The 144,179-nt window shown below is 34.6% G+C and overlaps 2 long non-coding RNA genes across 2 annotated transcripts; both read right to left on the bottom strand.

Moving 5' to 3' along the window:
* Positions 1-52,789: 52,789 nt before the first annotated feature.
* Positions 52,790-103,899, bottom strand: LOC123385091. The gene is made up of 4 exons (XR_006597155.1): positions 102,836-103,899; positions 58,971-59,102; positions 58,633-58,869; positions 52,790-54,447 (listed from the first exon to the last, which is right to left on the bottom strand). It is a non-coding gene; the product is annotated as an uncharacterized LOC123385091 (long non-coding RNA).
* A 4,437-nt stretch (positions 103,900-108,336) lies between these two features.
* LOC123384705 lies at positions 108,337-112,078 on the bottom strand. The gene is made up of 3 exons (XR_006596161.1): positions 111,498-112,078; positions 109,900-109,975; positions 108,337-108,625 (listed from the first exon to the last, which is right to left on the bottom strand). It is a non-coding gene; the product is annotated as an uncharacterized LOC123384705 (long non-coding RNA).
* Positions 112,079-144,179: the final 32,101 nt, after the last annotated feature.

The raw sequence follows: 144,179 nt of genomic DNA on the forward strand, positions 1-144,179 counted from the left end.
AGGGGCAGAAAAAGAGGGAAAGAGAATCGTAAGCAGGCTCCCCACTATCAGGGCAGAGTGCAATGTGGGACTCGGACTGAGGAACCATAAGATCATGACCTGAACCAAAGTCGGCTGCTTAACTGACTGAGCCACCAAGGTGCCCCTCTAAGAAATAAGCTCTTATACATACATTAAAAAATTGCTTGCAAACTATTCTTACGCTATGTCATGGGATCATATTCAATAGTGGTTAGTGCACAGAATCAGAAACAGATAGCCTAGTTTGATATGCAGTTTCCTTCCAGTATATCAGAAGATCTTGTCTAATACATCCAACCTCTCTGTCTCAGAGTTTACTGTGTATAAAATGTGGGAAGATAATAGTAGCTCCCTACCACATAAGATTGCTGTGAAGATATAATTTTTAAAAATGGGAAGTGTTTGCAACAGCACTGGCACATAGTAGGGATATAAGATTTAGCAAAGGTTTATTTATACTAAATATCATATATGGCAAAGATCTAAAATGTCATATGATATGTAAGGTATACTACATGATTATATAATATATAATACATGATATAAAATATGTAAAACATGTATTTAACATATATGACATACATATTTAATCTATATAAATATATATCACCATGAGGAAAATTGAAAAAATAAAATACGAGTGTAAGACATTTTTTCTTAGCACAATAGAGTTTAATGCTGAATTAAAACAATATACATGTTTATAACATATAATACGACATTGGATACATTTATTTTTGCTACTTCGATATCCTCAATTTAAGTATATGGAAGTTTGTATTCAGAACTTTGTTATGATTGTAACTTCAACATTTTGTGGTTGCTTACAGTTATTTAAAAATTTACACATATAATTGTTTCAATAAAATAATAAAGGGCAGTTTATAAGCAGTTCCTGATACATATTGATCTTACATATAAACTATATAGAATCACCCTAAGATCTGTTATGTCTATGTTACTCCACCTTAGGCCATTGCTTTGTGTTCCCTAAGGAGGAGCTTGAAAAGACTTACAGCTTCTTAGAAACTGTACATTCAGGAAGGAAGGAGAAAAGTTGACCCACTTTCAAAAAGAAATCACCTTTAGAGTAGTTGTGGCTTGACAGACTCCCAATATGGCTATGTCAAAATGTGTAGCCTCCTCCCTTCACCCCCAAAATTCAGCATTACAGCATATACTGATGAACTTGATTTAACTTTGGTAAACTCTATCAAGCTTTTATCAATTACAGATTTGTTTGGTTTTATCAAATAGTCTATTTAGAAGAAAAATAGACATTTATGTCTCAAAGCTATAACCTTAGCAAATATGAAGTATACTATTAGTATGCCCTGGTTCTATAGAATTAATTTTTACCAAATACCCAATGAAATTTTCTGAAAGACTGAAAGTGTTGCTCAGTGAAAAGGAAAGTTAAGACAATTTGTAGCAGAGGCTATGTCAAAAATGGTTTACTAGTCTCCAATTTAAAGTTATTTGCAGGAGGACATACACATCTATAGAGAAAGGACCTAAGAAGAGTGAAAAAGGAAGAAAGAAAGTCCATAATTTTAGTGTATTAAGCAATATATTATAAACAGCTTTATGACATTTACTTACATACCATTGTTCTGTTAAGAAAATGCATTTTTAGGGGCGCCTGGGTGGCTCAGTCTGTTGAGCGTCCGACTTCGGCTCAGGTCACGATCTCACGGTTTGTGAGTTCGAGCCCCACGTCGGGCCCTGGGCTGATGGCCCAGAGCCTGGAGCCTGCTTCCGATCCTGTGTCTCCCTCTCTCTCTGCCCCTCCCCCATTCATGCTCTCTCTCTGTCTCAAAAATAAACATTATAAAAAAAAAAAGAAAATGCATTTTTAGTTTTATACGATCATAATACAACCATAGTTGTGAAAGCAATGTATGACAGGTTAGAGAAAAGTTGTTTGTAAAATTTGCAGCACATTTGGTTTCCCATGGGTGAGAGGATAAAGTTCTATAGATTATCTAAAGCTTTTTTCTCATATTTGCCAACAAGAAGCTTAGAAGATTAATTTTCAGCAGCAACAATTTTTTCAGATGTTTCTTTTTTTAATGTTTATTTATTATTGAAAGAAAAAGAGTATGAGAACAGGGGAGGGGCAGAGAGAGAGGGAGACAGAGGACCTGAAGCATAGAACCTGTTGTGGGGCTTGAACCCATAAACCCTGAGATCATGACCTGAACCAAAGTTGGACACTTAACCAACTGAGCCATTCAGCAGCCCCATTTTTCAGATATTCCAATGATGTTTTAGTTTACTTCTGCTTATCTACACAGTAAAAAAGAAAATAAAGCAGAAAACAAAGCAACAGAATCAAACTTTGGGACATTCTCATGCTGAAAATCAGCTTTAGGAGCAAATAAGAGGGTACTTTTTTGACACTGGACTTCTCTGGCTTTGTACAGAGTACATTCAATGAGTCATTCAAAGTCCCTCAGTAAGGAATTCACCACTCAGGAAAGAAAGAAATGTCTCCAACAGAAGATATAGACTGGACTTGGCTTTGGGTACATCATTATCATTCAGGATGTTTATCTTTCACCAAAATACAGCTCTGTAGGGAAGCTTTTTGTCTACTTACCAATGAAATATTAAACTCATTTTAAACAACCTAAATGAAAGATGTCTAATAACCATAGAGATGAGCTCACTCATTCATTTACTCCTTCATTTATTCAACCATACAATACACATTTATTGCTTCCTCCATTGTATTATATATTAGGAATATAAAGGAGAAAAGAGATATACTCTCTATGCTCAGAGTTCACAATTGTAGGTGGAGCAAACAGAAAAAGAAAAACTGATTAGAACATGGTATAGAATATGAAATTATATCACTTGTTTAAGTTAAAGAACAGAGAGTATGAACAATCCTGTTGCAGTTTTTAAGGGGAGTTTTATTGAGAGTTGGCTCATTGATGAAGTCAATATGACCCATTAGGTAATAAGATATATACCTTAACCATGTGCCATATTATTCAACCAATGAAACATGAAGCTATGTTAAATTTTAGTTCTTAATATCTGCATTGTTTTTAATATTTATTTTATTAAATTAAACATGTTCCTTATCGATATTAGGAACATTTCAACATGATTTACATTCTCTGGAAAACCTGACATAATGAATAGGAAAATTTTGTTGAAGAATTTAGTAAAAAAAAAAAAAAGTGTCCTGGGAAATGGACACTTACCTATTGAGGAAATAAAATTTAACTGGTTACTTTCTTTGAATCCACATGTAATCTGAAACAGCTAAACATAAGGGAAAAAAGATGAGTTTATGGGAATTTTTAAGAGGAGAATAGGTCATTTCTCTTAACAAGATTGAGAAGAAAGATAAAAGTTAATCTGAGAATGAAACTTCTATGAAAACAATCTAGTAAAAGCAACAATAATTTTGTAAATGTCAAGAGTTCTGGGGCAACTGGGTGGCTGAGTCGGTTGAGCATCTGAGTTTGGCTCAGGTCGTGATCTCACAGTTCATGGATTCCAGCCCTTCATCTGGCTCTGTGCTATCAGCACGGAGCCAGCTTGGGATTCTCTGTCCACTTCTTCCTCTGCCCGTCTCTGCTTGCACTCTCAAATATAAATAAATAAATGTAATTAAATATAAAACAAAACAAAACAAAAAAAACCAAGAAGAGTTCTGATTCATAAGTTGAATAGCAAATGGAGATTCTTTAATGTGTGGCCATGGAGGTAAGCAGAGACACTTGACTACCTAATCCCTCAAAATGTCCCATCTGTGGAAATAAAACTGGTTTTAATACACACATGGATTTACATGTTGTTCATTGCTTTTACCTGTTAAATTAGTCAAGTAGTCATTTTGAGTACTTTTTAAATTTGCTGATTGCTGTCAAATTTTTGTAATTAATACATTATTAAGCAAATAAACATCGTGTTCAAACTGCCAGGCACGTGGGTATTCCTTGCTGGTTGGTGCACTTCTATCAAGTATGAAGAAAATTAAAAAAAATTGAAAAATAAATAGTTAAAAGTAAAGAAACTCCACTGCTAGCATTTATTGAAAATAGAGTTTTAACTATTTGTATGAATAAATTAAAAATGTTCGTTGTGAAGAATGGAGACATGTCAACATAATTTATATTCTCTGGAAAACACAATTTAATTTGTGGATAAGTGTAAAATTTTATTAAAGAATCTAGTTTAAAAAAGAAGGTATAAATGGACGTTTACGTGTAGGGAGATACAGGTCTTGTTAATTTCTTTGATCCTCGTGCAGTAATAGCTGTCTTACTATTCCGAGAACGTGAATAGTCCTTAGAATTACAGATTTCTTGGCTAATGCTCACCCAGCAATGATGCTGTGGTCAGTTACAATACTTGGTCTGCTGTGCTAACTTGCAGGTAGAAATAAAGGTCATTAGTCACTGCAGAGTTATGCTCTATTGCACAGAAAATTTCCCTGTTTCTTAAGTTTATTATTTACCCAGGAGTCATACCCATGATCTGTGGTTTGTTGCAAAAAAAAAGTTTTCCCTGTTTGTGAAGATTATAGTTTACCCAGGAGTCACACTCATGGAAGAAGATCAAGTACCAGCACAAACTGCCAAAAAATGATAAGAGCTAATACACTTGCAGATGCACCCCACGAGGAATTCTGGATTGAGATCAACTGTGAGCGAACAGATATTACTATTAATCAGCCTAAAGAGAATACTGTTAGAGAGGAAGGAAATACTCTAGAGAGAGACATAATATGGAGATAGATTGAATTCTGGTGTTGCGGGCAAAATTTATTTTGATTTCTAGGAGAAAATAGGTTTCAAGAAACTTCTCTACATTACTAAAAATATTCATTCATTGGTAGCTATCAGAATTGTACTATAAAAAACAGATGGTGGTTCATAGTACTACTCCCATAATTTCAATATGTTCAAAAATATATATAACCTATTTGGCTTGCAAGTGAGTTTAGTGAGATCAGGGGTCTCCCTTAACCCATCAGCATGTCTTCAGGGCTTTACACTACACTTGTCATAGAATGAAAGACTCAAATTATCAGATAAATAGTATTTTTCAATGTAGATTTATTTAAATGTAGATTTCAAATGTCGATTTATTTGAAATAAACTGGGGAATTTACACTACTGCTTTGAATGATTCCATCAGAATGCTTTTCCTTTTTAAGTCCATAGATTTCTTTATGTGACATAATATTATGCAAGGAAAAAAAAAAGAAGATATTGAATCAAGTAAAGCAAACCCAAAAGGCTTAAGTGCTTTCATACTTGTAAAAATATTTTCTCCCTCTTTTCAGAGGTTTATTTAATTATATGTAATTTCCTGAAGTAACAATAACAAACACCTAATGAAACTCATAGGTAGATTTATTAGATTTTTTAATTAAATTATTATAGTTTCTCCTCATCTTATTCTGTAAATAAACATCTATGACATTTGATTTCAAGATACATTTACTATTTATGTAGCTGTGGACTGTTAGGTTAGATATTTGTTGAAATATTCAAATTCATAGAAATTAAGATTCCAATTCTATAAAATGAGGATTAAATTATTAAACCATGCCACAACAGTTTTGTGGTGATTTTAATAAGACATAAATGTGTATGACCAGCATCTTGCTCATTTACTTTTCTTTGTCAAGAATGTAAATCAGATGCTGTACTCTAAGCTATCTGTGGGCAGTAATTGTGTTTTGAGTGTACTTTGAAAAAGGGTATCTTTGAGTTTATCTTTGAGTACACACTGAGGAATCTAAAATTGAATTTGAATTCATCTGAAATTGATCATTGACCATCTGGGGGCATGTTGACTGACTATACTTTGAGAAACATTATACATTTGAGTGGAGCAGGATTTTCTTCACTACTAAAAGTAAATTATTCCTTTAATTAAAGTCTTATAAAAATACATGCATCAACTTTCAGAATAGCCCTTACTTTAAATAAATGCTAGAAAAAAAAATATTTCAACTGTGGCAACACAAAAATGTCCTCATTACATGAATGGCTCCAAATGGTGCTCAGGGTTCCAAAATTGGGTCAGGGAAATGGGATGGAGATAGCATATTAGTATCTTAATAGAAACGACTTAAAGACTTACGTCAGCATTATTTGGTTTGCTGTAAATGGCACAGCCATATTAAATTATAAATAAAGGAAAAACTAAACATTCCACAGGCACTTAGACGGGATCTTTATATTTTCCTTATCCATTGTTCGCTCAACATCAAATGTAGGTGCTTTTCCCTTTTGCCTAACAAAACCTCCCCATTTTTGCTGCAGGGACTCTTCCTACTTACTGTTTACTACTCAAGGCACCCTATTATTTTTTTTATTTTTTTTTCAACGTTTATTTATTTTTGGGACAGAGAGAGACAGAGCATGAACGGGGGAGGGGCAGAGAGAGAGGGAGACACAGAATCGGAAACAGGCTCCAGGCTCTGAGCCATCAGCCCAGAGCCTGATGCGGGGCTCGAACTCATGGACCGCGAGATCGTGACCTGGCTGAAGTTGGACGCTTAACCGACTGCGCCACCCAGGTGCCCCAAGGCACCCTATTATTATAAGCTCATTTCACCTTCCCCAGGTAGTTTTCTCAGCAGTTGTCACAATTGTATGTTGTGTGAGTGTGTACGAAGATGTGAGAGTATATGTGATATGTGTAGGCTGAGCGTGTATGTTTGTGTCTGAGTATATGATGGAAATATATTTTTGTTTTGAGTCACCATTATATTTCATTGTAATGTTTGGAACAGCATTTGGCATAAAGTAGGACCTCGGCTTTGAATTTTGTTTATCTACATATGAAATATTAACAGAAAAGTGCTATCATTGCTGTTAATAGTAGCCCTTCTAAATCTGTCAATATTTTTCTTTTCCCTTTTTACACATATAAATTAATTTTAAAACATAATTAATAGTGCTTTTTTTCTCTATTTTCTTCTTTCATTTTGTTTTGACTGGCTTGGATCCATCACTTCCTCTCAAGACCTAGCCTCACTCTTTATTTCCCTCACTGCCCAAGGAGCACCTGTGTCCAGTCATGCTTTCAAAAGCCCTTTGTTCAGGTTTTGTCTAGATTTTTTCATCAGTGATTCTTTTAAAAAAATAATGTTTATTTATTTTTGACAGCATTAGAGAGGCAGAGTGTTAGACAGGGAGGGGCAGAGAGGGAAGGAGACACAGAACATGAAGCAGGCTTCAGGATCTGAGCGTCAGCACAGAACCCAACACAGGGCTCGAACCCGTGAACCGTTAGATCATGACCTGAGCGGAAGCCGGATGCTTAACCAACTCAGCCACCCAGGTGCTCCATCAATGATTCTTGCCTTCTCAGTTTTCTGCCCCTTTAACTTACACGAACCCCCCTAATCAATCCCTCCCCAGAAACAGTCATCATCAGTGGTGATCCACTTAGCTTGATATCATGTTCTGGCACAGGTAGAACATTTCGCTCCTCTGAGAATATCCACTTTGAGGAGCTTTGTTAGTTTCTCTGGAGAGTCACATAGTGGACTTGTCTTCCTTTTGTGATCTTCTCATCAGTTCTTTGGAGCCTAATCTCTTTTTTATCCCTCTCTCCCTCTTCATTCACGATGTAAATGGTTATATAGCATCAATGTTTGGAGTTACCACCATTTACTTAATTAATCTTACATGTCAAACTTTTAGCTGATTACGTAGTCTTAGCTACTTAGCTGGTTTTTGAAATGCGTTTGTAATTGTTTTCTTGGATTAAATTCTTAGTTTCTCCTCTAAGTCATGGTGATTGAGCTCTAAATTCTCTCCAAGGATAAATGAATACACATCAGTAAATTAGGATTTATGCTTAGTTCCATGAGCTGTATAACTGGATGTGCCAGAGATGCAAAAGAAGGTAATTGGTAAAAGAAATTAAAAAAAGAGAGAGAGAAAGAGAGAAGAAAGAAAGAAAGAAACTGCTGAAGTTAAAAAGGCATTTATTTGGCCTGTTGGGACTTACAGAAATACTCAAAAGGGATGTGGAGTTGCAGGGAAGGAAGAGTGGAAGAGAGGAAAGGGAGAGAATCCTGTGAAGGTAAGAGAGAGCAAAATACAGAGTATAATGTAGCCAAACTGACTTTCTGCTAAAATTGTATTAGGAGGGGAATGAATGCAAAAGTAGGAACTGGAATGTCAAAGATTTATGTTACCAACTGATACATGCCTGAAAGAAGTGACCCTGCGAATATTCCTCTGGATTTTCCACTTACTCTGGACCTCATGTCATTTTAAAATGGTCTAAGGAGTGGGATGCCTGGGTGGCTCCGTCGATTAAGTGTCTTACTTCGCTGGTTCAGGTCATGGTCTCACGATTTGTGGGTTCAAGTTCACTCAGGTCATGGTCTCATGATTCATGGGTTCAAGCCCCACGTCGCGCACTGTGCTGTTAGCTCAGAGCCTGGAGTTTGCTTCTGATTCTGTGTCTCCCTCTCTCTCTGTACCCCTGCATCCTGCTTGCTTTCTGTCTCTCAAAGGTGAATAAATGTTAAAAAAAAATTTGATGGTCTTAAATGTTGTCAGTGCCTCCCTCAGTTAAGCATCCAACTCTTAATCTCAGCTCAGGTCATGATCTGACTATTTATGATTTTGAGCTGATGGTACAGAGCCTGCTTGGGATTTTCTCTTTCCCTCTCACTCTGCCCCTCCCTTGTACTCTTTCTCCCTGTCTCTAAAAAAATAAATAAATAAACTTTAAAAACAAAATGGTCTATCAGATGTTTTTGATTTTCCACTTCAAATTGTCCCTTACTCTTTCCAATTGCAGGTGTTTTGAGGTCTCATTAATGTTTAATGATAGAATACATTTCTTGAATGCTAATACTCACCTTGAGTGTGGTATTCTTCACAGAAATCATCTTATTTTAAAAGCACATCTAGAGATGCAAAATACATTGTTAAGGGTTAAATAGTAAAATGTTATAAAAGGCTCTTCCATCTGTCTTTCAAAATGTATTCACTTATTTGTTTGAAAAAAGATATACTAAGTAGTCATTTTTAAAAGACTTTACTTATAATGCCTTTTCTAAAGCCCTGGAGAAGGTTGGGAAGAAAATGCAAGAAAAAAGAAAAAACTTGAAAGGCATCTGGAAATGTATCTTTACAACTTCAATACTGTACTTTTCTTGGAGTTTTGGGCTCCTACTCTCAAATGAAGGAATTCCCAGAAGATCCAAAATGATCTGATGTTCACATCAATTACTCGAATGCACAAAGCCCAAAGTTTAACATGAACGTTTTTGTAATGTTTAATTATTTATTTTGAGAGAAAGAGTGAGAACGAGGGGGTAGGAGGAGAGAGAGAGTGAGAGGGAGAGAATCCCAAGCAGGCTTACTGTTGTCAGTGTGGAGCCCGACGCTGGGCTTGAACTCACAAACTGTGAGATCATGACCTGATCTGAAACCCAGAGTCAGATGCTTCACAGACTGAGGCCACCCAGATGCTCCTAACATCAGCTTTTTGAATGACAAGAGAATCCTGACTCTAACTTCCATGAGACCCATTAAAACATGGACAATAACTTTATCATTAAAATGATAATTGTTGATGGATAACAAAATGATTCTAGCTATACCAAATAAGGTTTCAAAAGGAACGATGGTGCTGAATTGACATGTAAGTTTAATGCCCTGAACAATAACCACAAAATGGTGAAATCCTTGTAGTGACCTGATCTCCTTACTTGTCTATACTCAGGCCGAATTCTGCCCTATGTTTATCTTGGTGGTGTGTAGGCCATTGAGTTGCTATACCAGTCCAGGTGCTAACGGCCTCCTGAGTACAGTAGGCATTCTGTCTCTGAGCCTGTATCATAAGTCTTGTGATTCAGCCCCCCCCCCCCAAGAATTCTTGATAAGTCAGGCCGCATGCTGTTCAGTTGGGCAAGAATGGCACATTTAGAGTTCCGTTGTGTCCATTCCTTGGAATTGTTGTTTGCTCTTGAGGTGACTTTCATGATTAGAAAATAAAATCCAGTTATCAAAGTGAAATAAGAAACTTTCTAAATGTGCAAACATACAATGGGACTTCTGAAAGAAATGAGGAAACTGATAAAATCAGATACAGTCGCTTCTCATCACTGATAGTAGTTATGTTTTGTTGAGTGTTGTGGACCCTGAATTAGAAAATGTGGAAATTCAAGGTTCGGTTTTTGCAGCGCTTCTGTTCACAGCATTTAGTTAACTGACCCGTGCATACCTTTGTTTTATGTTCGTTTCTGTTTGTTTGGTTTAATAAGTATTTATTTAAATACCAGTTAGTTAACATGTCTATTTCTATTTAAACATACCTTATTTAATATCTGTTGCTTCACTAACATTGAACTCATAGCCTACGGCACCATAACTCATGTCATAAAGCACCCTGCAGTCCTTTAGCATTTGGGAACACTAGGCAGAACTTCAGCGGTATGCTTGTGAGGCATTAAAAAAAAATCCCCCAAAAAGCAAAAAAAAAAAAAAAAAACACATTTACAGTGTTAGAGCTGAAACAGGACGGCAGAGCTTTACTTTGCTCCATCGACGCTGGAAAGTGCATTTTGAGGGACAATTTTTTTTTGTCACCCGACCTGCAACATGTTCAAGGTGAAAGCATTATGAACCTTAATTTTATGGTTACAAATAAATTTTAGTGAGTAGCCAAATTCTCAAATATTAAATCCATGAATAGTGAAGATCAACCGTATATCTCAAATGCATTAGAAAAACAAATATTTTCTTTTTCAAAAGTGACACAAGTTGATTGGGTATTTCAGAAAAATATTTAAGAATACTGTCTTTTCCGGGACCTGATGGATGGTGGTGTGTCTGAAATATTTATTTAGAATTATTTCCAAGTCTTGGGAAGATGAAAATGCCTATTTTTTACTGTTATCCTTTAATATTGTACTCTTTTCTTATTTGAGATGTGTAAAACGTCATATGCATAATTTCTAGGTGTCTTGAACATTTGCATTTCTTTCTTAGGGAATTATCATTTTTGTACCCAGAACTTTTATTTTTCTATTGATTTTTTCCTATGATGTTTAAGTGCACTTTATATTTTTATGACATTAATCTTGTATCTCTTAATAATTTCCTTTTTTTTCAATTTAGTTATTTGCTGTTTCAATTGGATTTATTTGTATGTGCAGGTCCAAAACAATCCTGTGGCCTCAGCAGCTCCGGGCCAGTGGAAGGAAGTGGTTTAACATTTTAACATGTATAGGACATCTGTCTTCTTCTGTCTCAGCCCTGTTCTCTTTATTATAACTAACTTTTGAAGAACACATTTTTTTTTTGTAAATACAACTCCTAGAGTCCCTTTGTTTATCCCTTACTGTTGAATTTGCAAGTATGTATGTAGTGTCCGTTAACCCCAATACTATGGCTTCTGGATTGGTAAATGTAAATATCTCCAGAATCAGGTTAAGAAGCCTTGTAGAAATTAGTAGAGGTCATCTTTTGCACATACTAACTCCTTAAGCCTGTTTGCAAGCCTTCTTTTTTTTTGCCAATAAAATTTAATTTAATGTAAAAGTCAGCAAATATATAATGTCTTTTGTGTGTAGAACTGTGACCATTGTGTATTTTATGTTTAGTATTATGATGGGTTGTGGATCATTCTATCATTCATCTTCCTTCTACTTATTTTTTTTTTTACGTTGGCTGCTCTTTCTGCTTTATTCATCTCCAGTAGTATATGAGAAACAACGATAAAGACGAAAAACATGGCAAAAATAAATTTTGAAAAGAAAATATTCCAAGAACATAACATATATGAAAGGAATGGAGTAGGCATCTAGAAGATAATGGTTAATAGTGAAACTTTTACCAAAACGTAAGAACTTTGATAATCCCATGATGTTAGAGAGATCATAAACTCCCTCAAAAGTTACATGAAGCCATGTCAGACACTAATTGTTTTGTGTATTGTTTGGAGTAGACCAAAGATAAACACAAACAGGAATATTGGTGTTTGATAAATAGTCTGTGGGCTTGGTTTCAGTGATGATTTCAGAAATTTAAAGGGGGAAATTCCACATACTGGGAGTTCACAGACATAGAAAATCAGAACTAATGAAAAAGTCATGAATGTGCTTAGAGAAGCACTAGAACACCAGTCAGTGTGATTTCCAGTCCAGCAGCACTGCCATTATCTGGGAACTTGCTGGAAATGCAAATTGTTGGATCTGCTGCATGCCTACTGAATCTGGTTTTCATGGGATAAGACTGTACAATCTGTGTCTTTAACAAAGACTCCCCTGTATTTCTTATGCATGCTAAGTCTTCTGAGAACCACTGAGTCAGAGGACAGAACAACATAGGGAAAGAATAAGTAAGGTCCTTCTGTGTGTGTGTGTGTGTGTGTGTGTGTGTGTGTGTGTGTGTGTGTTTGCGTATGTGTGCACACACTTGAATGTGCATGTGTGTCCCCCTATCCTATATGTAGAAATATCATGTAAGTAATACAGTAATTGAATCTCGCCAAATGTAATGATATCTACATGTACCAGACAATTTGAAATCTGGAGTCCAAGAGATTGCCAAGAATTCAGTTTTTGTTCTCACAGCCAAGATACAACGACACCGGATTTACTATGTTTCCTGAGTGGGAACTCCAGAGTATTGGTTAAGTATATGGGCAGTGAAATCATACCGCCTGGGTTTAACTCCTAATTCCCACTTACTAACAGTATGCCATCAGACCAATTACTCAGTATTGCTTTGCTTGTGTTACTGATTTATAAAATGGAGACATCAATGATACTTATAAGTTTCCTATGAGAATTAGACAAATGAATACTTTAAAATACCTAAAAAATTTACAAAAAGTACAGTTGACCTTTGAACAACACAGGTTTGAACTGCACAGGTCTATTTATATATGGATTTTTCAAAAACTAGGGTACTGTAAATGTATGGTCTCTTATGATTTTCTTCACACATTTTTTCCAGCTTCCTTTACTGTCGGAATACAGTATATGATATATATACAAAATATGTATTAACAGTTTATATTATTTGTAAGTCTTCTGGTCAACAACATACTATTAGTAGTTAATTTGGGGGGAGTCAAATGGCATATTCAGATTTGCCACTGCAATGGGAATTGATGCCCGTAAACCCCCTGTTGTTCAGGGTCACCTGTAGTAAAATTTTAATATTAGGTCTTATTTATATGAATTCATTACTAGAATTGATAGTGTATGTATTCCTGAATATAATTACACAGATGGAGTCCTTGTCCTACTTTTCTATATTCCCTAAAATACCTAGGAATTCAAATTAATTTTCAATAAGAACCCTTAGAGTGATACCCAATAAACTTTGGCATTTTTATTAGGGACAGGTATTTCCTATAATCCTATAATCCACTTTTTTCCTTTTGTCCGAATGGCATTTTTCCATATTCCATCTGTCATTGGCACAGTCTCCTAATTTAGGAGCATAGAACTTTATCTTAGCCAGACAGATGTGCTTTGCTAGCCTTCCAGAGTGTAACAACGTGCCCGACACTCCATTTTCCTGACAATTGGGTGAAATCCCTTTATGTCTTTGTGTACAGGTTCTGTGCATCAGAGGGAGCTCTTTTACCCATTCTTTGAAGTGGGACATCCCTGTCAGTCACTGCAGCCTATTGCATTTTTCTAAGACTTGCACATTGATCCTTAATCTATGTCCCCTGAAAGGCTGCTATTTTTTACTATTCCATTTGACTTGCTAAGTTTATGGTTCCAATTAAAGGATTCTGGGTCACAGTTATAGCAGTTGCACACTGTCATCCAAAAGATCACAAATTTCATACATCTGTCTACGCGGCCTTATCCACATCCCATCAATTATAGCAGCCTATAAGTGTCTAACAGATTTTGACATTTATGTCTTCATTGGCAATAATCTTAAGGGGCCTATCCTTATATTTGAAGCATGAAGATACTTTAAAAGTTACAATCTGTGATGCTAGCATTGGGAGACTTTGAATGCCCAAATCTCTTCGCTTCTTGAATGATCCTGTATGCTTTATAGATGCTTTCAAGGTACCTTCAAATAGTTGAGCTGGAATTAGGTGAATCCTATAGTTAAGCTGTCCCATAGATGCCAATGGGAGAGGAAATTGAAGGTCTTTCAGATTAAAAGTTCAAATTGTGATGATTGCACCTTTTAGCCTCCAAACTGGCTTTTACCTTGATCTCCCTAAGCCTGTTCAGTTCATCATATTGAAAAGATTATGACATTTTCTAAATCACCTGGGGGGGAGTATTCCATTTCAATTCAATGACTAAGTCATTCCCTGCGCCTACAAGTACTATCCTGCTGTGTTTAGTACTTTAATGTGGAAGTAATTCTTATGTTTATAAAGTTTTGTGGCTTTTTAAATCCCACAAGGAAATATCACACTTTAATGTGAGATAAGCTGAAAGAAATTATTCACTGTACCTCAACTGGTCTAAAAGGAAAAGTTTATCAAAGTAAGGAAATGCTAGTTAAAGCCACTTCAAACATCCGTGAGGGGACATCACTGGGGAAACAAAACAATCACAGAAAATAACCTTTTGATGTTGGGAATTTTGAATTGAGATACCACATCTGAATCTTCCTTTTTTACCAATAACATTTTCATAATTTCGAAAGTAATATGTATCCTCTGGAAAATATTAAAAACAAGAGAAATTACCTTCACTTTAATACCAAAACTTCTATGCATTTTTTTCAGTGTGACTCTATACATAGATACATGAGTATAAGTAAAATCAGTTCTCTGAATTTAGGACTACTTTTGAAATCATTTACTTTGGAAATCCATGCCATTATATTTTTGAAATGGTGTTTAATATTTGCATGGATTAATCATATTAATTGCCACATTTTTTGTTAACATTGATTTTTTTTGAATTACAAATTAATTATATAGTCATGAACATCCTTGTAAGTAAATCTTGGCTTATGTCCTTAGTTCTTGCCTTAGAGTGAATGCCTAGTGATGAAACTAATGGTTACTGAAATCGACACCTAAATATATTGCTAATATTTCCTCCATAAAGGTGGCACCGATTTTTTGCCTCAACTTCGGCAACAGTGTGTTCTATGAATTAAAAACGTATATATAAAAAAACTCTTAGGCAAAAAAGCAAAAGTGACCGCATTCCAAATTTCATTTACTGCTACACTGGAGAAAACATATCCTGCTTTTTCTTTTTTTCTTTTTTGTTTTTGTTTGTGTCTTCATGGATTTGTGTGTTAATTATCTTCACCATTTCTATTTCATTGATGTGAACACGGAAAAGTAAAATCCTTTTAACTTTAGTAGGTATTGTCTTTCTCTGATACAGTTTTAAAAAAGCAGAATGTAGGGGCACCTGGGTGGCTTAATGGGTTAGGCCTCCAACTCTTGTTGTTGGCTCTGGTCACGATCTTGTGGTTTCCTGAGTTCCAGTCCTGCATCGGGCTTTATGCTGGTGGTGCATAGATTCTATATTGGTGCTGCTTATGATTTTCTCTCTCTGCCCCTCCTTCTCTCATTCTGTCTCTGTCTCTCTCTAAAACAAGCTTTTAAATAAATAAATAAGTAATAAAAAGCAGAGTCTTTATTTAGCTTTTATAGCTATTTTTTGTCTGAAACAGAACTGGTGAAACAAGTGTCCCTTACCATTTGTTTGTTAATTTGTCAGAAGTTAAAAATCGCTTTTAAACCCTCTCTGCTCACACTGATGTTTATCTCTGTTAGAAAACTTTAATAGAGTTGTAAGGCCAATAGCAAGGAAGAAACTCATTTACTTTGCTTGGATTAATTCTAGGTGCAGGGCATGAGACCTTCCCGTTTATTGGTTATCATGTCATGAGCGTAATTAAGCAACAGATCATTTTGACCTGCCCTCTTCTTAAAAATGTTTGTGCGACATGCTGGTCTAGTTTTTGTTCCCACTCCCTATAAGAAATATCTATAAATATTACATGTTTTGGTCTTCATCTCACCCTAGCATACAAACCAAGTCATGAATTTGTAGAAGTCAAGATTTAATCTTGGAACAGCCATCTTTTTCAACTCTTAATATTTTGAAAACAATGTTGCCTAAGCTCCTCTCAAATATTAATCTCCATCCACAGATAGGAAACACACATTTCTGTCTAGTTCTCTGTAGTTTGCAATTCTTAGTTTTTAAAATCCAGGAAAGGTCACCATATCAATTTGTATAATCCTCTAATCAGTTATTGTTAGGGACTGCACAGTATGTAACAGTTTACATGTCCTTATGTTTTTATTCATGGTTTTATAAACAATTATTCACTTGATTAACATTTTTTCTATTATAAAAAGGCTGCAATAGGTACATGTGCTCTCCTACATGCAAATATAGGTGGTCGTGTTTGTATCAGTATGGGATTGATTTTATGTATGATTCTTACGTTCTAATAGGTGTTATCAAATTGATTTCAAAAATTACAGAATTATTCTCCTTTATGGCACTGTATGTAAGCCCAAACATTTTATTCCAATCCCTAGCAGAAATAAATGCTGTGTATTTCATGCTTGCCAGTCTGATAGGTAGAAAATGATATCCCACTTTGACTTTAATTTGCATTTCTCTGATTACCCCAGGTATTGTGCATTTTCATTCGTGGTACTTTGTTCAGTTCTAATTCTATGTTGGGATCCATCTTTTCATATATCTTTTGCCTATTTTCTATGGATACATTTGAGTTTTTCTTCATGATTCGTAAATGTATGTTTCATATTTTAACCATCACTTATCTTTCATTTATATTATAATATTTTATTCTCCAATTACTAATAAGGAAATTCAGTCAGTAATCAAAAACTTCCCCTTCAAAAATCCTCCAAGACCAGATGGATTCACTGGTGAATTTTACCAAACTTTCAAAGAAGAATTAACACCAATCTTTCTCAAATTCTTGCAAAAAATTGAAGACAAAGGAACTCTTCCAAACTCATTTTGTGAATCCAGCATTACACTAATACCAAAACCAGATAGGGATGCCAAAAGAAAATAAAATTACAGGTCAATGTCCCTGATGAACACACATACAAAAATTCTTAACAGAATATTAGCAAACCGAATTCAACCATACCTTAAAGGATCACACTCAATGATCAAGTGGGATTTATTCCAAGGATGCAGAGCCGGTTCAACATCCACCAATCAGTCAGTGTGATACATCACATTAACAAAATGAACAATGAAAATCCTACCAGCATCTCAATGGATGTAGAAAACATTTGAAAGCTTCAAAATCCATTTATGGTGAAAACTCTACAGAGAAGGTATAGAAAGGATGTACTACAATATAATAAAGGCCATAAATGACAAGCCCACAATTAACATCATAGTCAATGGTGAAAAGCTGGATGCTTTTCCTCTAAGATCGGGAGTGTCAGGGAGCAAGAATTTGCAAACCTGAGAATGGTTGGCCAGTAACCTTTTTCACTACCTTTCTTAACTTTCCCATAAAATACTATGGTAAGCTTTTCCATTTCTTTATATCTTCTTCAATTTCCTTCATAAGCTTTCTATAGATGAATGGATAAAGAAATTGTGGTTTATATACACAATGGATTACTATGTGACAATGAGAAAGAATGAAATATGGCCTTTTATAGCAACATGGATGGAACTGGAGAGTGTTATGCTAAGTGAAGTAAGTCATACAGAGAAAGACAGATACCATATGTTTTCACTCTTATGTGGACCCTGAGAAGCTTAACAGAAGACCATGGGGGAGGGGAAGGAAAAAAAAAAGCTAGAGAGGGAGGGAGGCAAACCATAAGAGACTTAAAAGCTAAGAACAAACTGAGGGTTGATAGGGGGCGGGAGGGGAGGTGTGGGTGATGGGTATTGAGGAGGGTACCTGTTGGGATGAGCACTGGGTGTTGCATGGAAACCAATTTGACAATAAATTTCATATTAAAAACAAAACAAAACAAAAGTAACAAAAAATACTATGGTAAGCAAATGACCCACAAAGGTACCCACACTCTAATTCTTGCTACCTGTATGTTTTCTTACATGGCAAAAATGGCTTTCTCATTGTAATTAAGGTTACAGACTTAAAGTAGCATTATCCGGATTGGCCCAATCTGATTACCCAAGCCTTTAAAGCAGAGAATTTTCTCCAGCTACAGAGAGAAGAAAGAGGTATTCAGAATGTGGGACTCAGTGCCCGGTAGCTGGTTTGAATATGCAGGGGTCAAAATTAAAAGAAACACAGGTGGCCTGCAGAAGCTAAGAGGCTTTCAGCCAACAGCAAAGAAACTAAGACCTCAGTCCTATGAATGCACAGAGCTTAATACTACTAACTATTGGATAAGCCCAACAAATATCAGTCCAGGCCCAGCTCTTTGATTTCAGGCTTGTGAGCAGAGAAGTCAAGTGCACCAAACTTCTGATCTTGCAGTAGTGGTGTTCTCCATAATGTGCAGTAACAAATACAAAAGAAAAAAAAGAAGGAAAGGAAAAAGCCAAAAAATCCTAAATCTAAAATAAAACTCTAGTAGTAAAGCATTCTTGGAATTATAGATTTTTTTTAAAAAAATGGCAGGGGGGGAATGCTTTAAGTACACCATTGTTTAGCTTGACAGAAGACAATGTGATGTGAGTGGAATACTTTTTTTTTAAGTTTTTATTTTTCTTTTATTTTGAGAGAGAGAGACCATGAGCAGAGAATGGGCAGAGAGAGTAGGAGAGAATTCCAAGCAGGCTCCACACTGCCAGCACAGAGCCCGATGCGGGGCTCGAACCCACAAACTGCGAGATCAGACCTGAGCCAAAATCAAGAGGCAGAAGCCCAACAGACTGAGTGACCCACGCACCTCGTGAATGGACTACTTCCTTTAGGCAACAAAAATTAATGTGTGGTAGTCATATGGCATTTTGCCTTTATTTATATCCAAGAGTTAGACATAACCAATATCCAAATAGTGTGTGTATGTGTGTGTGTGTGTGTGTGTGTGTATGTGTATAGTTTAGAGACAAACTAAACATTTTTTACAGAAGGAAAAAAAAATAGGCTGAAATAGATGTTTTTGTTTAGAAAAAATGTATATATTTTGGTAGAGATGGATAAATAAATGCCTCTTTAGAGAAAAAAAATGCATTTGAACAGAAGAGAGCACATGAACAAGTAGCTAAGTGCAATAATGAATGCAAGGACTAGAAAATGGCCAACTAAAATTATCATAAAATATGGCAGAGTGTTCAATAAACATAAAAGATTTCCATTTAATGATGTCTAGAATAAACTTCTGAAGTTTTCCCTTAATTAAGGGAAAAACACAAACATGATTGAAGCAAGAGAATAGTTTTAAATATAAATAATGAATAATAGAAACTCAATACAAGACAAATATTATAAAAGACAAATAGAGTTAAAAGTATTTTCTGAGTAAAAATTACACAAAGCAAATAAAAAAAATATTCCAATGGTAAATAAATATGCCTAAATCATTCATATAGAAAAATGAAATGTAACATATGGGGAAAATGTACTTTGCAGATTTGAAAACATAAAAATTAATCATTGAAGGGTGCCTAGGTGACTCAGTCAGTCAAGCATCTGACTCTTAATTTCAGCTCAGGATATGATCTCATGGTCATGAGATTGAGCACTGCATTAGCCTCTGTGCTGGGCGAGGGGCCTGATTAAGATTCTCTTTCTCCCTTTACCCCTCCCTGGCTCATACATGTGCTCTCCCTCTCTCTAAAAAATATTAATCTTTGAAAATTACAGAAGGTATTTAGCTTTAAGAAGAAGTGTTATGTGACACAACAGAGAAATATTTGGTAACCATAGAACATTTATGGTCTACAGCTCAAGGAGTTATGTTTAGATCTGAAGTCATCACTATAGCCTTAAGAGAACTTAGGAATCATTGTAGAGATGTATTCAGTCTTTTGGAGGTCATTCAAATCATACCCCTAAAATTAGAAACATGAAATTAGCTACACAAATTATGGAAGTGAGGAAAGGTATTCTGTTGTGGTGTAAATTGTTGAAAATGTAGCGAACTGATCTGGAGCTTCTTTCCAGGCATTTGTATGAAAAAAATAGCACATCAAAATGAACTAAACAAATTGATGAGTTTTTTTTTTTTTAACTCATTAGTAAATTCCAACATTGAAACTGTACATTACAGGATTAACAAGACAGTTGTTACCACCTGACCTAAGCCCATTTTTTCAGGTGCAGTAACAGTATACTTCTACAATATTTCTAGTTAATTCCCAGCTTTTGAACACAAAAATTTACCAGTGAAACACAGTCCTCAATCTAGTATACTAATTAAGTCAGCTACTCATTTCGCCAATGATAGCTAATACCTATACCGCCATTAGGCTTAGATAAGACTTCATTAAAATTGCTGGTGATGATCCAAGAAAAAGATTAGGCTGATAGTAGCTCTGTCTAAATTGCAGACATGTGAATCAATACAAACCATCCTTGAAATTTGTATAACTGATTCAATAAATTGAATGTTCCTAAAATGAAGACAAAATTAACAGATACCTACAATGCCCACATACACACCATCCGTACCTTTCTGTGGAAAATATAAACACGGTATAGTGGGATTTTATGTCAGGAAGACAGGCTAGAAACTGATTCTGTCTTGGTTATTTTCTTAAATAATAATGAGATTCAGAACTACCATACATGAAATGAATATAATACAGACCACCCACAAGAATATTATAAAAATTATATAATAAGAAAATGAGCATGGTGCTTGGCTCTTCACAAATTGTAGTTGTTTTGAATACTATATAAGAATAGTTTTTCTTGGAAGATAATTCTAAAATTCACATGTTAAAAATAGCTTAATAATTGTGCACACAGCTCCTAAGATATGATTCCAAGTATATATGATTTAAGATTTTGTTTCAAAGTACATAATAATGTATTCTGGAGCCCATATAATCAATTTCCCTAAATGAATTTAATAAGATGGATCATTCCTAAAAGATTAGATGTAAAGTCGGAACAAATATAGTGAGACCACATATAGTGAGATATTTACATAAAATAACCTCAATAGACAAAATGTTAAAACTATACCAAGATAATTAGCAACGTTTTCCTCTTTGTATTTTTATATATTTCCCTAAGTTTTTATAAAGCACATATATAATTGCCATGAGAACATAGGAGAAACAAATAGTTATGTCTATACTGCAAATGTCTTGGGGCTCCTGGGTGGCTCAATTGGTTAAGTGTCCGACTTCGGTTCAGGTCATGATCTCGCGGTTTGTAAGTTCGAACCCCACATTGGGCTCTGTGCTGACAGCTCAGAGCTTGGAGCCTTCTTAAGATTCTGTGTCTACACCCCCCCCCCCATGCTCATGGTCTGCCTCTCTCTGTCTCTCAATAATAAAGTTTTATATATATATATATATATATATATATATATATATATATATACTGCAGATTGTCTTATTTTACTATAAACCACCAGTGAAAGAAATTGAGAATGATACAAAGAAATGGAAAGGCATTCCATGCTCATGGATTGGAAAAGCAAATACTGTTAACATGTCTAAATTGTTCAAAGCAATGTACCCATTTAATGTAATCCTTATCAAAATACCAATAGCATTTTTCACAGAGCTAGAGCAAATGATCCTAAAATTTGAATGAAACTGAAAAAGATCCTAAATCATCAAAGAAAACTTGAAAAAGAAAAGCAAACCTGGAGGCATCACAATTCCAGACTTCAGGTTATATTACAAATCCATAGTGATCAAAGCATTATGGTTCTGGCACAAAAATAAACACATAGATTAATAGAACAGAATAGAAAACCCAGAAATGAACCTACACATATATGGTTAATCTTTGATGAAGCAAGAAAGAATATCAAATGGAAAAAAAAGATAGTCTCTTCAATAAATGGTGTTGGGCAAAATGGACAGGGACAGGCAGAAAAATGAAACTGAACCACTTTCGTATACCATACACAAAAAATAAATTCAAAATAAATGAAAGGCCTAAATGTGAGACCTGAAACCAAAAAAATCCTAGAGAACACATCAGTAACCTCTTTGACATCAGCCATTGCAACTTCTTTCTAGATAGGTCTCCTGAGGTAAGATAAACAAAGCAAAAATAAACTACTGGGACTTCATCAAAATAAAAACTTCTGCATAATAAAGAGACAATCAACAAAACTGAAAACAACCTTTGAAATGGGAGAAGATATTTGAAAATAACATATTTGACAAAGGGTTCATATCCAATTTATAAATATATGTATCTTTATGTATATAAAATTTATAAAACTCAACACCAAAAAAACAAATAATCTAGTTAAAAATGGGCAGAAGATATGAATAGACATTTTTCCACAGAAGACAAGCAGATGGCTAACAGACTCATGAAGAGATGCTCAACATCACTGATCATCAGAGAAACACAAATAAAAATTACCACACACCTGTCAGAATGGCTAAAATCAACAACACAAGAAACAACAGGTGTTAGTTAGGATGTGGAGAAAGAGGAACCCTCTTGCGCTGTTAGTGAGAATGTAAACTGGTGCAGCCATTCTGGAAAATGTTATGGAGAGTTCTCAATAGTTAAAAATAGAACTTTCCTATGATATAGCAATTGCACTACTAGGTATTTACTTAAAGGACACAAAAATACTAATTCAAAGGGATACCTGCACCTCAATGTTAACAGCAGCATTATCTAAATAGCCAAATTGTGGGAACAACTCAAATGACTATCGATTGCTGAATGAATAAAGATGTGGTATATGTGTATAATGGTATAATGAAATCTCACTCAGCCATAAAAAAGAATGAAGTCTTGCATTTTCAAGGACATGGATGGAACTAGAGTGCATTATGCTTAGTAAAATAAGTCAGAGAAAGATAAATACCATATGATTTCACTCATATGGAGAATTTCAGAAACAAAACAAATGAACAAAGGGAGAAAAAGAGAGAAACCAAGAAACATATTCCTAACTATAGAGAACAAACTGATGGTTTCCAGAGGATATGTGGGTAGGGAGATGGGTGAAAAGTAAATGTTGGGGATTAAGGATTGCAGTTGTCATGAGCACTGGTTATTATACGGAAGTCTTGAATCACTACATTCTACACCTGAAACTAATATTATACTGTACCTTAACTAACCAGAATTTAAATAAAAACTTAATAAAATGCAGCCTGCAGTCTTCCTCCCCAGGACTGGTGTTATGAGTCAGGTTAAAAAAAATATCTTGTTTTATTATTTTGCTGAGTCTTTTGATAAGTTTGGGAATAGGCATTGGGTGAATATGTTGGAAAAGCAGCCATGTTCAAAACATACAAGAGAATTTGGAGCTAACAAGGTCAATTCTGTAAGAGACAGAGTAAAAAAGGTAATGGGTGGAGAAAAGCAGAAATGGGACTTTAGAGATATCAGAAGTCCAAAATGTCTTCTACCTCTCCCTTTTGTCATCTTACAAACTTTCAGAAATCCTTGCTGAAATTTCTAAAATTCTTGGATTAAAAATGGGAGTTGTTACCCAGTCAAAGGGATGAATTTTGAATACCTGGTATTCCTGGAAAATGCGTAGTCAACCCAGGAGGAGGAAAAACTAGGGGAAAGTCATCCTCTAGTTACTGATGAAGTCTAGGAGAAGATGGATGTAGAATTCTACAGGCCTTGGAAGAAGTGGGGAATTAAGTTTTTCCAAAGTACAGAGGGACCCCAAATGATACCTAGATTGCAAGAGGGAAAATATGACATTTTATTATTTTTCAAACTAGAGCAAGGGGGATGGTTATTAACACTATAAGTATTGCTCTTTGATATTTTCAAAACTGTTTAAACAGGGCAATCTTTAATTGGAAAAATCATCATCTATGTCTGCTTCTCTTATTGTTGATTGATTTTTTTTTTGTTATTGTTACATGCCATTTTTTCTGCTTCTTTGAGTGCCTGGAAATTTTGGTTGGTTTCCAAATATTGTCATTTACTTAAGTGATTGCGAGGTACTTTTGGAGACCCTTGATAATTTCTGTGTTTTGTACGAGGATACAGTTAAATTACTTGGGACAGTTTGACACTTTTCAGTCTGGCTTGCTCTATCTATCTATCCATCTGGAAAGAACAGAGCAGTCTATAGGGATAATTTTTCTACAAGGGAGGCAATACCTTTTTGAATATTCTATTCAATATTCCAGATATTATGAGGTTTTCCCACAATTGCTGGTTAGAACACACACTATTTCTGGAACTTTGTGAGCACTGGAGCTTCTATTTGTTCTTTTCTGGTGGTCCTTCATTTAGCAGTTGTAGTTTCCTCTTGTGTTGAAACTGATCAGCTCTCATGTGAAGACTTCAGTAGCACCTTTTGTAGATTTCCATAACATAACACCATCTGGCTGCACCTCTCCCCACTGTGAAGCGATGTCCTCTACAGTCTGTCCTGAAGATTCTAGCTAGTTCACCATTTTCTTTCTATTCTTCTTCCTTCTTTCTTCTTCTGTCTTCTTCAATTCATGGAGAGTGCCAGGATACACTTGGGTTTGCTCTCCCTGTCCTGTGTTCTACAAATTCTCTCCAGATAGCAAGTTGAGATGACTATAGACCTCAACTTGTTTGTTGCCCTTTTCTCAGGGATTACTTCCCTATGCTTTCTGTAGTTGAGCGTGCAAAAGGGTCTATGGCTAGATATCAGTACTCTACCTCAATCAATAGTAGGATGTTTTATGAACTTTTGGTTCAATGACCCTTGGACTCTTTAGTTCCCAAAAGAATATTATATCACATACGATAACTAACATATTCAGAATTCAGACTCATCAGTAATGAGATATTTTGGGTCACAGACATAATGGCATTCATCAAATGTTAGCAATTCCCAGATTATCTTATATATAATAGAATAATATACAATTACTAGAAATTCCTTAATTCATAAACTTGAATATTTTTTCTGCACATATTACCTTTTGACAGGATTTCTTTAGATATTTACAGAATTCTTTATCATCGTATGGTATTCAAACAATATTCATGGATTGTACACACATAAATGTAGGCATAAAAAAATTACCAAGTAATAACACAGACTACATAAAAGTAAACAAACATTAGGTTTGAATGAAGTATTTCAAACTTTTACACCAGAGGAAAAAGCTTCATTAGGCTAATTGAAAATAAAAGTTCGTTAGACTAATTGAAATGTCAACTGGAAAGACTGTCATGTGGTAAAATCGTTCACGTGTGTATGCATATTTTACAGAAGTCATTATTTCTGTAATTTAAAATTTTAAACATTTGGAATGTTTTATATTTAAATCTTTTAAAATATATTCACTTTAAAATTGTTTAATATAATTATGATTAATAATATTGTGCTCTTTATTACATATAACATGCCCTTTGAAATGAACACATTAACTCAAGAATCAGAAATTTGGTGTTTTGAATACTTGAGGTCATTAAGAAATTTATAGTTTTATTAAAAGACATTTACAAGGTATTTAAAAGGATTTATATGGTATTTAAAATGCTTTAAAAATTGTTTTGAGCTATTCAGAGTTCCTCTAAGATGTTACTGCCATTTATAAATTTAATATTCAGCTCATCATCTTTCCCTAATTTATTTCAACCTCAATTTCTTGTCTTTAAGAGTGATTAATACTCTGAGCTGAAAGCCAATGATTAAATGGGGGAACTGTTTGGCATCATTTAGGTGAAATTATTGGCATAATAAATAATGAGAATAAAAAGAAACAAAATTTTATTAGTGTGTGCCTTTGGACAAAGAACGAAGCCTAAAATTTTTTCATAAGTCAAACTCAGTTTACAGATAATTTAGAATTTTTAGTTCTGAAAATCAAGAAGGTAGCAAAAATGAGTGGAACTAAATTTTAAGCAATAGAAATACTAAAGTTACCGCTTTTTTTTAAATGGAGAATATATTTTTATTCTATTCATAATTGGATTTCATCTTCTTCTGAAGTATACTTTTGAGTATACTCTTGAGTTTCAAAAAGTATACTTTTTGAAGAGATCATTTTTCTCTTTGTGCTTGAATGTTTCTATTTTGATAGGTCGGAGAAATTTGAAAGTAGGTTAAATTTTGAAGTGACATCATTGACCTTAATGTTGCTCATAGTTAATTATGAAATACATTTTTATAGGTTAAAAGAACAAATGATTTTATACTTACATTTGTTATAAACAGTTGCCATGAAATAAGTATCCTACCATTATTAATTGCTTACCATTAAATATTAGAAAATTTTTTCAAGCAGTCCCTTGATTTTTTCTCAATTTTATGTCCTTCAATATAGACCTTTTTTTATTTTACTTTTATTTTATTTTTTAAATTTACAATGTAAAGCCTAATTTCATAATGAGAAAATATAATTTCAATTGCTTATTTAGGTCTCCATAATAAATTACTAAAGCATGCCTTAATTAAACTGAATATTAATTTTTGTGTCTTCCATTTTGAAATTTGCTTATGATTTAAGGTTACACTAAGATGTTTTAGGCTGAAAATACAGTAAAACGTCTGTTATTTGGTACTTCAATGTCTCTCTCGCCTGTAAACAAATACAAATGTGTTTGATACACTGTGACTTTAACCGATTCATACAATTCTGTTTATGTTTTTTAGTGGTTATCTTAGAAAATAAATGTTCTTTGACCATGTGACATTAATTTTTCCTGACTTTTAATTTGCCAGTGCTTTGAACTTTTCCTTATGTTCTGGTTACTTAGGATAGACAAGAGATTCAAATCGCTTTCTCTAAGCACACCAGGGTAAGAAAGCAGTATAAGTAGTGGCACCTGGGTGGCTCAGTTGGTTAAGCCACCAACTTCAGCTCAGGTCATGACATCTGTACTGACAGCTCAAATCCTGGGGCCTACTTAGGATTCTGTGTCTCCCTCTCTCTCTGTCCCTCCCCTGCTCATACTCTGTCTCTCTCTCTCAAAAATAAACACTAAAAGGAAATAAAAAAAAATAGCGTAAGTAGTAATAATGCCAATAAGAATGCTTAAAACTCCAAGAACAGTTGAAATCTTCCTACTCTCATCCACTTTGTATATTTATCACAATATACAAAAATATAAATGTAAAAATTACACAAAGCAAATAAAAAAATATTCCAATGGTAAAAAAATATGCCTAAATCATTCATATAGAAAAATGAAATGTAACATATGGGGAAAATGTACTTTGCAGATTTGAAAACATAAAAATTAATCATTGAAGGGTGCCTAGGTGACTCAGTCAGTCAAGCATCTGACTCTTAATTTCAGCTCAGGATATGATCTCATGGTCATGAAATTGAGCACTGCATTGGCCTCTGTGCCTGGGTGGCTCAGTTGGTTAAGTGACCGACTTCGGCTCAGGTCATGATCTCGTGGTCGGTGAGTTTGAGCCCCGTGTCAGGCTCTGTGCTGACAGCTTGGAGCCTGGAGCCTGCTTTGGATTCTGTGTCTCCCTCTTTCTCTGCCCCTCCCCAACTCATGCTCTGTCTCTCTGTCAAAAATAAACATTAAATTAAAAAAAATGCGCAGTGGTGATTTGATTAAAAATACTTTGGGTATAAGATACATTATAAAATTTTTTTAAGCTAATCCAAAATGTACAGATCAGAAAGCCTGAAATAACTTAGTAATTTAATACCTTAGATTATTGTCAGAAATAACAGACAGAAAGCCTGAAATAAGTTAGTAATTTAATACCTTAGATTATTGTCAGCAATATTGACTAAATAAAAAGTTTCACTATTTGTTTATAGCAGATGAGAAGTAGGTGACCAAACCTCAAATGAAAGGTATGATCACTGGGACAGCCAAGGAGTTGATGATCATGGGAATAATGACATTTCAGTCCAGGAGAACATGATAACAAAGGTGAAAGCAGTGACTGTTGAAAAAGAGAGGACTCAGAAATGACAGCGCCACCGAAATTATGCAGGCAAAATCCCGATAGGAAAATTATAGCCTGGAGATGTGTATTGTGTGGAAAATCAAATAGCTATGTCCTGGGTTAGGAGATAATAGGGAACTCATTGCAGAGCAGAAAACTGCTTTCTGGCCCTGCTGAAAAAGCAGACCATGCTTGGCTTATCTAGGGGTTAGGTCCTGCCTATGCTCCTAAATTCCTTAGACCATGTTATCACATGGAATATTTTACCCTGTGCTAACTTGTTTCTCTACACGCTTTCTATACAGTCTTACTGGCATATAGCCAACTAAAGTATTATGCAATGTTTGCCTAAATGTAGGCTCAATAAATACAGCAGTTTGAGAGCAGCTCAGGGAGACTTCCCTAAGCCACCCTGTCGCCTCTCTTGACTTGCATGGAGTCTTGAGTAATCTTTTCTGCTCTCCTTGGCTTTGCTGGACAAAGCTGAAAGCCAAACCCATAATATTGGAGAGTATCTGTCAGACATGGAGATATTCTTGTGAGAGTTTATGTGAATAAACATAAACATAATTGCATGTATTTCTCCTATTTCCTGTTGGATATAAACATGGGCACTAAGCACAGGAGGAAAAATAACAGGAAGGTAAAAATGAAGCAAAATTCTAAAAACTTGTAGAATATGAAGAAGTAAGTGATGCATGGGGAGATTTCTAGGACTCCAACAGAAAGAATAAAAAGTGTTGCTGGTAGAAAGATAGGACATGAAGGTAGTTCCGAAGAATCAGTCAGCAAGAGGTCTCCTCTCTCCCAAACAGAGCTGTAGACTTAATGCTGTTTTAGCCAAAATTTCACGTGGTTTTCTTGTTTTGTAAACATTTGTATGCTTCTTCTAAAACAATTTTTTTAATGTTTATTTATTTTTGAGACAGAGAGAGACAGAGCACGAGCGAGGGAGGGGCAGAGAGAGAGGGAGACACAGAATCTGAAACAGGCTCCAGGCTCCCATCTGTCAGCATAGAAGCCCATGTGGTGCTCAAACCCACGAACCACGAGATCATGACCTGAGCTGAAGTCGGACGCTCAATGGACTGAGCCACCCAGGAGACCCTGCTTCTTCTAAAAAATTTACAAATTCACAAAACACCTTAAAGAGCATGTTTTTTTGCTTTTGTAGAAGAACAGAATTGGCAGGCCCACCCTACCCAATTTCAAGGTTTACAAAAAATTACAATAAATAAGATACTGTGGTACTGATGTAAGTATAAACAAATAAATCAATGGAAGAGAATGGAGAGTCCATAAAGTGCCATAAAACAAGTGGCGTATAGATAGATATAGAGATGATAGATAGATGATAGAGATGGAGATAATAGAGATAGATAGGCATGATTGAGATGATAGAGATAATAGAGATAGATAGGCATGATTGAGATGATAGAGATAGAGATAATAGAGATAGATAGGCATGATTGAGATGATAGAGATAGAGATAATAGAGATAGATAGGCATGATTGAGATGATAGAGATAGAGATAATAGAGATAGATAGGCATGATTGAGATGATAGAGTTAGAGATAATAGAGATAGATAGGCATGATTGAGATGATAGAGATAGAGATACACTCTTTTTAAACCAATGTTCCAGAACATATGAGAAAAGAATAGTCTTTTCAACAAAGGATACTAAATAGATTTATGTAAAAAATATTGGCTCCTGCCTCAAAACACACACTAAATTAATTGTCATCATGGCCATAAAGAAAAATAGAAATCCCAACTTTCTACAAGAAATATAAGAGAATATTTTTGTTACTTTGATAAGATTAAGATTTCTTAAAATACAAATGCAGTAGTGATACAAAATTATGAATTAGATTAATCAGAAAAAATATCCATTTTACAAAAGTACCTTATAGAAAGAAGGAGTCAATTCATCAATGAGAAAAAACATTCACAAAATACATATTTGACAGAAGACATATCCAAAATGTATAAAAAATTCATAGAAATCAATAAAAAGTAGCGACTATTCATTGTGTTACCACTGAATGTGTCCAGATACAAATGAAGTACTCTGTCCTTTGTGATTTCTTCAGGTGAAGAAATTCAGTTGATAACTTGCCAAACAGGTATTGGGCATCTAGAGAACTTCAATAATAATTATAACAATAAGCAAACATATATTTAGGACATATATTTGACCTACAAAATGGCACACACATTAGTTAGATTATTTCACTTAACCTTTAAAATTAGGTCGGTTACAGTATTCTACCCATTTTATAGATGAAGCAACTGAGACACAGTACCTTTTTTCATATCAGATCTGTTTTGTACAATAGAATCAGCTTTGGAGAGCAGCAAGTTAAATTATCCTGTAATCTATAATTACTTAGATTTTTAAATAAAGAACAATTTACAGTTTTGTTTACTCAAAAATTATCTGAGTCTCTACTCTTCTTCAGACACTAGGCTAGTGAATTCAACAGTGATAAAATAGGAATGGGACATGAATGGTAAATAATACGTGATTTCTACTTGCTTGTATTCATTCCTGTTTTTAAACAATTATAGTCTGTTTTTAGAACTCCTCACAATACATTACAATGAAGTTTCCCTATTAATGATAATTCTATTATGATTGGTAAATGATAGCACCCTAAGTTCACAAATCACTCTCTGAGTTTTTTGTAAGTAACTGCTTTTAGTGGCCCCTGCTGAGCAGATATTTACTTCTACTGAGTTTTGTTGTGTTTAATTAGGAAAGATTATGGAGGATGTTTTATATTCCTTTTTGGCCTTAGGGCGTGATGAGCATTAGCTGACATGACAGATATTGCAAAGGATTTTCACATAATGAGACATTTTGCAAAGCTTTGCATGAGGAATCATATTAATAAAAGTAAAAGCTATTGAGCATATAATTCCCCATGTACCACTTCAAAAATGAACGCCAATGGGTTCATTTTTGATTTGGCAGACTACCGGGTTGGTCACAGATTTAGTTTTTAGCAGACATGTTTTGGAAACAATAAATAGTAAGCTTTCCCAGAATAGAATAGCAACAGGGAAAGCTAGTCAATGTGCCTTCTAAACTTAAATTTTTCTTATGAACCCTGAAGTGAAATTCATGGTTGTAGTCACATGTTATCAAACCTTTGGACACACACACACACAAACAAAGATGAATATTGTTAAACATCATAATGACTTTTAAAAAATGGAATTAATATTTGGAATCATATCTAAATATATCACATGCCCTCACTCGATGTTCTCTAAAGATGCATGAAGAGACATTGAAGTTTAAAATAATCCCTTTTAAATAGACATAATTAGATGGATAATAATAAAAATATTTCAGAGATGCTAATAAGAAATATAAAATGTTTGTTAAAGCAAAAAAAGGTTGTTTTTCAAAAGGAAACCTATTAGGGGAAACATATTATGGGAAAATATTTAGGGAAAAGGATTTTATTTTCAGTAGAGTCTATAGATTTCAACAGATTCTATTCAGTGAGTATGTACGAATACTTTATTATAGTTTTAATTTACATTTATTTCACGACTAGTGAAATTGACCGTCTTTTCATGCTTATTGTTCATTTGCATATCTGCTTTTATAAATTACTATCCAAGTTATTTTATCAGGTTTTTTTTTTTAAGTATGAGGTTTGTTTTCTCAATGTGTATAAAGGTTTTAAAAATATTCTGGACACAATTATCTTGCAAATTTAACTTTGTAAATGTGTATTCTCTGTGACTTGTACAGTCCTTGATTTTTATGTTTTGAGAAGAAGAATTTTAATGCAGATAATATTCATTTCATTTTTTTACAATTTTGCTGTCTATAAACTGATAAGCCCTTTCCAAAACCAACATCACAAAGATTTCTGGTTCCTTTTATAAGCTTAATATTCAGGCATGTGATTTATTTCAAAGTGATTCTTCTGTGGAATATTCATGGGCCTTATAAAAGTAGGTTTAGTACTAAAATCTCTATTCACCTTTGTGCCAGATAAACCGTGTTGTCTTTATTAGTGTAGCTTCATAGTAAATCTTGAAGGTAAGTAGTGTAAATCAATCTTGTTCAATTTCCAAGTTGTTCTGACTCTTCTAGATTCTTTACTTTGCATATATATTCAAAGAGAATCTTGCTGACTTTTGCAGATACACTGGGTAGGATTTTATTTATGTTGAGTTGAGCCCATAGACCATTTTGTGATGAATTGCACTCTTAGTAACATTGAGTCTTCCAATCCATTATAGGGTGTGGCTCTTAGATCTTGGGATTCCTGCAGAAATGCTTTTTAGTTTTCAGTCTAGAGTTTTTGGACTTTAAAAAACAACATATTCTAAATGCATCAATTTTGATTCTATTGTACATTAATTTTACTGCAGTGTATAATTACTTACCAATAGCATTTAGAAATATGATTTAGTTTTATATACTATATACATAATGTACTTGAATCCTGTGAACTCGGTGAATTTACTTGTTAGTTCTAGTAGGTTTTTTGTGTATTATTTAGAATTTTCTACATGAGTGATCACATAACCAGCAAACAAAGACTTTTACACCATCCTTTTTATTTATATCCCTTTTATTTACTTACATACTTATTTATTGCATGCTTTATTGCACTGCTTAGGACCTAAAATGCAATTTTAGTTGTGGCAAAAATGGACATCTTGGCTTTTCTTTATTTTAAAGAAACAGCAGTATTTCACCAAATATTATGTTAGATACAGTTTTTCCATAAACTTTCTAACTAATTACTATATAAATATAATTCTTTCTATATTATTATATTTATATACATTTTATATATATTATAATATAAAATTTATGTGTAAACATCTTTATATATTTTTATATATTTTATGTAATTATGTAATAGTTCATAAATATATTAAGTATAACATAATTATACTTTTATACAATAACAATTTGAAGTTCTGTTCTTAGGTATCAACATTAGCTTTGTCACATATACATTTATAATCATTCTGCCTTTTTGATGACTGGACTTTTTCATTGTAATAAAGTGATTCTCCTTAACCTGGAAAACACTTTTTTCCTTGAGATCTATTTTCATGATATTACTGTAATTACTCTAGCCTTCTTAAAATTATAGTTTATTTTTCTTTTTTCTTTCTTTTTTTTTTTTACATTCACAGTTTAAATGATATATTTTTCCATCAATTTTTTCCAGGTCATCTTTGACTTTCTATTTGAGGTAAGTCTTATACAGACTGCAAAGAGTTGCTTATTTGTCCTTGTCTCTGATACTCCTAGTGATTGGTTACTGAAAGCCAAACAATGTACCAAAATTCCCAGATGATTTGAATGATGTTATCTTCTTCATAAACACCATATTTTTCTTTAGGACTTTAGTATATGGCATTTTAATTTGATCAAGTCAAGGGAAATAGTAGTATAAATATTATGTAAGTAAACTGGTTTTCCTTTTTAATTTTTTTTTTTTAACATTCATTTTGGAGAGTGAGAGAGACAGAGCATGAGTGGGGGAGGGGCAGAGAGAGAGGGAGACACAGAATCCGAAGTAGGCTCTGGACTTTGAGCTGTCAGCGCAGAGCCCAATGCGGGGCTTGAACTCATGAACTGTGAGATCATGACCTGAGCTGAAGTCAGACGCTTAACTGACTGAGCCACCCAGGCGCCCCTGGTTTTCCCTGTTAATAAAGGGTATAGATCTTTAAGAATCTTGACTAGAAACATGTGAAATTTATTTTGGTAGTCTCTACAATACTAATCTCCCTATAATTTAAACCACTGAAATATATATTTGGTGGTTTTCTTTAGCCTCTTATGAGTTGATATTTTCTTGATTTTTTTTTCCAGTTTTTTACTTTGTACATGTGCCTATTTGAATTAAAAATGCCTCGAAGGGAAACTAGAGACAGAAGAGTGGATTAATTTCTTTTTCCAAATTCCATATTTTCTAGGTTCACAATTCCTAAATTCAGGTAATTTTCGTAGTCTTTATCTCAAACTTTTGTCTCCTTAGTTGCAGGTGGTGCTGTTGTAAACTGTAAGCCTCTGTTCACTACTTTGCTTCCAACATTGTAAATTAGCAAATGGCTTGAGGAAAAAAGTACCAGTGAATGTAGGGGTCATCTCAATATACTCCCTTTTTCCAGAGTCCTAACCATTCAATTATTCCATTCAATTATTACTGGATATTCTCCAATGCCTTTTTAACACCTGTTTTGTTTTGCCTATTGTTCCAGGTTTTAGGATTATTATTGCCAGGAGACTTATTCTAACAAACACCTATGCCACACCTTGAGATAAACATCTTTCAAAGTATTTAACTATACTTTATTCTTTGAAACCAAGAAGCCATGTGTTTAAACCTTTCAGGTTTCAACATTTGATCTATATGATTCCCTTTTATTTCTGCTTGCAAACTGCTGATTCTTCTCATCTTCTTATTGGAACACCGTGTTGAAAGGGTCCAGCAGCAGGGCACCTGGATGTCTCAGTCGGTTGAATGTCTGAATTTTTATTTCAGCTCAGGTCATGATCTCATTGTTCGTGAATTTGAGCCCCACATCAGGCTCTGAAATGACAACACAGAGCCTGCTTATGATTTTTTCTGTCCCTCTCTCCCTCCCTCTCCCCCACTCTCTGTCTGTCTGTCTGTCTCTCTCTAAATTAATAAATATTTAAAAAAAGAAAAGGGTCCAGAGGCAGCCAACATTCATATCGGTGCTGTCATTCTTTCTCACCATGTCCCATAAAGTTAGCTGCTGTAGCGACCACTGTCCGATCTTAGGAATTACAGGTGGGGCTTCACTGTTTTGCCACCACATAATCTGTATATCTAGCTTCCTAGACTGATATATTGGTTTCTTTGCCTCCCCTACTTCCAATTCCACTGCTAAGCCTGTGACACTCAGTTATATTCGGTCACTATTAGAACTCATTTCAAAACATCTTTCTCATGTTCTGAATGAATACTTGTTGCAATAATGAACAGCCTCCTAGTCTCAGTGGCTTAATATATAATCAAGATCTGTTTCTCTCTAATGTCACATTCTGATATGGATAGGGTATCTCTCATGAAAACTTCTTCAAGTGATTAATAACGAAGAGATTCACATTTTTCACATATTGTGGCCCACCATCCTCTAAAGCTACGTGGTCTACAGTAGCTTCTAGCCTCATACAGCTGTTAATTTAATTATATTAAAAATTAAATTAGTTCTCTGTTCTCAGCGTCCCTCCCTGCATTTCAGGTGCTCATTAACCATGTGTGGGTGGTGGTAGGTGTATTAAACAGTACAGACATAGAATCTTTCCTTCACTGCAAAAAAATTTCTGATTAGGAACTTCTCTAGAATCTCCGAAAAATTTCCCCCAGATTCCTTCCCTCTGGCCAGCCAACAAATGAAGAGGGTCATTAATATCTGGTAGGGTTTCGTACGGCCAGATCTGGAAGTGAGGTACATCATTGTATTTCACATTCTATTGAGTGGATATTTGCCCAATAGACTTTCCCATCTGTACAGGAAGCTGAGAAGTCTAGGTTTTTTAGTTAATGTATTTATTTATAAATAGAAAGCAAACTTGGTGAACAGTCTCTTCCACATACTTTTGTTCTTTAATTTTTTTTGGAAAGATAGAAAAATAAAAATTAGAACATTTAGGAAGCTGTATATATCACAGTCCAGGAGAGGGAGAAGGAAAGGGAGAGGAGAGTTATAGCCTTCTGGCTTGTACAGATGGTTCTAGAAAGGTGAAGTTGACTAAGATGGAGAACACATGCAAGTGTGTGTATATGAGCATATGCAAATCAAGGGTATAGTTGGGGGATGCCTTGAATGCGTATGAATGGAGAAGTTTAATAGTAGGAACTAAATTCTAGGCAGAGTAAGATAGAATGCTCACAATGGAACCTTAAGGAGCAACAGGAGTTAGGCGCTGGGTGTACGATGAAGAGTGCAAGGCAAACTGAGCTGTCTGAGAACAAAGAAGAAAGCCGAAAATTTTCTGAGAAGCTGAAACAAGGATTGTTTTGAGAAGTCAAGACTCTTCCCTGTACAAATAACGCTGAGAACTCTAAACAGCAATGATTAAAAAATGTCTATTTCTCAAAAAAATGCTTGAAATGACACGAAAGTAATTACATCCAAATAACATTTATCTTAGTACCAAAAGATACCTATATTATCTTCTAGCAATAACTATAAATCAGTTGTCTTTATGTTACAGTTTAGTCCTTTAAGCCTGGATAGATTTTACTAGTGAATGTCGTTTGGTTTACTTCTGAGCATTTCATATCTCACAACCCAATTGTAGTTGTAGGAAAAGTCTGATATGTGTAATTTGCAGAATTATTGCTTATTTATGGTCTTTAGAAAAAAAATTCTCCTGTTGAAAGCACTTGCCACGATGTGAAGCAAAGCAACATCGGCAATAATATAGGTTCTTGTCTTTTTTTAAACATAATACTAAATGATAAATTAGTATCAAGGACCATAACAATAAAATTTCACTTACAGAGTAGGTAGGGGGAAAAATCAAATCAGTTATTACAAAGCAGGAAACATTTCCCAGTAGCAGTTTATTCTGCAGAACACGAAAGGATAAAGTTTATTTGAGGCCATATGCTCTCCTTATTCTCACTGCTTCATAAACTGAAAAAATTAAAAGCACTCATTTTAGAACTATGCAGTACAAAACACGGTTTTGAAGGGTCTACAGATGAATGCCAAGAGGTTATCCCACAGTGAAAATAATTGGATGCCCCAGAGGTTAGCATTTTTTTCCTATTTTTGAGCTTCTGTTTACTTATCTCATTTCTAGCTTTTCTATCTTCTAAAATCCTCTTAAAAAGTAAAAGTATCAGCATGGTGACTTTAAGAAAAAAATAAATAAGGCTGAGAAAGAAAGCTGTGCAAACTGAGCAGAAAAATTCATTGTGATTAAAATGTATATTTTTTCTTTTCATCTTTGAACTGAATCAATGGAGGAATAGTAAATTGTGTGTGTTTAAAGAAGGAAAACAAATTTCTAGGGACATATAACATATTAAAGAACAATTATAAGAACTTGCATTGCATTCTAACTTATTAAAATGTGATATATTTTCATGGGACTCCAAGCAATTAAAATATTGGGCCATTAAAACATGCATGGCATCCAGAATCAAGGAATTTTTACTATTAAAACCTTATTGGTAGGATATGTTGCAGCTTCCAACCTGGGGTTAGATGATTCTTCTATTACGAAATAAGAGATAGAGCCATTGAGTTTCCAATGTCGTACCAGAAGGTGACACCACATGTTTTTGCTGCGTCCAGAATGTCTTTTTTTTAAATGCTTGTGATGACTAAAGGCTTTCAGTAGGTGCTTTATTACATGTATGTGTGTGCAACAAATTTCTGCAGTATAGAAAACAATCAAGATAGAGACTGTACTGGAGGGTGTTCTCTGGAAGTTATCTTTAAAATATCATTTTCATTTCTTTTTTTTTCTTACAATGTGACTTGAAATTGTATAGAGTAAGAACATTTTATAGAGTGATGGAAACTGGTATCATTTAAAGAAAGTGAAAACATTGATCTCTGTATTGCTTGGACATTTCACAATTCCTTATTAAAGTGAAACACATAATTACCTGTTTGTTAAATAAAGGATAAATATAAATGTTTATACATATTAATTCATAGCATTATGGCTCTAGAATCCAACTACTTAAAGATTAACTCTTGGCTCTATCAGTTATTATATAACAATGAGCAAGTTATTTTACCTATGGCTCAATTTTTTCATCAGTGAAGTGGAGAAAGTTGGGATTGTACCTGCCTCAAGTTTAGATATTAGACTATGAGTAAAGTGCTTTGAACAGTGTCTTTTGTAGAGTTAGTTCAGTACATGTTAATTTTTTTCTACATTTGATTTTAATTTACACAATTTGGAAACTATCAAATATGTCAGAAAGAACTGAAAAAACATATTTACCATATAAATAAATATTATTGAAATTTGAAAAAAATAAAATTTCAAATTATCAAAAATCAAATGCTCTGAAAAAAATCTAACAGAACATTTCCCAAGTTTAGAATGCTTTTTAGGGGCAGCTGGGTGGCTCAGTCAGTTAAACGTCTGACTCGTGCTTTTGGTTCAGGTCATGATCTCACAGTTTCATGAGTTCAAGCCCCACCCTGGGTTCTGCACTGACAGAGTGGAGCCTGCCTGAGAGTCTCCCTTTCTCTGCCCCTCCCCTGCTTGCACTCTCTCTGTCTTTCTCTAATAATAAATAATAAATTAAAAAAAAACTTCTATAGAAAAATACTGCTTTTTTAGATATACAGAATACTTTCTTAAAAAGCTCTTTTAAATAAGTATCTTGAACAATCAGCCACTTCATTCATACAGTAAAACACAAGTACAATAATTCTCATTAACATAAGAGTTTAGCTGAGGTTTTCCATTATCACCTTAAATTGTTGCAGAATACTTGTCCAATAAAATTCAATATGATAGAATAATAAACCAAAATATTCAAAATTAGCTAGAAGAATCCTTTATTGATTGCAGGTGATACGAATTTAAAAGAAAAATCTTATAGATATAATTGCTAATATATTCATTCTGATTAGAAAGTAAGGAAGATATTAGATTCAAACTAATTTAAAATAAAAATTTTCTGGAGCACCTGGGTGGCTAAATCAGTTGGGTGACTAATGCTTGATTTTGACTATGGTCATGACCCCAGAGTCAGGGGAAGGGGCCCCGCACTCAGCTCTGCACTGAGCATAGAGCCTGCTTGTGATTCTCTCCTGCTCCCTCTCTCTCTCAAATTAATAAGTGAACTTAAAAAAAAGAAGTCTCTCTCTCTCTCTTTCTCTCTTGCTCCTCTCCCCTGCTAGTGTTCTCTCTCTAAAATAAAAAAAAAAATAAAAATTAAAAGATCTATTAAAATAACAATTTTCTATTTTTTTTAAAAAGGGATAAGAAAATATAAAATATTTAATAAACTATTTAAACAATAAAATAATTAAAATGAAAGTTATGAGAAATATCTGGAAATCTTTAGACAAAAAAACTTCCAAACAACTGAGGGACCCTAAGTAATTTGCATATATGGATAATCTGTGTTACTAAGTGGAAAGAAATCGCGTCTGTTAAAGTTTTATGAGATTGCAGTGATTCAGTCCCATCTCCAGGCTTCACTGCTAATTCTAGTTCTCTAGTCATCTCCACCACAACCGTAGTTACTTCCTCCACAGAAGTCTTGAATTTCAGCTTGTGGAAAAAAAAAAATATATATATATAATATATATTTATATATATATAAATATATATATGTATATATATATTATATGTGAAGCACCATAAAATGAAATGCAATAAATTGAGTAATGCCTATATTAGAGTAACTAAATAAAATAAAAAGTAGAACAGAAATAGAGAAAATCAACCAAATTGAAGTTTGTTCTTTGATGTGATCAAAATATTGAGACATTTAGTTAGACTTACCAAGCAAAAGGGAAAGAAGATTCAAATTACTTAAATTTGGATTGAAAGAGTGGTGTAACTACCTATTTTACATGTATTAAAAAATATTTACGTAATACTGTGTGAACAGTTGTATCCCTCAAAAGTAAAAAACCTAGATGAAATCAATACTTAGAAGATGCACTTCTTAAAAGATGCAAACCACAAAAACTAACCTGAGAAGAAATACAAAGTTTGAAAAGACTTATAACAGGAATGGAGATTGAATTCATAGTCAAAACCTTTCCACAAAGAAAAAAATCTGTCCCTTATAGCTTTATTTGTAAAATCTACCAAACAGAATCAAGAGCTTCTTCACATACTAGTTCAAAAACAAAGAAGGGAACACTTCCAACCTCATGCTATGAGGTCAACATTCCTAAGAAAAGTAAGCAAAGACATTGCAAGGAAAGGCAGTGTCAGATAAATATCCCTTATGAGCATAGATTCAAAAATCCTCAGCAAAATTTCGTCAAACCAGAACTAATAGGATTTTTACCAGCAATGCAAGATTGGTTTAATTTACAGAAATCGATTTGTGGAATATAGCGTGTTAGTAGAATAAATGGTAAAACACATGATTATTTTTATGCAGAAAAAATACATTTGACAAAATCCAATACCTGTCATGATAAAAACACCAAATTAGAATTAATGTGAACTTTGTCAATAAGGTACAGTTCATCATCTATGAAAGGTCCTTAGCTAATATACTTAATGCTGAAAGGTGAGAGTTTTCCTTCTAATACCAGGAATAAAACAGTATCTGCTGTCCCAACTTCTAGTCAGGGAAATCAAACAAAACAAAGGATAGACATTCAGATTCCAAGGATGAAATAAAACTATACTTTCAGATGACATGAGTTAATATACGGAAAATCCTAAGGAATCTACAAAAGACAGTTATTAACGTTCAGTATAATTGTAGGATAAAATCAATATATAAAATTCAGTGGTACTTTTTTACACTAAGAATGAACAATCATGTAACTAATTCCAAAAAAAATGAAATTAATTAAAGAATTTAACTTATAACAGCATGAAAGGATAAGAGACTTATGAATAAATGTAACAAAAGAAATACAAGACATTTATGCTGAAAACTATAACATGCAAAAGAAATTAAAGAGCTATATAAGTGGAAAGAAGTCCCATGTTCATGGACTAGAAAACTTAATAGAGTGAGGATGGCAGTAGTCCCCAAGTTGATCTACAAACTGCATGCAAATCTGACCACATCCCCAACTTCCATTTTTGCAGAATTGAGAAGTTAATCCAAAAATTTATACAGAAATTAATAATAGACTAAGCCATCTTGAAAAAAAAATAGCTGGAAAATTCATACTTCCTGATTTTAATACAAAACTTAAAATTTAATACAAGGATACAGTAATGAAGGCCGTGCAGAATTGGCATGTGGATAGATACATAGATCAAAGGAATAAAATTGAGAGACCAGAGTAAAAACCCTAAAGTTTATGTACAAATGATTGTGTACAAGAGTGCCAAGACAATGCAATGCGTAGGAATGATGTTTTCAACAAATTGGACAGCTCTATATGCACATGTAATGAATGCAATGAAGTTGCATTCATATACAAAGATTAACACAAAGTGAATCATGTACATAATAGAAAAAGCTAAAGCTCTATTAAAAAGAATATAATGTTACAGTAAAAATTATATATTTTAAAAGAAAATATAAGAATACATCTTCTTGACATTGGATTAATCAGTTCATTCTTAAATATGAAAAAAGCCCAGGATATCAAGGAAAAATTATATGTTAGATTTCATCAAAATTAAAACATTGGTATTTTAGAGCACACAAAAAAGTAAAAGAACATACATAATAGGAGAAAGTTTTACAAATTATCTGATGAGAGCCATATATCCAGAATATATGAAGGACTCTTAAGACTTAACAATAAAATGGAATAAAAATTTCAGTATTGATGAGGATTTGAAGAAATTGAGCTCTCAGAGCTTGCCTGTGGATATGTAGAATTGTGTGTTCACTTTTCAAAACTGTTTGCCAAGATGTTTCTAAAATCAAGATATTAAAACTAGCACTACTGTGTGACCCCACAATCCCACTCCAGGGAATATACCTGAGATAAATAAAAACATAGGTTTATATTAAAACTTCTACATTAATGTTTCATAGCAACATTATTGACAATAGTCAAAAGTGGAAACAATTGGATGTTTATCAGTGTGTAAATGGATAAACAGTTTGTGAAATATCCCTATGTATTTATTAAATTTAATTAGGGGCGCCTGGGTGGCTCAGTTGGTTGAGCGACCGACTTCGGCTCAGATCATGATCTCATGGTTTCTGAGTTAGATCCTGGCGTCGGGCTCTGTGCTGACAGCTCAGAGCCTGGAGCCTGCTTCTGATTCTGTGTCTGCCTCTCTTTCTGCCCCTCCCGCACTCATGCTCTGTCTTTGTCTCAGAAATAAAAAAATTTAAAAATAAATAAAAATAAGTAAATAAATAAATAAAATAAATTTAATTAAAGTTTAAATATTTTAAATACTAATATAACTTAAATACTGATATATATTACAACATGGATGAATCTTGGAAACAATGTTTTAAGTGAAAGAAACCAGAACAAAGGGCTACATATTATATAATCCTACTGATATGAAATATTCCGAATTGGCAAATGCATACCAATAGTAAGCACATTAGCATTTCCCAGGAGCAATGGGCAGTAGGCTATGAGGAGTAACTGCTCACAGGTATGGGATTTCTTTATGTTGTGATGTAAAGTTCTCCAGTTAAGTAGGAGGGATTATTGCACAATACACTAAAAGACTGAATTGTACATTTCAAACTGGGAAGTTTTGTATTAGTTATATATCAATATGCTATTATTAAAAAGGAAAATGTCAATCGTGTCTAGTTTGAGAACCGTCCCTTATGATAATCTAGCAAGCTGCAAAGACTTTTGTTGCCAAAGTGACATTTTGGATAAGACTTAATATTATAAACATCCTTTTAGGCCCATATATGAAAAGGTAATAATAAAAGGGGAGACTGGGTGGCCCAGTGGATTAAGGGACTGACTCTTGGTTCAGCTCAGGTCTTGATCTGGTATTTTGGGAGACAAAGCCCTCTCGTTATACTGTGTGTGGCAGCCCGGAGCCTGCTTGGGATTCTCTCCCTCTCGCTGCCTCTCCTCCGCTTGCACACGCGTGTATTTATCTCAAAACAAATAAACTTTTTTAAAAAGTAGTAATAAGGATAAAAGGAAGAAAACAAGAAGGAAGATGGGAGGGAGGGAGGAAGGGATGGGAAAATAAATTACATTGAGAAAAATAAAAGTAAGAATTTTTGTTTGCTTCCCTGTTTAAATATTCTATTTAATCCGTACTTGTGACTTTCTGAATGAAGAGATGTATTGTTGAAGAATTTGAGGCATTGAGATATTCCTAAAACTTGCCTAAAATTGCAGAGCTATTAAATGTTAGAGCTATAAGGTAAATCAAGGGAATGTTGTTCTAGTGTCCTTCAGCTTAACAGGCGAGAGCATTTGACATAGGGTGTCTGTGAAGATAAATCTTTTCTGAATAAAGGTATGTAGAAGTTAGCATGGGACAATCAAATAGAGATGATCTGTCGGAAACTAGCTATAGGTTTATTTGACTAAAGGAGAGGGAGAAGAGCACATTGTTAATAAGCTGTGGACTCTTGACTCATCATGTCTGACTCTGTATCCGGTCTCTGCCACATATTAATTCAATCAGGTTGGGCCTTTATTTCTCTTCTCCATAATACACACAATAATAATGTCTAACTTAAAAGGTTGAGTATGATATGTACATAGTTTAAAAGACTGTGATAACAAAGACCAACTGCTGGCTCTTATCTGTAAGGAAGATGCATTTTGTTGTCATCACTATGCAAGTAGTTAGTTGAGGTTTGGGGAGAGCACAGAATTATGCAAGGAGAAAATGTATGAGGAGACCTAAACTGAAACCTGGAGACATTTATTATGGTTTTGATTTGTTTTCAGTTAACTATGGTTTTAATCTGATTAAAGGTATATAGTAGAACTACATTTAGACTTCAGTAGTACCAGATTAAAATTATTTTTGCTGTATTATTTGGCCAAATAAAAGGAGATATAATTTGACAGCAAAAGCAATTTTATAGTGGTTATTCTTGAAGAGCAGTTATGACATGGTAAAAGGTTCTGACTATAATAACTGAAAGTAGGTACTAAATTTGAAGAAATGCTTTGGAAGAAGATTTTTGATAGATGGGATATGGCTGACTAAGGAAAAGATGAAATCAAAGATGACTATATATTTAATAGCCTGGAGAGCCAGGAGTATAATGATGATATTGACAGTGATAGGAACACAGAGAAGATAGAGAAAATAATGAGCTTGGCTATAGATATGTAAAGTTTAAGTGTCAGCAGGGTATTCAAGTAGAGATATCTTGCAGACCGCCAAAAATGAGGGCTTAGAGAGCACATAGAGATTAACTTTCCTTTTGCAGCTTTGTGTGTTACTTTCATCTTTTAAATTTTATTTCCCTTGGTGATTTGGCCATGCAATTTCTTTACTATTACTTTTTATTACTTCATATTATACATATCTGGAAGTATTTTAAGTTGCCTTTTTTTTTTAGTAAAAGACCATTATTTTCTCATATTTCTGTGACAACATGGAGGGTTTTTTTTATTCATTTTTTCCTGTTTACTTTGAAAAAGTTACGATACTGTTAATATTTAGCAGAATTTGTTAGGTCTATGGACATGCATGCTCACGCACAGACACGCACAAATCTAGTCCAGCAGAGTTTGCATATTTTCAATTATTTGTCAAGAGCTTTTCCTTATGTTTTCTTGTGTTTTTGACCTAGTTTCTTTGGCTATATTGATTTGTGTAAACGTTAGACTATATGGTATTATTTCAAAAGTTCTAGAAGCTTCAGGAGGCCACTGTCAAGTACAAGATGATGACTAAAATCCTTCTAGAAGTTCATCAAGTTAAATCAAGTATATAGTTTTCTACAATTCCCAAACCTCTAAAGTTCATAATAGTTTAAGCTGACCTCTACACAAAAGTGCAGATAAAGAATCCAAAAATATGCTTTATAAGAATAGAATGAATAGGCTCATGGACACTGAACAGGTGAGTTGAAGATCTATCAAAATAGAAATGAATATTGCAGAAATTGGTTCATGAAAAGTAAATTTCAATAATTGCTTAGTATGTCATTATTTATAAGCTTTAGCAATGTTTTCAGGGCAGGGAAAGTCAGTGTTTCTGTTCATCTGTTCTCATCAAAGAAAGAGGGGCTCCTGGGTGGTTTAGTCTGTTAAGCGTCCAACTCTTTTTTTTTTTTAATGTTTGTTTTATTTTTGAGAGAGACAGGGCATGAGCAGGGGAGGAGCGGAGAGAGAAGGACACACAGAATCCGAAGCAGGCTCCAGACTCTGAGCTGTCAGCACAGAGCAGGATCCAGGGCTCAAACTCAGGAGCTGTGAGATCATGACCTGATCTGAAGTTGGATGCTTAACCAACTGAGACACGCAGGCACCCCAGTGTCCGACTCTTGATTTCAGCTCAAGTCATGATCTCACAGTTCGTGAGTTCAAGCCCCATATCAGGTTCGGCTTTGACAGTGTGGAGCCTCTGTCCCTGTCTCTGCCCCTCCCCCCCGACTCCCTCTCTCCCCCCCCAAAATAAATAAATAAACTTAAAAAAAAGAAAACTAATTGCTGTATTATTTTCTAGGGCTTTGGACCACACATCTATTAGCTGGCCTTTTTCCTTCAAGTTATCCAAATGGATAAATAAATATTTTCATTTTAAGAAACCTATGATATCCAAATTAAATCATCCACTACAATTTTCTATTCAAAAATAAAATATTTAGTTCTTCAGAATTCTAGTTCTCTAATATTATATATCATTAAGATATATAATATCACTAAGGTATATAATATTTATATCAGGAGTTATTTTTTTTTAACATCCACAGCTTTCTACATGAGCGACCACTAGGGGTTAAACAATATACGTCAAGAAACTGCCACAAACCTAGAAAAAAATTGATAGCTGAAACATTTTACTGAGGGTTTTTAACTTTGGTATAAAATCCAGGTAATGATTTTCATCCTTGAAGGTGTTGCAGGGAAAAAAAAAAAAGTTGCATTTAATACTGAAACTCACCATGCTCCCAGGTTTTCAAACCAATAATTGGAGGACCTGGTTTCACAGATAAAGCAAGACAGTTTTTCATGGAGATTCCACATATACTTCTATTCTTTACTGCAGTAATATTGCCCCTCAGCAAAGTTTTGATGGTTTTGTTCTCTGATCACCTGCCTTTCTCCCTTGCAACGACAGTTAGTGTTCCCAATATTGTTTTCTTTGTCACTAGCTGATGTGTTTGTGTCAAGCAAAGGAGACATCACCTTTCATACAAGAAAAATTTTTGAGGCATAGAATCGTGCAGGATGCTTCTGAGGCCTTAGCAATGAATGGGTGAACCACTGGTCACCACCTGACTGTAATGTCATCTTAAACCTGGATGTCCTTGGGACTTTAGACATTTTAAAGATGCATAAGTATTTTAAATAGAAATAAACTCTGACTTCATAAAAAAAAGAAAGAAAAACGCTTAGAAAATTCAAGAAATGACATTCAACAATACGGTGACAGGATAGCAATGTGGGTTGCATAGAGTTTTCATTCACTAAAAGTAATGAAACTGTGTCAAGTCTCTATACTTCACACTATGTAAACTAGACTTCAATAAAAAATAAGAAAAATGTTTAAAATCTTTGTATGACTTATATGTCCCATCAAAGGATTTTTTTAGCATGATATTTTGTTTTCAGATTTATTTGCTCTTAGCTCTTTTAAGGTATATTTTACAGTAAATATTTGTCATTGAAAAGTTTGGCCTGATGAATGCTATTATTTATGTGATATAAAAAGGATTACACCAAGAAGTACTGTGTAACATATTTAGAAAGCCCAACAATAAACCTTGCCAAAACATAGTGCTCACAGAAAATAAAATACTACTAACATCTCATGATTATTTATTAAGTCTACTCTGTAAGAAATATATTCAGATTATTATTTTCTACATGAATTATTTGCCTAGCTGCTGTAGAATGCAGCAGCTTTGAAAATGGTTTTGAATATAGTTGCAAATCAGAACTCAGACAATGTTCGGAAAGCACAAATATAGCAGTTTATTATATAGAGAGTTAGCACCAGTTATAAATATGGTTATTATATAATACAAAGATCTATAAATAGGATAAAAGGCTAAGAAAAATAGGTTGGTTTAGAAATTTAGAAATATATTTGTTTAAGATATTCATTCATAATTTACTATATGGGAGACACTATTTGAAACTTTGGGGATTTGATAATTAAGAAAATAATTTTAAAAATTTGTTAAAACATCATAATCATGAAATAAAACTTAAAAAAAATAATATACACTATAAAGGGAAGAAAAGACAGAGGACTAAGAGGAAATAAAAGTGATGAAAATGACCCTCCAAACAGACTGGTTAGGAAAGCCATCTCTGAGGATGTAATATTAGAATTGCGGTCTGATAATGAGAGAAAAATACAATAAAGATTTGGCAAAGATTGTTTCCAACAGAGGGAATGAGAGACAGTAGAGTACTATTATCTTCTCTGAATATTTTAAATTTCAAATTCTGTCGAAGTGTTATATGACAAAAAGAAAACAAAAAACTCTTTGTCGATAGATTTCTTGATATAATACATTTTAAAATATAATCCATGTAGCAAATTGGCTACAACTACTAATATATCCAGAGTTTTGCTGCTTTTTCTCCCTTTTACTTTTACCATCATTGTTCACACTCACATCTTCTAGTACCTGCATTAACACAATAGTCAACCAACTGGTATCCTGTTGTCCCCTATTTTCAACACAGAGACTGTGGTATTCCATTTAGAAATGAGGTGAAACCATATAATTTCTTTGTTCAAAATCATGCAGTTTCTCCCCATTACTTAGAGCAAAAGGCCAAGTTCTAGCAACTGTCTTCAAGGATCCATGCAGTCTGGCCCACTACTTTCCTAATCCAGTGATAGTGCCTCTCTTATTCTTTCAGGAAAACATCAGGCTTGCTCCTAATTTAGGGACTTGGCACTGGCTTTTGCTGTGCTTGAAATATTTCCTCTTGAGATATCTACTGGCTATTGATTCATTTCTATACAGCCTTGACCCAAATTTTACCTTTCTCTTTACCCCACCAAGCAGTCTCATGACTCTTACTTGGCTCCATTTTATCCCAGAACATTTATCATTGTCTAACTACTATGCAATTTATATATTTCATTTGTTTGTTTTATGTCTCCTCACTTAGAATTTAATCTTCATAACTTCTTGGTTTGTTAATTAAGGTGTTCCAAGTGTCTAGAATAGTGATTATCACAGAACTGGTCCTTAATACATATATTTTGGTTGCATAAAATGGCAGAGTAAAAGAAATTAAATGTTTTATCCATATATAATGCGAAGCAAAGATTATTTGTGCTAAGTTCTGCATTATTTATATACATGTGATATTAGCTTTATCCTTATTTATGTTGATTCAATATTGCACCTTGTTATTTCTGACTTAGGATCTGGTAGGATAAAAACTGAGGATGGGGCACCTGGATGGCTTAGTTGATTGAGCATCCCACCCTTGACTTCACCTCAGGTCATGATCCCAGGGTCATGGGATCAAACCTTGCATCAGGCTCTGCACTGAGTGTGGAGCCTGCTTAAGATCCCCTCTCCCCTGACCTTTCCCCCTCCCTCTCTAAAAACAAAAAATGACGATGATTGAAAATTATTCAGCATACTAATAATTCCTTAAATATTTTTCAAAATTGAAAGTAACTATATTCTATAGCAGCTATGTCTTTTAGTTTTGATTCAGTTGACTGGGTTGGTATTATATGCAGCTGTATTTCCCAACACTGAAACCCATGCCTCTGATGCTGGAGTATAAGGGGGCATAACTGGATGTACTGCATGGGGGTACACTCCACACATACATGAACAAATGCTACATGTGAAGGATATCTTTAAGTATGGTGAACCCTCTGGGGACCCCTGTAGAAAACAATGTCACACAAATGGCTAACTGCTAAAAGGTAGCACGGACTTGCTCTGAGAAATGGTAACAGTAGACATGACAGAAACCGACTTTGGGTAAAAACAAATAAATAACTTCGTAGCCTTTCAGCATCCAGCTAATGGACACCAGTAGGACCTCCAAGAAGAGACTGTGTCTCTCTACTAATAGGTCCCTCTGTGACCATACAGGGCACTTGTACTGGGGAGTGAAGAATAGGGAAGTCACTTAATTTCTCTGTCCACATACCCTGCAGAGCTTTCTTGGTCCACAATTTTCAAAACTCTCTTATACTTCTGGATATTGCTTTCCCTCAGGGAGAAAAGTACATCAGAACATCAAAAGTTACTCTAGTTGTTTGAAATAACTTTTTTAGGAAAGAGTAAGCCAACAATTTAATAGAAGAGGTCAGATGATCACAACACTTGTGGAAAAAGTATATTCTATCTAGTATCTATGAAGCTGTACAAGAAGATTTTAATAATGCATGATGTTCTTTGGGTTATAGGTAAAAAAGCAAATAGCAAAGCATAAATAATAAAATGGATCCAACAGAGTTCATGTAAATATTTGTCTAACATTGTACAATCATTGCCCAGACCCAAAGTGATATTCACAGGTTCAGAGGGCAACTGACTGTCATACTTAAATATTTCCTATTTCAAAACCTTCTGTGGCTTTCAAGGTAGATGCATTGATGTATCTTGAACTTGAAATGTCAATATGTACACATGTGAGATATCAGGATCTCTAAAACTGTTTTTATTTCAGCAGAAAAATCAAAAAGCAGATGACACCTGAAGAAAGGGCATTTTGAAGATACACTGAAACATAAAAACTCTATGTTATAGTACAACTGGTCTTTTCAGAGCTACCCAAAATTATACTCTGGGTGCAGAAGGTAGATATTTCTTCAGTGTTTGTGGCAAAACTGGTGGTTGTTAATTGAATATCTGTGGTTATATTCTTACACAGAACAAAGCCACTTTTGTTTGCTACTTCCCAACTAGTTTGAAAAATGCATGCATTGACATCTAAGAGTTGAAATTCAATATGAAATGATCACAAGAGATGATGGATTGTGTCTAATATTAGCTAGACAAAAGTAGTTGTCTTAAAAATAGATTCCCAATTAAGCTGTAAATTCTTCTCCCATTATTGTTTTTTCCTTCTAATCTTAGAGTTCATGTGCTGGTATATTTTTTTTTCTGTAACATGTTTCATAGTTGTTATCATGACAATGGATTCTCCCTGATTTTTCATGCTTATTTAAGTCATTAACACTTCAGAGGTAAGCCTGTGATCTTTCCTCTTACTTACCTTCAGCACCTCCCATTCTATTACAGCACACATTTTACACCTCACAGGTATCTATAGCAATATAAACAACAAATAAATGGTTAGGTACATTATTAATATATCTTTAGAATAACTTAGCATACCCAATTGCTTTCTAATTTAACTATTTCATTTATTCATAAACATAAACATATTTGCTATATGTCTATTAATGCCAGGTGCTAAGAAGCCAACTATTTACATGACCCAATACCAATACCAAGTGTCTAGAATCTAAACACAGGGAGATAAGTTTATAAAATATATTATAGTGGCACGAAAATACATGCCACTATATAAAGTGGGATTTAAGAAATACAATGTCATTTATATCTATCTGTGAAGACGAGGAAAGACCTTACAGCTGAGTCTTGAAAGTGTGAAAGCATGACATATTGAAACACATGACAGGTGTATGAGAAACGTGAACAAAGGAAACATAAATGTATAATGGATATTTTGGGGAAATATGAATTTCAAGAGTTCTATTTTGGCACCACAGGGCATGGAAGGATGACATCAGAGACACATGCATAGAAAAGTTCAACTCTGGTGTGCTAGACATTAAGATAGAAGTCATATGATTAATATTTCAGTTAATTATAGGGAATATGACATAAAACAATATCATATTAATGGGAAAGATATGGCAAAAAAAAGAAGTCCAGAATATGGGATACTCACCAAGAAGCACAAACTTTGTGAAGTCAAACAGGAGGTAAGGTCATCTAATAGGACAGGAAAAAAAAAAAGGAAACAAAAAGAATGAAAAATCATCTTTCCCTTGTTTATATAGGTGGGGTTGGGATTCTGGGACTTTTTAAAGAATGAGGCTTGTATGTGAGGGCAGTCTGTCACATCTGTCACTCCATTGATCTCTAGGATTGATTCAGCTGATCTGGCTGGCTAGGCTGGTGTCCCCTTTTACTCTCTGCTCATGTGTATTCCCGGTGAAGTTGTATGTTGGGCCAAAGAGGACAACGTCCCCCAGTAGAGGAGAATCAATCTTTGGTCAAGGGTGTATTAGTAACTGCACTTCTGTTAGAACCTCCATACAAACTTTTACTGTCCATTTGTAGGAGAATGCAGTCAAGCTTCCTTAAAAGGCCAAAAAAACAAAGCAAAACAACAATAAACAAACAAAAACAGAAAAACATACATATTTGTGATTGCTCTGAGGAAAGACAGAACAAAGATATTATTTGGTCTGAGATAATTTTTAGACATTTGAATTCACTTTTTCTTTTCTGTGAAAATAATGAATCCCAAGGAGATTGCTAGAAATTTTCAAGTTTCCACAGGTAATTAATAAAGGGGAAAAACAAATTCCAACGTTTCTAAAATTGTGTATGGTTTTATTCCTTAGAAACAAGCAAACAAAAAGAAGTAGCATCATATGTTATATGTAATCTCATTTTAAGACAATTTTAGAGAAATTTTAGGTTTCTAGCAAGAAAGAAAGAAAGAAAGAAAGAAAGAAAGAAAGAAAGAAAGAAAGAAAGAAAGAAAGAAAGAAAAAGGAAAGAAGGAAGGAAGGAAGGAAGGAAGGAAGGAAGGAAGGAGAGATTTCCCATATACCCCCTGTATTAGCCTCCTCTATTTTCAGCATCACTTACTTCAATGGTACATTTTGTTATATTGACACATCTTTATCACCCAAATCCATAGTTTACCTTCGAATTCACTCTTCCTGTCCATTCTGTGGATTTGGACAAATATATAATATTTGTGTCCATTATTATAATATTATACAGAGTAATTTCACTGACCTAAGATTTCTCTGTACTCTGCCTATATATCTCCCTCCCCACTGCAAATCCCTACTGATAATCATTTTTAGTTAATTTATTACATGGTGTGCTATAAGAGTCAAAATTTATTACTTGCATATGGATATCCAGTTGTCCCAATGTCATTTGTTGAAAACATAACTCTATTCCCCATTGAGTTATCTTGGCACCTTTTTTGAAAACTCATTGCCTATGAATGTAAGTGTTTATTTCTGGACTTTCAATTTTACTTCATTGGTCTATGTGTTTATCCTCAATCTAGTATCACATTATATTAAATTTGTAGAACAGTTTGGGGGATTATCTTGCCATTAAACAATATGAAGTTTTCCAGTCATAAATGTGGTAAGTCTCCCCATTTCATTACATGTTCTTTCATTTCTTTCAATGATGTTTTGTAGTTTTAAGCTTATAAGTAAATGCTTAATTTGATTTACTTATTCCTGAGTATGTAATTATTTTGATGGCATAAATAGAATTATCAGTTTTAATTTCAATTATTTATGGGTAATGTGTAGAAATACAACTAGTTTTAGTATACTGATATATTCTGGGAAATTGCTGAACTCATTTGGTAGCTCTGTTTTTTGTGGATTGCTTAGTATTTTCCAATTTTCAGAATGAATAATTTCAATTGAGCTATCATCAACTCCACTGATATTTTTTTTTCCCTGCCTGCTCAAATTTTCAGTTGACCTCCTTTAGTGAATTTTTCATTGTAGTTATTGGAATTTTCAACTCCAGAATTTCTGTTTTTTAATTTCTATATTTTTCTTGATATTTGTTTGTTGAAACACTGTTCCCATACTTTTTTTTTTAATTCAGTAGACATTGTTTTTAATTTTTTAAGTTAAGTATAATTAACATACAATGTTATGTTAGTTCCAGGTGTACAATATAAAGATTCAACAATCCTACACATTACTCAGGGCTCATCCTGATAAATGTACTCTTAATCCCCTTTGCCTTTTCACCCATTCCCCACCCACCTCCCCTCTAGAAACCAACATTTTGTTCCCTATATGTAAGAGGGTTTTTTTTTTTTTTTGGTTTGTCTGTTTTTTTTTTTCCTTTGTTCAGTAAGCATTGCTTTTGTTAGTTCTTCGAACATATTTAAAATAACTGATTTAAAGCCTTTGTTTATTAAGTTCCACATCTGCATCTCCTCAGGGACAGTTTCTATGGAATAAGTTCTTGTGTATATTGGCCATATTTTCTTGTTGGTTTTACATGTGTCATAATTTTTTGGTTGAAAATAAACATTTTAAATAATATAAACGTTAGCATCATCTCCCCAAGGATTTTTTCTATTGCTGTTTATTATAGGTTTGCTTTGTTGTTTCTTTGTTTGGTCTAGTGACTTTTCCATAATGATGCTGTCAAGTCTGTATTCCTTCTCATGTGTGTTAACTGAGGTCTCTGTTTAGTTAATTTAGTGGTTAGCTAATGATTGGACAGAGAGGTTTTTTAACTGAAACCAATAATTTCCCCAAACTTTGTGGACAAATTCTGTGTGAATGTAGGTTGATGTGACGTGGACTGGGAGTGAATGGTCAAGAAAGAATTCTTGAGATATTTTCAGGTGAAAAAGATGTATTAAAGCACAAGGACAGGACCCTTGGGCAGAAAGAACTGCCCTGTGATTATGAGGAGTGATTGATTATATACTTATATGTTGGTGGGTAGAGATAAAGGAAGTCTTTAAAAGCACTTTCATATGTTAAAGAAGACTTACAGGATCCTTAACTATTGTCAAGGTAAGGTTGCTTTTTTGTCTCCAGCAAAGCATTAACATTAAGGCAGTTGTGAATTCCTTGAGAAAATCATACTCTGCCTGCCTCAGGTATTTACCAATGGGCTTCAACTTGTAAGGAAATTTAATTTTGTCTACACTTCTTTTGCCTCTGTTCTCCTCATCATAGGTCATGTCTTCAATGCTCAGCCTGACTTTGACAACCCTGGCTTAGATTTGACTTCTTACTCAGGTGTACCCTAAAGTTTACCTGTAAAGTAAAAAGATTAGGGCCTTCTCAGATCTTCCCTAATTTGTGTATAGCTCTGTGTAGGCAAAAAGCTTTCTGTATCCTAGATCCGAGGAATTATAGAACTTCATGAAACCCCTGTGAACACTTCATTACCCTGATTTTCCTTTAAAGGGTTTTGGTTAGTCAATTGTTTGTTCCAACTCTTATTCACAGTCTTAAACTGTGAAGTTTAACAATTGTCTCTAATTGTTTTCAAAAATGCCCCTGAGGAAATAGCTTTCACGTAGAGTGAGCTCTAAGTCAGTTCAATACAAAGAGTCTTGTAACTAGTGTCTTCCAGGAAAACCACCAGATCAGTAAAATAAAGACAGTTCTCTTGGAAAGAGCTTTGAGGGAGCTTCAGCCTTATACATCTCCTTCCAATGTCCTTAAGGCCGCTGGTTTTCACCATGAACGTAGATTGTTATTTTTCAAGGCTCACTTGCAGCTGTAGGATGGAGAATGGGACCAGGACAAGTTACAATACAATAAAGTTCACAGTTATTGCCAAGATTCAGTTATTTTTCTTGAATAAACACTCCTGGATTGTTGCAAGCCTTTGGTTAATTTCCAGAGCTCTGAAAAAGTTGATGATGACAATTCCTGCTAGTTTTCTTGCTTTTATGGAGGAGAGAATTTGGTGGGATCCTTACTTCACCATTTTTGCTGGCATCTATAAAGTGGAAATAGAATGTACTAAATTCAGTTGTGACAATTTCCATTTTTTCATTTAGTGCACTGTTTTGAAAAATAATATGTTTCCCTAATTAGTACAACTTCAAAAATGATAGTATTCTATCATTTGCTTCTATAAAATGTAGTGCTATTAGGTAAATTATTACATAGTTTATTATTCTGGATATACAATCATGGTTAAGCTTTCCAGAATACATACAAAATATACATATGCAGTTTGTTTTTTTCTGGGGCACTCTGCATGGCAGTTCAAATCATTAGTTAATCTATTCCTTTATTCATACATTCATGTATTCATCTATCCACTTATGTATCTGTTTACTTGACAAATATTTATTCACTACCTGCTTTTGTGTTAGCTTTACTAGAAGCTTAGAATAGAATGATGAAACATATGTTGTATATGTATTGCTCAAATATATATTACTCAAAATATATATATAAATAAATATGCTTATATAAAATAACTTTATATATATATATAGTTTTATATATATATATATATATATATATATATATATATATATATATGTGAGTAAAATTACAAGGATCCAGAGAAGTAGTCCTACAAATGAACACCGTGTATCAAATGCTATTATGGAAGAGTGTATAGGATACATGTGAATTGCATGGTATATGAAACATTATCTTAAATAATCTTGAATAATAACTATAATTTGTACAATAATATAAAAAATCAAATTAACATATTTACATATGACTCATTTATGTTATAACCTATTAATTTAAGAATAGGTTTTATTCAGTTTTTGTTGATGTTCTTGTTGTTGTTTTTACATTGAGATACAATGGGAATATAACATATTAGTTTTAGGTGTAAAACAATGATTCAATATATGTACATATTGTGAAATAATCTTAGATGCTGATAAATAATATTACCAAATTCCCATGTAAAAATGGCTCACTTTTAAGGATGCCCTACTGAAAAGTATACTTAGTAATCATTTCTTTAAAAAGCTGTATATTTACACAAACATAATTATTCACAAATCAGGTGGCTGGCAGTCCCCAAAGGAAAAACATAAGAACCTTTGTATCTCCTTTTCCCTAGAACACTCTTTAGGTATCAACGTGGTTGCCCTTCTTTTTCTCCTCCATATTTTGCTCCACTTTTTTATCTGTGAGATTTCATGAGCACGCAATGGAAAACTAGTACTTCTCTTACCTGCTTTATTTTTCTTCATAATGCTTATCTTTTCCTAAAATAGTTCATAGTTTTTCTAGTTCATTATCAATTTTGCTTACTGCTGCATCTTTCTCATCTAGAACAAGTGTAGTATATACGCAATACATCTATGTCGAATTTTATGCTGCTGTGCAGACGAAGCCTCATTTTTTCTATTTACCTGTGATACACCTATTATACTGTCCTGTAGAGCACATCTTCTATTTCCTCTTGTGATAAATATTGCTATCTTTTTCCTGGGTGTGATGAGTAGAAAAGTAAAATACTTTTCCCCAAGCTCTGTGTTATCAAAATGTTTAAACTATAAGTTGTATCTCCTTTCTTAAATGAGACATTATTCTTAGTCTTTCTATTGAATGCTACATGCAAATTATAGCAGAGATGACTTCAGTCTTCTTTAAAAGCTTATTTCAAAATTCTTGAATACTAATGTTATATTTTGAGTGGATATGTTTGTTATTTGACCAGCTAGCTAATATAACACATAAGTATAATATATAACTATTTCTCAGATTGTCATATGGTTGCACTAATGTTCAGTAGCATATGGATCCATGGTAATCTCAAATGGAAGCTCCTGGCTATAAAATCCTGAGGGGACAGTTGATCCTATAACAAAGTTTTGACACTCTAGGTTCCCATATTATCTTTGCTACCACTATCATATTTTAAAGAATTATTTTTATAGCTTTTTTGTGGTGACAATTTAATGAGTGCCAGCTTTTGTTTCAAACTGTGCAACTAGACACATGGCCTTAGGCAACATTTTAATGATTTCAGATTTAAAATGAAGTTTCTGCTCATGATATTCATTACACCTTTTTAAAGTAACCAACACTTTCCTAATGCCATTATTTAATCACCTACCTCAGATAATTCTGCTTACCTCTAATTACTTCAAAGCTTGACCGAGATTGAGGTCTACATTTTAATATACGGGCTGGCAAACAGATAAAAGATCTTGAATGATATTTACCTTGACTAAAAAATACTATTATGGATGTAAAAAGGAATCGTTTGGCCAGAATGTCTTTCATTGTATCTGCTGCCTTGTTGGTATGACGCTAAACTCACTGGAGTCAGACATCCCACCGGCAAATCTGCCTTTCGTTGTTGCACCAAAAAACCACCTCTAGCTTTTTAGAAAATTAGGTTTGTCTACTTTTTTGAGTTGTGTGGCTGAATATACAATACATGAGAATGAAAGATGATAACTTAAGCCCTGAAAGTCTTTTTTAGTTATTGAGGACCATGCTGTGTTTGTCTCCTGAGAATGCATACTGGATATGCTATTGTTTGGTTATTTATAAATGGCTAGTGAGATATTACATGAACTATTTTGACTCTTCTTGTTAACATGCACAAGAATGTTTTATTATTTCCTTGTGTGGATTTTGAGAGCATTATGACTACAAAGGGGAACTCAAAGACATATTTAAAAAAAAATTGAAGATAGAAAACATACCACGTGAGACAAGATGTGTGATGCACTGTACAAATAGAGGAAAATTGGAGGCATTTATTTTGAAGTTGTCTTCAACTCCACTATACGAATGTGTAATTTTAAAGAAAGAAGTGATGCCAAAAATCATATAGCTTATTTTATATATGTGGGCAATACATCACAAAGTCTGTTAAATGACTTCATACAAGTTAGTTAGTTAAGGAGATATCTGCTAAAATAAGCAGGGCATGACTCCCATTTCTGTGAACTTCTGCAGGTATGTTAACTTCTTTGCATTTTTCAGTGGAAATAGTTATAATGATTGCACTGTCTTACTCAGTATTTTTAGATTTTTATATACAATTATAAAGTGTTATGGGCATAGACATGCATATACATACATATATGGATGAATGTATAGACACCATTCGTGAATATATGTGTATGTTTATGACCACACATGACACCATGGAGAGAACTCTCTGGAAATAGAATGTCCTAATAAATCTAAATTATTATTAAATATAGCTTAGCCAGTATCGTTGGAAAATTTGACTTTATGTATATTGATCTCAGGGCTTATGGAATAATGTATTTTTACTGTTTTTTTATTTTTTTTAACGTTTATTTATTTTTGAGACAGAGAGAGACAGAGCATGAATGGGGGAGGGGCAGAGAGAGAGGGAGACACAGAATCTGAAGCAGGCTCCAGGCTCTGAGCCATCAGCTCAGAGCCCGATGCGGGGCTCGAACTCACGGACCGCGAGATCGTGACCTGAGCTGAAGTCGGATGCTTAACCGACTGCACCACCCAGGCGCCCCTACTGTTTTTTTTTTTTAATGGCAAAATTTAACTGTGTATTTTTTGTTACTTGATTCTCTTCTACACTAATTTTAAATACTCTAAATTTACTGGTTAAAGCCACTATTACACATAATACAAATATTACACCAAAACACTAAAATATATGTGTGAATATAAAAGGGTTAGTTGCTTAATCACTTTATTATTTTTATTTTTATTTCAGTATAGTTAACATACAGTGCTATGTTAGTTTCAGGTGTACAATATAGTGATTCAACAACCCTCTATACATTATTCAGTAGTGTCAAATTAAGTGTACTTGTAATCCCTTTCACCTGTTTTACTCATCCCATCACCCACCTTCCCTCTGGTAATCATCAGTTTGTTCTCTCAAGAGTTTGGTTTTTGATTATTGTTTTTATAGTATCTGATTTAACATTATCCACAAAATGCTTGCATGTCTATCATTTCCCACTTACCATATTCAATGGGCTTATAATAAATCCAATGGATAGAATTTCTTTAATAAAAATGTATTGTAACTAATCTAATATATGAATGATATGAATCACAGTTCATAAATTTAAGAGCACCAGAAAAGTCTAGTTTCTTTAGTTTGTATGTCAGAGATGTTCCTAGACTCATACTCTGGTAGAACAGTAAAAACCTAAGTAACAGACATTATCGGGTCTAGGTTCAATACCTCGGATATGCATTGCAGGAGAATCCTCCAGTCACTAGATTTTTGTCCATGCCAGTTATTATTGAGATGCCCGTGGTTTATTTAACAATGGGTCTTCTGGTCCAGTAGCTCTGTTGCTTTTACGCAATTACTGAGAAGAACTATCTGTGATAGAGTTTTTGGGTCTTGAGTCCAGCCTTTACTGATGTATCACAGACAACTTTTATGAGATTTTGGCACATTTCAAACTGGACACTCCTAAGAAAAAATAAGAAAGCATGTTCAGTGTCTTACCTTGGGCTGTCATGGCAAAATTGCATAAACTGGGTAGCGTGAAAACCAGAAATTTATTGTCTCACATTTCTGGAGGCCAGAAGTCTACATTCAGAGTGGTAGCATGGTCTGGTTCTGGTGAGGAAGCATGGCTGCCTTCTTGCTGTGTCTTCACGTGGCAGAGACAGAAAAAGTAAGAAACACTATAGAACACGTTTCTGAAAGAGATAGAGAAAAAGTAAGCTCTCTGGGGTCTCTTCTTATAAGGACATTAATCCCATCCTGAGGGCCCCACCCTCGTTACCTAATTGAAACTTTATCTACCAATACCCTATTTCCAAATTGCAAGGGGAAGTTAGGACTTCAACATATGAATTTTGAGAGGACACATTCAGTCGACAGCACTCAACACCAAAACATCTGGCAGACAGATATAGATTTTCTTCAGACAGATTTAAAAGTACACTCTTATGAAAAAATAATAAAATAATAAAATAAAAGCTGGAACATTAAAATAACCTAGTATCGAGATGCCTGGGTGGCTCAGCTGGTTAAGAATCCGACTTCAGCTCAGGTCATGATCTTACAGTTTGTGAGTTCAAGACCCGCGTTGGGCTCTGTGCTGACAGCTCAGATCCTGGAGCCTGCTTCAGATTCTGTGTCTCCCTCTCTCTCTGCCCCTCCCCGACTCACACTCTGTCTCTCTCTGTCTCTGTCTCTCTCTCTCAAAAATTAAAAAAAAAAATTAAATTAAAAAAATAAAATAAAATTCCCTAGTATCATCCTAAAAAGAATGAGAATGGGACAATGTGAAATATCTTGCCACAAAATGTAAAGGGGACTTTCGTTTTCATTTGGAATTATATTGGACAATGAGTAACTTAGTCTTAGGAAAAAATAGGTACTATATCATTAAATGCTTTATTTCCACCATCAAAATTACTTTTTTACATCTTTAAGAAGAACATTCCAGTTTCCAAATATTTAATTGTTTTGCTCTCTGTCACTTTCTTTTGAAATCAGAACTTTTCCATTCTTTCCATTTTCTTAATTGTTCCAAGTACCACAATTTGAAGTGAGTCAGTTAAAGGGAATCAAGACACTTGAAGAAAACTAACCCAGTTTCACTTGCAACCAAGTATCTTATTTGTTGAAAAGGAGAAAAAAAAAACTTGTGAAGCCAGTTTAATAAAATGGATCTGAATAATTTCAACAGGTCTGGATTGCTCCCATTTCTGACTTGTCTGTCTTCTTAAGTGGAAATACTTGAAAATATGGGAGAAACTTCAAACACCTTTTAAACTCCTTCTTTAATTAGATATAAAATGGAGGAATTGGTGTATATAGTAAAGATCCTTTTCGTGTAAAAATAATTTAAAAAACGATCTCCCATGGTTTATGTGAATCTGAGGATAGAATCAAGAAGACAGATTCTGAAACCATGGACACAACTGTCTTTTGTTATGAAGAAGAAGAAAAAAAGTTCCTTTTGAAAAATAAGAATTTAGTTCATTGATTTCTAACTTGTCTGCCACCTCCTGAATTTCAAGGGTAGCTATGAGAATAATGAAAACAGTAAGGTATGACCTTACAATTGATGAATCAATTGACACCAGACTGGAACTATACACCTGATGAATAGCAAGATGTTTTAATGTTTGCTAGAGAGAAATAGGAGTTCAGGTGGGGTTTCACATTCATGCCCTGAGAACTCTCAGAAAGGTAAAATAGTATGATGTGCTCTAATAAAATAACTGTTTTGTTAATTAGAATCTTATTTAGCGTTTTCTAGTACGAGTTATAATTCTAAAGAATATAGTTTAAAAGATACAGGATATAGAAATACTGACAAAAGGTATAAACGTTACTAATTTCCAAGCAATACTGAGTCCAAATCTTCAGTGCTTGCTATATCATACAGAACTTGATTTCCACCTTATCACATTAGCATGTTATATCATGGATTTACAATTTGTGAATTATACTACATAAGTACCTGTAATTATTTTCTTCCTGGATTAGACTTCAAAGGAATGGGAAAAAGTTTTGTTTTGCCATTTCTCCTTCTTCCAGGTAATTTGAGGATTCCAAAAAGAGCCCACCAAGAAATTTCTTCTTGCAAACAGTACTTCCTTCTCCAAGTGAGTAGCACAGTATTTTCATTCATTTTGACCATCTCAACTGATGGTGAAAATAATGCATATTTATACTAAGTTATGCTCACTTAGAAGTCTAGAGTAACTGAATGTCCTTTTAGTATGAAGCTCCCAAGTTAGTTGCCACTTGGAAGGGGATATTTCAAACACTATGGAACACGTTTCTGAAAGTGCCATGTCCAGCAGTTTAACTCTGCATTGGCAATCGTCTCAAGAAAGAAGGAAGTTCTAGGAACTCCCTCACGCCTGTTTAACAGCCATCTTCTCTCATGGCTTGTCCCAGTTGATGCCCCCACTAAACTCCATTCCTTCGTTCCATTCTGATCCTCTTTTCACATTTCCACAGCGATCTATTTACCTTTCACATTTCCTCCTGCTTGCCAATCCTTTTAGGAATAGACTAGGAAATCTTCCTTATCCCATCAACACATTTACTCTTCTCGTATCCGTTATTGATTCCTTCTCCTCAATTTCTAGAAGGAAGGGAAGTTTCTTCTCGTGTCAACTGTCAACTTGTCCACAAATGTTTCTCCCACTTAACAGTCTCAAGGGTTTCTTTTTTTCAGGTATTTTCTCATTTGTACTATAAGTTTCCTATTTCTGCAGGATTTCTATCAGTAGCCTCAAAACAGAACTCCTTTATTTTCAAAAGGAAACACAATAAAGTGAAACTCTTTTGATCCCATATTCTTCTACGACAACTGCTCCATTTCATTCATTCATTTAATTTCATCCCCTTAAATTTCTTTTATATATGTGTTTTCTATTTCTTGTATCACCCTTGTATACTGCAGGCATCACAAAGTCTTGATGATGGTTCCATCACTCCCTTCAGACTGTCCTTCCGTAGAATCCAGTCACCAATATATGGCTGTATGTACTGCCTTAAATTCACATATTTCAGTAGCTCTTAACTGAATTAATTATTCCCTCAAGAAATTACTTTTCTCTTGCATGGCTTGCTCCCACTCTTCTGTGGTTTTCCAGCCACATTCCACATTTCTGTAGTCTTCCACTCTTCAACCTCCAAAAATGGTGTTATTCAGTCTTTACACCACCCTTCTACTCTCCTCTCCTTCTCTCTTTAGGGGATTTGGGGAATCATTTTCAAATAATGATCTTTATTTGAAATGATTATATCTATTTTGAAAAAAAATATATATATATGTATATGTATATATGTGTATATATATACATGTGTGTATATATATATATATATTTATTTATTTATTTACCTACTTCACAATTTACTTATGTAGATCACAGGACCTCAAGTTTAAGTTTAATGCATACAAACTTTTTAGTACCTCTACTCTTGATTCCATTTTTTCACCTTTAGTGTCATTAGCATCCAACCATTGCTAACGTTTGCCAAGCATCCAATCCAGAAAAAGATAACTTCCTTAAACAGTCTCTACTATCTCACATTTTAACACCCAATTATTTAACCCCCCACTGTTAGTCATGTTAAATGCACATGTCAATTTAATTCTGCATTGCTCCTTTCCTTTGCTAGAGATTCTACTCTAATAGGGGAGTATAGTGTCCACATCTGTTTATTTCACCTCTCTCTCCCCCACCAAACACAGTAGTTGGGGTATCTTTGGGTCAGGCCCTAATTTAATTTCATTGCATTAAAGAGAATTTTTTAAATCACCAAGAAGTAGAATTTTTCAAAGGATTTTAGAAGCTTTGTGTGGAATTCCATTTTACCTTTTGTCTGCCAAAATTTTACTTTTAAGACATATTTCTAACTATCACGGTTTGGTGCCTGATTTTGAATTCCAATTGTACTACTCTCTGGAAATGTGTTCTTTTGCAAGCTACACAGTATCTTTGTGCCTCAGAGAGACAATATTTCATAAGAAAATCACCTCCAAGTATTGGTATTAGGATCACTTATGGGAAAGACTCAGAAAAATCCCTGGTGCCTAGTAACCATTCAGTAAATGTAATATTAGTTTTTATTCTTTTCTTCCTCCTTCCCTTATCATTTTTATTTTTGATACTAACATATTACTGACACGTTACTATTATACTATGTAATATAGTTAAGAGTGGACATATATTATTATTGTATTATGATGTATTAATTATCTATTGTTGCTGTAACAATTTACCACAAACTTAGTGACAAACATAAATTTCATATTTCAAATTTCTGTAGATCAGAAGTCCAACACAAGACACACTGAGCTAAAATAAAGATGTTCGTAGGGCTACATTCCTTATTGGAGGCTCCATGGGAAAATCTGTTTTCTCTCCCTTTTCCAGCTTGTGGAGGTTGCTCACATTCTGGCTGGCTGGTGGCCCCCTTTTCCTTCTTTAAAAGGAATGCAGTTATGTTGTGTGTTTCTTTTCTTTCTTCGGTAGTCATTTTCCCTCTGACTGCATCCAGGAAAGGTTCTATGCCTTTTAGGACTCATTTGATTGGATTGGATCCATGTAGATAATCCAAGATGATCTTTCCATTTCAAGTTCCTTAACATGTATTATATTTGCAAAGTCCCTTTTGTTCTGTCAGTGGAGGCACTGATACCTTTGGGAAGTCGTTACACTGACTACAATATCTATTTACTGTTATACTCACTGCCATATTGGGTCTTAAGTGTCATAGAGAGTTGTATGATGGGTAAATAACGTTACTAATAGAGTTTCCTTATATTTTTGCCACAAATCTTTTTAGTCTTACAATTTATAATTAAAGATGTTTTTGAAATTTATTTGTACTCTTTGTACTAGATTAATATTTTAAACCTAGTGTGATTTTGAATGTCATGTATTTTTTTTCAATGTATACAGTCTCTTGAGAGACGTGGTTTGTTTCAATAGACCATGCATTATTGAGAATAGGTAAAAATAATTACTTTTAAATATTAAATTGTCAATAATATACATTAATATTCACAGATATTTGTAGACTCTGAATGATATTTCAAATTTAACCTCTGTGATAAGTATTCTCCAGCAGGAAGTCACCTGGAAGCCATTATATTAAAAACTAGGAAAGTCATAGCTCTTCAAAATGTTTTCACACTATTGGGGTAAGTTTTCTTCAGAGATGTTAGGTTGGTATAGTGTTATGTTCTTTGGGAAGTCATATAAGTGCTATTTTGAGTTCATTAACACCACTCCCTTATTTGCTGTTAAGATTACTTACTTGTGATTGCTACTGAGAAAGAGATTGCTTTTAAAGGAGGAGTGCACCTATACTAATGAAGACAAGAAAAAAGGATGGGAAAAAATTAATAAACTAAAAGACAAAGCTATCTATGTATGTATACATAATAGGGAATTGTGAAAGGATAAGAATAAAATTTGGTAGACTTTGTAGCCAATAACAAAATTGATAATGATAGCTTCTTGCATGTTTTCCTCTAGACTTCTTAAAGTTTTTAAGTATTCACATAAAAAATAAGTAACATCTAGACACTGAAAGAGACCTTTCTTTCTGAGTCTTAGATATGTATTACTTTTTATGGAAGCACTTATTATTCTTTAATTTTATTAAAATTTAAATATTTCTGACATGTTGAACCTCGGTTGACATTTTCTGCTCTTTTTAAAAAGAAATGCAAAATTAATATGTGAATGAAATTTCGCTGTAAAAGATTCATTCGATACATAATTGTATAGAATAAAAATTTAACACTTTTTATGACCCTGGTCTGTCACATTCCTAACTTCTCTATAGAAATAGAAATGGCTAACATTTTTACAGATTTATATACACACATGCACACATATTGCACAGATATTTCATTTTAATGGAGATTGAATCATACTATGCTTTTATATTTATTTTAGTTTTTCTTCTCTGTGTAGCCACGTTGTGGATTTTTCCTATCAGCTCATGTAGGTTTTACTCTTTCTTTTAATAACTGGCATGGTATTCATAATATACATAAAACATCAGTTATTTTCTCACTTCTCTTTTGAGGAATGTTTACATCGTTTCCAGTTGATTCCTACTTCACTTCATGTTTTGATAAGCATAATATCATACATATGTTAATAAATAGATGTGGTTATTCTCTGAGGATAGATTTCCAGGTGAGAGTATCTGTCAAATATGATTTTGAGTGCTACATACTTGTAGACCACAGTGGTATTCAGTTTCCATACTGAATAACATTCTGCCATAGTTGTTTAAGAATTATTATTCCTTTTTAGTATTGTCTATGACCTTAATACTAATTTTCTCTCTATTTAAAAATTATTAAATCTTTGTATTACAAGAAATGAGTATATTATACAAATCAATATTATGATGGCATACTTTCATTTAAACTTTAAGCACTTACCAGTTACCTTCCCTTACTATCTTCATTTATTTATTGAACAATTAGTTATTGAATGTTTACTATATGCCATTTTAAGAGATAAAGATGTGGGGAAAAAAAAAAGGTAAAAAGTCCTGTTCTTATAGAGGTTACATTCTAGATGGAAAGACATAGTAAATTAAAAAACAAAAAAAACAAAAAAACAAAGAAAATGAAGAAGTAAAATCACCTGTAATATGTCATATGGTGATAAGAGCTACAAAGGAAAATAAAACAGGAAAAGAATATATGGAGTCTGGGTATGTGAGAAGAGGATATGTTGCAATTTTAATTTAGAAATAAGGAAAGATCGAATTTAGTACATGATATTTAAGCAGAAAACTGAAGAAGTCATGCACAGTTGTGTGAAAAAGCTTTGCAGGCTAGAGACCTGAGGCCTGAGGGTGCCTGATAATAAAGATCATCAGTATTGCTGGTAGGATAGGAAAGTGTGTCCAAATGTATTGATTCACAAAGGAAGGTGGATGGGGAAAGCTGAAGGGATTTAAAGCTGACTTCTAGGTGTTTTAGAATGAGCAAACGAAAGAAGTGGAAGAGGAGAAGTTGTGCAGTGGAGGAAGCGAGAAGCAGGGATTGGTGGTCACTATGTATTTTTTTAACCTTACTTCCAGTTTGTCTGTTAGAAGTGGAAATGTTAAGGAGGGTATAGGGTATTCATGTTATGAGTTCTGAGAAGCCTTGCCAGGAGGTATGCATTTGTGAAATAGATGGTGTTTAAATCAGTGGAACTGGATGAGTATGTGTGGCTAAAGAAGCGTGTTAAGGATTGGACTCTGGAGCTTTCCAGCATTTACTAGTTGGGGAGCTGAAAATGAATAAGCAAGGAAATCTGAGGACAAGCCAATGAAGAAGAAAGAAAAAAACAGGAGACTGCTTGAGACCAAGTGACAAAAGCCTTTGTAGGAGAAATAGTGTCCAACTTAGTGCATATGAGAGATCAAGTAGGATGAGAGAGAATTGAAGACTCAATTGAAGACAAGCACACCACTGCCAACTTTGATAAGAATGGTTTAAATTAAGTTGAGGTGTGAAATTCTAATTTAGAGAAGAGAATAGCATCATGCTTCTGTGTTGATAGGAATCACCCACTAGAAATGAAAAAATATAACAATCCAAGAGGAAAGAGAGAATTATAAAGAAATGTAGGGATCTAATACTTTGCTACTCAAAGCTTGGTCCATGGACAAGAAGCTTTGGCACCACTTAAGAGTTGGGTAGAGATGTAGACTCTCTGGATTGAATCATAGTCTTTATTCTAAAACCCCAGGGTCGTTCATAGGCATTGTAAGAGCTGTTAAAGTGAGTTTTCTGAAAAGGGTGCTGGAGATCTTGGACATATCACATACTGGTAAATCAGAGAGTGGCTGGCTCAGTTGGTTGAAGGTCCAACTTCAGCTCAGGTATGATCTTGCAGCTTGTGAGTTTGAGCCCCACATTGGGCTCTGTGCTGACAGCTCAGAGCCTGGAGCCTGCTTTGGATTCTGTGTCTCCCTCTCTCTGTGTCTCCCTCCCCCACTCTCATGTGTGTGCTCTCTCAATCTCTCTCTCTCTCAAAACATAAATAAACATTAAGAAAATTAAATCAGACTGTTGAATTATTTGATAGTATTTAAATCATGGCATTTAAATAAATTATTCTAACAGTCCAAAAATTTATGTTGTCAGTAACTTAAAAAAGAGGGAATGGAGAAAAATGGCAACTATTATGAAGTTTTTGGTAGTGTTTTGTCTTATAGAAATAGCACAAGAAAACAAGAATAGTTTTCTATTCTTGGAGCATTCTTTTGTTCCATTGCATTTACTCAGAAATGACTTCCCAGACCCTCCTAAATCTTCTAGACCAGATTTCTTTCAGTAATCATAGGATTCAGTGGCACACAACATTTTACCTTAGTTGCATTAATCAAAAGTAGCGTAGCAAGGGTTGGGCACTGTAGGATTATGAGGATACTCTGGCAACCCATTGTACGAGAAGTTTGACATTTCTTCAAACTTCAATTATATCATTTTATTTATTATATTGCAGAGAAATCTTTTATTTGTTAAAAAATTACACAGACATGGACTTACTTACTAAACCACTTCCATATGATGAAACAAAGTTAAGAGTATGAAAAATATGTATCCCTTTTGTATACCTCTTATTCTTTTTTCAGTAATTTTTTTCTCTTTTGTCATTTTCTCAAATTTGATAAGTTTTTACAAGGCACATAAGGAATATATATTGAAATGGTTAAATTAATAAACTTTCTGAGTAGCAAAAATAAATAAATAATTTCCTCCATTACATGCATTTGTTCTACTGTGTCTCAAATTTAAAATAATGTTCAATTTATATTAATGGAAGCATTAAAAAAAAACTTTGAAAGTACCTCTTTGAACATTAATTACATATAGTCATAATTATAGAGAAAGTTCACCAATATAATTTGGTGGATGGAATATCATAATTTAAAAAAAAATATGCTTATCAAAATGAGTAACAACACCTATTAGAATAGCTAAAGAAAAAATCGCACTACCAAATGCTGATGAGAATTTAAAACAAACGTAAATTTTATATATTGCTAATAGAAATGCAAAATGATGTAGCCAATCATAAAATTAAATATTCACTTATCACTCAACAATTCCAATCTAAGTTATATATCCAAGAGAAATAAAAACATATATTCTCACAAAGACCCTTATGTAAATAATTATAACAGCTATATTTATAATCATCAAGAATATAATCATCAAATATCTATCAACTAGTCAATGTACAAAGAAATTATGATACATCAATATAATAGAATAAGAAATAATAATTATTAATGAGGCAACATGGAGGTATCTCAAAAGCTAAGTGAAAGAAGTCAATTAAAAAAGGGATAGCTAGAATTATATAGATATAGATATAGATATAGATATAGATATAGATGTAGATGTAGATGTAGATACAGATATATATATTTTCATTCTTAGGTAATCTCTACACCCAATGTGGCACTCAAACTTACAACCCTGAGATCAAGAGTCATGTGCTCTACCAACTGAACCAACCAGGTGCCCCTAAATGACTTTATTTATATACTCTGACTGATCCCATATATAAAGGCAGAACTAAAAGCATAAGAATCACCTGGTGACTGAGAGGTGTGCCAGAGGGGCAACTGCCAAGAGGTAGGTGAGAGTGGAGAACAAGCAGTTGTGTTTGTAGGCAGATATGTTGTTAGAAAGGGGGACCTATGTATTGAGGCTCTAGAAATGGATTGCCTTCAAACTGTCCAAGCCTGCACAGTCTTGGAAAGTCTTTGCGGACCAGGGTGCCTGTCACACAGTTGAAGACTGTTAAACCTTAAGACAACAAAGAGCTCTGTAAATGTCTACAATGACTCTAGAGGCCGACAGTGCCCCCCTGGTAAACTGACACTTAAACTGATGTGCTGTTGCTCTCACTCCCCAACTTATCTGTCCCATTTTCACGTCAGTCACAATAGATCCTTGGTATTTTTCCAAGTCCCAAGCCTGCTCCTCCCTCTGCCCAGAGATGATTACCCCAGATATGGACAAGACTTCACCTAGTCCAGTTCCTGCTCAAATATCCTCATACCTGTCCTTATAAAAAAGCTTACCCTACCCACTTCATTTATTCATTGTTCATTCATTCAACAAATTCTTATTTGTGGTAAACACTTCTAGGCATTGGAAATATATCGGTGAACAAAACAGACAAATATTTCTGTCCTTGTCTAGTATGATGAAGTCTGTATGCTTGAAGTCTAGTATGATGAAAATAAAAACATGAAATAGAAAACATAAAAAAATAAAAGCTCAGGAACACATTAGCAGTTCCAGGGATTAGGAGAGTGAATTGACAACAAAAATGAGGAAGATAAATTTTGGAGATGATAAAACATTCATATAATAATTGTGATATGCATATATATGTATATATATGTGTATATATATATATACACACACACATGTTTGTGTGTATGTGTACATATATGCATTTGTGTATATGTGCATATTTATTAAATATGTATGTGTGTCCATATATTACATATATTTAAGCTGGAAAGAACTATACAATTAAATGGGATATATTTTCATGTACATAAATTGTACCTCAATAAGTCTAACTTTTTAAAAGGAAAAATTCAATGATACCTTCTTACAGATTACTTTCTGCACTATTTCACTTTGAATATATTGATTACTTTAGGCTCTAAGCTAATTTGTCTATATATTCCCACTGCAAGATCTTCAAAAGAGATATTTGGTTAGAAAGTTTTGTCATTTTCTTGCACAAACTCCTTACCCCAACATCTGATTCTCACAATATTCCTGGAATTTGGCTATGTCAGTGGAAATGAGACAAATTATTTTTTATCATTTTAGTCCAGGGCTGTTTTACGAAATTATGTATTTCATGTAACTTCCTGCAGGGTCTGCTGGGCTTCTTCATCAGTTTTAATAATAATTAAAAATATAATATACATATATATAAATAAATATATATATGTATAAATGCTTAGCTAAGTGCATAGGAAGTCTTGTCAGCATTTAATAAATGTTAAAAATTGTTCTTATTACTATTGCATTTTAATAATTAATTGTTCAATCAATTATTTGCACAATATAACACGTAAAGGAATATGAGCTTAAAAATATAAGCTTTGTGAAAGGAAACACCATTGTTTATTCATGACTGCTGTATATGCAGAGTCTAGCATGGTACTATGCAGAAGGATATTAATAAATAATTCTTAACTAAATAGATCATAAGCAAAGAAGCATAAAATAATAATTGTGTTAAAAGAAATTAAAATGGGATAATATAAAAGAGAGTAAGCCTTGAACTTATTTTGTATTTCAGTCTCATAAAAAAAAAAGAAACTAGAAAGAAATGTAGAATAAACTGAAAAATGTAAGTATGTATTAGAAAAGACATTGTAAAAATTACTACCTAGTAATCCACAATATTACCACCATAAGACATTTACACTTTTCCTAAATGAAAAATGCTGTGTTCGTATTAAGGATCGAAATAGTCTTTGGACTAATACATTCAAGTTGTCCTTTATTAGCACTGAATGTCTCCAGAACAACAGGGTTCAGTCTTTTGAACGGCCTTTGCTTCCAATAGCTCCTTCCTTTGAGATCGGGTCCCTGTGTGACATGAAGGGAAAACTGTGCATCACGCAAACTTGCAGAAGGTGTTAAGAGCAGCTTCATTGGCTTGGTTTTCTCTTACTTCCCCTTGACCTCTGTCCATCTGGTCACTGCTTGCTTGATTGACATCTGAGGTGTAGGTCTGAAATTGTCCCTCAACTTGATCGGCCCGTTAATCTTCTCCACTTCCTCAGCTACACTCTGTCTCCTATGGCTGCTAAGTTTCTGTCTTTTCCGTAAACTGCCTCCTGCACTGGTCTGCCTACCTTGCCCTGCTTCAGAGAGCCCCATGCTACACTCATTAGGTCTCAACTCCATGTCCACCCCCTCAGGAATGGGACAAATGGGTCAACTTTATCTGATGCTGCTATATTTATAGATTGATTTATACTAACACTATAGGAAGTACTGCAGAAGTCAGAAAGCAGCTGTCTTTCCAGAATTCTAAACGATGGGTGTGCACACAAGGGGCTTCCTTGACTTTAAATTTTACTCCTCACTTGTCTACCGCCACTGCATTGCCTTGAGCTAAAGCCCAAAGAGGAGAAAAGTGAGGTAGATGGCCCAATTTATAATTCTCCCTCTCTTTCTCTCATTTCCACAACCCCAGACTTTATAAAGATTTTCTTTAAAAAAAAATTATATTTGAGAGAGAGAGAGAGAGACAGAGCATGAGTGGGGGAGAGGCAGAGAGAGACTGAGACAGAATCCAAAGCAGGCTCTAGGCTCTGAGCTATCAACACAGAGCCCGATGCAGTGCTCGAACCCACGAGCTGCGAGATCATGACCTGAGCTGAAGTCCAAGGCTCAACTGACTGAGCCACTCAGGTGCCTCTATAAAGATTTTCTTTTGGGGGCTCCTGGGTGGAGCAGTCGGTTAAGCATCCGACTTCAGCCAGGTCACGATCTCGCGGTCCATGAGTTCGAGCCCCGCGTCAGGCTCTGGGCTGATGGCTCAGAGCCTGGAGCCTGTTTCCGATTCTGTGTCTCCCTCTCTCTGCCCCTCCCCCGTTCATGCTCTGTCTCTCTCTGTCCCAAAAAAAATAAATAAACGTTGAAAAAAAAATTAAAAAAAAATAAAAAAAAATTTCTTTTGTTGTTGTTCTTATTGTTGTATTATTATTATTATTATTATTATTATTATGTAATTTGATTTGCATTTGATACTTTGCTCATAAAAGGCAGAAATTATAGTTTCATTATCACAAGTAGTAGATTATTTTCTCAGATAGTAGGATTCTAGGAGATCTTTTTCAGGTCTCAGCTCTTGTTACTTTAATGGAAGTGTGTGGGTGAAGAAAGAAGATCATAAAGCAATTTCTTCAAGGAAACAATCTGGGTGAGGGAGGTTATGGGTTCCTTGAAAAATTCCATTTCATGTGTTGGAAATGGAATATTGTCTTTATTTTCCTTTGTATTCCTTCTATAGTAAACCATATTTTTAGCTTCAAGCAGAGACATTTCTTACAATGACTAGGGTAAAGGTCATGTACTCTAATAGAGATAAAGAGATAAGGAAGGACTTCTTTTTTTTTTTTAAGTTCACAATTTGGACCTATTGCATTTACCTTATTTTCTTCATAGTATTTATCACATTCTATGTTATACTTGTTTATACATTCACTTCTTTACTTTCGACCTCCCCCACTGGAATGCAGGTGCAATGAAATGGGTATTAACACTGCTCAGCATTCCATCCCCAATGTCCACAACTGTGCCTAGCAAAAGACAGGCCACTCAGTTAACTGTTTAGAATCAGTAAATGAATGTAGAATAGTAAATAGTTTTAGCAGCTTTTGTCGTAGACTCTGGGTCTAGTGTTCTGTCTTGTCTAGCAATAAAGCGGGATGCAGGATTCAAATGCGAGAGATGGCTAATGTCCCGGAGAAGACAAGAGCCCTGTTTAAGGATCCTTGCTCCAGTTTTATTCAAATCAGAAGGCTTACAAACATGGTGATGGATGTGCACAAAGAGACAATGAAACTGTGAACATTAACTCAATGGACCTGAGGGAAAGGGGTCTTGAAGATATGTGGAGTTAGGGGTTTGGGTCAATAAAAAACAAAATCCTGGCACCAGGCAGTCAGGCTGAAGGTTATTTACATCAGACATGAAGTACGTCCTATGTTTACCTAAACTGGTCTAGGGGACAAGAAAGACTGAGCCTGTAACCTCAGGGTCAACAAGGCACCTTTCTTTTGCTAATTAGCTGTCCTCTGGGCAACTTTGCCCTGCATTGGGTCTATAGCCCTATTTACCTGTTTACCTAATTTGTCCCTTCCTTCCTAGGAAACCAGCTTTCTGCTATAGTACTAAATTGGGGGGGGGGGGGCGTCCCCACCCTGAATACCTAATCTTGTTTATGTCATATACCTTTGTACTATATTGGGGCCTTTGCCCTGTCCTCTCTATACTGGGGCCTTTGCCCCACCCTCTCTATAGCTATTTACCCAAACTTGGGTGTGAGCATCCCATGGCTTTGTAACTCTTTATGCCTTGTTAACCCATCAGTGCAGGCTCAGGGAATTCCTAGGCTTATTCCCCAGAGCTTTAAAGCTAATTATAAAATTGGTATGTGTTTCATAATATAAGAGGAGGTCTAAGAGACTATCAGCAGTTCTGGCATCTGAAGATTAATTCTAATTCTGTCTGTCCAGTGACTCTATCAAACCCATAGCTTAATTTACCTCATTCATTCTTTCCATTTTTGCTGAAATCTCCTCTGCCATATACCTTATGAGCATTCCTATTTTCAACAAGGCCATACCTGCTGCATATTGCAGTCGGTGTGCTTTCATCTTCCCATGAAATTGTTCCCTATTTCAATTTATATTTATTGCACTTGTATTGTTAAAAACAGAGACTTTGCTTCCAGAATAGAGATCTGGTCTAGGCTTGAATCCCGTACTAGACCACTTCATATATCATTGGTCCTCTACTGATGGCTGTGTTTTGGTCAGGTATCAAACCACTGTCTGATTAGTAGTGATCACAATAGCAGTGTTGTGCATGGGCACTTGGGTGGCTCAGTCAGTTAAGCGTCTGACTTTGGCTCAGGTCATGATCTCATGGTTCATGGGTTTGAGACTGCATCAGGCTCTGTGCTAACAGCTCAGAGCCTGGAGCCTGCTTTGGATTCTGTGTGTCTCTCCTGCTCCTCCTCCCCTCTCTCCCTCTCTTTCTCAAAATTAAATAAAACATTTCCAAAAAAAAAAAAAAGAAAACAAAGAAAAGCAGCATTGTGCAATACAAAGCATGGCAACATGTACAGAAAAAGGACTTCCTGTAATACTATCAGGAGGGCTTTCTAAGAGGTATTATCATAAAAATTGTTGACTTTTATTTAATGGATTGTAAGAATTTTATTGAAGTTATGAAAACAAATTGACTTATCCACTGGTTGATGAAATGCATTATATTAGTAGAATTCCTAATGTTAAAATCTTTTGACACTCCTAAACCATACTGTAGATAAATTATTTTTTGAATATACTTTGAATTCCTTTTGCTACTCTATTCTTTTTTCAATATATATGTGAATTTGTAAATGAGATTATTCTTATTTGTATCATAAAAGTCAGTCTGCATAATCAAGATTATTTGCTTAGAAAATGCACTGCTTTCCATCTTTTGATGTTCCTCCTACCATATTCTAATGATAAAATAATCTACTACTGAAAGTTTTAGAAGAACTCAGCAGTGAAACTCTCTAAAGACATCAATTTCAGGATAACCTTCTTCTATTACTATTGGTCTATTCTCACTATCTATTTATTTTCAGATTGCTTGATATTTATTCTGTTGAGAGGAAAAAGTGAAAAGTGATATGAGGGAAACTTTCATAATTTCCAGAACAGATCAGACCACCCTCACTGAATCCCACATGCTTGAGATCATATTAGCTGTTTAGTGTATATTTTACCATACTCTGTAGAATTACTGAAAGAAATCCCAAACATGGCTTTGTTTGTTTGTTTCTCTCTTTTTTTTCTGCTCTTGATAATATAGGAGACATTCTTTTAGCAAGACCAGATGGAGGCTATCTGCAAAGACTCTAAGCATTCAAAGTGAATGCCTTAATCCACATTTTTCTTTTAAAATAAAAATATTAATACAAAACAATTATTGTAATAGAGCTTTGACACAGCTCTGACATTTTATGAAGATTTCAATGCTATTTTTGAAATATCCACTATGAAATTCCTTTCAAATGAAATATTTGGTGTCCCTTCTTTACAGATCCTTACTTTTTTTTTTGTTTTTACATTTACTATTGGTTCATCTAACAATGCATTTATTGATTTCCAGAAATAGTATTGCAGCACTTTGAGGAGGACAAGAAGTCTTGCCTTTGAGGACACTGTATGTATACTGAATATGATCCCATATATCCCTACATGTTGGCAATGTACAGGGATATTGCACATGTAACGAGAGGTAAACTGAGGATCTGTTATGAGAAGCATCTCTGAAGCTTGAGTAACACAGATTTAGAAGGAAGACTATATTCCTTTTTTCAAGTATACAATAATTAACTTAAGGATTTCAACTCAACAAACTTTTGCATGTTTATAACCAGAATTCACTAGAATTTCATATTTTGTCCTGTTCAGAGAAGATATTTTGAACTTCAAAACTTCAAAATAGTGTTTTTCTTGCCAAATTTGTGGAGAGAAAAGCCCTTACACACATTCTATACACTCTAATAAAATGATATTTATTAAAGATAATACACAATATCAAAAGCAGTATTGGATGAAGCACTGACATGTACCTTTTTAACTCATTTGCATTCAAAACTCTCACAAGACAAAAAATGTGTAGAAACTACAAACAATCCTAAACACAATATAATATGCTTGTAAATTAAATCACTATTTTGTAGAAGGTAAAAGTATACTTTTTAAGTTGTTTTAATAAAATTAAAACACACATACAATTCTATCTGAGACAGTCTATGTATGCATTTAAACTTAATGACAAAGTTTTATAAACTTGAAGATTTCATCTTTAGAGATTTATACTAGTTTACCAAAGAAAACAAAGTATATTATATATATATATATATATATATATATATATATATATATACACACATGGTATACAAAGTATATATATATATATATATATATATATATATATATATATGGAGTTTTAAATGTTTTGGTGTTTGGGGGCGCCTGGGTGGCTCAGTTGGTTGAGCATCCAACTTTGGCTTGGGTCATAATCTCACAGCTCCTGGGTTCAAGCCCTGCATCTAGCTCTGGGCTGACAGCTCAGAGCCCGGAGCCTGCTTTGGATTCTGTGTCTCCCTGTCTCTCCCCCTGCCCCTCCCCCACTGTCTCTTGCTTGTGCTCTTTCTCTCTCTCTCTCTCTCTCTCTCTCTCAAGAATAAATAAACATTAAAAAAATTAAATGTTTTGGTGTTTTCTAAATAGTCCTCTGCATAAATGCTAAATAATTAGTTCTCTTAGAAATCAGATACTTAATTGTTCAATTCACTTTATTTCCTAGAAAAGTTGTAAGCTCACAGCAAAGCTTAGGGGAGGGTACAGAGATTTTCCATATCATCCCAAACACTATAGGAGTGAATTCTGTATCAATTCTTTTTTTTTTTTTTTAACTTTTGTACTACTTATGATAATAAATGAATACAAACCAGTGTGACCTAGGTTCAGCTGAGCTCCTTGTAATCTTTGGGAAATAATTGTTCAGGTGGAAGGATGCTATGTTAAGAGTAAAGACAAAGGACACAGGTTCTGTGTATTTGGATATGGTACAGTAAGCAGCAGATGTCTAAGCAATGATTTTACAAAATTGGAAACAACATTGTGATTTTTCCTTTTTAAGTCATAATTTTAAGTCAGTTCTTTATTATTTCTGCGGTATTATAGACACTTGACATGTGGTTATTTTAAATGCAAATATTCTTGGGGCACCTGGGTGGTTCAGTCCATTAAGTGTCTGACTCTTCATTTCAATTCAGATCATGATCTCACGGTTGGTTCATGGGTTCGAGCCCCATTTCGGGCTCTGCATTGACAGCACAGAGCTTGCTTGCTTGGGATTCTCCCTCTCCCTCTCTCTCCTCCTTCCCCCACTCGTGCACACACAGACACGACTCTCTCTTCAAATAAATAAACTTTAAAACAAATAAATAAATAAATAAATAAATAAATAATAAATAAATGCAAATATTCGTATCTGAGGAGGAACGGTCACATGCTCTTTTGAGTATTATGTAGAAGATAAAGTGGCTTGACAATGGATAAAATTACTTTGAGCATAAATTTCCTTGTCCATCCATATATCAGTAAGGCTTGGCAAAATACATTCCCTTAGAGGAGAGGGAGAGGAAAAAAAAATGGATATGGTCATACATGAATAATGAACAGATTATGCAACAAAATTTCTAATGGCACATATTGATTTTTTAAGTTAAAGTCATTAATCAGGAAATTATTCACAGAGTTCCTCAAATCAAAAGCATAAAGGAAAATGAGTATATATATTAGTTCCAATTATAATTTTGTTAGATATGCTAATGATACAGCCATCAGCCAGCAAACAAAGAGAAAACAAGGTTTTCTGGTTACTTTGTTTCTGCAATCTGGTTTTCTGATTTACCATCAATAAAACTATTTTGGGGAGAGTTAAGTCACTGATTTTCATTCATTCTGACCCTATTTATTATGTAAGTAAAGAGAAAATATGAGGTCAGTGCTATGCAGTCCAACATCATTAAAACTGTCTCTAAAAATTTCTTTCAATCATTTCATTAATTTCATGAAAACAAAGCATAATGAAGACTTATACACTAAGATGAGGCTTTCAAACAAAAGGTATTTCCCCTTTTGTTCCTACAAAAGGGGAAATACATTTAATTGAAATTTGTGGTGATGATAGGGTTAAACAGTTTCTATTTGATTTCATCATAAAATGTTAGTGCTTAGAATATAGAATACAGAAAAGAACTTTTATTTACTTTTATTTTTTTAATGTTTATTTAATTATTTTGAGAGAGAGAGAGAGAGCGCGCAAGCCAGAGAGGGGCAGAGAGAGGGAGACCGAGCATCTGAAACAAACTGATGCAGGCCTTGAACTCACAGTGAGATAATGACCTGAGCTGACATCAGACACTTAACTAACTGAGCCACCCAGGAGCTCATTTTTGTTTGTTTGTTTGTTTTTGTTTTTATTTTTGTGTGTTTTTGTGTTTGTTTTTTCAGAAAACATCTTTTATTTATGTTTAAATTTTTTTAATGTTTATTTATTTTTAAGAGAGAGAGAGAGAGCATGAGCAAAGGAGGGACAGAGAGAAAAGGAAACACAGAATCTGAGGTGTCAGCACAAAGCCTGATGTAAGGCTTGAACCCACGAGCTTTAAGATCATGACCTGAGCGACAGTCAGACACCCAACCAACCAAGTTACCCAGGTGCCCAAGAAAATATCTTTTAAATACTAGTATTATCTTACTGACAAAGTTTGATCTTAAGGTTAGATCTAAAGAATTAATCTCCGTAAAAATTTTTTTTTAAAAAAATTTCTTTTGTTATAATGTAATGAAGAAAAAAAAAATCATTAAGGACCTAGACATGAGCTTACTATAATTTGCTACAGGCCTGAGTGCCTAGTATGGACTTCCAGGTTCTTCTCTGACATATAAAGATCCTGTAAATAGGAGAAGAAATAATTCAATGGCTGAGAACTTCCAAAAATAAGTGGCACATAAAATTATAGATGTAGGAATCTGAGAGAACTCTAAGGAAGATAAATACCAAAACAGCTATACCTAAACATGTATTCACATTGTAGAAAACCAAAAGCAAAGAGAAAATCTTGAAATAAATCAGATGCAGGTGGAGAAACACATATAGAAGAACAAAGAATAAGAATTACAGTGGGCTTCTCATTTGACACAATGCAAGCAGTCAGAGAGTGGAGTGAAATATATAAAATGTTGAACAGTAAACCAACAACATGAAATTTTCCATCCAGTCATCTCTCCTTCTAAAGTATAAGTAAAAGCTGTTCTCACACACAAAAAAACTGAAGAAATGTATTGCTAGCAAGTCCTTCCCTGTAAGGAATGTTTAAGAAAAAACAAAAACAACTCTTGAGGGAGAAAGAAAATTATATAAGTTGTGAAACTCTGATCAACATAAAGAAGGAGAAGGCATCAGAGGAGGAATAAAAGAAGATAAAGTGAAGTCTGGTTTTCTTGATCCTTTTTTTTTTCTATTATTGAAATATAATTAACATATATTAGTTTCAGGTGTACAACATAATTTGATATTTGTATGTTTTGGAAATTATCTCCACAATATATATAATTAACACTCATCACCATGTGTAAATATAGAATTTTTTTTCCTCGTAATAAGAACTTGTAAAATCTCTCCTAGCAACTTTCAAATACACACAGGAGAGTGTTATTAACTAACACCACCAGGCTGTCCATCATCTACCCAAAGTTGCTTATGTTATAACTGGAAGTTTGTAAATTTTGACCTCTTTTAGCCATTTTTCCATACCCCAAACCCCACCTCTGGCAACCAACACTTTGTTCTCTGTATCTATGAGCTGTTTTTTTTTTATTTGTTTTAGTTTTTAAATTCCATATATAAGTGAGATCATGTGGTATTTGTCTTTCTCTGTTGGGCTTGTTTCACTAAGCATAATACCCATAAGGTCCATCCAAGTTGTTGCAAATGGCACAATTTCATTCTTTTTTATGGCTAAATTATATATATAGGTGTGTGTGTGTGTGTGTGAGTGTATGTGTGTGTGTGTATACACACACACACACATACACTCACACACACACACACATATATTCACACACACACACACACCTATATATATATATATATGTATATATATAAATGCAAAGATATATAGAAAGATAAAGAAAAGAAAAAGATAAAGAAAACGTGATATATATATATATATCACGTGATATATATATATATATATATATATATATATATATATATATATCACGTTTTCTTTATCTTTTCATTCATCAATGGACACTTAGGTTGTTCCATATTATAAATGTGGCTTGGCTATTGTAAATAATGCTGCAATAAACATAAGAGTGCATATATTTTCAAGTTAGTGTTTTTGTTTTCTTTGAATCAATACCCAGCAGTGGAATTGCCAGATCATATGGCAGTTCTATTTTTAATTTTTCGAAGAAACTCCATATTATTTTTCATAGTGGCTATTACAACATACATTCCCACCACCAGTGCACGAGTGTCTGCTTTTCTTTACATCCTCACCAACACTTGTTACTTTTTGTCTTTTTGATAATAACCATTCTATCAGTTAGGAGGTAATACCTCATTGTGGTCATGATTTGCATTTCCCTGATGACTAGTCATATTGAGCATCTTTTCATACACCTAAAAAAACTTTTGGATGATTCAAAAATCAAGGTCAAGTGATACTGATGCATCATGTGCATAAATAATTTGAATAAAATTATTTTTTGAAATGGAAGATACAAAAGATAGTATTTTCAAATTCACACTTATGCTAATTAAATGTGCCTAAATTAATAACTTAAATGTTTTGCATATACAATTTTACTTTTTTTCATCTTTCAACATTTACATATTCATATTTGATCAACTATTTTGAGACTGATAGGAAAAGAGGGCATACCTTTCAACATATTTCAACATTTACATATTCATATTTGATCAAATATTTTGAGACTATAGGAAAAGAGGGCATACCTTTTATTTTTAAGTGGTTTTTTTTGTTTGTTTTTTGAGAGAGAGACAGAGAGAGTGTGAGTGGGGGAGGGGCAGAGAGAGAGACACACACAGCATCTTAAACCCGCTCCAGACTCTGAGCTGTCAGCACAGAGCCGGATCCGTGGCTCAATCTCACAAACCGTGAGATCATGACCTGCGTGGAAGTCAGATGTTCAACCGACTGAGCCACCCAGGTGCCCCGGGCATACGTTTTTAAAAAGAGGTGTCTTAAAGTATGGGATAGAATGCAGGTATGTATTGTGTTAGTCTGTACATCAGTGTAATAATGATTATAATAGGGAAAATTTTTAATAAGCACAGGCTAGGGAACAATGAAGACTAAATTTTGATTCTAAAGTTTAGAACTCTGCACTCTGATTTGACTGTATGTCTCCCAAAAGAAACCATCAAAGTACTGCCCTTACCAGTAGGACAGACCCAGTATTTGACTGAAGAACATGAACTATCATTATTACTAGGTCAAGTATTGTAACTGCCTTTAAGATTTAAAGATCCAGGAACAAAGGAGAGAGATCAAATGTGAACAAAGAATAAGGGAATTCACAAGAGAGATTTGTTTAATGTACTATTTTGCAATATGAGGAAATATAATTGTCATTCCTTTGTCACTTAACATTATTTAACTTTGAGAATTAAATTGGAAATGTTAGTTACATTCAGCTTTGAGCAAAGTGAAGAAGCAGAGAAGGGGAATGGTCCATTGTTCATTACTTAGAAACATGAGCCAAATTTCTAGGACACATCCTCCATTTTGCTGCTTATCACAGTGGCAAGATCTATAATCAGAATCGCCTTATAGCCATGACCTAGTTGATTGTGGGCCAAGAAATTGGTTGTGTGGACCTCAATAAATTCATTAAGCCATGTAGAGACAGCTGTGAAAATATTCTGGGTTGTATAAGCAGCTCTTTGTGTGAAATTACTTATTTGTCCACTAAACACTGTATTTAGATCACAAAATAATAGTTGTAAAAACTAAACTTAACCAAGTGTTGGAAGAGCAGTATCAAAGGTCATATAACATGAAAACTGGTGCAGCTACTGTGGGAAGTAGTATGGAGGTTCCTCAAAAAGTCAAAAATAGAACTAGCCTAAGATCCAGCAATAACACTACTGGGTTTTACCCAAAGAATACAAACACATTAATTCCTCTATGTTTATATAGCAGCATTATTTACAATTGCCAGATTATGGAATCAGCCCAAGTGTTCATGGTTTGATGAATGGATAAAGAAGGTGTAACGCACACACACACGCATACACACACGTATGTATACATACACATGAAGGAATATTATTCAACCATAAATAATATTATTTATTATGGAATATTATTCAACCATAAATCTTGCCATGGGCAACGACATAGATGGAGTTAGAGAATATGATGCTAAGTGAAACAAATCAGTCAGAGAAAGACAAATACCATATGACTTCACTCATAAGTGGAATTTAAGAAACAAAACAAGTGAGCAAAGGGGAAAAAAGAGAGACACAGATCAAGAAACGACTTAATTACGGAGAACAAACTGATGGTTACCAGAGAGGGATGGTGGGATGAGTTAAGCAGGTGATGGTGATTAAAGAGTAAAATTATGATGAGCACTGTATGGTATATTCATTAATGAATCACTATCTTGTATACCTAAAACTCATAAAACACTGTCATTAAGAAAATAAATAGGGATGCCTGGGTGGCTCAGTCGGTTGATCATCTGACTTCAGCTCAGGTCATGATCTTGAGGCTTGTGAGTTCAAACTCAGTCTTGGGTTCTGTGTTGACAGTTCAGAGCCTGAAGCCTGCTTCACGTTCTGTGTCTCCCTCTCTCTCTGCCCCTCCCCCACTCATAATCTCTTTCTCTGTCTCAAAAATCAATATTAAATAAAAATTATTTTAAAGAAAATAAAATTATCTAGCATTAAAAGAAAGGATATAGAACTTAAATACCTCCCTCATATCTTCTAGCCTTTCTAAATTAGACCTCCTCACTTGAATCACAGAGCACAGATTGCAATTTCAGTAATTATTTTTTCATTTCTTTCTAGAATGGTATGTAACTAGTACTATTATAGACTAAAATGTGAGGGATTAGTTCATTGGATACACGGATATGTTAGGATACTAGTGATTAAATATTTTACAGAAAACTCCACTTTAAAAACATTGTTGTTTATACATTCTTCCAGCTCCCTTCCTGAAAAAGCTATTTTTATTTAAGGGGATAAGCAACCACAAGAATCAAATGTTTATACAAGCATGCAAAAGTGTGAGAATGTGTGTATATAGAGGAGTGCATACATGTCTATATATATATATATATATATGTATACATTTGTGGCTACACATCTTTTTAAAAATACAGATATGCTATGTACCTTGCTACTCTAAATCTCCAACATTCAAATTCTGTATATCGGGTGTTATATCAGGTGACTCAAACAATGATTAAATAGCTATGGTTTCATTGCAAAAATGTACCATTAGTTACTTGTCCCGTGATTTACGGGCATTTGTTTTCTACCTTTTACTATTATATATCCTACAGATATATAGGACAAAACACCATAAGTAGAAATTTGGGGAAAAAATGAATATTGTCATATTCAGTCCTTTTTCATCCAATTTATACTCTGAACACCAATGATTGAATGTTAATTTTTCCTTGAGTATGTTGTATGCCTTTGTATATTTCCTATGAAATTATGCCTGGATATTTTATACTTTTATTGCAGTAGTAAATAGGATTTTTTTCCCTTATATTTTCCAACTGGCAGCTTTTTAGATAGGGTAAGCTCCAAGAAAGCTTTTGCTATGATAGCTTTATTTAATCCTCATATTGTTTAGGTTAGTGTTTTATTATCTTGGGTAAGTATTTTAATATATTTTCTTATATCTTTCAGGCAAGTTATAGCATCTAGAAATGATTAAATTTTTTTCTTTTTAATTGTTATGGTTCACAACTTTCTCTTGTCTAATTTTATTAGCTAGTCAGAAAGCATTTTAAATAATATTGGTGTTACCATATGTATTGTAATTTTAATCCTGACTTTAATGTTTATGCTAGGCATTTTACTTATAACACTGTGATTAAGGTTTCTAGTTATTTCCTAATTATCTCAAATGTTGAATAACTTTCTAATTTTCATATTTTTTGTTTGGGGCATAAGGAGATAATAAAGATGACTTTATATTTCTCTCTTTTTTTTAATCTGGTATCCAAAGTACAGGCCCCGCGTATGTCATTAGAAATGACAAGAGGTCTTGGAGATTTAGGGTAGCAACTTATACACATTTCCTTTCATACAGTTTTTACTGATTGTTAAATAAGGACAAGGAACTAGCTTTACATCGCTTCAGTTAATGGTAAAGCAGGTGACTTCAGGTCAGAGTAGGGATGCGGGTGGGCCTCTCAAGGCCATCTCATGTTGCATTTCAGACACGCACTTATCACCTGGGCTAATGGGACAGGTCATTCACTAATCTAAATAATGCTTGCTGGGGGATATTGAGGAATGGTAGGATGAGGGGTGGAGGGAAGTAAGTCAGCGAGACATCAATTTCCTCTCTTCTCTAGATATCCAAAGCTGGGCAGGGTGGATGGAATGAACCTTGCCCTCTACTTTTTCAGGATGAACATATCATAACATGTATGCCCACCTGGAGAAGATTTCACAAATATAGGATACACATCATGAACCGGAGCAAGATGTAAAGACCTGACGACCTGTTGTGCCTCAACTGTAAGGTATGGAATGAGATAAAAGTGTAGCTTATGTAGTAGCCTCACGTTAAGTCGTGCCACAAGGCCATCACAGGGGGTTGGTACGAGGTTATTGAATATACGGATAAGGAAGTGCTATCACTGAACAGCCATCCTTGAACACTGAAAATATTTTGTATTAAAAAAAAGAATATCTACCCAAAAAAGTGGCATCTTTAGTCAAAGAACCCAGAGATAAGAGATCAATCACTAGCTCTTGCAGTACACAAGAAACTGAAGAGGAGAAAGGAAATGATAAGTACTCCACTTCCCTTCGCCCTCACTCATAACAATTTTGAACTTTGGGAAAAATGAGTGGCTGTTAAAAGATTTTGGCCAGAGTTGAGATACCAACATATTTTGGTTATGGGGTTACCACATTGGTTTTGTTGAAAACAACAACCAGTTCTCCCTTTTCCCTGGAGAGATTTAAAAAAAAAAAAAAAAGGAAAACATAACCTAAAAACAGATGATAACAGCATAGATTTTTAGGGTCTTAATTTTGGAAAAGTCTTAATAATGAATTTAATTCGTGTTTCTAACCCATCTGTGAATTCTACTTAAGGTCAATGTACACAACATACTTTTGGTCAAAGAACACAACTGATCTCTTTTAACCAAATTTCTTTGGTCAGTCATAATGCCATGCATTCCCTGGATTAATATCATGAAGCCCTTTCTTCAATTTTTTTCATCTTTTTTTCTGGGGTGAAGTATAAAATCTAGGATGACTAAAGCATTGAAGAATTGGGAGTACTTAGCTAAACTAATAATTTTTCTATACTATCATACCTTTTTTTTGAGGGAAATGCATATTTTTGAATTTAATTCTTAGAGACTTTGCACAGTGAAATAAAATATCTAAATAAAAATATAACTATATTTCATTGGAGAAAGGTAATTTTCAGGAACATACTATTTTGTATTTTCCAACATAGAGTTCATTTTATGCAATACCGTTTTAATCCATTTTGCTAAGAACTGGTGATGATATTGCTTTCAAAACACTTTTCCTAAAATATTTGGAAATTAGAGTGAATCTAATAAACAAGATTAATTAACATACAATTATGTTCGGTAGGTAGGAACATTTTCAATCTTTAAGGTATGCATCCTGTAACTGTATTTCTGCAACATAATTCTGCAATATAACATAATTGGTAGAGAGATTAAACTTTGTTCTATAGTATGGTATGGTATGGTATAATATAGTATAGACATTCTGTTCTATGTCTGTATAATATCACATAACCAGTTAGAATTGTTCTCCACAATTGAATTTGAACAAATCACCCTCTTCATGGGTGCTAACTTAAATTGGTACAAAAATCGCTAATTGATCAAATTAAATTTCTTAACATTATTTTTTAAAAATAATGATTAGTGACTAGTTGACTAGTTTCAATATCTCTTTTAGGTTTTTTTTTTTTTTTTTTGCTCTTCACAAAAACTTGATTCATTTGTGTACGGAAAAGACAAATCTAGTATCAGACTTCACGGCTCTGATGGAAATATATGGGATGTTTATTTGCCATTTGTATTTCAGCAAGTACCCAGACCACATTGCCCTCTATTTCAAGGAATAGAGATCTAAACTGAGGTAATGGTTTATATATATATGTATGTGTGTATATATACACATATATATGTGTATATATACATATATATGTGTATATATACATGCATACATAGATATGTGTATATATACATGCATACATATATATATATATATAATTCTTATAGTACAATTTTATTTTTAATATATTCTAATGATGACCATTCTCTAAAATGCTTATCTAGTATTTAAATCCCATTAAACCATGTTGCCATTTCAACCATTTATTCTTTTGTCAATAATTATTTTTGTGAATCAAATTCACTCATACAATAATAAACAATTGAAATAAACAGTTTCATTTTCGATTTAAATCTTAGAATATTTTTATAAATCTAATTTTTTAGTTATTGGCAATGCTTAGAAATATCATTTCATTGACTGAAATTTTTACAAGAAATAAATAAGTCTAAATTTTTCATAAATATAGTTCACATTTACCACCCAGAAAATGTTTTATCTTTTCTTGTTTATAGTCTCATAGGATTTAAGAACCAAGAGGGACCCTAGAAATCTTCACAGAGGAGCCTGCTAATTCACAGATGAGGAAATTCACAGCTGGTTAATGACAATCTATCCAATTCTTGGTTCAATGCTCTTCCTATCATAGTGTGTTTGCCCACATTTTAACATTTTTATCTGACCTCAAAGAATTTCATTCCTGACATTAGGATTTCTCAAATCCCCAAGCACACAAGACTAACTTTTTTAGAATTCTTTGTGACATTTGAGCATTGGGAATTCTTGGCTTTAAGATTGTTTTCAAGATAATCTTTTAAAAAATGCTATAAGCACATTATACATCCCTTGAAAACTCTGAACCAAATATAGGCAAGTGATTTCAGTGCTTCCATTTATAGTTGTGTCTGGTATCATGTAGGTGCCAATTCTTGCTAATTTAATGCCTTTCATTTATATGAAATAATTTTAAAAATCAGAAATATCTGGTTCTGTAGCTTACTGCAATTGAATGCTGATTTATGTAACGTTTTCTTGAGTTACTAGAACTGATAGAGTTTGTGTGAAAATTGTGTCATTACATTATAAATCATGATGCAGTCATGGTAAATTTAAGAAAACATTCTTGAGAATAACATCATATGCATTTTTTGCTCATCACTGTAATTCTGACATAGGTCACAATACCTGAATCAATATGTACATTCTATAATCCATGGTTGGTATATATAAATTAATAGGAACAGATATTTAAATTTATAAACAGTATCATTTTGAAACAGTGTTCTTCATCATGCCATCAGGGAAATGGAAAAGCAACAATGAGATACTACTATACACCTATTAAAATGAACAATATTTGAAACACTGACAACATCAAATGTTGGTAATAATGTGGAGAAACAGGAATTCTCTTATATTGCTGATGGGTATGCAAAATAATATTGCCACTTTGGAAGACAGTTTGACAGATTCTGACAAAACTAAACATACTCTTAACATGTAATCTAGTAATCACACTCCTTGGCATTTACCCAGTGGAATTGAAAACTTATGCCCATACAAAAAAAATGCATGTGGGTATTTATAGTACTTTGATAGCTTCCAGATAGACGTTCATATTTTGCCCTAAGTAATTTTTCAATATTGTTTGGGTCTGGATTTGCAAAATAAACTTAAGAAATCTTACATGATGAACTACACTCTTGACAAAACTAAATATATAATCAGCCTTATTTTAACTGTCCAGACAGAGAAACCATGAAAGACAAATGAGAAAAGAAAATTATTGAGGATCCAGTATGGTTGGTCAGGTTATCTTGGTCTTTCATTGTCTTTGAGCTTTTTGCAACTCTATAAATGACAGATAATGACTAGCAATGCAAATGACCCTTGTCCAAAAATATGCAAATATGTCTTTTATAAGAACAATGGATCCCTTCCACTATGAAGGCTTCCTTTTTTTCCCCCAGAAAAGGAGTTTTGCATCTGCTTCTAAATTCATTTAAGTATTTCTGAATAATTAGTCCTCTGAATCCTCCTGTGGGCAAACTACTGCCTATGTTATTCCCTATTGACTTAAATTTTTGACACATATTTAGTTTATATTTAAACAAGAGTCCTGACTTTATCTCCTAAAAAAGATTTCCCTTGTATACCTCCTTTTGGCCAACATTGTGTTCATGAGATTCATCCATGTTTTTACCCATAGTTGTAGATCAAGTTAGAACTGCTGCATTGTCAATAATTCAATGTCTCTTTCTATTTTAATGAGAGGTAATTTACTTTATTTTGGTAAGTATTCAGCTAATAACTTTTATTATTTCCTAAGTTCCAAAGTTTTGTCTGGTAAATGTATATAAAGTATTATAATCTGATATACCTTCCCATATAAAAGTCAAAATAAATCAGTTGGTATTACAAATTTCCCAAACCTACAGTCTTGACTGTAATTAGAGAAATATGTGAATATATTTATGTGTAGTAGAAAGAGAATTAAAATTAATATAAATGTATTCAATTTACATTTTTTTCATAGAATGTTTTTAATATCATAGAAATTAAATTTTCTTTTCCTACCAGATTTCATGGCCTCCATTAATTCATTTTTCTTCTTACCTACATTTACTTTGTCACATTATGAGATTCTGGTTAAGTGAAAAATAATGATGAAATAGCAAGCAAAACAAAATTATCTAAGCTTTCAATTCAAATTACTCTAGCTGTAAACAAATAAACCCTCCTGGTAAAGAACAAATGTTTCAGTATATTTCATCCTTTGTCTACTGGTCCACTGATAAAATCCTCTTTGAGGGTTTTTGATTAGGGAACTGGTTTCCTTTCTTTATCATTCATGTTTTTGTTGTTTCAGTCATTGCATAGACTAGATTATGCATTATGTTTCACTAGATAGACTTTCAAAAGAATTTGGAAATCTCTGCTGGCTTTCTGTCTCCTAGAAATATTCTATCAATTGATTCTTTTCCATCACACAAAATTTGTTTCTTTAATTTTCATTTCTGTTGTGGAATCTACCAAGGATATGTTCCATAGCCAAAATTCCAGACATGAAGGAGAAAGGGGAAGCAAACAAAAGCCTTATTTTTTGCCCACGCAAACATTTTATTCTGGATGACAGTTTTTAAATCAAAGCCTGATAAAGTCAGTAATTTCTTTGACTAATTTTTAGATACCTAAATAATATGTTGCTGCTATAAAAACCATCAATGAAAATAAAGGGCGCCTGGGTGGCTCAGTCAGTTAAGCATCCGACTTTGACTCAGGTCATGATCTCGCGGTCTGTGAGTTCAAGCCCCGCATCGGGCTCTGTGCTGACAGCTCAGAGCCTGGAGCCTGCTTCAGATTCTGTGTCTCCCTCTCTCTGACCCTCCCTCATTCATGCTCTGCATTTCTCTGTCTCAAAAATAAATACACATTAAAAAGATTTTTTTAAAAAACCATCAATGAAAATGGAATACATTAAAAGACATCTTGCACATGACTCGTTCAGAAATGATATGACCTGACTCTACTGAACCTAATTATGTATGTACAGGTGGTTATCTGGAGACAACTTTTTACTTCCTAAAGGAATATCACAGAAAATTATGCTAACCTTTATTTTTAGAAACATTGCTATGTGAGAATATGAACCTTGAATGGCTACTAGGCAGAGCTGAGAGATGGAAATTGTCTATATATTAATGACATTATTGTGCAGATGGGTCAATCAACTCTGAAATCTGCCTTACTTTGGGGCTTCCTGTTATTGGCAATAATAAATAAGCATATATATATATACATATATATATTTTATTATTTAAGCCAGATTGAATAGAGAGCTAAGACACATTACAGTGGAATGCTTCCCAAGTACAATTATATGTGTGAGGATATACTCATGAAATTCCCACAGATAAATCTTAGTTATTGGGCTAGAATATGTGTTATAAACTTTTCCTGTGCATGATGGTAAAAAGCCCAAACTCATGTAATAATGATGCTTTGCTGAAGGGTGGAAATAAGATGTGAAGTTTAGACTTTAAAGAGCAGTTCTTGACTTTAAGAGATGAAGCTGCAATTAGGAAGAATTGTAAGGAAATGAAAAAGTAGAGTATGATGAAAATTTTTAAGGAGCTAAAAATAGCAAAACATGACTGATGAATAATTCTGAGTGATAAGGGAGCAAATAAAGCCAAAAATTAGTTCTATTTTTCTTCCTTGGATGAGAGAATAGGTACCATTGCAACCTATTGAAATAGAAACAACAGAAATTTGATTAGCTTGAAACCCTGATTGATGAACTGAAGTTATTTTTATGTCTTCTAGAATATGCATCTATAAACTTGAAAAAATAATTTTTCCCTTTTCAACAGTTTCTAACTAAATTTTAATAGTTACATTTATTAGTACTTGGATATAATTTTGAATTTTACTTGCAAATCAATTATTATTAGTGGTTATTTATGCTTTTTCTAATAGCATCCATTTTACATGTTATACCAACTTTATGAACAATTAAGATTAAGTTTAAACACATAGACAAATTTAGATATAATAATGGAATATTTCTATTGGATTTAACATTTAATATTTTTGAATCATGATGTTTCTAACATTATTTTAAGGAAAGTGTGTTTTAACATTTTTTTCACATATCAGTATTAGCATACTTTGTATTTTTATGGGTCTTGAAATTTTTAATAACTCGGAATGTCCATTTTACTGGTCATGATATACTTCAGTGACCTGAAATCTATGCCAACTTCCTTTTGTACCATAGTTTGATTATGTGGCTATTATTCAAAGCACTAATCACTCAGTGCTCTAGGCCACAATCTCTAACCCTGACTTTTTAATTGACATACAATGGACGTATGATATTATACTAGTTTCAGGTGTACGGCATAATGATCTGATATTTGTATATATTGCAAAATGATCACCACAATAAATCTAGTTAACATCCATCACCATATATGCAGATTCCACCCCCCTTGGGTAACTTAAGATTTACTCTCTAAGTGAGTTTCAAATATGCAAAGAGCATTATTAACTACTGTCACCATGCTATACATTATATCTCCATGACTTATATTAATTTTATAAGTGGAAGTTAAAACTCTGATAACCACCAATCTGTTCTCTGTATCTATAAGCTTGGTGTGCTTTTTTGTTTGCTTTTTTACGTGTTTGTTTGTTTGTTTGTTTTAGATTTTACTTGTAAGGGAGATAGTATAGTATTTGTCTTTCTCACTCTGACTTATTTCACTTACCATAAAGCCCTTAAAGTCTACCCATGTTGTCACAATAGCAAGCTTTCCTTCTTTTTGTGGCTGAATAATTCCATTGTCTATGTATAAACCACACTTTCTTCACCATTCATCCATTCATTGATAAAGATATTTCCGTAGTTTGGCTATCGTAAATAATGCCACCATGAACATGGAATGCATATATCTTTTCCAGTTAGTGTTTTTGTTTTCTTTGGATTTAATCAATACCCAGAAGTGGAATTGCTAGATCATATGGTAGTGTTATTTTTAATTTTTTGAAGAATCTCCATACTGTTTTCCATTGACTGAACCAATTTATATTCTCACCAACAGTGCACAAGGGTTCCCTCTACATCCTCACCAATATGTGCTACTTCTTATCTTTTTGATAGTAACTGTTCTAACAAGTGTGAGACCATATCACATTGTGGTTTTGATTTGCATTTTCCTGATGATTAGTGATGTTGAGCCCCCTTTCATGCACCTGTTGGCCATCAGCATGACTTCTTTGGAAAACTGTCTATTTAGATCTTCTGCCCATTTTTTTTCTTCTGCCAAATTTTTAGCCACTTTTGTTTATTTGTTAGTTTGGTTGGGTGGTATTTTTTTTCTATGGAGTTGTAGGAGTTCTTTCTATATTTTGTATATTATCCCTTATAAGATACATGGTTTGCAAATATTTTCTGCTGCTCAGTAGGTTGCCTTCTCATTTTGTTGATGGTTTTATTTGCTATGGAGAGGCATTTTAGTTTGATGTAGTCCCACTTGCTTTTTTTTTTTTTTTTTTTTTTTTTTGCTGTTTTTGCTGTTTTTGCTTCTGGAATCATATACACACACACAAAAAAAGTCATCATTATGACAAATGTCAGGAAGCTTACTGCCTTATTTTCTCCTAGGAGTTTTATGATTTCAGGTATAACATTCAAGTCTTCAATCCATTGTGAGTTAATTTTTGTGTATGGTTTAAGATAGTGGTCCAGTTTCATTTTTTTTAATGAAAGTTTTCCAACACCATCAATTGAAGAGATTGTCCTTTTCCTAGTTTGACTCCTTTGTCATAAATTAGTTCACCATATATGCATGGATTTATTTCTGGCCTCTCTATTCTGTTCTTTGATCTATGTCTATTTTTGTGCTAATATTATACTGTTGATTATGACAGCTTTATAGTATAATTTGAAATCTAAACATGTGATATCTCCAGCTTTATTTTTATTTCTCAGGATTGTTTTGGTTCTTTGGGGTCTTTTTTGGTTCCATACAAATTTTAGCATTATTTATTCTAGATTAATGATAAATGCCATTGGAATTTTGATAAGAATTTCAATGAATCTGTAGATTGCTTTGGGTTGTATAGATATTTTAACAAAATTAATTCTTCCAGTCCATGAATATGGAATATCTTTCTGTTTATGTCTTTCCTTCAATTTATCTTCCTAATGGCTTGTACATTTCAAAATATAGGTCTTTCACCTCCTTGGTTGAAATTATTCCAAGGTACTTTTTTCTTTTTGATGCAATTGCAAATGAAGTGTATCCTAATTTTTTCTTTTGATAGTTGTTTATTAGTGTCTGGAAATGCAACAGAGTTTTGTGTATTGATTTCGTATCCTGCAACTTAACTGAATTCATTCATTCTAATGTGTTCTGTTTTGTTTTTTGTTTTGTTTTTTTCTTGGTGGAGTCTGCAGGATTTTCTATATATTGTACCATGCCATCTGCAAATAGTTACACTTTTATTTCTTCCTTCCTTTTTCTTTTTCTTGCTTAATTGTTCTGGCTAGGATTTCCAATATTATATGGAACAAAATTGAAAGTGGGCATCTTTGCCTTGTTCCTGATCTTAGAGTAAAAGCTTTCAGCTTTCCACCACTGAGTTTAATGTTAGTTGTGGGCTTGTCAAATTTGGCTTGACATTCCTTTCATATCAACTTTGTTGAGAGTTTTATCATAAATGCATGTTACATTTTGCCAGATATTGTTTCTGCATTTATTGAGATCATCATGATTTTTATCCTTCATTTTGTTAATTTGGCATATTACACTGATTCATATGCAGATATAGAACCATCCTTGCAGCCCTAACATAAATCCCACTTGGTCATGGTATATGACCCTTTTAATATATAGTTGAATATGGGTTGTTAATATTTTATTGAAGATTTTTGCACATATGCATATTTATTAGGGATAATGGCCTGTAGTTTTCTATTTTTGAGGTGTTCTTTTCTGATTTTGGTATCAGAGTCAGAGTAATGTTGGCCTCATAAAATAAGTTTGGAAGCATACCCTCCTTTTCAATTTTTTAGAAGAGTGAGAGAAGTAGGTATTAAATCTTTAAATGTTTGGTAGAATTCACTGCTAAAGGGGCGCCTGGGTGGCTCCGTCGGTTGAGCGTCCGACTTCGGCTCAGGTCACGATCTCACGGTCCGTGAGTTCGAGCCCCGCATCGGGCTCTGGGCTGATGGCTCAGAGCCTGGAGCCTGTTTCCGATTCTGTGTCCCCCTCTCTCTCTGACCCTCCCCGTTCATGCTCTGTCTCTCTCTGTCTCAAAAATAAATAAACGTTAAAAAAAAAAAAAAAAAGAATTCACTGCTAAAGGCATCTGGTCCTGGAATTTTGTTTGATTGGAAGTTTTTGATTGCTGTTTCAATCTTCCTATTCTAGTAATCAGTCTCTTCAGATTTTCTATTTCATTGTGACTCAGTATTGCTAGGTTTTATGCTTCTAGTAAACATGACCATTTCTCTAGGTTGTCCAGTGGATGTTCTATCAATTGATATAAGGAGAGTATTAAAGTCCCCTGCTATTATTGTATTGCTGTCTATTTCTCCCTTTGGTAACATTTTCTTTATATATTTAGGTGTTTTCAGGTTTGGTGCATAAATATTCACAAGTGTTATATCTTCTTGTTGGATTGACCCCTTTTGCCATTATGTAACACCCTTCTATATTATTTCCTCTAATATAAGGTTAGCCCCCCAGCTTTCTTTTGGTTTCCATTTGCATGAAGTTTTCCTCACCATGGCTTCACCTTCAGTCTCTCCTGTCCTTCCACCTGAAGTGAGTCTCTTGTAGGCAACATACCGGATAGATCTTATTCTTATTCTTATTATTTAGCCACTCTATGTCTTTTGATTGGAGAATTTAGTTCATCTACATTAAAAGTGATTACGATAGGTAAGTATTTATTGCCACTTTGTTAATTGTGTACTGGTTGTTTTGAAGTTCTTCTTTTCTTTTTCTTTTGCTGTCTTTTTTGGTAGTTTGCTGGCTTTCTCTAGCAGAATGGTGGAATGCTCAGATTCCTTTACTATCTTTTTGCATCTACTATCAGTTTTTGCTTTGTGGTTCCAAGGGGCTTGCATTCACAGGCATACTTTGGAGATACAGAGGGTTTCAGTTGCAGATTATTGTAATAAAAAGAATACCACAGTAATGCAAATCAAATGAATATTTTTGTTTCCTGGTGCATATAAAAGTACTGTTTATACTATCCCGTAGTCTGTTAAGTGTGTAATAGCATTATGTCTAAAAAATAGTGTACATAGTTTAATTTAAAAATACTTTATTGCTAAAAAAAATGCTAACCATCATCTGAGCTTTCAGTGTGTCATATACCCTTTTTGTTATTGGAGGTTCTTGCCTCAGTGTTGATGGCTGCTGGCTGGTCAGGCCGGTGGTTGTTGGAGGTTGGAATGACTGTGGCAATTTCTTAAGATAAGAACATTTGCTGCATCAGTTGACTCTTCCTTTCACAAATGGTTTACTGCAGTATGCAATACTGTTTTCATGCATTTCACCTGCAGTAGAATTTTATTTCAGTTTTGGAATCAATACTCCTAATCCTTTCCACTGTTTTGTTAATTAAGTTTAATGTTCTAGATGATCTGTTGTCAATTCAACAATCTTCACAGCACTCTCACCAGGAGTGAATTCCATCACAGGACACCACTTTAGTTGCTCATGTGTAAGACACAACTCCTCCTCCATTCAAGTTTTATCATGAGCTTGCACCAATTCATTCATATCTTCAGGCTCTGCTTTTAATTCTAGTTCTCTTGTTATTTCCACCAAACCTGCAGCTACTTCCTTCATCAGTGCCTTGAACTCTTCAAAGCCATCCATGAGGGCTGGAATTAACTGCTTTCAAACTCCTATTAATGTTGATATTTGCCCTCTTCTCATGAATCAGTAATGTTCTTAATGGCATCTAGAATAGTGAATCCTTTTCAGAAGGTTTTCAGCTTACTTTGGTCAGATCCATCAGAGAAATCCCTATCTATGACAGCTGCGGCTTTAGAATATATACAGAGAGACTTGAAAGTCAAAATTACCCCTTGAACCATAAGCTGAAGAATGGATTTTGTGTTACTAGGCACGAAAACAACACTAATATTATGGTACATCTTTATCAGAGTTCTGGAATGACCAGGTACATTGTCAATGAACAATAATATGTTTTTAAGTTAATTCATTTATTTTTGAGAGAGACAGAGACAGAGACAGAGACAGAGAGAGAGAATGGGAAGGGCTGAGAGAGAAGGACAGAGAGAAAATCCCAAGCAGGCTCTGAATTGTCAGTACAGAGCTTAGGCAGGGCTCAAACACATGAACTGTGAGATCAAGAGCTGAGTTGAAATCAAGAGTCAGACACTAAACTGAATAATAATATTTTTAAAGGACTTTCTTTGAGCAGTGCGTCTCAATAGTGAGCTTAAAATATTCAGTAAACCTTGCTGTAGCAGTATATTGTCATCCAGGCTTTGTTGTTCTATTTATACAGCACAGGCAGAGTAGATTCAGCATAATTTTTAAGGGCTTTACAATTGCAAAGTGGTAAGTGAACACTGGATTTAACTTAAAGTCACAAGCAGTATTAGCTCCTAATGAGAGAGTCAGCCAGTCCTTTGTTGAAATCAGACATTGACTTTTCCTCTCTACCTATGAATGTCCTAGATGGCAACTTCTTCCCATAGAAGGCTGTTTCATTTATTTGAAAATGTATTGTTTATGGTAACCACCTTCAAGAGTTATGTTAGCTAGATCTACATAACTTGCTGGACTTTTGACATTAGCGCTTGCTTGTTCACCTTGCACTGCTATGTTTTGGTGATGGCTTTTTTCCTTAGATTTCGTGAGTCATCCTCTGCTAGCTCCAAACCCTTCTTCTTCAATTTTCTCACCCCCCTCAAGTTAAGGCCTTTCCCTGGGTTAGGTTTTGACTTAAGAGAATTTTGTGGCTCTATTCGGAGCCCGATTCCTTTCACTTGAACCCACAGAGCCCATTGTAGGGTTATTCATTGGTTTAATTTCCAAAATAATTTAAGTTTTGTGTCTGAGGGACTAGGGAGGCCTGAGAAGAGGGAAAGATGGGAGTGACCCATCAGAGAATCAGTAAGAGCACACTTATCACTTGTCATCTTATATGGGCATCTTATTTGTCATCTTATATGGGCATGGCTCATGGCACTCCAAAATAATTACAATAGCAACGTAAAAAAAATCGCTGATCAAAGACCACCATTACAGACATAATAATAATAAAAATATTTGAAATGCTGGGAGAATGACTAAAATATGACACAAGATACAAAATGAGCAAATGCTATTCTTGGTAAAAGTAGCTTTGATGTACTTGCTTGATGCAAGGTTGCCACAAAGTTTCAATCCACAAAAATCAGAGTATCCATGAGGCTTTGTCAAGTGAAATTCAATAAAACAAAGTATGCTTCTATTTTTTTTAGTATAATTGACACTTAATTTTACATAGTTCCAGGTGCATAGCATAGTGACTTAATAGATGTATACATTAGGCTCTGCTCACCACAAATGTAGCCGCCATTCATTCTCATACAAAGCTACTATAATATAGACTATATACTTTATTTTGTGCCTTTTATTCCCAGGATTTAGTCATTCCATAACTGGAACCCTGTACCTCCCACTCGCCTTCATCCATTTTGCCCATTCCCAATCCTTCCTCGACTCTGGCATCCTCCGGTTTGTTCTGTGTATTTATAAGTCTGATCTGCTTTTTGTTTGTTAGCTCATTTTTTTTTTTTTAGATTCCACATATGAATGAAATCATATCACACGCACACACACACACGCACACCACATCTTCTTTATCAATTCATCTATCAATGGACACTTAGGTTTCTTCCATATCTTGGCTATTGTAAATAATTCTGAAGTAAACATAGGAGTGCGCGCGCGCGCACACACACACACACACACACACACACACACACACATATATATATATAATTAGTTGAATTAGTATTTCAGTTTCTTAGGGTAAGCACCCAGTAGTAGAATTACTGGATCATATGTTATTTCTATTTTTCATTTTTTGAGGATCCTCCATACTGTTTTCCACAATGACTATACCAATGTACATTCCCACCAACAGTGTACAGAAATTCCTATTTCTTTTAAATCAGCTTCCTTACAAGCTTAGCGGTTTTCTGTGCTCAAGATTTCTAAGTACATGTTGAGCACTCCTCTGCCTGGGCAAATCTTATGTCTTCTCCTCTCCTTTCTCTAAAGGAGTGGAGAGAAGGGGAAGGAAAGGAAAGAGAAAGCTCATGCCCCTTGATGTTCCATGAGAAATAGAATACATTGTTTCTGGCTCAGAAAAGAATCTTGTTCATTCAACCTGAGGCAAAACCATCCATCCTTTATGAGTGCTCCTAATATATGCTTGAAGTTAATTACTTAATTTTGGTGTTTTGGGTACATTTGTAGAATATTCTCTCAGGCCATGAAAATTCCAGCTCATTAAGATTGTTTATTAGTGTAAGTATATTTTCTCTTGCTGCACATCCTAAGCCTAAATGACCAATTTGCGCAGGTTTATTTCTATGAAACATTGAGTGTAGTTTCCCTAATCATTTTCTTTTTTATGTGTTGGGCTTGGTCATATGATATTTTGACTTCATGGTGAGAGTATATATCCTATTCCTTGACTTTGGACTTGACAATATAACTTGCCAAAGTTCATTGTCATATGCTTACTTGCTAGTGTTGGACCTCTTACAAATCTATCATCACATAAAAATAACATTCCTGGGTTAGCTGCTGCCACTTCAGACTGGGACATAGAATGAGCATATATGACACAGACCTAAGCCCAACTAAGGATAAGGAGCTGATACCAGATGGAGCTTCACCTTGAGCAAAACAACTCAGCAAAACCCAGCATAGCTTAGCCAACCTCCTAGCCAACCTACATACTTATTATGATAATAACTAAGCATGGGTGTGTTTATTATTCAGAATAGCTGGCTGATAAGAATACATGCAGAGGGGCGCCTTGGTGGCGCAGTCGGTTAAGCGTCCGACTTCAGCCAGGTCACGATCTCGCGGTCCGTGAGTTCGAGCCCCGCGTCGGGCTCTGGGCTGATGGCTCGGAGCCTGGAGCCTGTTTCCGATTCTGTGTCTCCCTCTCTCTCTGTCCCTTCCCCGTTCATGCTCTGTCTCTCTCTGTCCCAAAAATAAATAAAAAACGTTGAAAAAAAATTTTAAAAAAATAAAAAGAATACATGCAGAGAGAGAGAGAATAAGAATGATTGATATGTTAGCGAAAACTTTTGTTTGCCTACCCAAATCATGTTATTTTTTTCTTACCAACAGAATTCAAAATAATGTAGGTATGCACCCCTAGATGGTTTATGAATTTTCAAGACAGTTTAGTTGTTCATAATTACTAGTATTTTTTTTTCGCTTTATGTATTTGTTTTGCTTTGCTCTGCTTTTGCCCAAAGACAAGCAAGTAATTACAGGATGTTAAGGACTATATTTCTTTTTGGGCAAACTTGAAGATGTCAGAGCCCATCTCAGACCAATTTCCATCACTACTCATAGAAGATATAGTAATAATTGGGTATGGTTATTTAATCATGTTGTGTAACTTCAGACAGGCCTGCTTCCTGGATTAGTTGCTTTAAATCAGTGGTGTACTGATAAGCCAAGTAAGTAAATAAATAATTATTAAAACAAAAAATGATATCTAGCATTTGCTGATTTCCATGATGCAGGTATTCTTATCCTGGCAAATTTTCAGCAATCAGTATCACGTGTTTGATGTAGCACTGGAAAGAGATGATAACCATTGGTAATTCCAAATGCGTAGACACTAGCCAAAACACATTACTCTTTAAACTCTCCTTTTATGAAAGGCTATATCAAGGCAACATGACACTACTCTGGAGGCTGATTTCAGTCCACCTTATAAGAGGCACCAGATATCCACTCTCATCTATATCCTATGTCTGAACAAATGAATATTTCCAGAGAAACCTTGGATAGCATTCTGAATGGTAAAAAGTAAAGGGCTTACTATAAATTCTCATTTTTTTAATTGATTTATTTATTTTGAGAGGGAGAGGATGCAAGCAGGGACAGAGAGAGATGGGAGAGGTAGAATGCCCAACCAGGCTCTGCACTGTCAGTGCAGAGCTCCCCATGGGGCTCAAACTCACAAACCCCAATATCATGACCTGAGCTGAAATCAAGAGTCAGACACTTAACTGACTGAGCCACCCAGGTGCCCCTTACTATAAATTTGTCTACATCATCCATGCAAAGGAAACAAGTGTTTCTATAAAATTTAGACTGGTCCACACATTTTCAATAATTCACTAATTTAACCAATTAAATTCCATTCATAATATTGATTTTGCTAGTTAACAAGCTATCAATTTATTGCATAAAAATTTATTTTGAACATTTATTCTATTAATTAGCAACATCTTTGGGGCTGTTCAGTGACAAATGTAGCTGATTATGGAATATGAATCTCAGATTGAATAATTATTTCAGATTACAGTATCTGACAAATCTCTAGATGTAAATTAAAAAAATAAATAAAACACTAACATTCACCCAAATATAATTTGCATACCATATAACAGTGACTGCCTGCAGATGTGAAGTAAATTTGAACTGCCCAAGTTAAAGACAACCATTTCTGTTGACAGCAATTCATTTTGAAATCATAATTTGACCCAGTTTGGCTCAATGAGGAAAAGTCTTCTATAAGGTAACTGAAGAGAATCTCCTTGCTCTTAGAAAGAATCATTTGGAAGATAGACATGCCATTTTTTCAGTTTTATGTTACACATCTTGATGGGATGTTAGGAATTATAAAAGGCAGTATTGTCTATGATGGGAGCTAAATTAAGGGACAAAATGAAAAATACTATGGAAGCCATGATGGAAACCTGGAAAGAACCTATGTACTTAAGATGCCATTGGCACAGCATTAGAAACCCTACTAGCTTTCCTAATTCATATATTAATTTATTGAGATAATAAATCTATATAATCTTAAGGCCATATTTAGTTTACTTTTGTGTAACCTGGCTAGAAGACATGCTACCTGATATAAATTTGTGTCTGTATCTAAAAAGCTTGATTTGCATATTTTCTAGGAGTTCAAGATAAAACTATCAATTTAGGAAAGCAAACTTCTAAATAATTTGTATGACAGAATGATTAGCTGTAAGAAGTATAATGATCTCAACTATCTCAATGAAAATTTATTTTGATATGATTATACTCCAAAGTCTAAGATGGCATATGTCTGTAATCATATATACATCTATGAATGGATATTTAGAGAGAAAAGAAAACAAAACAGTAGATGTATCTGAAAGCATATTTTTGGTATTATCTTTGATAATATGAGTGAAACAATTAATTTTCCCTACTATATTTAAATATTATTTTATGCCTAAGACAGACATTGTTAGATGTCTGAGATCTATTTTTATAGTTATGAAGAGTAATTTGTTTTGTAATATATTATCCTATTTTTTCCTAAATAGTAGAGTGAAATATGTTTACAGTTACTTAATATTTCCAACGTCATTTATTTTGTTTTGGAAGCAAAATATATATCATATATGATATTTATATTTATACATTTATAGTATATTTCTATTATATGTTAGGAAAGATGAAATTACCAATTTAAAACATAATTTTTTAGTTTTGCCACAATATGTCAAATATACTTTTGAAATTGTTGATTTTAGTATTAGTTCATTTTTATATCTTTTGGTAAAGTTCTTCCCTGTGATAAAGAATGGAAAATAACATTTTTAAAAACTATAAGTTTAAAGCCTAGGATGCTTAACAGGAATGAATGGGGAAGAAAAAAAATCATTTCACAGATAGAATCTGCAATAACATCTTAGAATATAAAGCCTAACCAGGTTTGTTCCCAGGAAAGAGATATAAATGTTTCAAATAGATAAGATAAGATGATGTGGCTGCCACAACACAACAGGAATAAAGACTCATACAAACCATCAACATTCCTAGTCATGGGTCTTCCTGCATTCCAAGTCCATTGCAAAAAAAAAAAAAAAAAAAAAAAAAAAGGAAAAAGAAAACTACACTAAAAGAGGGATATAAGGAGACATTGAGAATTCAGTGTCTTTCTACCTGGGGAGACCGGTCTCAGGCAGTGTCCCCCCATAATTCCTTCCTTCTGTACGCATACATACCATTTCTCCTATCAAGAAATGGAGGTTATTTCCTCTGCCCTGAATCCAGGCAAGGCTTGTGACTGACAATGGAATCTGTCACAAGTAACATTAGGGTACTTACATACCCAGACTCAAGAGGGCAGCCAGTTTTCACCTCATGCCTTTAGAATTGAGCCACCACTCTGTGAAAAGCCCTAGCTACATACAGAGACTAAGTGGTCAAGAGCAGAGGTATTACATCTCACAGTCCCATCTGACCCCCCAGCTGACTGCATAAACATGTGCATGAGTCATTTTTTTTAATGTTTATTTATTTTTGAGAGAGAGAGTAAGAGAGAGAGACAGAGGCAGAGTGGGAGCAGAGGAGGGGCAGAGAGACAGGGAGACACAGAATCTGAAGGGCTCTAACTCACGAACCGTAACTCACGAACCGTAAGATCATGACCTGAGCCAAAGTCAGAATCTTAACCCACTGAGCCATCCAAGTGCCCCTGAATGGTTCATTTTGTCTGTTCCAGACAAGTCAGCCCCTTAATTGACTGCAGCCCATGGGATCCGAGCAGTAATAAGACTGTTCCTATATAATCCACCAACTTATGCAGTAGTGTTTTATATAATAATTAGAAATCCTGTAAGGATTTATCAGTTTCAACTCTAAAAATTGTCAGTTTCTAAGATTTGAATTGACTTTTCTGTTTCTACTATCTGACTGCAAACATTTATAAAGTTAAATGGAAGGAATAAGGTGGTTATATATGTGATACCATATAAAGAACTTGGCAATAGAAAGTAAATGGCAATGATATTTATCAATACATTGCATTGTTAAGGAAAGTCCAATATTGTAGACACTGAGTACCTTATGTATATATATTCACTTTGTACCTAGTAGAAGAGTATAAATGTTAAGAAAGGGAAATCTAAAGGAATTTTTGAGAAAATGATGAATTACATAAAATTAAATGGAGTTAAAATTGGGGGAAATCCCAAACTGTGTTTAAGAAACCCCACATTCTTCTATTTAGGGCACTATTTTTTCTTTAAGATATAGTAACCTGAAAGTTTATACACGTAAACATTGATCAGATCTTGAATGGCATTTTAAGCTCAACTAATTTTGAGTCTTTGTATAGGTATTACATAGCCATTTAGATGTTTCAGATAGGGCATTGTCACATTTGAGTCTTAAAAAAATTATTGTGTAATAGTAAAATCTATTTTAAAGTGAGGTACAACACTTCCACTTGTGCTCTTGAGGGAGTATAGGGTGTAGAATTACTTTTCTGATATAAACAGTTAAAATAAACAAGCAATACAAAAAAAAAAAAAATTGCAGCTATCAGGCAATGACCAGTTAAGAACAGTAACTTTTAAGATAAGGAGGTGAGCTTTACCTTTGCCCAGACTTTCTGTGTGGAGGTAGTTTTCAGCATGTGATGCAGTGAAGAAGTTAGTATTCTCCCTGATTTGAGGAAATCCAGAAGGACATGGTATGTTCCCTGAGTTGAGGAGACAGAGAAGAACATGGCATGCTGACTTGAGGAGACAGAAACTTGAGATCAGGAAGCCTGAAGTTACCATTCCAGAGAGGAGGGAGCTATGTGGAGAAAGTGTTCCAGAAATTTTCATACGGTCACCTCTTGAGTCTTTATATAGTGATCTGAACATGCATAGACAGAATATATATGTAACTAGTCAAGAATTTGCAAAAATAAAATTAGAGATCCTTCAGACAAACAATTCCTAGATCTCACAAAGGACTGGGAGTTGCTCAAAATCCATTTAGAGAGTAGAGAATTTGCTATATATATGATACATTCATTGAAGGCTACAGAAACCCTGGAAAAATTATTTAACAATCTTTGAAAAAAGAACAATAAAGTTTACCACTCAGCAACAGAAAATTACATGTTGTATAAAAACAACAACAGCAACAAATGAGGAAGCGGAAGAATATGACCCATAACAAGAAAAAAAAAAATTCTGGATAGAATTAAACCTAGGAATGACAGATAATGAAATGGGCAGATAAAACTATGCTACTAAATATAATTTTTAGTATGTAAAGAAATCTTTAAAAGATAGTTGTTTGGTTAAAGCAAAATAGTATCAAGGCTTTGTGAATTTCAAATATATACCTTAGGAAAATAGATCAATATACCTCAAGAGATAATGGAAGAAATGGAAGGATACTGTTGTAAAGCTTCAGAATGCAAGAAAAAAATAAACTCAAATGAAAAATCAAATCTGCAAGCAGTTGAAAATTTCAGCATCTTTCTCTCAGTAATTGGTGTGAGAATTAGACTTAATAAAAACACTAAAATTATAGAACATTTGAAAAGTATCAAACAAATTTACATTTGTAAATCCCTATACCCAACAACAAAAGAGTACATTCTGCTCAAGTTCATAGGGACATTGATTATGATTATCACATCCTGAGCCATGAAATAAATTTTCTCAAGTTACACAGACTCAATTTATATACAATATATTCTCTGATCATAGTTAAATTTAATTAGACATCAGTAACAGAAGGGTACTAAAGAAACTTCAAATATTTGAAAATTAAATAATATCAACTCCTCCTTAAGAAAAAAAAAGAAAACACAAGATGAATTTTAAAATATTTTATATCTAATGAAAATGAATCATATGCCAAAATTTGTGGGAGGAAAATAAATCTATACTTAGACATTTATGGTTTTAAATGCTTATATGGAAAAATAGTGAGATGTACTTAATGTTATGGAAATATACAAAAAAACTTAAATATAAATTGAGTGGAAAAAAGAAACAACTAAGGGGCAAAAACCTAGTTTTAAAAATATATACGTATGTATATACCATGCCTTGCCCATCGTATTGGCTCTTTTCATAAATTATTATGGACCTTCTCCTTTCACCCATTATCTGTTTTTACGTGTATGCAAATAAATGCCTGTGAGCAGAAAGCTAACAGTTAAACAGAGACACTCAAGGCTTGACTCCATTTTAGACTATCGTATAGTGCCTATAACCGGTTGGAATTCATTCAAGGACATTTACCTACAAGTAGTATTAGTAACATTAGTAATAATTTAAAATTGGAACAACTCAGAAAAAATAAATCCAAGAGACATCTGGCACCTTTCTGAAATGCTAATAAATTATGATTAGCAGAGAGCTTTTGAATTCACACCTACTAAGTCTTTCATTTTGGTGATAAATTTGTCAGGTAAAAATGATAACTATTATAGAAGTGTGAAAATACTTTCTATAGACAGTTTTGATAAGTGTTTGAAAAGTTATGAATGGCTTGCCACCCATATATCCTTTTCATTTCTGCTTCTTGCTACGCTAAATCCCCGCTTGTGAACTCAGAAATATGAAATCAATTCAAGACAAAATGTACAAACAACTTGCCTATATTTCATGAGGTGTGTCGCTAAAGGAAAGACATTCATTTTGTTAATGAAAATTATTTCTTCAGCAAAAATATAATTATACCTATGGATGTTAAAATGTGACAATATTTTGTTCTTTTTATGCTAAGTAACCATATAATGATGATAAATGTAAAAACAATTTCATTCTTTGCAAATGTTTAATTTTCTTAAATTATTATGAGTGAGTGATCTCATCCTTTTTTTGTTGTCAGAGGATTAAATATGTACTTTTATTTGAAGCATATTATATGTATATAATATTATACATATTGTATATGTATATATAATATGTTTCAAATAATATATACATATAGTAACCACTGGACTCCCATTTGGCTATCCAGAGATTTCCTTGGCATTTCTCAATATCTATAACCATGGTTATTAATGTATAAAACTAAATGTGTAACTCTTAAGTTCTAACACAAAAACATTTAAAAGCAACGTTCAGTTCATGTAGTTACTCCAAAAATATTTAAAACATGTAAATAAAAATAAACAGTTCTTTGTAATATATCATATACTGAGATAAAAAAAAAACAAAGGTGACCAAATCTACGAGTAGTAATTATTATTATTTTTTCATAAATAAACCCTCATGCCAGGCCAAATGGGCTGTATTAAGTCCCATTTTCAAGAGGATGGATTTTATCCATTTTCTTTTGAGGAAGAATTTGTCATTTAGAATTGGATTAAATGGTTACTGAAGAGAAGAGAGAGGTATCATGGAAATTCAAAATGTGAATTTAAATGTCTCAAGGAGAATTTGTTTTACTGAAGGAATGAAACAACTTAAGAGAAAGCTGCCTGTTTTCTGATGAAATAGCCTAGGTAGCAAAGTAAACTTGAGTATGTCAAGGGAGAATGTAACCAAGTACTTTTTTTCTTGATATGTATGTTCACAATGGAAACGGCAACATTCTATCTATCTATCAAATACCTTAATAAATATAAATGTCAACACTTATACCTAACCAGATTTTTATTCAAGGAATCACATTCAAAGAAATGTTCTGTCTCTACTTAGATTTAGTCAATTTTCTGATGCCATTTATACCAGATTCAAATAATTCATGTAATTATTAGCAATATAGGAGAACAGACACCTCACATCTCATATTCACCATTGTTTCCTGAACAATACATGGTAGGTACTAAATAAGTATTTATTAAATGAAACATGCTCTTAAGACAACGATAAAAAATTGAAATCTTGTTACTATAATGCAAGGAGCTTACAATACATATATATTTTTAATTTTTTTAATGTTTTTACTTATTTTTGAGACAAAGAGAGACAGAGCATGAGCAGGGGAAGGGCAGAGAGAGAGAGGGAGACACAGAATCTGAATCAGTCTTCAGGCTCTGAGCTGCAGCACAGAGCCCAACGCAGGGCTCGAACTCACAGACTGTGAGATCATGACCTTGGCTAAAGTCAGACGCTTAACTGACTGAGCCACCCAGGAGCCCCTACAATATATTATTTTAAGTAACTTATAGAAAAGTAACGATGCACTAAAAATCAAACAAAATATATATTTTAATAGTTAATACTCAGTTACATAAATCACTTTACACTATTTCAGCTCACCCTACACTGAATAAACCACCATAAAATCATTTATATCACTTTAATTTTATCGTTCACATAGCAAACCCAAAGCTAATGTATAGTAGAATTACACTAGGCAAAAAACAAAAACAAAAACAAAAACAAAAACAAAAAGCAACGAGTTTGCAAAATGTTGGTGAGAGGATGATACACATGAAAAAAAATAGGCATATTTTTTTTATAATTAAAAAAAATGTAATCTTTTATTTTTTATTTTTGAGAGAGAGAGAGAGACAGAGCATGAGCAGGGGAGGGGCAGAGAGAGGCGAGACACAGAACCCAAAGCGGGCTCCAGGTTCTGAGCTGTCAGCACAGAGCCTGACGCTAGGCTCAAACTCATGAACTGTGATATCATGACTTGAGCTGAAGTTGGACGCTCAACTGACTGAGCCACCCAGGCGCCCCCCTTTTTTTTAATAATTTTAAAAAGAAATAAAATTGTATGATTTTAAAAAGAAAACAATCATTTTTTGGTAATAAATTTGGACCTATCAAGATAAAATAAAATAAATTATACAGAATGTACCATAAATACTAAATATTAGACAGGTAGATGAGGAACATTTAAACAACAGAAGAACAAGAAAACAAAATTTCTGCAATGGTGTGTTTAGTTTTGTTTTCTTTTGTTTGATAATCTAATTCCTTGAATCTCTTCCACTAAAAATGGGGGGGGGGCTAGGAAAAATGTCAACAAAACTAGTAAAAAGTGTATCTATAAATTATAAAACAGAAATAGAATGGGTCAAATTATCATAAGCATGAAGATTTGATGAACAAAAGCAAATTAATCAAAAATAATAAATAATAAGGAATTTCTCATTTCTTTGAGAACCTGAGAATCCAGAAAAGGAGCCAACAGACTACCCAAATGAAGGGTCTTTAATAGTCATAGAAACTTTAATGACTCGGTTTGAGAATAGCATTCAAAACTGGGTATAGGCTATACAGTTTACAATTCATTGCTGAGGGCAAGATGGGTGGAAATTCAGTCCATTTGGAGATGGCTTTAACACTATAAACTCTGGAAATTTACCACCTAAAATTTCCTTCCATGATAAATTCCTTCAACAGTGTGAAACCTGTGATCTAATCTAAATTGAATAGGAAATCTAGGAATGGATTTTAAAAAGAGAGAGAGAATGAGAGACAGAGACAGAGAAGGTCTGGACAAAAGTGAGAAAGAAGTAAGAGGCATACTTCATAAAGAAGCCTGGATGTTTTAACACTTGCAAAAAAACAGAAGAGGGAACCCTAGAACTATGTAGCTTGAAAAACATCCTGGCTCAAAATTTCTATCCTTATACAACAAGCACCTCCTAAGAATACAGGAAAATAGACCTTACGTAAATATTAGCTAGAGGAAAAGACTGAAGTCAAATCTCATATCACTATAAAAAGAATAATAAGCAGAATAATTGGTTTACATGCAACAAAATTACAAGAAGAGTTACATAGCCAAAACAAATAAGACCTGTAAACCAGTGGGGTGCCTGGATGGCTTAGTCGGTTAGGTGTCTGACTTTGGCTCAGGTCATGATCTCGTGGTTTTGTGGGTTCAAGCCCCGCATTGGGCTCCGTGCTGACAGCTCAGAGCTTGGAGTCTGCTTTGGATTCTGTGCTTCCCTCTTTCTGCCCCTCTCCCACTCACACTCTGTCTCTCTCTCTTTCTCAAAAATAGATAACTATTTTAAAAAATGTAAAAAAGAACTATAAACTATTATTTCTAAGTGATTTTAAAGAACGTTAAAAATAATTACATCAAAATTATTAAAGGTAAACATGAGATTATTGGATCTAAGGAACATATGAAAAGGGAGCGGACAGGTCAAAAAGTAGAGGTGAGGGAGAAAAATCTGTTCAAAAAATGTATATTAAATTATGATGAAAAACAGCAAGAACTAAAGATGAAGAATTAAGAGGTGGGAAAATCACACTTTTTTTAAAATAGAAATGATTTTAAAGAAATTAGTAAATATAAAAAATAAACAAAGAGAGGCCAAACGTATTTGATAGGTGATGTGGGAAACAAAGGCAAAAGAAAAAATTAAATGTTCTTACTACTTACCGCCCATTGACACGTCCTTAAAACAGGCAGAGTGACCTTCTTTTGGGAGCTCAGCCGCCTAGATGCTGACACTTGGCTGAAGGCAAAAGGCAACCTTACCTTAATATTATCCTGAACCCCAAGGATCCTGTGAGTCTACTTTAAACATATCGAAATTTCTTTGGAAACTTCCTGTATCTCTACTACCTAAGATATATGTTAGCAATTATCCTCCAAGTGTATGGCCCAATGATATATATCTAAAAGGGTCTCATGACTAAAGGTTTACTAAACAGTAATAAATGACACTTTCCTAACACTGGCTAGTCGTCTCAAGGTCCTGGAAACCTCGTTTCCAAAATTCCTCGGAGGCTTGTGCTGTCCCTAACCCCCTCCAGACTTGAAAGTGTATAACCATCACCCCTTACAACCCCTGTGCAGCTCTTTCTGCCCATGCCTTTTAGAATAACTACCTTGTTACTCAAATTTAATGCATGTGAGTAATTGACTTAACGTTATATTTTATCTTTAAATTTTATTAAATGTATGTGTGGCACTACAGCATGGAAGAGAAGTTGAGGTTCACAGTGTGTGTAAATTTCATTTCTTTATATTCGTAAGAATCAGTTAAGTGCTCAGAAGATTAAATCTGAATATTGAATTCTGACGAATAAAACAAATATATTAAGTATGTAAATTCTGCTTAAAAGTTTTTGAATTCGTAGAGAAGAACAAAAGTACTCAAAGTTTGTTAAAATTCACTAGACTCATGCATAGTCTAATAAGATTTGCAAGCTGAATTTAAAAGCTTAAGGTGGAGGTCAAGTTTTGAGACTGAAGCTTTCATAAACTGAATGCTAATTGCTTAAATTTCTGAGAAGACTTTTCTACATTCAAAAGCCACCCTTGAGGACAACAAAAAGCTTGCACCCATATGGAATTTTAATTCTTGGGACATAGTTACACCCAAGAAATTATAGTTGTGCCTTGTCTGAGGCTTTCCTGGGAGATGGTCACTTATCTTTGTCATTAAAATAAGTAAAACAGCACCGGTCATCGTAGAAAGTTTTTTCCCCTTTTGCTACAATTCCCTGTAGTAAGTTGTCTTGTGAAAAAAATGCCTACTGTTTAGCAGAATGTCCACAGCTGTAACTTTCATTTTGCACTGTAGAGATAGTGGAGTACTGAGGGAGGAAGCAGAGTTCAGAACATTTAGGCCAGAGGCAGTGAGACTGCATCATTAGCACTTCAATGGATCATTCTAAAGGAATTAGCATCAATTTGAATGATGTCTGCAAAGCTCTCTTCTCTGGGAGCTACTGCTCCACTCTCCTTTTTTTTTTTTTTTTTTTTTTTTTTTGTACTACTTACATGAAAGAGACAACTATTTCTTCTTCAAGACATGTCCTGATTGGAGGAGCCAGGAAAGAATCCCACAGCACCATACCTGTGAGGAAAGAGTGAGAACTGACTTTCCAAAGAGTATGCTTTATTTTTTTATTTTTTTACGCATCTAGTAGACACTACTATTTCAATATGCAAATATGCATGTTTTCCTTAATCCAGGGAGTGTAGAATGGATTACAAAAAAATAATGATTTCAAATCTAAAGATCAAACAAAAGAGAACAACAAAATGTAAAATCCAGAAAAACCGTCTTAAATCATTGAGACTCACTCTCATTTTAGTGTCCCATTTAGCATAAAATAGGTTAGGTAAATTTTCCAATGCTATACCTAACACCCTGTGATTCCAGGAAAGACATGCTTAACTTCCAGTTTAGTGTTTATTTTTATTTAACAGCTATAGAGCCAAGATAAAGCCATTTCTCTGAATGCACCCAAATGAGATGACCAGTATTATATATAGTATCCTATTGGTTTTACTTTCAGAAACCCTACTTGGTTTATGTCTGTAGAAGGTACACACTGTAACTATGTCCATTTCTTCTTCTTGTTTAACTGGATGCCTGTTTCCACTAAATTTACAAATAATTTGTGGGATCTTCTGGCCCACTGTCTTGTTTCACACAGGTTTGTCCTCATTTATTCTGATACAGAGGATTTAAAATTGGACTTGATTGATATGTGTGCATGGGAGATGGGAATATTGAGCAAAGCATAGAGGACATTGGCCATACCCAGTACAAAAAATTGTGATCCTTGTGTTGTCTTCCTTACCTCCAGGGAAAAATCGTGTCTTCCCAAATCTCTTCCTCTAGGCATTTGGGCAACCTGATCCAAGAACATCAACTGATTTCCCCTTCTAACAATTTCTACATTTGGCTCATAAGATTTTGATCCACTGAGATTAAAGCACAATTGGGAATTCAAACCAGATTGGCTATAGGGTTTTCATGAGAGTACACAAAGGCAGAGAATTTTGCCCTTTTCATAAAAGAACCACTGTCTCCACGCTCTAGCCTATTTAGAAAGCAATTCCTACAGGATCTTTTTCCAAGTAACTTTATTTGAACTGCTGTCTCAAATTGATGTGTGGATGTCCACCAAGAAAAGCCATTCTTCTAAAATTTAATGGGTGAAAGGTCACAGGATCTTGGTTGAATGAGAAGACTACATATGTATAGTCCTGGGTTGCTCCTTGGAGATTTTGTCAACGTTGTATTATTCAAGTATGTTGCTTTACTCGATTTAGAAGCAACTCTCATGGAATGAATATATATTCTTCAATATAGATAGGTCAGTAATTGGGAAGATTTGAGGAACAGGAATCCCTTGGAAGCACTCTGAAGTCTTTTCCATTATCTAGGACCTGTTAAGGAAATCCTACGGAGGTTTCTCATTTCAGCATTTGCAATGTGAAATACAGGTGGAAAAATAAAAATAAGGCAAAGGCAAAGAGGTACTCTAAGCAGACCAGAAGAGTAGGAAGTCTTTATTACAGAAGTTCTGCATTTTCATGTCTTGCATTTAATAAATTGGACTTTTAGTGTTTGGGCTTTATCTCACCTTAACTCCTTCTGGGGAATATGTATTTTGTTTTTGAAGATCTCTAATCTGTAGACCCTTTGTCTAATTTCTTATGTTCCATCCATTCTCCCTCTCTTCATTCTACCAAGAAATGAAAGATTTAGAAACCTAAGTTTATAAGGACTGCTCTTTCTATATATTCTAGGATACTGAAATGAATCTAAGAAAATCATTTCATTCAGTGAGTTCATAAAATATGATCATTATTTCAAAATCATTTGTTCCTTTAGTTCTCAAGTGTATAATTATATATTCTTTATATCTTTTTTCTATATACTCTTTAACCTCATGCTTACAGTATTGTTACATTTTACTTTTTCTCTATAGATAATGTTAAAAAAGAGATTCTTAGCGTAAAGACATTTTGGCGTATATTTTTTCAATTTTATTATTTTATTAAGTCTCCATAAATTGAATGTTTAATGAAAAAAAAATCTTTAAATTATGTGTTCAATGGCTATATTACATTCCATTGTATACATTTAATATTAATCATTAATTTTTTTTAAATTTGAGAGTTTCATTGTTTCCAACATTTTATAGATACAAATAATGCTGATGTGAACATATATTGAAAGTACTCTACAGTTTTAATGACTTTCATATGATTGTTTCAAATGAAATGACTCTGTCAAGGTCCTTTTGCAATTGTATTTTAAGAGAAGTTTTGAAATTTACCCATCAATTTCCAACATATGGGAGTGTCCATCACTACTCTGTTAACAGAGTTCTTAATTAGAATCTGATTTCTTAATATTTCCTTTATTTTACTGTACTCGGCCTTCTTTAAGAAATTGTTATCTAATTCAAATTCGAGAAGATATTCTATTTTTTCTAGAAGCATTGCAAATTCATGACTAGCATGCCCCTGAAACACAGCTTTTTTGTCTGGTATAAAGGAAGTGATTAAGTTTCACATGTTCCATATGGATAGCCAATTGATTCAGCATCATTTATTGAAAGCACCATATCCCTCTGAAGGACCACTCTGTTATAAATCAACTAATCATAAATATATGTGTGCTTTTTTCCATTTTGTATTTATCTGTTTATTTCACTTTGTATCCAAATACTACTTACTTAATCACTGTACCTTTATTTATTTATTTATTTATTTATTTATTTTTGTCATCTCTTTTCAGTTTTATTTTTTATATATAATTTATTGTCAACTTGGTTTCCATCCAACATCCAGTGCTCATCCCAACTGGTGCCTTCCTCAGTGCCCATCACCCACTTTCCCCTCTCCCCCACACCTATAAACCCTCAGTTTGTTCTCAATATTTAAGTCTCTTATGGTTTGCCTCCTTCCCTCTCTGTAACTTTTTTCCCCCTTCCCCTCCCCCACTGTCTTCTGTTAAGTTTCTTAGGATCCATATAGGTGTGAAAACATATGGTATCTGTCTTTCTCTGTATAACTTATTTCACCTAGCATACTATTCTCCAGTTCCATCCACATTGCTACAAATGGCCATATTTCATTCTTTCTCATTGCCAAGTTGTATTCCATTGTATATATAAACCACATCTTTATCTATTTGTCAGTTGATGGACATTTAGGCTCTTTCCATAATTTGGCTATTGTTGAAAGTACTGCTATAAACATTGGGGTACAAGTGCCCCTATGCATCAGCACTCGTGTATCCCTTGGGTAAATTCCTAGCAGTGCTATTACTGAGTCATAGGGTAGATCTATTTTTAACTTTTTGAGGAACCTCCACACTGTTTTCCAGAGCGAAAGCACCAGTTTGCATTGCCACCAACAGCGAAAGAGGGTTCCCATTTCTCCACATCCTCTCTGGCATCTATAGTCTCCTGATTTGTTCATTTTAGCCACTCTGACCAGCGTGAGGCAGTATCTCAGTGTGGTTTTGATGTGTATTTCCCTGATGAGGAATGGAGTTGAGAATCTTTTCATGCGCCTGTTGGCCATCTGGATGTCTTCTTTAGAGAAGTGTCTATTCATGTTTTCTGCCCATTTCTTCACTGGGTTATTTGTTTTTCAGGTGTGGAGTTTGGTGAGCTCTTTATAGATTTTGGATACTAGCTCTTTATCAGAAATGACATTTGCAAATATCTTTTCCCATTCCATTGGTTGCCTTTGAGTTTTGTTGATTGTTTCCTTTGCAGTGCAGAAGCTCTTCATCTTGACAAGGTCCCAATAGTTTATTTTTGCTTTTAATTACATTGCCTTTGGAGATGTGTCGAGTAATAAATTATTGCGGCTGAGGTCAGAGAGGTTTTTTCCTGCTTTCTGCTCTAGGATTTTGATGGTTTCCTGTCTCACATTCAGGTCTTTCATCCATTTGAGTTTATTTTTGTGAATTGTGTAAGAAAGTGGTCTAGTTTCATTCTTCTGCATGTTGCTGCCCAGTTCTCCCATTTTGTTAAAGAGATTGTCTTTTTTCCATTGGATATTGTTTCCTGCATTGTCAAAGATTAGTTGTCCACACATTTGTGAGTCCAATACTGGAATCTCTATTCTATTCCATTGGTGTAGGTGTCTGTTTTTGTGCCAATAACATACCATCTTGATTACAGCTTTGTAGTAGAGGCTAAAGTCAGGGATTGTGATGCCTCCTGCTTTGATCTTCTTAAAAATTACTTTGGGGGCGCCTGGTTGGCGCAGTCAGTTAAGCGTCCGACTTCAGCCAGGTCACGATCTTGCGGTCCGTGAGTTCGAGCCCCGCGTCAGGCTCTGGGCTGATGGCTCAGAGCCTGGAGCCTGTTTCCCATTCTGTGTCTCCCTCTCTCTCTGCCCCTCCCCCGTTCATGCTCTGTCTCTCTCTGTCCCAAAAATAAATAAACGTTGAAAAAAAAATTTTTTTTTAAAAATTACTTTGGCTATTTGGGGCCTTTTGTGGTTCCATACAAATTTTAGGATTGCTTGCTTGTTCTAGCTTCAAGAAGAATGCTGGTGCAATTTTGATTTGAATTGCATTGAATGTGTAGATTGCTTTGGGTAGTATTGACTTTTTAACAATATTGATTCTTCGAATCCATGAGCATGGAATATTTTTCCATTTCTTTGTATCTTCTTCAATTTCCTTCATAAGCTTTCTATAGTTTTCATCATACATATCTTTTACATTTTTGGTTAGGTTTATTCCTAGGTATTTTATGATTCTTGGTGCAATTGTGAATGGGATCAGTTTCTTTATTTGTCTTTCTGTTGCTTCATTATTGGTGTATAAAAAATACAACTAATTTTGTATCCTGTGACTTTGATGAATTCATGTGTTAGTTCTAGCACACTTTTGGTGGAGTGTATCGAGTTTTCCACATAGAGTATCATGTCATCTGCAAAAAGTGAAAGCTTGACTTTATCTTCACCAATTTTGATGCCTTTCATTTGATGCCTTTTGTTGTCTGATTGCTGATGCTAGAACTTCCAACACTATGTTAAACAACAGCGGTGAGAGTGGATATCCCTGTTGTGTTCCTGATCTCAGGGGGAAAGCTCTCACTTTTTCCCCATTGAGGATGATGTTAGCTGTGGGCTTTTCATAAATGGCTTTTATGATGTTTAAGTATATTCCTTCTATCCCGACTTTCTTGAGGGTTTTTATTAAGAAAGGATGCTGAATTTTGTCAAATGCTTTTTTGCATCGATTGAAAGGATCATATGGTTCTTTTCTTTTCTTTTATTAATGTGATGTATCACATTGATTGATTTGTGAATATTGAACCAGCCCTGCAACACAAGGATGAATCCCACTTGATCATGGTGAATAATTCTTTTTATATGCTGTTGAATTTGATTTGCTAGTATCTTCTTGAGAATTTTTGCATCCATATCCATCAAGGATACTGGCCTGTAGTTCTCTTTGTTTTTTCTGGGTCTCTATCTGGTTTGGGAATCAAAGTAATGCTGGCTTCATAGAATGAGTCTGGAAGTTTCCTTCCCTTTCTATTTTTTGTTTTTTTTTTTTAATTTTTTTTCAACGTTTATTTATTTTTGGGACAGAGAGACAGAGCATGAACGGGGGAGGGGCAGAGAGAGAGGGAGACACAGAATCGGAAACAGGCTCCAGGCTCTGAGCCATCAGCCCAGAGCCTGACGCGAGGCTCGAACTCACGGACCGCGAGATCGTGACCTGGCTGAAGTCAGACGCTTAACCGACTGCGCCACCCAGGCGCCCCCCTTTCTATTTTTTGGAACAGCTTGAGAAGGAAAGGTATTACTTCTGCTTTAAATGTCTGGTAGAATTCCCGTGGGAAGCCATCTGGTCCTGGACTCTTATTTGTTGGGAGATTTTTGATAATTGATTCAATTTCTTCACTAGTTCAATTTCTTCACTAGTCTGTTCAAATTTTGTATTTCTTCCCGTTTGAGTTTTGGAAGTGTGTAGGTGTTTAGGAATTTGTCCATTTCTTCCAGGTTGTCCAGTTTGTTGGCATATAATTTTTTATAGTATTCCCTGTTAATTGGTTGTATTTCTGAGGGATTGGTTGTAATAATTCAATTTCATTCATGATTTTATCTATTTGGGTCTTCTCCCTTTTCTTTTTGAGAAGCCTGGCTACAGGTTTATCAATTTTGTTTATTTTTTCAAAAAAAAAAAAAAACAACTCTTGGTTTCATTGATCTGTTCTACAGTTTTTTTTTAATTCTATATTGTTTATTTCTTCTCTGATCTTTATTATTTCTCTTCTGCTAGGTTTGGGTTGTCTTTGCTGTTCTACTTCTATTTCCTTTAGGTGTGCTGTTAGATTTTGTATTTGGGAATTTTGTTGTTTCTTGGGATAGGCCTGGATTGCAATGTATTTTCCTCTCAGGACTACCTTTGCTGCATCCCAAAGCGTTTGGATTGTTGTATTTTAATTTTCATTTGTTTCCATATATTTTTTAATTTCTTCTCTAATTGCCTGATTGACCCATTCATTTTTTAGTAGGATGCTCTTTAACCTCCATGCATTTAGTGGTTTTCCAGACTTTTTTCTGTGGTTGATTTCAAGTTTCATAGCATTGTGATTTGAATGTGTGCATGGTATGCTCTCAATTCTTTCATATTTATTAAGGGCTGTTTTGTGACCCAGTATGTGATTCATGTTGGAGAATGTTCCATGTGCACTCGAGAAGAAAGCATATTCTGTTGCTTTGGGATGCAGAGTTCTAAATATATCTGTCAAGTCTATCTGATCCAATGTATCATTCAGGACCCTTGTTTCTTTATTGATTCTCTGTCTAGATGTTCTATCCATTGTTGTAAGTGGAGTATTAAAGTCCCTGGCAATTACCACATTTTTATCAATAAGGTTGCTTATATTTGTGATTAATTATTTTAGATATTTGGGTTGCCTCCGAATTCGGTGCATAGACATTTATAATTGTTAGCTCCTTCTGATGGAGAGACCCTGTAATTATTATGTAATGCCCTTCTTCATCTCTTGTTACAGCCTTTAAAGTCTAGTTTGTCTGATATAAGTATGTATTCCAGCTTTCTTTTGACTTCCAGTAGCATGATAGATAGTTCTCCATCCCCTCACTTTCAATCTGAAGGTGTCCTCAGGCTTAAAATGAGTCTCTTATAGACAGGAAATAGATGGGTCTTGTTTTTTTATCCATTCTAATACCATATGTCTTTTGGTTGAAACATTTAGTCCATTTACATTCAGTGTTATTATTGAAAGATATGTGTTTAGAATCATTGTGACATCTGTAGGTTTCATGCTTGTAGTGGTGTCTCTGGTACGTTGTGGTCCTTGCAACATTTCATTCACAGAGTCCCCCTTAGGATCTCTTGTAGGGCTGGTTTAGTGGTGATGAATTCCTTCAGTTTTTGTTTGTTTGGGGATGCCTTTATCTCTCCTTCTATTCTGAATGACAGGCTTGCTGGATAAAGGATTCTCAGCTGCATATTTTTTTCTGTTCATCACATTGAAGATTTCCTGCCATTCCTTTCTGGCCTGCCAAGTTTCAGTAGATAGGTCTGCTACCACCCTTACGTGTCTACCTTTGTATGTTAAGGCCCGTTTATCCCTAGCTGCTTCAGAATTCTGTCTTTATCCTTGTATTTTGCCAGTTTCATTATGATATGTTGTGCAGATCGATTCAAGTTGTATTTGAGGGGAGTTCTCTGTGCCTCTTGGATTTCAATGCTTGTTTCCTTCCCCAGATCAGGGAAGTTCTCAGCTATGATTTGTTCAAGTATACCTTCAGCCCCTTTGTCTCTCTCTTCTTCTTGTGGAATTCCTATGATACAGATATTGTTCTATTTGATTGCATCACTTAGCTCTCTAATTCTCCCCTGTACTCCTGGATTTTGTTAATCTCTTTTTTCTCAGCTTCCTCTTTTTCCATAATTTTATCTTGTAATTCACCTATTCTTTCCTCTACCCCTTCAATCCATGCTGTGGCCACCTTCATTTTATTTTGCACCTCATTTATAGCATGTTTTAATTCATCATGCCTATTTTTTAGCCACTTGATCTCTGTAGCAATAGATTCTCTGCTGTACTGTATACTTTTTTTCAAGCCCGGTAATTAATTTCATGACTATTATTCTAAATTATTTTTCCATTATATTGCTTAAATCAGTTTTGATCAATTCATTAGCTGTCACTACTTCCTGGAATTTCTATTGAGGAGAATTCTTCCGTTTCATCATTTTGGCTAGTTTTCTGTCCCTTACGCATTTTAAAAGCTCGTTGTATGCTCTGCACCTACCAGCACTGCTATATTAAAGGAGGGTCATACACTGTCCAAGGCCTGGCCCTTCAGGAAGTGTTTTTTTGGGGATTGTTGCTTGCTCTCTTTTGTTGTGACTTTGGTTATTTTATTACCCTACTCATAGTAATATTTTGAACCCTCCACCGGGTGTGCTTTGATTTGTTCCTTGGAGTAGCCCTCTAAAGGAAAACAGCTAGACAAACTGGAGACAAAAACATGCAAACACACAAACAAATAACACAAACAAACAAATAAACAAAAACAAAAACCTAAAGACTAAAAGCAAAAAACCCCAAAACACCTACTACATGTAAAGAAGAGGGTGGAGGCGGGGCTAATGGAAGAGCACAGACAAAGAGAGAAACGACAGGAGCATTGGGAAGAAAAAATAAGCATTGATTAGGCAGAGAGACTAAAAGGCTTAATCTGGAGAGACAGAAAGAAAATAAAGAAGGAGGCAGGGAAAACGAAAGGAAGATAAAGTTACCCAGAGAGAGAAACTATATGACGTGATATATATATATATATATATATATATATATATATATATATATAATGTCGCTATATATAGTGAGACAAAGGAGTGTAAAGCAGGAGGTGTAAACATGTATCAAGACAATGGATGAAATATGCCTGTTGAGACAGACCAATAACCAGAACAACCAGCCTAGGGGAGGGAAGAGATAAGGAAGAGAAATGGGGGCAGGGGGAGGGAGAACATATCTATATATCCAGATTTGACCTGGAGTTAATCCAGGCAATGCTGTAGCGCTTGTCGCGAGGAGCTCTCTGCAGGGTCTGTGCCGCTCAGGTGGATACGCCAAGGGGTGTGGTTTGGTGTAGTCTGGACCCACCTCCACTACGGGCCTGGGAGTGATCCCTGAGGCACCGCCTTGGTGGTGGCAGGGGCACAGGGCGGAGAATGGTGATCTCCCAGTCTCTTCTCCATGGAGCTGGACCTGGTGGACTCCATTTGAGTCGTCCTCACCGTGCCTTGGGTGCAGATGGGGTGGTCCTTCCCGCTCCACCAACTCCGCTGACCCTGCACTTGGCTAGGATTCAAAATCCTGCTCTGTTCGCTCTGGCAGTGGGGAAGCGCCTCACTGCCTCCTGATATGTGGTCCCAGCTGGCTTTGCCTGTGCCACAGCACTTCAGGGAGGACTGCCTTCTCTTACTGAGGACTGAGCCACCGCCCTCGGCTCGGTGAGCCCCCAGGGTGGCAGACGCAGTCAGGTTTTGTCTTCCCATGTACTCCAGGGAGACGAGACGGCAGTCTTTTCCTGCTGCAGACTTCGCCCTAGGCCCAGCCACTGCTCCAGTTGGGGGGTGGGGGGGGGGGACCCAAGCAGGTTCTGTGCTATTGTGCAGCCCTCCAGGGAGGGAACCACTTTCTCCAGTTGCGAACTGCGCCCCTGACCTACCACCGCACCCAGGCCCCTGGCTCCCCTCCTCCCCAGGTGCGCATACAGGGAGCAGGCCCCAGTCCGAAGAAAGCCGCACAGTTAGGGATCGGATCCCTCTCAGTCTCAGTCCGAGGTCTTTCTCCTGCCCAGATACAGTCCTGCATTTCCCTAGCCACTGTTTCTCTTCCGTTTGTCTCTCCGCAAAAGGGGGTCCTTCGCCTCCGTGCCCACACGGCCTTTTTTATCTTCCCCAGTTTTCAGTTACCCACCTATCTTTTTTCCGGCTTTCCCATTTTCTTCCTAGTAGATTCAGTCTCTTTTCCTCCCAGGCTCTGGTGTTCAAAGTCCTTTGGCTTCTGCACTTCTTTGTTTGAGACTTAATCACTGTACCTTTAAAATAAACTTTGACATGCACTAGAATAGGTACTCTATCTTTGTTCTTTTTTTTAAGATTTTCTATGCTATTTTGATCCTTTCTATTTTCATGTGACTTTTAGAACAGGTTGTTCAGTACTTTTAAATAAACAATACATCTGTATGCCAATTAGAACAGGTTTTTCAAAATTCTAAGTTAATTTAAGGAGAACTGAAAACTTTTTGAAGAACTGACCATATTGATTGATCAATTGATCGATCAATAATCATAGATTGATAGAATGTAAAAGTGGAGCTCCTTTGGTTCAAATGGTGCTGGGGGTTGGTTACATCCCCACAGAGTGTCTTTAATCTCTAACTCCTGAAGATACTTCTTTGAATAACTAGGGTTCGATATGCAAAGCTAATAATTCTCTTATTCTGATGAGGTCATCCTGATGAAATGATTGCCTTATATAAAAATATACAACAAAAATGCAACATTCTCTTAATGTGTTTTATGATGTCTTCTTGGAATGATTTCCCTTAAGAGAAGAACAATTACATTTCAAATATATATGTTTAAGTAAAATCCAAGATCTCTGAATCAGTCAAAGAATATGTGTATCACTGTGGATTCACACAAACTTATTTGTGCTGAGACTCTTTTGAACAACTGTCTGTTGAACCTACAGAGCAGTTCCTATAGTATTGGCTGTATACCAGACACTGTAATGAAAGAGATACTTTGTGTGGCTGAAAGAAGGAAAAGATACCTCTGTGACAACATTCCTAATTAGGTGTTGAAAAGTTGTAATTACCTGTCAACAGTTACTCATTTTTTAAAATAGTTGCTTCAAAATTAGCGATGTTTCAGCTATCTAGACAATAGCCAATATCACTGTCATTTCCTCGGGGACTTTTCTAAGACTAAAAGTTACAGTTCAGTATAGCTTTTAAACATATTTCCAACAACAAAGTAACATAGGGAAATATTTTCAACACAGTATTTCAGCTAAGAGACAGATGATGGATAGATGTATATGCAAACATTTTTTTTCACTTTTATGAAATTGCAAAGCAAACACATCTTTAGATAATGAATGAGATGGAAGGCCAAAGAAAACCAGTTTCAGTGTAACAGATTATGGAAGTTACAGTCATGTTCTTGAAGAACTGTTTAATATTCTCTGAGAGCAACATGGACTTTTATATAAAAATATAGATGCAAAGTGAAAAGTCAATAGTTTTAATAGATTTCAAATAAAATTGAATGCATTAAAATAGCTTGCCTTCAGGTGTTTGATGTCTATAGAAAAAAATTATATGAAGTGAATAAAGAATGTAGATGAAAGAAAAATATGGATGTCATTGAGTAGTACTAACACTATTCATATTGAGTTTTGCTTCACACTATAAAATATGACATTAGTCATTGTGGAGACATTAGTCATTGTAGGTTAATCTCCAATTATTTTCACTTCCTGGTTTTTATGCTTTTCTGTATTTCCTTCCCATTGAGTGCAAATAGCGCCTGCCTCTTTCTTCTACCAGAATATGGCAAAGCAATGCTATATTGCTATCATGATTAAGTTATATTACATGGCCAAGAGCCAGAGATTCACCTTTCAGGCTTAATAAAGTAAGTGGCTACATTGAGACATCCATATGTCAACAAACTTTAGCAGCCTTAAGAATTTTAGGTGGCTTAATGATCTGATTGTGGCCTCCTACTATAGCCAGAAAAAAATGTGGAGCCCACAGCCACAAGGAAATCAATTTTGACAACAACTTGAATGAACTTAGCAGCATATTTTTCCCCAGTCACCCACTCATGTCTTCAGATGAGGTCACATCCTGAACTACACTTTGAGCGTCGGTTTGGGAGATTGAGTAGAGGGCCCAGTTAAGCCATAGCTAGACTTCTGATCCCTCAGAAACTTTAATACAGTAGTGAAATTGTCTTTAAAGAAAAAAAAATCATTGCTTACAATAACCAACATTTATATAGGAATGTGCTATGATCTAAATGTTTATGCCCTCCCTTGCCCCAAAAATTCCCATGCTGAAATTCTAACTTTCAAAATGACAGTATTGGGAGATAGGGTCTTTTGGAGGTGATTAGGTAATGAGGATATAACCCTAGAAAGCAACCTTACCCCTTCTGCCCCTTCCAATGTGGAAAGACAGCCATCTAGGAAGTGGGGGCTCACCAGATACCAAATCTGTTGGCACCAAGATTTTGGAATTCTCAGTCTCCAAACTATGAGAAATAGGTTTCTGTTCTTTATAAGCCATTCAGTTCATAGTATTTTTTTGTGATAGCAGCCTAAACAGACTAAGAGTATCACTCATTTATGGTGATAAAAGAATATAAAACTGTTAAGTACACCAAGAGTGAAAATAAGCTTGGACTGAGTAAGAAACAGAGTAGCCCTACCTTTAAAATCAGTCTGGGAGGATGGACAAAGGTACAGTTAGAAGCAAAGTTAAAAAGAAGACTTGTTTCTCCCAAAGTCATACAGCAGTTGTAAAATACCATATGAACCCCCTTTTTGAGTAATAGTTTCTTCCTTACCAATGATTTTTTTTAATCCATTACTATGGCTACCCAATTACTCCACTGGTCATACCTCATGACATTACCCTGTCTTTGATTATTACTCTCTTCTACTCCTGCCTTAGAAACAGAATTCAGTCTAGTCTGTTTCCCTTAGACCCTTCCTGTTATCCAACAGCACAAACCCAGACCTTGCAAAAGGCACCCCTGCAACCCTTGTTAAGCAGCACTCCCCAGTTGCAGTGAAGCAATTTCTTCACTGCATCATATCAAAAAGTCTTATACATCCAACTCTTGATTTCAGCTCAGGTCATGATCTCACTGTTGTAAGATCAAGCCCAGAGTCAAGCTCTGTGCTGATAGCACAGACCTGCTTGGGATTTGGGGACGTTTTTCTCTCTCCTTCTCTCTGCCCCTCCCTTGATCGTGTGTGTGTGTGTGTGTGTGTGTGTGTGTGTGCGCTCTCTCCCAAAATAAATAAATGAAATTAAAAGTAAATAAATATAACTTTGGGTGTTATAATGATTTTGGTTAGGATTAGATGGCTGCCAAAGTGCCTTCTAATTTTAAGTAAATTTTTTGTATGTTATAAACATCTAATTAGAAACACATGCTAAACCTTATCTTCTTTTGTATGTTCTGAGTGACTATGCATTCGATGAAAACCTTAATCTTTTTTTTCAGATTGGATGTTCATATTGGATAGAATAATATAATACTAAAGTCTGATAAAATTCTATAGTGTTAGACTAAAATACTTTGAGAGCTTTTATATAACATGATCATAAATTTCTAATTTCCCTGTCTTTCTTTTTTTCTCTTTAACAATAACACTTACAGTGACCAATAATAACACGGAATTTAAGTGGTCTATTTGTCCCACATTATTTTAACAGTGTGACACATTTAAAAATGTGACTCAGGGTAGCCAAACACTGTAATAGTATTGTTTTGATTGAATATTTAAAGTAAATAAAGATTGTTTGTGAAATTCACATTGAAACATAGTATCTGGTCTCTCAAAGTAGAAATGCTACAAATTTAAGCACTCATTATTAGCATCTTAACTCTTGCACTTCTTCCTTGCTTTCTATGCCCCAAATACCAAGCACTTAGTTGGTAATTAGTACGTTTACAAGAAAATTGCTTCTTTGCTTCAGGTCAGTGATCAGCAATAATTAAAGCAGCTAAAACACTACAGAAAAAAAAAAGGCTAGAAAATAGAAGGACATGGTAACTCAATCCACTTTTTAAGTTGTTAATTAAAACAGGCAGAGACACATGGAAAAGTTAATATACACTCCAATCAATATACATGATTCCATTTTTGTGCTATTGAATACCGTTAGCTTAATTTAACCTTATTTATTATTCTTAATGTTTCGCAACAAGATCTAAGTAAACAAATGATAGAGAAATGAATTTTGTTTTGGCCCACTTTACCAAGGAAGGTATCAGAGAACCAACAATTACAAATGCATGGCATTCACCAAGTAATCTAGATAGAGGATAAACATTCCAAGCAGAGACAAGAAAAAGATTAAAAGTATATAGAGTGCAAAGTAAAAGGTAATTTGGGAATCATCAAACTGCTCTATTTAGAGAAAATTATTTTGGAGAAATAAATGAGAAGAATGCTTAGACTATATTAAAGATATTTGTTTATTTTTCAGTTCAGTTACCTGTTCTTTCAAAAATTATTTGTTATTTGTCAGAAATGTGTCACTTCTTGAGATATGAGTAAGAGAAACAGAATTAGCCCCTCCCCTGTGAGAGAAAAATATTGGCTAAGAATTACACAAATATATGGTTACTAACTTGTATACATGCCATGGAGGAAAGAACGTGGAACTATATTTTATAATATGGATTTTATACCATGGGCCAAATAAACCATTAGATTTTATGGGAATGGATTAAAACTTTGAGATATAGAATGCTAACCAAAATTATGTGGTGTTTTAATAAGTTGTGATTAAGTAATTTTTACATACCTGACAAACTTTCTTTGGAAAAAACACACTGTATTCCAAAATTAAAAAAAAAAAACTGTAACATATGATAATTTGAAAACACTTTTTCAGGTCAAATCAAAATATTTTAAAAGAATAAAAATGTGGGGGCACCTGGGTGGCTCAGTCTTAACTGATTTCAGCTCAGGTCATGATCTCACGGTTTGTGAGTTCAAACCCGGCACTGGTTTCTGTGCTGACATCTCAGAGCCTGGATCCTGCTTCGGATTCTGTGTCTCCCTCTCTCTCTCTGTCTCCCTCTCTCTCAAAAATACATATTAAACAATGAATAAAAATTGGAAAATAAAACATTAGAACAGTGCTTCAAGTCTCTTGGTTTTGTTCAATTTCTATTGTTAAGTAGAGAATAGAACTTCTGCATACCCATATGGTCAACTCTAATACTTCTATTATTACCTTTCTTTCTTTCTTTCTTTCTTTCTTTCTACTTAGCAATGATCTGAGTAGGAATTGCTAGAATAGGAATTATTAAGCACCAACTGATGTCTACACTGAACTCACAGTCTGATACCTCTGTGTAGACTTCCTTAAGCTTAAGTCAGAGATGGCATTTTGAACAGAATATCTAACATCTGAAGTTTAATAATAATTCATGATTTTATGTTTATATCTTTAGTTGTAAACAGCTGTGTTGCAGTAAACCAGCTCTTTAGGATAAAATAAACTTAAAAAGCTCTAATATAGCATTTGTCAATTTCAATGTCAATTTCTGACATTTGTCAATGTCATTTTCCATAATGAGCATTTTTATTATTATTTTTTTAATTTAACATACAGTACAATATTGGTTTCAGGAGTAGAATTCACTGATTCATCACTTACATACATCACCCAGTTCTCATCACAAGTATCCTCCTTAAGGCATCACCATCTAGCCCATCTCCCACCACCTCCCTCCATCAACCCTCAGTTTGTTCTCTATCATTAAAAATCTCTTGTGGTTTGTTTCCCTTTCTTCTCCCCCCCCCACCCCCTGCTTCCCATGTTCATCTGTTTTGTTTCTTAAATTCCACGTATGAGTGAAATCATATAGATGAAATAACTAAATGTGACACAGGAAAACATCAAAATCCTCTAGGAGGACACAGGTAGCAACCTCTTTGGGCTCGGTAGGAACAACTGACTAGTCACCTCACAGAAGGTAAGGGAAACAAGAGCAAATGTGACCTCTTGGGACTTCATCAAGATAAACAGCTCTGTACAACAAAAGAAACAAAGGCCAATTTTAATCTACCAAACACCGCCATGCAATTTAGCATTGGGAGACATGTGGAGAGTTGACATTTGCAAACCAGTTTAAGCAGTTTAACCAGTGTCACCTTTTATGATGCCTCTTAACCTATCAAATCTATCTGTGTGCCCAACTTATTGCCAAAGTGTTGCAACAAGTATGTATTTGGAAAAAAATGGTTTTCAAATAAAGTGGAAAGGTAATATTCAGTATAAGATTACAATACAGCTCTTTTTTTTCCTTTTAATTCTACATTTCACAGGAGACAAACTATTCTCGTAAAAAGTGAGTTTGTGATTATTTTTCCCTGCAAAAATAATACCAATGAAAGACAGTGCTCATATTAAAAGGTTACAGAGTTTTGGCAAGCCACATCACTCTCTTGGCTTTCTTCCCATGGAGGATAATATTGAGCTACATGTTAATTCTTCTTGGCATCAACTCTGTTGATTTTAGCTTTGAAAATACTGTCTGGTGGTGTTAAGTTAAAATGTCACTACCCCATGTATCTCCTTCCTTCTCGCATGGGAATTGTTTCTAGTGATAATGGCAAAAATAATCAGGAGGACCAAAATGAATAAAAAGAAATATGACCAACAAGCCATAACATATCTTTTACATGGCACCATGTAAATGAAGAATCTCAGAAGTGAGGCAGCAGGGAAATAATCTCCTGAAGGCACCACAGTATCCTGGGCATTTAGCAGTACGCACTGGGAGAGGGTTCGAAAGAATTAGGGATCATTGTCGGTGTCCCTCTGAGGCTAGTAACGAATCAGACAGAAAGGAACATTGAGCATTCCCTGTTTATAAACCTGAGGAAATGGTGTATTAAGCAGAGTCTACACTCAAAGGAAAATGAGAAAATATCAACAAGAAGTGAAAATCCTGTAATGAGAGATGGAAAAGATGAGTTAAGGATGATTCTAATGAGGTGATCCTGTTTTTAATCAAGGCAAAAAGTCAGAGTTCGTAGATGGCTTTGTTCCGAGTTTAAGGAGAGCTGTGTACCAGTCAGGTTGGGGAGGCATGGTTTCTCAAAGATGGGAAAAAAAGGCACAGGTTATATATTTTTTAAATATACATAAGGAATTTGATAGGCTGTTGGAGACTAAATAAATAAGACGAAGGGAAGACAGTCCCAGTAATGCTCTGGCATGGTTCTCTCCCCTCCCTAATCTCTCTTCCTTCTCACACTAATTCTTATCTTTGAGCCACAAACACTGTGCTAATGCTGTTTGTCCTGAATCTGATCAGCCCCCTGACCAGCTTGGAAAATCTTAATCTTCTCTATCTCTTTTTCTCCCTACTAGTACCTAAACTAAGAATTTTAGTTCTTGGAACTTTTTATAACCTTAATTCCTCACCACTCATCAGTTTTGCTGCTTGATATGTGACTTAGAATTGCTACTTGTATAGAGTTCATTCAGAAAAAGGAAAAAAAAATGACTTAGTAGAAAGAAAGTGGAGCTTTTCCCCCTGAGAGCAATCATATATGATTAGAATCAAAAGGAGATACAGGTAGATTAGAAGGAGACTAGAGCCAAACAGATGAAAATTCATTTGCAGGAATATCCATATGTTACAAGGATCTTGTTGTCATGTTAAATGTGCTTTTTCATACTTAAAAATCTTTGATTTTGGAAATCAAGTACATATTTTACAACAACAAAAATAATTGAGCATTTTAAATTCTCCTTTCTTCTCATAACACCATTAATATCAGGATTCCCATGAACTTTAGATCTTCAGGGCATATTGCACAGCATATAGTTAAGATAACTAAAAGGCAGTTATACAAAAGAAATTACCTCCATCTGTCACGAACTGTGAAGTCTTTTAGATTTTACCTTATTTGCAAGCCAACAAGTTAATATCCATGTTTTCATAGATGCTGGAAGAAGACAAGAGTCTCCAGGGTCAGAGAAAAAGACAATCGATTAGTCCCAGCAGTGGCAGTAGCCAATGTATCATCATTTTGCATTGGTCTTCTGACCGCCAATTTCTATAGGGCCATGCAAAGTGGGCCAGAGGATCCCCGCACACATTGTGAGTTTCATTATAAGAGAAAGACCCTGAGATTAGGGAACTCAGATCCATCTTTTATAAAATGGTAGTAAGCACGCCTGCCCTTTGCTCTGGAGGGATATATTATCTCTGCATCAAGTCTGTTCATTATATAAACCTCCTTGAAAAAAATAGTCTGGAACAAATTTAAATCAGTACCTCTGCTCCAAGGTGTGCAGAAACATGAAAAGCCCATGAGAGTTGTCTTCCATTGCAAAGGTTAGGAAATATATACAAGGAAAGACATAATACTTACAGCCTACCTTGGTGATACAAAAGGGAAGTTTCTTCGTCGCTAAATTTGCCTTCATAATTTTATTTAATGACCTTCAACCCATTTTTAAAAATGACAGTGCCAGAAAATTTATAATAAAATGGCTCTTCCTTTAAGGCCTTCACAATTTATTGGTGCAATTTACCACACACACATACACAGTAAGAAATAGAGAATTAGAAACTAGAACTGTGGAAAGAATTATAATGTCATCTAAAATTCCATAGTTAACCGATAGTATCTGGCATAAATTTCTTTTTTAAGAGTTTGTATGCAGATTTGACACTAGAAGTAAGTTAGTAAGTAGAAGTAAGGCCTTGGAAGCCAAAGAGAGCCTTCATTATTATAGATTTTGTATTTGAAGATATCTGAATTTCAATGATCATGGCTCAGGAGAGAATGCTAAATTGTTTCTGCTTTGGAACAACAGATTCACAAATTGGAAGTGAAGGTCTCTTTCCACATAGCTTATAGTCCAGAGAGAATAAGAAAAGTAGGGAAACCCCGAAAAGCAACTTGTTTACGGTATATTAAGAACTTTATATTTGTAAGCCCCAATTTTTTATTCACTTGGAACTTCAAAAAGTCTTTTTGAAATATTTCACTGTGTTTTATTTACTTGAAGAAGAGTGAAGAGAAGGCGTTTTGGCTCTGCTAAAGCCACACAAAAGTTAAGCACGACAACATGGTCGTGGCACCAACAAGAATAAAATTTAGTAAGTTCAAATGAATGTCAAAGGATTGAGACATTTTATTAAATATATACTAGGAACTTCACGCCCTAATTTCAAACTCAGGTATTCAGCGGTTTTTCTTTTTTGTTTTTTGTTTTCCTTGGGGGGGGGTATTTTGAGAGAGAAAGAGAGAGAGAGAGGGAGAGCGCGTGCGCACACACACACACACACACACACACACACACACACACACACGTGTGAGTGGGGGAGGGGCAGAGACAGAGATTGAGACTCCTAAACAGAGTCCACTCTCTGTTTGGAGCCTATGCGGGATTCCATCCCATGAACCTGGGATCATGATCTGAGCTAAAATCAAGAGTGGGAGGCCTTATTTCTTCATATTTCTTAAAGGTTTAAGTAAATACTAAATACTTGTTCTTCATAACTGAAACTGAGCAATCCTTTAGTTCTTTGAAGGAGAAACAAATACCTAAAATACTCCCCATGCAAATTGCGTGTAGTAAGTTGCACTAATTAACAACAAAAATAATCTTAAGCCAGTGCTCATTATATTACTTCATAAATTTCTGAACAGCCTGGAAAATCAAGCTAATGTCATGGTCTCCGGCTTGAAACTTAGGTAAATTTAGAAAATGTTTACTGAGTTACTTAGACATTATTGACAGATTGCCTTAGAATAATTGTTGCTGCTGTTGTTATTTATGGATCATTGCTGTTCACTTCTTCTAAGAAAACACAGTCTTTATTTTAAAACACAAACAAAAACAGGGGCACCTGGGTGGTTCAGTCAGTTAAGCATCTGACTTGATCTCTGCTCAGGTCAACTTAGGACATGATCTCCTGGTTTTTGGGTTCCGGCCCAGTGTCGGGCTCTGCTGCCGACAGCATGGAGCCTGTTTGGGATTCTGTCTTGCCCTCTCTCTGCTCCTCTGTCACTGTTTCTCTCTTTCTTTCTCAAAAATAAATAAACTAAAAAAAAAAAAAAAAAGAAATATGAAGAAACAAAATGACCTTATGTATCATTTCCAGGTTATTACCTGTTTTGTTACAAGGCACTAAGAAAGGTTTACTTCCATTGTGTTTAATTTCTAGCCACGTGGCTTGTGTTTCCAAAATGTGCCAGATTTCCACACCCTTCCCTATTTCTACTAAACTGAAATCTCCCAGGGAAGACCTTGAGAACCTGGGTTTTTAACAAGTACACTAGCCAATTTGGATAATTTTAAAACAAATCAGGATAATCTGGTTCAAAACAATTGAGTTTGTGGCTCCATCTACATAAATAAAATACAAAGAAGCATTGGGCTTTAAATCCACATAATTTAAGCACTAAAATCAATGTGTTCTTACTCAAAACATCCTGTATTTGTGGAGCTGGTCTCAGTAGTAGATGTGTTGCTAAAATGCTTTAAACGCATTGTCATGGTTACCATTCACGCCCACCCCCTGAGGCAGAGTAATGTTAACACATCCATCTTATTGACTTTGAAATGAGCTAAGTGAAGGTAAGTAATTTGTCTAAGGTGAAGTGGAGTAATGGATATTTGAAACCAGTTCTTCTAATCCTGAAGTCTGGGCCCTTAACTTCCTGTCCTAATTTCTTATTTGCATCTTTAAATTTTGAACAAAAGCATCGCCCACCTTTGCTTCTTTGTTCACATTTATCCAGACATGTTAAGTATCTGCTCCTTGATTTGGCCTCCCATCCCCGCCTTGCTCCAAATCCTGATGTTAGGTACACAAAGAAACACAAAACAAGGGTCAATTCCAAAGAATTATGCTCTCATCCGAATGTGCATCTGTGGTGCAAGAGGTTCTCGGGTTAATTTCAATCTCACTTTCATTTTATTTGTGGTGGAGAAAAGGAACCCATTCTGTCAGTGTCAGGTTCCTTATTGGAAAACTCCACATTTATTTTTCATCTTTCACCTGTAACTAACATAATTACAACGTACAAATGCGTGCTTTCTTTGCATACAGCTCTGCTGATATTTTTCTGTGTTTTAATGGTGCTTCAACTTCTAACTACAGGCAGATTCTGCGAAGGTGGCATTAAATGAACCATTCTTATCAATGGGAGCTTTGAATGTGGCTCGAGGGCTGTTGGTACACAGCAGAGAGTGACTAAATATGGTAAAAATAAGCAAATGTTGCACAGATGCTCATAGCTGACTTCTTGGTTTCCAACTTATTAAATGGTCTTTTTGCAAACCTATAGATCGTTATTCATGCAGATTCTCTTTCGAGGGTGCTTCAATGGAGGCTGCCTACTCTGAGTTAATGAGAAAAGTCCTAATTAAGCTAGCCATATGTTCAATTGCATTTATAAATGGAAAAATAGCCCTTTTTTTGCTGCTGATACTACCATTGTTGTCATCTCCTGCTGCTTTGGGTGTCACTGAAGCACTTACTGTTTCAACCGTCTCCTCTGTATGCCAGCATGTTCATTCCAGACCTGCGCTCTGTTTCCCGAGATATTCTTGGCACGCACAGCTGAATGCCTGCAATGCTTGCTTATGAAAATATCTTTCTGGAGATCTATGTCTGTATTGAATGCAACTATGTCTTCAATTTTGCCCTAGGGATATAGATCTAGCAATGCTGCCAAAACATATTCTTCCTTTTCAAGCATTTAATCTACTCTGGAGCACACAGAGAGCCCAGGAGTCAGGATTGCCCTACATAGCCCTTTGTCCCTTTTGCCATGATAGTTAGAGCTTCATTTGGGCCTTTTCTTCTCTGCAGGTGCAAAACATTTGTTTGAACCTATGTTTTCGCTGGAAGTCAGGTAAACACTCTAGTGTAAAGGTTGCACTTCCTTGAGCTTAAAACTGCTTAGAGGGACATATTTTCCTGTACCGACTACCCATGCCTGAGCATTTGAAAACTGTAAAATAAAAATTTATGATTTTTTGATAGTATCAGACCAACGTTTAATAATATTATATTATTCCTGTATTTGGTCTATATTGTTCATTCATATGATAAGAATGTATAGTGACCTCTATATTTTCTGAGGAATAAAAAGAATAATTAGCATCTGTTTGCATGGATCTTGTAGCCATAGTCTTAAGTGGGTTTGGGGCATGTATGCAGGATATATATATATGCATGAAACATATATAACATATGTATTAAACATATATAACCATATTATATATGGATATATATATAAAACCATACTATATATATTGTAAAATATGTATTTTAAACATATATAAATAACAGAGTTGGATATCAGATGTCTAAATAAAGAAAAGGAAAAAAATTCTTATACAAATATAACAGCAGGTGATAAGTCTAATCACAAGAATATATTTTTATTTTAAATTCTTTGTATATTTATCAAACTAAACGTTTATCTTGTTATTTGTATCGACCTAACAATAAAACAACCAGTTATTTTACTAGTAACATGGGTTTACTGGGGAATAGCAGAGGAATTGCAATTTGGGACATGAAAGCTACGTTAAACCATAATCAAGTCCGGAGATAAGGGGAGAGGAATTTTCTAGAGAAAAGAAGGACATTGGGAGGGGCCGCTTTGAATAAAAATACAATGGAGGAAAGTGAGAGTTCAGGGTGGTACCTGTTTCTCATTGACTGAGTTATATTACTGTTGGTTGAGCTTGTTGCTGGACAAGGAGAAACTCTTTCTCTTGATGGAGGAGTAACGTAGGCTCCATTTGGGAAGGCAATTGATGGAGTTCATCAATGCATGATGTGGGTGTGACAGCGCCCCCACTGTGGCCTCCCAATTCCATTTTAAATGAAGCTTCTTTTTAGTTTCACATGATGACATAGCATAGAGAAATTTGCTGGCACTCTTTTCCAACTGAGTGACCATCATCAAAAAATATCCTTTTGCAGTCACTGTACTAAAGTCAATTCATAGTTATCCTGGATTTTACCTTACTGTCTTGGGTATTTCAATTGAATTATTTTAATGATAATGATGAAGAGGAGGATTCTGTCTTTTTTTCAAAATTTATGCCTCATTAAAAAAAAAGTATTTGAGTTAATTTCCAGAATAATGTGTAGTGTAAGTACTTGACAGTAAGCTTTTTTTTGACTGTAATGAGAGTGCTTGATATTACCTTTTGATCGCCAAGTCTTCCACTTGAAAAACTTCCATCTTGGATAAACACGTTGCCAGAAACACCAGATAAGGAACCAGGATGCTGGACCCATGAAGTTCTTTTTAGAGAGCTCTGTTTGACTTAACTATTTGTTCGCTTTTCCTTTTCTGCATTTTAATCCTGCTTTCAGGATTCATCAATCCTGAATTCATCAATAAAAAGTGAACCTGCAAAATGCTAGGCACCCCACCCTTGACCCTCATAAAAACAGAACTCCGGGTCCACATTCTCACTGTCTCTACCTATAATCTCACCATGTGGCCCCAAGCATGTTGTGTACCCTCTGGGACTGGTAAGTAGTAAACCTTGTGTTTGCAAAGTTCCGTCGTGGTTGTTGCTGAGGTGTGGCTTACAATCGTCATAAAGGGCTGGGCCAGCCATAACTTTGGCTCTGGTTGTAGAAATTCTGTGGGGGGTTCACCACTAGTAGTTGGGTCCAGGTGAGTGCCCCTGATGCATTGCTAGCTATCTGTAGGCTGAGACCACCGCAAAGCACAGCGCTACATGACATTTACATTTACATTAAGCATATTTATTTTATATATGCCTTTGTTAGAAAATCTGTATTTTTCTTGATAGATCTGATATTAGGGTTTGGGTCCAAATAGATATTTTTTAGTGTTTTTCAAAAGCAAATTCCCATCACAGTGTAGTAAATGTTTTGTAAGTTTGTCTTGTTTTGTTTTCGTTTTTGTTTTTCAATCAGTAATGGATGTCGAGATTTAATATGTGCTTCTCAAGCTGACAATTTGGTGGTTCTTTATTGACCGGTTGGAATGATAAAATCATGTAGTGTGACTTCCCAAGCTATATGAACTTGTTATTTATTCAATAAATCATACCTGATTTAGTATTTCACTTTTTACTATATTGCTAGATTTGAATTTAGATAAATACTCCTTACAGTGGATCCTTGGAATGTGGAAGAAGGAAGAAAAGCCTATCTCATTTTGACTGCTTGTTAGTGTACATGTATAATATAAAATAACTCAAAGTTTTCTGCCATAGTCTTTTTCTCTTCTTTCATCTTTTCTAATGGCTTAATGCCAAATTATTAATATTAGTTACATATATTATAATCATAAAACTGCTGAAGGTTTTATGTGAGGGTAGTCTTTGAAAAAGTAACTTTTTCATTGCTTACCCAGGAAAAAGATTCTACCATGGAGATCGAGATATAGGAAGTTTATTGAGGAGTGCTTTAGAGACCAACACCAGTTGGGGGGATGGATGAAATAAGATCGGTCCAGTGAGAAGTTGAAACACAGTACGGTCTCAACAAAGAGGTTAACTGATCCTGATTCCACAGAGAGTTCAGTGCCAGAATGGCCCTTCATCATTGTCCCTCTCTGCTGCAAGGGGACATGGCCTATATGCCTTGGCATTGATCAGCCGACATGGGAAGGGCCCATGAGAAAGTAACTTTTTTATTAAGGCCATTCCTGAAAGTCTTTAACCCTCACACCCCCAGCAGCTGAGGCAATGAGTTCTATAGTGCTGAGGAAGAATTCGAGAGGGATACCACAGCCTCCACAACTTCCCACATTTTCGGTTGTTCCTTTAACAAATATTGATGAAATCCTACTTACCTTGTGCTGTGTGAGGATATAATCATGAGCAAAGCACACAAAAATCCCTGACTTTTAGGAGTTCATTGTCTATTGAATAAGATAAAACACATATACAGGTTTTACTCTATGCCAGGCATATATTTTACACATAGTCACACATTTAAATTTAAAAAAATGTGAGTTAAGAAATAATATTATCCTTACCTTACAGATGAATTAACTAAGTTCTAAAAAAAGATAACTAATCTGTTTAATAACACATCCAATAACATTAATTAAGATGTGGACCAAGGAGTTCTGGCTCTAGAAACCATGGCCATAATCTCTAGAATATAATATTTCCTGGGGCGTCTGAGTGGCTCAGTCGGCTAAGTGCCCGACTTTGGCTCAGGTCACGATCTCGCAGTCTGTGAGTTTGAGCCCTGCGTCTGGCTCTGTGCTGACAGCTCAGAGCCTGGAGCCTGCCTCCGATTCTGGGTCTCCCTTTCTCTGTCCCCCTCCCCCACTCATGCTCTGTCTCTCTCTGTCTCAAAAATAAATGAAAAAAAATTTAGAATATACTTCTTTATTGCTGAGGTTCTATGTGTTTTCTGATATACTTCTTTTTTCTCCCTTGATGTGGATTGCTAAAAAAATTTAGTGTTTTATTAAACTTTTCAAAAATGTGCTCCTAGAGGGTAACAAACCTACTGTTTTTTTGTTGTTGTTGTTGTTGTTTTGTTTTAATGTTTATTTATTTTTGGGAGAGAGGGAGGGAGAAAGATAAAGAGAGAATCTCAAGCAGGTGGCACACTGCCAGCACAGGGCCCATGCGGGGCTCCAACTCACAAACCCTGAGATCATGACCTAGCTGAAGTCAGACGCCTAACTGACTAAGCCACCCAGGTGCCCCTGCAGTGAACTTTTAAAAAGGATTTATTATCAGAGTTAGGAGAATATTATACACTAGGTCTAGACATCACTCTTTTGAAAGGAAATATTTTTGGTCTTTATTCCATAGACTTAGCCATAAAAATTTATACCGTAATTATACAGGGTTTGAACAATTATAGAAGCACCCTAGATCCATTTTTTATTTCCAGAGGAACTGATATTTGGACATGATAAAGAAGGATGACTGAATGATGTAAATTCTATCTTCCTTGCTATACATACCTGAGAATGTTCTCAAAAGGATAATCTACTGATCTTTCTGAATATGATGCATTTGATTATTTTATTATGGACATCTATATCCTAGTATTATATTAATTCCATTTTTTTTCACAGACAGACATTAGAGATGATTGAAGACATGTAAAACTGAATTTAACCAGTTCATTTAATGTACTCTGGATTTCTTTCTTTCTCAAAATACTTAGAATTTCGGAAAATATTGAAGTTATTTTTTAATTTATACTTTTGTCACATCTTATGAAAATGTTGCATGTAGATTGAGAAGTAATTTAAAGGACACATGATGTCACAGATTTCAATTAGTGTAAATTGTGTATAAAATGGTTTAGTAAAAATAATTGTATACTTTTATAAAATAATACTCTTATAATGATTAAGTAAACAGCATTAATCTGTCTCTAGGAGAATAATGTCAATAAGTTAAAAAACACAAGAAATTACAAGAATAATATACTTGAGAAATTGGTCTTGTTTTGGAAAATAGGGGTGATAAGGTGAACATACGTGACGATTTGTGCAAGGAACAAAAAATCTAATAATTTTGAAGACTTAAAAATGTAATATCTGAAAGTTTTGATAATCAGTTGAATATATGTATATATAAATAACACATAAACATATACTATAAATATATAATATATAAATGTATAATATAAATATAATATGTATATAGCTTTTCTACTAAAGGAAATACAATATGTAAAATTACCTAATTAGTTTTAAAATTAATATAAACCTAAATTTTTGTTTTCTTTGAAATCATGAGAAACTTTAAATGCCATAAGCTTATAAATGACCTAGTAATGTCACAGTTGGCAACATAGCCATAATTTTTCCTGCCAATATATTGTTTAAATATAATTACTTTGAAATTCAAAGGTGTGCAGAAACTTTAACAAGCATAATATAATCAGGTTTTAAAATGCTTTGCTACAGCTGACCTTTAAACGTGTATTCTAATCAATAATGAAATTTTTGTTTTCCACCCTGTAATACTACTCTGAATGGCATTATAGAGTACGAATAGAAAGTGCACTTGAACAAATAAGCTTTCAAACATTGTAATGCATTTTTAGATTATATTGTTAATACAGAGAAGAATATGAAATCTATATGTAAATTACATTTATGATAAAGTAGTAGATTCAAGTTGTTCCTCAGAATTGAGCGTTCATTTAAAGAAATATTTTAGACATATAGTTCTTTCTAAGTAAATGGTGATTTTGAAGGTCTAGTAGGAAAATCGAATTCAAAATGATCACTTTGAAAATGCTAATTCTACTTAAGACATTTAACTAAGTGCAAGAACCATGAATGAAATGATGGGCAACATTGAAAGAAAACTACTTTTCTTTTAAATTTGCTGGCTTCAATAATATCACCATTTTCTACATAGTTTTTTCTTTAAATAGAACAATAAAATATGATCAGTTATAATTTCTTTCCTTTGAGATATCACCTTTAATATGGTGGTATACATATTCAAAGTATATTCTTTTTATTTTGAGCCATTTGTAGCTGGAAATAGACTTATTTCTTGAGCAATGCTGTTTTATTCTAATGCCATGGAGGTGGCTCTCCATAAGTCACCACATGATTCCCAATTTTAGTCAGCATCCTACAACTGGGATTCAGTTCTTCCAGATAGCACGGCACTTATAACTGCTTCTCAGAATTGCAAAGGAATTTCAACGATTCAATTTTTTTTTTTTTAAGTTTTATCTAGGCTGGTCAGTTCTCTCAAGTTTTTCATATGATTGCAGTGACATGTCATTAAGGACTTTATCCTCCCTGTTTATTGGGGCAGGACTTTCTGTTTCTACTTTATAGAAATACCATCATTAGAAGCCAGTTATGAGAACATTTCTATTTTCCTTCTTTAAACATCAATGTTATGCAGTTCCGAAGAAACAGATGAACAGATCCTCCACTCTTTCAACATTCCATCACCTCATTTATTTTGTGCTAAATGACCATAATCAAGAATACTTTATCCTCACTTTGCTTTTCCAGTGTTACCATCATTTCTGCTTCTTGGGGTTTGGGGTTCTAGGGAAATAATTTGGTTTTGCTGAGTGTATATTTCTCTTCTTTCATAGATTGTTTTTATTTCTTAATCAAAAAATTATAGTCTTTTTTTTTTCTTTAGCCTGCTGTAACACATCACCTTGTAGAAATGAGTTGAAATTTCTCGTGTGCAAATGTTTTCATTTCTGAGTTTCTAGGGCAAATGCAGATTTTTCTCTATAATATTTATTGGATCATTTCATTGTTAACTTGTATATGTAGGTTGAATCCATTACTACTAAAAAGTTAAATTATTTATAAAAATACGTTTCATCACGCTTGCATATTCATAAACCTATCAATTCACTACCCTTCAGTAACTTGAAATGCATCTAGATTACCTGACCTCATAAAAGGGTAGTGAAGTTTCCCAAAGTCTTCTTAGACTCTTGTTTTTTGAATAGTTTATGTCAAAACTATTCTCTTGCAGGCTAAAGGTGAACTCATTACTAATTTACAAAGTAAACGTGCACACACACACACATTGTGCATTACTTTAGATGTCATTCTTTAAACTAATTCCGAAATATATTGCTTGATTCACGCTTTAAGAGTAGGTAAACCAGGGTGGCCTGGGTGGCTCAGTTGGTTAAGCATCTGACTTTGGTTCAGGTCATGATCTCACGTTCCTGGGCTCCTGAGTTTGTGAGTTCGAGCTTGAGGGCCTGCATCTGGCTCTGTGCTGTCATAACAGAGCCTGCTTTGGATTCTGTGTCTCCCTTTCTCTCTGCGCTCTGTCTCTCTCTCAAAAATGAATAAACATTAATTTTTTTATTTTTAAAAAAGTAGGTAAACCAATGCTTGCAAATGCTTTAAGCACTTCTTCACAGTATAGTTCTTAGTTTATTTCAGTTTCTTCTGCCATATAAGAATATTATATGAAAGTCCTCTTCTCAAAAAAGAATGATGAGAACCAGATTAAATGTGGGAATACACAAAGTTGTTATATTGATAATCATATCACAGGATCATTGTTCAGATTTTAAAGAAATTTAAGGTTAAATTATTCTCTATTATAAATCTAAGAGAAAAAATGACAATCTAAATTTGTATTTAAAAATCTGTCAGGGAGGTGCCTGGGTGGCTCAGTCAGTTAAGCATCTGACTTCAGCTCAGGTCACGATCTCATGGTTTGTGAGCTGGAGCCTCACATTGGGCTCTGTGCTGACAGCTCAGAGCCTGGAACCTGAATCTGTTTCTGAGACTTCCTCTCTCACTCCCCCTCCCCTGCTTGCGCGTGTTCTTTCTCTCTCTCTCTCTCTCAAAAATAAATAAACATTTAAAAATAATTTAAAAAAGAAAGAATTCTGTCAGGGACACCTGGGTAGCTCATTTGGTTAAGTGTCCAACTCTTGGTTTCAGCTCAGGTCATAATGTCACAGTTTCATGGATTCATGCCCCGTGTCAGGCTCTGCAATGTGTGTGTGAATCCTAGTTGGAATTCTCTCTCTCTCCTTCTCCCTCTGCTCCTCCCCTGCTCATGCTGTATTTTTCTCTCAAAATAAACAAACTTAAAAAATAATTTAAAAGAAAAGAAATTCTTCATGTTAAATTGTGAGTTAAGCATATTCTTAAACCAGTCTCTTAAAGTATTCTCTCAAATGTCTAAATCTTTAGAGACTTTTAATTTTGAGCAGAATATGAACCATTTGCTAGTTCTTCTAAAACATTTCTAGATCATATTTATAGTTTAAAATTACATTCTACTTGTTTATATATAATTCGAATATACACATTGTCATTTCCACTATTTTTATTTTAGACTATTTGCTTTATTTTGTTTTTCTGGTAGAAACCAATGCATTGTAAACAAACTCTGTAATATTATTTTATCTGAGGTATACTTGCTTAAAAATACTACAGCACCATTTTTATTTACTTATTTATTTATTTATTCATTCATTTTAAATAATTTTTTTAAATGTTTATTTATTATTGGGAGATAGACAGAGTAGGGGAGGGGCAGAGAGCGAGGGAGACACAGAATCCAAAGCAGGCTCAAGGCTCTGAACCTGTCAGCATAGAGCCCCACGCGGGGCTGGAACCCACAAAGCGCGGGATCATGACCTGGGCCGAGGTCAGATGCTCAACCGACTGAGACACCCAGGAGGCCCTAGAGAACAGTTTTTAAAATAAAATAAACTCATAATACAAATAACCTATGTAAATGTAGTTGTTGCAATAATTGTGAAATATGAATAAGTATATAGTTCTGTTTTTTGTTTCTGTTTTTAAGTATGGCAGGTTTTTTTTTAATGTTGATTGATTGATTGATTGATTGATGTAATCTCTACTCCCAACGTGTGGCTCGAACTCATGACCCTGACATATAGAGTCCCATGCTTTTCTTACTTAGCTGGCAGAAGTCCCTACATAATTCTGTTTTAAAGTTACTAATTTACTTTGTTCAAACTTGCTAAACTGCTTTAGAGACTAGGTTTTCCTGAGTCTTTAAGTTTCTTTTGATAACCTTTGAGGTTAAAAGGAGAACATGGTGATGGGAGTTTTTAAAAGCCACAATAGGTATGTATTGAGCCCACGAATGTATTACAGTGCTATACCCATAGGAAATATCAAGATAATTGAGAATTTTAAATTAGGAATATATGATCTACTGAAGGAATAATATACAAATAAATAATGTATAAGGTGGATTTAGATTTCACCCAGACATAAAGAAATATATATTTTTAACGTTTATTTATTTTTGAGACAGAGAGAGACAGAGCATGAACAGGGGAGGGGCAGAGAGAGAGGGAGACACAGAATCGGAAACAGGCCCCAGGCTCTGAGCTGTCAGCACAGAGCCCGACACGGGGCTCGAACTCACGGACCATGAGATCATGACCTGAGCTGAAGTCAGATGCTTAACCGACCAAGCCACCCAGGCGCCCCAAGAAATATATATTTTTAGATGAAAAGACTGGGCAGTGGGGGAAGGGATGGGATTGATTTTCACTGGTGATAGCAATTGAGAAAGGAGCTTAAGAAAAGCTTCAGAAGAAGTTTGAGCAATGCTACTGAGATGTGAAAGTGCATACGACAGATGCTGGAAATGGCTAACATGAATGGTATTCAAAAGAAAAAAAAAAGTACTGTTGAAACAAAAACATATCAGAAAGGGGCAACTTGAAAGATGTGTGAGGGAATTGAGGTTACATGGAGGAAAGAAGAATCAGAGGATTTTGATCAGGGGAGAGTGAGTTTTCTGTTTTTATTTATTAAAAAAAAAAACTGATGGGCGCCTGGGTGGCTCAGTCGGTTAAGCGTCCGACTTCAGCCAGGTCACGACCTCGCGGTCCGTGAGTTCGAGCCCCGATTCGGGCTCTGGGCTGATGGCTCGGAGCCTGGAGCCTGTTTCCGATTCTGTGTCTCCCTCTCTCTCTCTGCCCCTCCCCCGTTCATTCTCTGTCTCTCTCTGTCCCAAAAATAAATAAACGTTGAAAAAAAAAAAAAACTGACGCTAGTGTCCCAAGAAGAAATTTGTGTAATTTTTTAACTTAATTTCTATGTGTGATTCAAATAGATGCCTTGAAAACCTGAGACTCTCTTATTCATTATCCTATTCCCAGAACCTAGCACTCTGGCTTTTATGTTCCAAGGACTCTTACATTATGTGTTGGGTTAAATACTAAATAAAGAATGGATTTCGTGAAGACAGTTAAGAGGGAGGACAATTAGAATTAGATTTCAGATTTCTATTAGTAAATTTTTGTGTCTCTGATCTTTGGGAAATGAATGCATTTAGTGGCGCTGAGAATGGAAACAAGTCCAATCCAACAAGCATTTCAGAGATAAAATGAGCATGAGTAGGTGGCCGATTGGTAACATCCTGTCCATTACCTCATATGCTCAGGGTTGACATAAAGTTATCTAGTTTGGATAAAATGAAGATAGTTACATCTCCTTCCTCTTTGTCTCACCTGCTAATATTCTTCAGCATTATACCATATTCTCTGGAACAATGGTGAGGCTATTGATTTGAAATGACGATTAAAAAACCAAGTATATTTCTAGTGGAAGAAAATAATTCTTCTTGATAAGACTATATTGAATTTGAATCATCTGCGACATATTTGACTGGAGATTCGTGTTGAAAAGGCATAAAGGACATTTTAAAATGGAGGATTAATCTTCATAAAGGTGTTATCTTAAGTTGCAGGAATAGAAGAGATCACTGAGAGACAAAGAGTAATGAGGCAAGACTGGACACAGAGCTCAATCATTTATTCATGCTGCTATAAACTTTTTAAATAGAGTACTGCAATATATCTTACACTAGATTAGTAGCTGGTATTCAGAAATGATTACATCATAGTTCTAACTCTCTAAAATGTATGTGTGACACGGGAAACATAAAGTTAATATAATATAAAAAGATCTATTATAGTCAGAGTCCAAGTGCATTGTTTATGTAACAGGAGAATTTGCTTGGTAAATCCAAGAAATTTTAATGTAGAAAAGGGCTGTCAAATTTGTTCTTTAAAGAACTGGTTAGTAAACATTTTCAGGTTTGCAGACCATATGGTCTCTGTCTCAACTATTCCAATCTACCAACATAGCATCAAAGCAGCCAGAAACATAAGAAAAGGAATGGATATTGTTCTGTTTCAGTAAAACTTTATTTACGCAGAGGATGAGATGAATTTAGCCTGCAGGCCTTAGTTATGTCAACCCCTACTGTAGGAGTTAACAAGTAGGTTGTCACCTGAAAAAATGAGTAGGAATTTCCCAGACATAAAGATAAGATCAGGTATAGTATTCTTTATTTTTTCCTTTCATATTCTAGTAAATTCCATGTAAGTATAGACATTGTTTATTCATTGCTCTATCTTTAATGAAAGGAAAAGTGCTCTATGTAGAATAAACGTCGAGTAAATATTTGTTAAATGAATAAATATTGTTCTACTGATGGTGTTTTTTTTCTCCCCGCTGGCAGTCAATAGTATTTGTAGAAGATTCTTACTAGCTTATTCTTCAAATTTATAACCAAGAATAAGTGTTGAATTTTATTGAATATCTCTTCTGCTTCTATTGAAAAGATCACTTTCTTTGTCTTTTAAAGTTCTAAGGTAAACCATTCTTATATTCTTCAAATTAATTGCTGGGGCGCCTGGGTGGCTCAGTTGGTTAAGCATCTGACTCTTGATTTCAGCTCAGGTCATGATCTCGCAGTTCATGGTTTGCACTCCATGTGGGGCTCTGCACTGACAGTGTGGAACCTGCTTGGGAGTCTCTCTCTCTCCCTCCCCGACTTGCTCATGTGCAGGCACACACACACACTCTCTCTCTCTCTCTCAAAATAAATAAATAGACATTAAAAAAAAAGACAACTAATTCTTCCTAGCTACATGTGGTGGTGAAAAAACATCTATAAACACTTTGTCTCTATTTCCATCAAAAAATTGGGAGTCTATGCCCTACGCCATGAATATGGTAGGCTTATAACTGCTTTGACCTATAGAGTATAGCAAAAATGCCCCTGTGACATTTCCGACTAGTCATAAAGAACCACCTTTTCTGAAAAGGTCCTGAGGTAACTTTATGTGACTATGTCGGGTGCTCCAATGGATAGTTGCAACAATGCTGCATTCAGCAGTATCAAGGCCAGCCGGATGAGTAAGTCATCTTGCATGGCCAACGTCATTGGCGCTTCAGATGACAGCAGCAGCCCCAGGAGATGGTCAACTGTAACCATATGAAAGACTTGAGAGAACCGCTTAGCCCAGCCCTCCCTGAAATTCTGACTCACAAAATAAAGAACATTAAAAGTCATTGTTTTAAAGCACTAGGTTTGGTATAATAAATTTTAAAGCAATTATATGTGGATGAGAATTGTATATTATCTTTCAATATACTATCATATTCAGTTCTAGCCGTATTGGTAAATATTATGTTTCTAACTTTTGCCAATTTTTCTGTTCAAGTTATATAGACATGTTAGACTATTTAAGATAGCAAATACCTAACATTTTAATATCATAAAGCTTTGACAGGACTTATAGTAAAACCAAAAGGACATTGCATTTTCAAGGCAATAGAGAGTGTATATAATGATAGCAATATTTATGTGCCAGTAAACACAATAAAAACTACACAAATTATTTTTTAATTCATGGTATAACAAAATCTTTATAGACAGGTATTGTTATTATGCCAATTATTTTGTATATATAGGAACTGGGGCATAAAAATTGGCCAGGATTACACAGTCAGTATAAGAACCTGAAAATACCTGATTTCACTGACCATGACCCTAGATACTACCCATTATTTGAAAATGTTTTTGATTTCTTTAAATTATTGGTCAAGTTCTTTGTTGTTTTTGTTCATATTTTATGCATTTATGTTGCTAATATTGTTCTTCCTAAAATACATCTCATTTCATTTGGATTTAAAATTTGTTTACAGACATAA

Source organism: Felis catus, chromosome B1, assembly GCF_018350175.1.
Source record: "Felis catus isolate Fca126 chromosome B1, F.catus_Fca126_mat1.0, whole genome shotgun sequence".
Classification (NCBI taxonomy): domain Eukaryota; kingdom Metazoa; phylum Chordata; class Mammalia; order Carnivora; family Felidae; genus Felis; species Felis catus.